The following is a 112,500-nucleotide window of genomic DNA, read 5'->3' on the forward strand; positions in this document are numbered from 1 at the left end:
ACTCTCTCTCCCTCTGTCTCTCTCTCTCTGTGTCTCTGTCTCTCTGTGTCTCTGTCTCTCTCTCCCTCTGTCTCTCAGTCTCTCTCTCTCTCTCTGTGTCTCTGTCTCTCTCTCCCTCTGTCTCTCTCTCTCTCTCTGAGCACAGCCCTTTGATCAGTGTTATTGGCTCAGTAAACACCAGGCTCTGTTCTGTCTGGTAAATCTTCAACTCTGCTCATGTCTGGGATCAGTCCACAGAACAAATGAAAAAAACACACACTGCTGACTTTTGACACACATGCTCATTCTGTGCTCTGTGTACTCTGTGGGTTGCTGTGACCCCCCCAACACACACACACACACACACACACACACACACACAAACACAAACAGACATAAAAACTGACCCGAGTCAGACATAGTTCCACTAAATTACTGTTTAAAGATGTTTGTTTAGAAGTTACAAGACTTCTGTAACGCATTATACTGAGAAGCTTCACACAAACCATTTAGACTTTTGTGTAATTCAATTAGTTTATTTGTCATATTTGCCAGCATTCATTGGCAATGACATTCTGAAGTGCCAGGCTCCTCTCAACAATGTGATATAGAAGAAGAGCAATGTGAAGAGAGCCACAAATAAACACAAAAGTAGTGCAAGGACACAGTGCAGATAAAACAAATCTAGAAATAAGGTGAAACCATATAATCTGATTCATACTTTTCCAAACTAACTTAGAGAGCCTGCGTGTTGTGTGTCCTTGTGTGAAGAAATACATCTCTCCAACCACTAACTTCCCCTTAAAGCAATATTGCAACAGGGTTTGCTTGACATTGCACCACCCACCATACATACACAACTCCCTAGAACAGGTGAAATGCAACTTCTCTGTGTTCGAAATACACTAGATTTCTTTATTTAGAAGGGACAGCGCACATTAATAAACATGAGCACCAAAGTTCAACATGTAAATGTGCCAGATGTAGCCATGCAGGCTAATGTTCACCTGTAGTCCCTGGCAGGTTGATGGCTTAAAAGAAAACATTAAAAAACTACAAAAGCACAAAAACAAAATGACACAAGCATTATTCCAGACCATAACAGGTTGGTGATGTGTGAAAAACATGAAACAAGTAGCACACAGACACAGATAAAAGTGCATGAACATATAGCACGTTAAAACACATAAGCATTTAAAGAAAGACAAAAAGCACAGACAAGGAGCATGAATGCAGACAAAACACATAAGCACAAACAAGGAGCATACAGACAAGGAGCACAAAACTCAGACACAAACACAACTAGTAAACACAAAGACAAACACACTATCCCAGATGATTATGGACGCATATTTGATTTGTCAGTAACCAGTTTTTTATAGATTTTGAGAAGGATTTGAGTGATGTAATGTTCCTTAGTTCTGTGGGTATGGTATTCCAAGTATGTGCTGCTCGATAGGAAAAGGCTGACTGCCCAAAATAACTTTTTCTGTATGGTATTTTACAATCCCCTCTTGTGGATGCTCTGGTGGAAGAGTTTATATTTTGTTTAACAAATTCCTTTAGTGGAGGGGGAGCCATACCATGAAAGATTTTATATACAAGTAGAATGTCTGCCAACTTAATCATGTTTTCCCAGTTTAACAAATCATATTTTATCAAGATTTTACAAAGGTGATATGAATCAGATGTTTTATCTAGCGTTTTCAAGGCCTGTTTAAAACGTGTTTCAACTGAGCGTAATGTGGTCCGTCCTGCCTGTGACCAGCTGGTAAGACAGTAATTAATATGTGATAAAATCATAGCATGAAGGTACAACCTTTAGGCCTCTGTAGTTAAATGATTCCTGATGTGTCCTGACTATGGACCAAGTGCACAACCATACAGTTAACCTTATACCACGTAGTTAGAGTGATTCAAATATTACGTGCCAGACAGATAGTTAACATGTTCATGTTCCTAACCTGTATAGATGAATGTGTTTTATTTAAGGCCCTGTATAATGACAACAGGTTAAGGCTTTGAGGCTTGCCTGGCTTCCACACTGCATCATATCATATTTGGATAGAAACTCACATATATAAGGAAATAGGAATTTTAATGCTTTTTACTTCTATTTTTTCGACTTCATGCAAGCTTTTCATTTGAGAGTGCTTTTGCGGAATTGTACTAATGTAGAGCACCTGCATTCTATTTGACCATTTGAATTCTTTATAGGTGTGGCCTTTATCAGTGAGCTACAACGTGTTACATCAAATATAAGATTCATTTTCTCTTTTCCCAGTGGCATCAGGGTCAGCAGTGGAGTACTGACTGTCACATTCCATTTGATAAATAGTCTTTTGTATGAGACATGTTATTTACAATACATTTGTTTTAGTGATTTACTGTCGTTCACACAGTTTCATTTTGACTTGAACTATAGGAAGATGTCTGTGTGTTTTATTTAAACTATTGTTAATCATTACACAAAAGCTAAAGTTGTCCAGTGGATCCTCACTGCAGCAGAACATTTGCTCCTTACCGCCACCTGCAGGGGATAAAGACAGCAGCAGAGAATTCATTCCATGACTTATACCCTGCGTTCAAAATAACATACTTTTTCTTATTACTCTTCTTCTTCTTCTTCTTCTTCTTAAGTTGTCCGTCGATTTCGACGGTGACGTCACATTTATGCCCTTAAGGATGAAGAATCAAAAAGTCCATGGCTCTTGGCTACTTCTGATGTGTTCGTCTGTGGCTGTGCAGTCCTATTCTCCTATTCATGATCCGCAAATTCGGTTGCATACAGCAGAATTGCCCTTGCATAGCGGGTGGTTGATGATGTAGTAGCCTACCCGCTTTGCAGCTGCTTTATTTTTTAATTGAGTTGCGTAGGTTACAGAGTGTGACAGGATACACTCCATTGATGTCGGTCAGAGGCCAATGTCTCCAGCACTAGTGGTTGGATGCCACACAACTTAAGAGAAGTTTTCAAGTGATCTTTGTATCTCTTGCGCTGACCTCCTGCTGACCTCCTGCTGTCTGGGATCTCTCCGTATAGGACCTTTCGGGGTAGCCTATCCTGAGGCATGCGGATTACATGTCCTGCCCAGCGCAGCTGTTTTTGGAAAAGCAAGACTTCCAGGGGCTCGATGTTAGCGCGTTCATAAAGTTCAGTTTTTGGGATCCTGTGCCACCACTTCAGTCCCAGTATGCGCTGAAGGCAGCCTGTATGGAACGATTCCAGTTTACTGAGATGTTTCCTATATGGAACCCACGCCTCACAGCCATACAGAAGTATAGATAAGCATATTGCTTTGTAAACAGTCATTTTGGTATTTATTGTTAGGTCCCTGTTATGAAAGACTCTGTTGTTCAGTCTTCCAAAGGAGGCAGATGCTAGGCTGATTCTTCTGTGGACTTTGTTGGTAATGTCACCAGTGTCTGTGATTATGGAGCCTAGATATGCAAGTGTGGGACGGTCTTGAGTTGTTGGTTGTTTATATGGAATGTGACGGGGTCTTGAGGAGGATCCCGCATTATTAAAACCTTAGTTTTGGATGTATTGATAATAAGACCGGCACGATTGTATGTGTTTAGGGTGTGCTGCAGGTGTTCAGATGAACAGCTGACATAGGCAGCATCATCTGCATACTGCAGATCACGGATGATTTCTTTTGTCACTTTGGTTTTTGCTTGGAGGCGTCTGAGGTTGAATAAATTACCATCGAGGCGATATTTGATGGGGATCCCGGCATCCGGCAAGAGCAAATGGGCGGAAGTCTTCATAACACCGGCTAGGAAGAGGTTAAAGAGTATAGGGGCAATAACACAGCCCTGCCTGACACCCGAACCTACTGTGAAGGGGTCAGATTTCCCACCTCCACTGATGACGCGTGCCATAGCCCCATCATGGAGGGCTGTTAAAACTGCAAGGAAGGTCGGAGGGCAGCCACATTTCTCCAGGATGCTCCAGAGAAGTGGCCTGTTGACTGTATCAAAGGCCTTTGTTAAGTCGACAAAGACCATATAAAGTGGTTTGTGGTGTTCTCAACACTTTTCTTGCAGCTGCCTTGCTACAAAGAGCACGTCAATGGTACTTCTTCTACACTACACACTAAAGTACAGAAGAGTTTTAGGGCCACAGGAGAGAAAAAAAAACAGATAAGGAAGTTTTTTTTCATTATGTCAAGAAATGTCAAGAATAAAGACGAATACTGCAAAATGCTATTGGAGTTATTTGGGCATTTACAGTATGTATTTTCAGCATACTACAATTGACTTGCATGTATTGGGACATCCTAAATCTTTTTTCTGGCATTCTTAATAGCAGGGAAGTATGGGTATTGGAACGCAGGGTTAATCTCTCTAACATTTCAATAACAGAGTGAGGCAATTGTTTTTCTAATGGTGTGTATGAGGACCTTTACAGCTTGTTGAGCTAAACGTTCCTCAGTCTGGTCTCTGTTCCCATTGGCGGTGTTTATATGACTGTGGCTCAGTTGGTAGAGCGGGTTGGCCGATGATCAAAAGGTTGGAGGTTCGATCCCCGCCCTACCACCTGTGTCATAGTTGTTGTGTCCTTGGGCAAGACACTTCACCCACCTTGCCTCGTGTGAATGTCGATAGTTAGCCTGCTATCGGTGTATGAATGTGTGTGTGAATGGTAACGTGGGAAAGGAAAACAGGTCTCCCTTGCAAAAGAGTCTTCGGACTCAATGGGATATACCTGTATAAATAAAGGTTAAAAGAAATGGAGGCTTTGTGTTTATGTGGACATTGATTCAGTCATTTCCATGTCTCTTCTATGTACTGTATGTTTGTGATGTTTTTCCAAATGTAGATTGTTTGTTGCCCTGCTGTCCTCTGACTTCAATAGGGTCACAGTTTATAACTTAAAGATGTAGTCTTGAAGCTTGGTTTCTTACTTTAAAGCAATACTTTTTTTTTTGTATTGCAAGTTTTTCAGAAATGATTGAATGATTATGCAAATGTGCCAATATCTTACTTACTATGTGTGAATCAGCATCTCTATAAAAAAACACAAAAGATGATGTTGAATATAAACATAGTAAACATCTTTATTTCACTTTTACACAGATAAGTGTCAAAGGTTTATTTCAGCACAGATTCTGGATACTGCCTTTTATCATTTTATAAATCAAAAATGACATTGCACAGTTCTTAAACATGCATTTTCGTTGGTATGTCTATAAGATTGAAATGTATCATAAACCAGACAGTGAACAACATATGAACAAATCCTTCTGTTATGGCCTTCAGAATAGTGCTGAGAAAGATTACGGAAAGTTGCGTTGATGCAAGTGCTTTAGAAGTTGAGTATTGAAAAAACTAATGTTGAGATAATGGCTGTTAAAGATGGTTGTGTAAAATGAATACACAGATGCGATCAGACAAGGTTTAGTCAAATAAACACTTAAATGAATATGTTGAATCTTTATATTTACACAAGTATGAAAGAAGACATGTAATGGAAGCATTATAGACAAAAATCTTAAAATTGACCTGTGCTTAAAAAAACAGATGTGCTTGTCTACAGTGTCTTGTTTTAAGGTGAACAGAGAGCAGCTAATATTACTTGACAAACACAGGTGAAAGTGGATAGCGTGATGATGAATGGTTCACACAGATAACCACATGTTCTTTTTACCATGGCTACTAAGTCAATATGTACATAGAATACAAATCACCCATACTGTATCTTAAATGATTGAGCAGCTCTGCCATGCAATAGTGAGGCATCTTTCCATGTTGCAATCCATTCAGCCAAACTGATCTACTATTCTGAACTGTCCAAACAGAAACGTTCCCCTAACAGTCTTGTGTTTACTAGTTGTGTTTTTGTCTGCATTTATGCCACTTGTCTACTTGTGTGCTCCTTGTCTAGTGCAATAGACCACGTGCAATAGAGCAGTGTGCAATAAACTCAGGCACTTTTTCTCGCACTTTCCTCGCACTTTAAATTGTCCGAATGTTTTTATGTCCTAGAATTACCGTGTGATGTTCTTGTTGTTTTAGCTTTGTCCAATGTGTAGGCCAAGGTTTTACTGTGTTTTTACTGTGTCATAGTGTTGTTGTCTACTGGTTAAGCAAAATGTAGCACAATGCCCAAGACAAATTTCCTTAACAGGACAATAAAGTTTACCCTGACCCTGACCTGACCCTGTCTGTGCTTTTTGTCTTTCTTTAAATGCTTATGTGTTTTAACGTGCTATATGTTCATGCACTTTTATCTGTGTCTGTACTGTATGCTACTTGTTTCATGTTTTTCACACATCACCAACCTGTTATGGTCTGGAATAATGGTTGAGTCATTTTACTTGTCTGTGCTTGTGTCATTTTGTTTTTGTGCTTTTGTAGTTTTTTAATGTTTTATTTTAAGCCATCAACCTGCCAGGGACTACAGGTGAACATTAGCCTGCATGGCTACATCTGGCACATTTACATGTTGAACTTTGGTACTCATGTTTATCAATGTGCGCTGTCCCTTCTAAATAAAAAAAAACAAAAAAAAAAACAGCCCACATAGCAAGCTGCAGAACAGGCTTAAGCCACATTTGCACCAGTGCTGGTTCTTCACATGAAGAAATGGGGCCAGAGGGGATGTGTGGTGTGCTCAGTCAACAGAGGGCGCTAGAGAGCTGCTGGACAGTGAGTGAGTGATGTGACTCAAATCACATCCTTTTTTCCTTATTCCTATACTTATGCATGCTTGTTTGCGTATACTGCGAAATACAATGGATGTCTTAAGGCAACCGGATATTTGTGGCATACTGCATTTTTACACGTATGTATTAAATCGTCCTAAATCTTTTTCTTGCATACTAAATAGCATGGAAGTATGTGTATTGGAACACAGGGTCAGTCTGGGATCGAGAGTTGAAATAAAGTAAAATTGTCTTCTTCCATATCAGTTTGTTTTTGTTTGTTTCCTATCATGAGATGCTCATTCAACATCCAACGCCTTTATGTTTCTGAAGGGTGCAGAAGAAGAATAAGTGTGTTTGTACCTGTACATATAAACAAGTTACTGAGGCCTCTATAGGAGGGGATATATCTGTCAACCCTTTTTGTTGCAAATACATCTACATGTTGTAAAGTACACTTCCTTTCATCGCTGCCATTCTCTACATACTCAATGTTCATGAGTCAGGAAGGAAACTCCAGAGCAGGAGCCTATAGTAGGCCTGAATTGTTGGCCTCCCAAGAGGCACCTTTCCCAGCTACGGTTTTCCTCTCTTTAGTGTCTCACCGTGCCCTTTGCCCTACAGACACTGCACTCAAAGTGAGCCTGCAGGGAATAATAATTGAAAATAATAATACTAATAATAATGTATTTCATTTATACAGCACCTTTCTCAAACCCAAGGATGCTTTACAGTGGGGACAAGAATGGCAGGAACAGGAGAGGTTCATGCATTTCCTGTCACAGTCCTGCAAAGATAAAAAGCATTGAGCCATGGACTTTGTTTGGAAAATACTCTGCAAGACCCCCACCCCCCTCTTTAAGTCCTCATTGACACACCACTGTGAAGTAGAAAGAGGGGGGGGACATCCCGCTCAATGATGCCCCTCAAAGTTGTTCCAGTCATTGCAAATGAGAGCATTCAGGTGTCTTTATAGTGACAAGAATTGTTGGTCTCCCTAGAGACGCCTTTTCCAGCTACGGTTTTCCTCACTATAATGTCTCACCGTGCCCTTTGCCCTACTGACACTGCACTCAAAGTGAGCCTGCAGGGAATATTAATTGAAAATAATAATACTAATAATAATAACTTAATTAATTTATATAGCGCCTTTCTCAAACCCAAGGATGCTTTACAGTGGGGATAAGAACAATCAAAGAAGACAAGATAGAACAAAAACAAAAATAAAAAAACAGTAGGCAGCAGAGTTTTGAACAAACTGGAGCCTGTCCAGGTGCTGTGCTTGGAACCCCAGACAGGACTCTGTTCCAGTAGGCCAGAGCAGGAGGGGATGAAGGCGCATGAATGAGTGCTCTATGCCAGCGGACACAGATAGTGACAGGCAGAGTCTGGAGATGTCCTTGAGGTGGAAGAAGGCCGATGTAGTGATGGATCCGATGTGTGAGTGAAGTGAGAGGGTTGAGTCAAAGGTGACGCCCAGGTTGTGAGCTTCAGAGGATGGGGAGACAGAGCAGCCATGATGCACCACCAGGAGCAGATCACCAGCCCTTCCTCTGAGCAGCTATAGTGCCTTGGGAGACACAACCACGAGTTCAGTTTGAAGGTGGTTGAGTTTCAGCAGGTAATGCCTCGTTTCCACCGAGTAGAGCGGGTGGTGTTAGATGACACCCTAATCTAGAGGGGTCCCAATGCAACAGGTCGCTTACCAGAAAACAGCAGTAGGAGCGTGTGTGTGTGTGTGTGTGTATGTATTGTGTAGTTACTGTATTACATAACAGTTCATAGGACCCTGGTCTATCTCCATTTGTCCTATGTTGCAAATGGATAACAATGATTCAGTGATGAATATAATCCTTTGGCTGCGTTACTACTACTAAGCTACCCTAGAGAGAAATATAGTTTGGTTTATTAAAGTTACTCAGAAAAAGTAGTAAGTTCTTTTGAAAAAAAAAACGATCAAATTGACAATGTACATGTGATATGAAATCATGACAAAATATAATGAGAGAAAAAAGTCACATGCCAGCAAAAAATGCCATTACGTTTATTGCATGGCAACTCAAAAGTGCCTATTTGCTCTTCACTGGTCATACATGGACCCAAAATTAAATGTGTTAATAAATAACAAATTAAAACCAAAAAACCTCAAAAACAATAATAAATTCACCACCACATAGGTGAATATAGCTGAGATCTAAACCTGTCCGTAATACAACAATCCCATCTGGACTTTTCTCAAGGGAAAAAATAGAAAAGAATGTCACATTAATTCACTGTTTGTAGTTTTGGTAGTTAACTACACAAATAAATTGTAGGAAAAAAAGAGTAATTGAACTACTGTAATCACTGTGCAAATGTAGTTGAACTGTTACTGCAAAATGGAGTTCAACAGGTTTATATAAAAATAAACATTTACATTTTTTATAATCATTTAAAAGTCATTGCTTTAGGGGGCGCCCTTAGCTCAGTTGGTAGGGCGTCCCCCCCCATGGGCCTCGGCCAGCAGCGGACCCGGATTCGATTCCAGCCCGCGGTCGTTCTCTGCATGTCACTCCCCTCTCTGCCCCATTTCAACTCTGTCTCTACACTATCAATAAAGCATAAAAATGCCAAAAAAAAAAAAAAAAAGTCATTGCTTTGATAGTAAGCATGAGCTGGGACACAAACCCTGATGCTGGGAGTTAAGAGTACATACTGTTTGTTTGCTTAGGTGTGAACAACGGCACGGCCTCCACATAACACTATGCTTTAAGAACATCATGCAGTGGAAGAATGTTTCCCTCAGCAGCATTACATCACACAAGATTCCTGTAGCCAAGGCATTTAAAGCTCCCTCAGATCTACCTGAACACACACACACACACACACACACACACACACACACACACACACACACACACACACACACACACACACACACACACACACACACACACCCATCAGGTGAATGCCATTCCATTCAGGTGATTGGATCACTGCCATGGTATCTACTCCACACACAGTGATCAATTCAAAGCTCTCCCTAATCACTCAACCATACAGTGTGTGGGAACAACTGTGTCTGCAGCACACACCCTCCCACATGCATACATCCCGGGGCTTTGTTGTCTGTGAGCCGACCAAATGGTCAGCACTCTGCAGGAGGGGTGTACTGTGGGGGAAGTTGCGTAACTCAAAGGTTAAATCCAATTTTTGTTAAGCATACAGCAAACAGCCAGCTAACAATGTTTATTTCCTACCAAACATAAACTGAAGTTTATTACCATCAGCATTAGTAAATAATATTTTTGGTTGATAAAAAAAGGGCTGTTGTAGGGGCATCTTAATCAAAATGCCTCTCCTACCAATCAAACAGACATAGCTGACTGAGGGGGTTTAACATTTGATCAATGGCAGATTTCAGATGCCTCATGACAAGCTTTGTGAGTGGACCCTTGAATCAGATCAAAACTGGCAAAGGTATGACCGGCACAGAGCTGCAGGCCTCTGTTTGTCATTAAATATGGCCGACGGTAAACCCATGGACGTCCCTTGCTTGCAGTAATGCAGTCACACACACTAAGAACATCACAAAATGTAGGAATGTTAAAGGTGCTGTAAGCGGAATGGTTCTTTTAAGGCCCGGACACACTGGCCCGATAATCGCCGTCGTAGAGTCCTGAGGGGGCGGGGACACGAATCTGTTTGGTATGTGCCGTAAAATTGGTCGTCGTAGATGTCGTCGGGCTTCTTTTGAGCTGATTGAACATGTTCAATCGGCGGCGGGCGGTCTTTCAGTTGGAGCGATTTCATTGGTGGAGGGCTAGCGAATCAGTGAAGCCCGGAAGTGAGGCGGGTAGCACAAACAGCTAACAACAGCTAGCCATTGTTTTAATGTGTTTGTTTGTTTCGTTCAGCGAGTACTCACATGCATCAACCCTTGTTGACTGCTCGACACCATGCTCGACACTCTCTGCTAAAAATGGTGCTCTTTATGGTCCATAAATATAAATACGTATTTCTATCTATGTTTATGGTCATGAGAGCTTTCCCATCATTTCCGGCTTCCGTATTTTTTCGGGCCACATTACAGATTAGCGCCGCCTGCTGTTGTGGAGACATTACGTCCCGCGCAAGCGCAGAGCGTACGGAAGGTCAGCAGTCGGCTCGGTGTGTTCTTTGCACTTTTTTGGCCGCGACGGGCTGACTGGAGCTGCCTGAATCGGCAGTCTCCATTTTCGGGTAGTCGGACCGGTGTGTCCTGGCCTTTAGCTAACTTCCTGTCAGTTACTGCAGTTAGCAGTCCCCTCGCTCGTCCCTATCACCACATTAATGCACTGCGGTCTTCAAGCAGCAAGTTATCTAGCATGATCTCAGATCCATAAGTGTGATAAAACATGATAAAAACCATCAAAACAGACATTGGGAAGGATTTTTACCTGCTCTGCCATTGTAGTCGCATACACATTCACCCATCTGTTGCTCTGGCGTGCACCGGCAGTGAGACCATGGAGTAGGCTATATACTATGAGTAAGACGCGTGTCGGCTTTTAGCGTTCTGTCTTCTGATTGGATAAAATGTTCGGGATATACAATAAGTTAATTTGCCGATTACATGCAAAGCAGCTGACTGAGAGATCGGCTTTATGAAACGCGCACATTATGTAAGTGATCACAAGTGACCGCTTACTTCACCTTTAAGAATGAACTGAATAAGTCTGATTAACCACATGTCCTTGTTTGGTGAGTTAACATGAACATTATTCAAACCTTTTGCCTTTGTTTATTAACAAAGCATTTGCAAAGCAATTTTTATTTATTCATGCCTATATAGGCTATACCAGGGGTCTCCAACAGGTCGATCGCGAGCTACCGGTAGCTCGCGGGCGGGCTTTCAGTAGCTCGCCTGATAGGTTGACCCGACCGACTTGTAAAAAAAAACAAAAAAACAAAAAACATTTTTTTTTTTTTTTTTTTTTACAAGTTAAAAATCTGATGAAGGTAAATGCACCTCTTCCCATGGTCAAAACTTGCGATTTGCGGTAAATAAATGTTCATGTGTCTCAAAGCGTTTCTGTGTGTGCTGCTCTGCGGCTCTGCATGCGGCCATGCATGACTACGGCATGCACTGTCTTTGACCTTTGCATAAATGTATTTAATCATTTTAAGGGGAAAAGACATTGTATTTATTATTTCAACTATTGAGTTATTTGTAAAACAGCCTGCTAGTGCAGCCATACAAGATTTATTTTCTGACTGTTCAATGCTGCTTTATTTTTATGTTTTAAATTGGGAAATACATGTTCCAAAACGACCAATAACCTCTGTATTTAAAAAGAAATCAAGCAAGTAGGCTAATAATAACCATTAATGAATTATAAGCTATCGCATCACAGTAGGCCTAATTGTCCACAATAATCTCACAATAGCCCCTATCTAAAAAGGAACTTTAAAAATATACAACTGTAAGGTCATTTGTCTGTTTTATTCAAATAAGCAGTTGTTTATTTCTGTAGTGCATATTGGCATCTTTGAGCAAAATACCCCCAAAATTTTCTCCTCCACACCTGGGTGGTGACCACCTTGACTAACACATTTCCTGGGGGAAACACTGTTGCGTCACAATAAGAAGTGTGTAGTATAGACATTGATGTCAATTTTCAGTGATATGTGGCCCACAAAAAGTGTAAAGTAATGTGTTGGACCTTTGATGGGAAATTATTTATGATAAGCATTGGGTATTGCAATTTCACACGTGTACAAACAGAAGCTTAATTCATTTGATGTGTGCTATGTAAATAAATATAAGCGATTTAATACAAGTAGCTCTTGGCCACTTTAATTTTTTCAAAGTAGCTCTCAGTTGAAAAAAGGTTGGAGACCCCTGGGCTATACACATTAAAAATGAAATATCACAAAATAATATAAATGCATGGCAGAATCAAGACCATATATTTTAACTCTATTGACTATATTATAGGCTACGTAAAGTAAGAAGGCCGGAAATTGGTATGCTGTGGTCGTGACGTGTTCTTATGTTGATATTTTTGGGATTTAAATTAAAAATGGTGTGCAGAGGGGAAAAGGGGAGCTACCATCTTGCCACGTTCCAGAGGAGCTGAAGGGGCGGGGCAGAAATAAGACTAGCCACACGGCTGAATAAGCTAGACGCCTCTCGAACTCTAATGGTCGGAAAATCGCCACTCCCCGCCCATTCTTCTGGGCAGCGCGTCTGTGATTGGCTTAGAGAGCTGTCAGCTTCAAGGTGGACGGGGTTTCTATGGTTCTGAGTTTTATGAGGCAGGAGTAGAAATTTTGATTCCTTTTACACAGCTCCAAGTCCAGCAAACGGTCGCTCCAGTCCATCTCCTTCTACTGTCCTACCAGAGGTCCACCAGAGATTCGCCATGGCTGCAAAGAAAAACGCCAAACTGCACGTAAAAGCCAAAGGTGCGATGCAATATTTTCTTCCTTTCTCATTGTTGAGTTGGTTGCAGTGGTGGGGGGATGAAGCGCTGCAGCCTTTAGCTTTCACTGGCAGGCCTTTCAAAGTTAATCGGTTGTGAAGCTGTTATTCAACTCAGGCCCTCAGTCTTGGCTTGCTAGCTTAGTTTAGCGTTAGAAAATGGTGTCGACGTGTTCTTCTCCTTGCTTGTCCGTTGGTTTAGCCGCTAAACTGAATTTATGGAGCATATAAACGCTTATTATTTTAGCACAACCACACTCCCATTCATGCTTGAACAGGTCAACGCGTTACGCTACTGTTGCACACGTTAGCTCTTCCCTTCAATATTAGCAAGGCTCAACAACAGCGAGTGTTTAAAACCGTATTGTTGCACTCGCACTGCCGTTCAGGTTTACACCAACTGTGTATCCAGGCTGGTTAATTATGGCGACTCCAATTCGTGGGATTAGAGTGGACACCAGCTCACACGCATTGTTAACGTGAACTTGGCCTCGTGGGGGTTTAGCCTATATCTTTTCAGAGCCCGTCATGAATGGACGTACAGCTTAGCCATGTTGGCTTATTCGTCGTTAGCTTTTTTGGTAAGAAACGTCAAATTAGCTGTATTAGCACTGTGAATGCTGTGCACCCTGGGGCCAGAGGCACCCCGCCCCCATTTAAGTCGAGTCACTCTTCCAATTGCTCACGTGTCAATATGAGAGCCCGTGGGTGGGGTTATACGTGGCTCTCGGGGGTCCCCATGAGTACCCCTCACCCCAGACGTCTTTGTATAAGCGCCATTGTAAAGAGAGGCGCGCGCCGCTCCTTCAAATACTGTGCAGCGTTACTTTAATGCTAATTAACATGGCAGGTTTCCTATCTTCGTCGTCACTCTAAACTCAATAAAGCAAAAGATTCTTATTGTAGTTTATAACTACATTCAGGTCCACTATGACACGTGGCCCTAGGTAGCCTATAGCAGCGTGTATGTGGATACAAACTGAAGGGGGCGGATTTGCTACAATCGAGTACACTGTGTCCTCCACCGACTGTTCTCGCATAGGAAACACTACACCCAAACTATAGGGCTTAACGTGGGGAAAGTATAGAACACGTGGGAATTTGAATGATAATGACGTTTTTTTTTAAATAAACTTTTAAGCTGCTTTTGTTGTTTGTAAAATGCACTGCCCCACACACCAATTGCAAGATAAATGATGGCACACATCAAAAATGTGATGCAGCTTCAAAATATGCCCAGACTTCTTATTTTTTAGCTTGTTCTACAAGTTTCATAATGTCCAACTGTTGCAGCAGTTCAAAGTGCATTGTAACGTTAGGAAAGCCCAGGGAACAAAATGTTCAGTTTTCTGATACTTTTTCCTAACCCCGCCCACAACAGCCCCTATGTATAGTATACGTAGGCCTATGTGTGTATAGTATACGTAGGCTTATGTGCTAATGTATGGTTGAACGGTAGTGCTGACGACTACAATGTGTCTGAAATATGAAGGGAGGCTAGCCTCAAAATGAACAAATTCTCCTTTCCTGCACGGGATGGGATTTATTAAATTGAAACTTGATTATTGTATGTCATTTTTTTATTGCATATTTTACTATAAAGTCCACATTTATTCAATGAATGAATGAATGACCTATGTTGTAATGATTCAGACTGTAAGCTGAAAAAAGTTACTTTAGAATGTTTTTACCCAACACTATTTACAAGGAAACATAGTAACAGTTAGTTGCTTGCTGTGTGTGTGAAAGTTGACACATAGCCAAGTGGGTCAAAAGTGTAGTGGACCATAACAATGCAATGTGTTATTCATTGAAATGCAACTATCCTGCAAACCTGTAGGTAAATACCTTAACATAGCCATAACTGGTCCATCCTTAGTCAGGAACTAGACTTGTTATTTATTTTTGGCCATTTGTTGACAAAAATCTGGTCCGAATGACCAACTACTGAACGACAAAAGCGTGTGCACTCCGTTAGTGTTTATTTGAGCTACATAGTATAATCAAACATCCCTTGTGGCTTATCAAATGTTGATTTTGGCTCTGAAAGTGCAGCCTGAAAGGAGAGTTTAAACAGTTAAACTGATATCAAGTGTTTTGCACATGCCACAAAACAGTTCAGTGTCATTCAGTCTGAAATAGCTCAATATAACTATTCAACCAATTGCCTTTTTTTTTTTTTTTTGTCATGTGTTCTTTATTTTTCTACAATATGTATCATTTAAATCCCTCAGACTACCTGCTCCTCCTCTCAGCAAAGGGCCGGGAAGTATGCAGAGCTGAAAGGGTAACGGTCTGCTCTGGTCCCCTGGAACTGATGTGTGGTGCTGTGTTGTGTCGTTTTTCATTTGCTGATGGTGTGCTCAATTAAAGCCTGTGGATGGAAATATCACCATGAAACCCTGCATGAAAGTGCAATGCAGTGTGTTTGTTACATTTGGGCTCTGTGTCATGCTGTGTACTTTTGTATCAAACCTTACAGGACGTTGCAAGTTGTCGAACAGTACCTTAAGATGTATAATTTGTGGTCGACTTAAGTAGACTATTGTTATTGCATGAATCCACCTGTTATGTGGGACTCCCCTAGAACACTTTAAATCTGTTTTTGAGGGTTAATGTAACAGTGTATTTAAGTTCTGGGTTACCCCTCCTGCCTGGTTTTGCATACTGACTAGGCCACTTACATTGTTTCTGAGGCTCATAGTGATGCTTATAATATACCTTTTCTTCTTGTTTTAAATACTTGGCACTTAAGCAGTGTGGTGCGAAATTGTAATACAGTGTATGTGATAACATTACTAGGCATTTAGATTTAATTCTCATTTTAGGCTCTCCAAGTGGCCCTGTGATATTTCTGGTCACCTTCACTTTGGTATCTCATTTAGCATCGCGGTAGAATGTTAATGGTAAGTCCATTTAGTTTCAATTTTAGCAAAATCCCAAAACACGCTCTGATCCACCCTGAGAACACTCCAATAAATAAACTGATAGTACCAATATTCCCTGCAGCCATGGCAGTTTATCAAAGTTTGTTACCAAATAACAGTTTGGAAACCTGTCCTCACTACTATTGCAAACGTGTTTGAATTGTGTGTTTTGAAAAGCTGAACCCATTGTGCTGTGTTTGAGCAGCTGTTTGCACGGAGACAATGATAACATCTATTAAGCACAACAAACGGCATTAGCTAATATACTAGTGACTTTTTCTCTGGGATTCCACCCCACAAAGCCAGCCAAGGAAAGAGTTTCCTGTCTTTTCTTTTTTTGCCTAGATCACAGCCTCCATCACTGGAATCTAGTCTCCATCACACATCCCCATGCTTTGACCAGGTCAAGGGGGCAGGTGCTGCTTTAAAAGAGTGGATGTCTGTGTTGTTTCTCACTGCCTTTTTTAATCTGCGTAGTTTGTGTCAAGAGAAACCTGTTATCTGCAACGCGCCTTTAAAGGTGGGTGTGTTGAAAGCATTTCTCCCAAATGGACAACTTATGCTGGTCCACACCTCTCTAAAGTTGCTGTCTTAGGTTAGTTAGAGGTAGCTTAAGAGGTCTGCATTAAGTGAGCAGTGGCAAAGCTAATAGAATGTGAGCAAATCGAATCATTTCACAGGTATGATAATCTGTATGTGTTTTAATACACATGCACGCAAGTCAAAAGCCAGAGGGAAGACAAGTTAGTTTTTTGAAGGCGGTGCACGGCACTCCTTACATAAGACTTTTAAGAGGAGCTGCAGACACTGAACAATGTGTACTGAGCTTCAAGAAGAGACTGAGCAGAGAGTATCCCATTTGTTTTGAGAGGAAGTGTGTGTGTGAATTAGCTGCCAGCTCGAGAATGGACTATATAGAGGCGAAAAGAGGTATGATACTGGATGGTTTTTGTTTGTGCAAAACTCATCATTTGGTGTGTGTGTGTGTGTGTGTGTGTAGTGTTGGATAGTTTGTTTCCATATAAGCCGGTGCCAGTAAATGTTTGTAGCTGTATTCTGATTAGCACAGTGAGAGTTAAGCATTATTAATGTCTGGAATTGGGTCTTCATTGAGTCAGATGGTTTGATTTGCATCCTTGAAAACGAGATAACACTTAACATTGATACGATCTAGTTTAATATGGTGTGTGTGTGTCCAGTCTGTGAGAATTTTAAATGTTTTGTGAAGAGAACAACCTGATTTTAACCCTGTTCTTACGTGCACTCCTATTGAATCAGTGTTGCTCATTGGAATATATGTGAACCTCATTTTACTACAGGCGTGTATCAGTGGTGTCTGCCAAAGGTAAACTTCCAGCATTTCCGTTGAGGTTAGTTTCATATTTACTCTGTAGCACTTTGAGATTCTAGCAATATAAAGTGCACTACAAATAAAATGTATTATTATTATATTTACGTGTCACCTAAAGATGGATTAGAAAAATGTATTTTGCCAAAATGTATTAGACCAAAGTGATTGTAGTCTTTCTGTCTAAGAATGTCTGCCATTGCCAGATACACACATTTAAAACATCCTGGGAGGGTGCTTTTATTGAATGCTCAAACCTCAAACCATCCTTCCCCCCCTTAATGTCTGCTGCTATGTCTCAATCCTTAGGAAACACTGTAAAGGGATATATCTTGATGTTCACACACTTTTTATAAACGTGTATTCACGTAACAAACTGTTGGCTATTGCTTGCAGAAAGCTTAAAGGTTTCACTATTTAAAAGCTCCCCAGACAGATGTAACTGACAGATCGTCAATCGGCAAAACCTATTGAACATGATAGCATGATCTGAAAGTAGAACCAATCACCCAACCCTATTGCATTACAGAGCGTAGCCGGTTCAAAAGTTGACCTTTAGGCATACTGCACAACATACATAAAACTAATCTTCCACATCAGGTTCAGGGAAGGGCTGGTCTTTTGGTTGGCAGTCCTGGGTAGCCTGTTATTCCCTCTCTGTGTGTCAGGGCCAGCTGGTCTAACAGCACTATAAATAGCTTTCTTTGACCTCGACAACTATATCAAGCCCAGAGAAAGGATAACTGACAGATGAGCAAGAGAAAGAAACCCAGTCAATAGAGGGGAGGGACAGCAAGAAGGCAGCTCCTCTTTCCCCTTAGCTGGGACTGCACACTGTCTTTGTAGCCAGTCAACCTCTTGTTCAGTTCGTCAGCAGTCAAGGCTGTCAGTGGGCAGGGATGGGTGATCCAGCGACCCTGGTGGAGTCCGCCACCCCTCCTGTCGCCACGGCCATCCCCACAGTGATAGCTGGGGAAATGCAAGGTGAGGAAAGCCTCGGCTCAAGGGCTAACCAACTAGAGAGTTTAGAAGGACAAAGGAGTGTGGAGGTCATTGAGTGGGCCTGCTTGGTTGTTTGCAGGGCAAATAATTGAGTAAGTAATGGAGCAAAAAGTTGACTTCTTGCAGGTGTGGGAGCAGATGTAGCCCCCTAAAGCTCCTTTTCAATTGTCCTGGGGCCATCTCGACATAGCATTTTTGTTTTAGTTTTCTGTTGTGTAAAGCTCAGTGAACGTTCGATCAGTAGTGTAGAAACACACGCTAAATTATAATTGCAATTTTGTACTGAACAGAATTTTAAATAAGTTTAATTGTGGTTTGGTAACATTTAGAGAAACCAGGTAATAATTGAAGTTGCTAAACTGCAATTGGTATCTGTTGTTCTTGTACATGACTACTGCTTCTAGCTGGTAGGAGTAGAATGTTCCAGTACATTTTTACATTAATAAAGAACAGGGTTAATGCAACATACCATACATCTCCTGCTTCAGTATTTGTGCTAACTAAGCTTGGCTCAACACTGAACAGACAGATCTCTGTAATAGAAGTGCAGAAATAAAGCCAATATTGACTCAAATGTTGACTTGTATAAGTTTATTTTGGTGGGTGGAAGAATTTTGGATTGTACAACTGAACTGGAAATGTCTGTCACTGAAACATTTCTCTGTATGGAGTGGACCAAGCTATCATTTAAATGGATATATAAATGGTAAATGCTTGTGTTCAGAGTTGACTGTGTTACTATTCCAGCAGATGGCAAAGTATATTAAAAGACACCCAATGTGAGAAATTTGATCTATGGTCTTTGATTGTGTGTTTGAGTTTGACCTAGCACCATGTAGCGGACTTAAACACCTGTTCATTCTCTGCCATTACTTTCTCCCATCATGCATTGTGGGATGTCATTGACACCCCCCAGAATAGCTTCTTGGATATGTTATTTTTCTGTTTCTATCACCTCCTCTCCTTTCCCCAGAGTCAATTCTGAGGGATTAGTGCAAATACAGACGATGACATATGAATCCAAAAAGATTTTTCCAGAGTAAAACGTAAAAATATCACATTTGATAGTACCTTAATGTTCCTGTGTTGCAATGTCTAATCAACATTCCTTACTTTAAGGGTTTGGGATGAACAGGTACTACATAGCATTGTACTCCTATGGCATTTTTTCCACTGGCCCACCTCCAAATGGGCTGACAAATCAGCGTCATTGTTCAGTGACCCCCGAACCTCTAGCCATCTGTGAATAGCCTCCACTGCTAAGTCACATGAACCACACATCCCAAATAAGCCTATTTTAATGTATAAATATTCAACGCAATACTGTCTGAATAATGCCCTGCATAACTACTACAAACACATAACGAGGGCTAAAAAAGAAAAGTCCACTAGATTAATGCTAATTTATGAATGGAAATGCCATTTCGCTCGTGGTTTTAAACTATACTTTAACAATAAACCATAGACGTATAAGGGCCCTTGTCCACAACGCTATGAATGGCAAATGAGGTCAGTGCTCTTCTACGTTATCATATCAGGGCGGCATGGCCTTAATTTATGTTTTTAGTAGGCTAACGCAGTTGAGCAACGGTAGGCTACACTGGGTGGTCAAATACATATTATAAACACAGCACCAGAGGGCGGTGCATCATCTCGAATTGCCCTTCGTAGTGAAGTGAAAATGAATGACTGGCGGCTGCCACTAACGTTCATGACGGTTTTGGGTTACAAATAGGAGGCAAATGACAAGCTTTCTTTCTGTTCTTTCACTAGTCCCAGAGTCGCACACCGAAGACGCTACCAGTGAGTGACACAAGCGCCGCGCAGCGGGGCTAGAAAGCGCTAGGTTCATGTTTCTGCTTCAAAATAAAAGTCAAAATTGACTTGACGTTTTGCCAGTTAAATTATTTTTTTGTGAAGTTACACTGTAGGAAATGTTCAGTTTGAATTAACAGTAACCTAACTGCGAGCTACATGTTCAGTTTGTGGTGTTGTTCTAATGTAAGGTCTACTAGTTTTTGCAACAGCATGTGAAAAAACTAAAATGTATGTAAGACCAAAAAGAGTGTTAATCTCGTGATTAAAAAAAAATCATCTGTCTTTTTTGAGGGTAAATCATAGTTCCATGAACTGTGGTTTAGACCCTGGTTCCAGCAGTGGAAACACATTTCCTTTTGTAGTGAAGACAAAACAGACACTGTGCTGTATATTAGTGATGAAGTTGCATTGCTTGGTTGTTGTAATTCCTAGACTTTACATACTTATTTGAATGTACAGCTTGACTTTGCCTGTTTAAAAGAAAAGCCTCATGGAAACCTGTCAAATTCACAAGTGACTGACATCCTGCATTGTCTTTGTCTTGCAGATGGTGCTAAACCCCCATCGGTAAATAAGAACGGGAAAAAGGCCGACTCTGGATCCAGCGGCAGCTTCTTCACCTGGTTCATTGTCCTGGCCCTGCTGGGAGTCTGGACATCTGTAGCTGTGGTCTACTTCGACCTGGTCGACTATCAGGGAGTCCTTGGTGAGTACACAGTGCAACACAAATGTAGATTTGGCTTAAGGAGTAGCTGAATGTTGTTCTTCTCTTTTGTAGTCTTTTCCAGCAGAATGCACCTTGCTGAAAAGGTGTGGTGGTTTTTGTCTAAACATGTTCATTTATCTTCTGTCCACAAATGTGTACACCTGCCGTCTGTTCCTGAAGTAGACTTTAACCCTGAGTAAGAACCAGTCTATCATGATGATTTACCACTGATGTCAGACCAGCTCTCATTACCAAGCTGACATTAGTCCACTTTTATTCCTCTTACTCCATTCTCTGATCAAACATCTGAACAAAATACTTAGTAAATCAGACACCAAAATCACTGTTACCTTCTGCAGTAGCACTTCACGAACAACATATAAGAACCACCAAAAAACTCACAAACATTCCTGTCATTGGTGTGTGGTTGTAGTCCACAAGTTATACTACAACCAGCCTTTAGCACTCTTATCTACTTTAATGACCGTTAGATGCATGTCTGTCACTAATCTTCACTCCTAATGATTAATTTTGAACATTTATTGTCTCTGGCAATCTATTATTAATGTATAAATAATCTGTTCTGTTTAATTTTTTAAATCTCGCTCTTGTTCCAATGTATATGTTTTGTGTTTGCATGCAGACAAGGCAAAGGGCTTACAAATTAACCTGTCTGAGGCCTTGCAAGGTAAACATATGACGGGGCATTTTTCTCTTACACCTTGTATTAACAATGATGAATGTTGTCTTTTGTTGTTGTTGTTTTTGTGATCTCAAGACACTTCCTCCGTCCTTCCATCCCCTACACACTGGTCACACAGCCCTCAGTTAAAATAAAATCTTAAAGTGTGGAATACTTTTGTACAATGACAGGCAAAGTTTTAGCAACTCACTGCTTCACAAATCAAAGTAAATGTAAAAACAAACAGTTCAATTTAATTTGTAATGTTATACTTGGTCAATGTCGTCTTAAAAGAAAAACATGTAAATAAATTGCTAGAATTTAGCACAGTCATGTTAACCATGTCAAGACGCCCCTATATAATCGTCCTTGTTCAGCTGGAGCATGTGAACAGTTCTCTGCATTGATTTTAAACAACCTCTTCACAGTTGGTTTAGATCAGTGGTTCTCAATTATAATTTTTTTGCGCCCCCCCCTAAATTTAAATACTATTGAGAACCTGCTAATATTTATTTATGTATCTGTACAAAACCACTGTATGAGTTTCTGGCACGAGCATTCTGCATACAATCACCTTATTATCAAATTAGATAACAAAAATTAGCTGTGATATCTTCTGCAGCAAAACAATTCAAAGTTCAGTTTATTAGCTCAATTTGTAACATTTAAACAAGACTGCAGTCTGTGTGAATCTCAGGACAGAGAAACGAGAGCAAATGATTCACTGAGGTTTGCGTTTCATTCAAAACATTTTTAAACTGTAAACATAGTTAAGATGTTTTTTTTATTATTATAGGCCTTCTGTGATGCGATAACCAATAATTCATTAATGTTATTATTAGTCTACTTGCTTGATTTCCTTTTAAATAGCCTACAGAGACACTTGGAGACACATGTTGACATTTATTTACTGCAAATTGCGGCCTTTCGCGCAGATATGACCATACACAAGCACACATCGCGCTTGCTAGCAAAAAAGAAGCACTTGTTTAGGTCAAAGTTGTCTGTCCAACCTCATGTTCATTTTGTACTCCTATAGTCCACTTGCTGGCAGAAACAAAAGGCAGCTGCTTTGGTACTACCACCCTCAACTTAGAGCACAAGTTGGAGCTCCTCCAAGTGTTCTCTAATGTCACTAACACACTATATTTGGCCAAATATCTCATTGTCATCTTGTTTCTTTCTTTATCAATAATAATCACCCGCCTAGTCTTACTGTTACCCAAATCCTCTCATATTCAAAGGAATTCTCCAAGCTTTTGGTGAATTATAGCTTTGGCCATCTTAGCCAGCTAAATATAGAGACTCAATAAATGTTTTATGAAGGATCATTTTGCCCTTCTAACAGTTAAACAAACTATAATAATCAGAGGCAATGAGAGTTACCAAGGGGCCAACCTCCAACAAGCTTGGTGCATTTCTTTAAGTGTCTGTCTGTCTGTGTTAAATGTTGCATGTATATGTCCAATTTTCAATGTGTCTTTATATTTCCTTTAGAGAACAAACATTAAGTCAACCTGTGTTTGCTGCTGTAGGTAAACTGGTGGCATACGATACAGATGGCGATGGTGATTTTGATGTCGAGGATGCTAAAGTTCTCCTAGGCAAGTTGATTTATCTGTAATTTACAACTAATTCTAGTGGTCACTATCAGTATCTTGCAGAAAGGAAATCAAAAGCGACTCACTCTCTCTAGTGAAATCTGAAAATCTTTAACTGATTATTGGCAAGGTCAACATGTCCCACAATGAATCAGCTCTTACTGCATCATGACACAGTTCCATTTCTGCAGGCTACTGATCATGTGTTTTGTATTAGGTTATCACATTAAATGGCATTTTGGGTTTCTTTTGCATGACTGATAATTCTTTAGCGGAATGTAACAATTTCAAACTTCAAAAAGCTGCGCACTTCAAACACTTATGGACTAAGTACCACTATAGAGATTTTCTTAACTGGTTTGTAATCTTAAACGAGCCACGTGTGTCTGAATGCCCCTGAAACTAAGTTGTAATTGGTCTAACATCCGGAAGCTTAAGAAGGTAGGTGCTCTGTAGTTGGGCTAAAATCCACCAATCAGTTCTGTGAAACAACCTGCTATTAAAGGATGGAAATAACTAGGTTTATCAGAACCAGTGGTTTGTAGCAACAACCCTCTTAAACACAACTCAATTGTTTTTTTTTATCATAGTATTTTTGTTCGGTATTCATGGCCTCAATGTTGCAGCAGTGTTATCGTTTTTTGAAAATTTCTCGTGTGTGGGTGGGTGGGTGGGTGTGGCTGGAAGCTAGAGAAGAAAATATTTCCCGTTGTGTGCAGTGCTGCATGTTGCATGGTTTTATTCAGGATAAGCTTCAGTCTTATTTATCGAACTTCCAAACATACTGAGATCTTGACATATTGGACCCTTTGCATATTGAACCCTTTGCAAATAGCTTAATTCCAACAGAAGAGTCAGGATTTTGAACTTTGCATGATAAGGTGATCTCCATAGAACTTCAAAGAACCTGAACATAAGTTTTTGTGTTTCATAATTTCTTGTGCCCAGTGGGTTTCTAGTCGATACCACCTAAACCAAGACCATCATTACAGAGACCAGCGTGTATCTCCAGTCCTCAGTCCAAGACCGAGACAAGACCAAGACTTTGAGAAGTCGAGACAAGACAGACCTTTTTAAAAAAAATGGCATGAGACCGGTCTTGGCTACAACACTAGTACCCAGTAAAATGATGACATTCTGTGCCTCTTAAATCCAATAGAATGACAAGTTTCAGGTTAATTTTTAAAATCAAATCTAGAAAAGCAGACCTTTTTGGTTTGAACCTTGGTGAGGTGTGTAACTTGTGAAAGTCACATTAAATCAATGTGTCATTCTGAATGTAAAGGAAAGAGATGTAGTAGGCATTGTTATACGAGACGCTGATATAGGCATATAATGAAACATGCAGATGTAGGCTACTGTCCTCTGTAATAGCCCAGTATGATCGTGTCGAACTCGGAGATTGCTGGCACGTTCACTTATGATCCGTCACTTTCTGACTGAAAAGCCTCATGGAACTCAGTTGTTTGCGGTGCAGGGTTTAAAATAAAAAAAAGTTTTGCGGGTGTGTACGGACGATCAGGTTAACAAACTATGGATGGGTTTTTTTTTGCTCCTTGCTATCACTTCTACTTCTATTTCACACTGAGGGAACTTTTGCAATCTGCTCCGTCACCAGAGTTCATCCTCTTTCAGACATGTTACCCTTTTTATACCATAAGCAATATATCAACCATGTCTCTGTAACCATCCCAGCTCAAAACATCTTCACCCACTCCTCAATTGAAGTTTGCACCTGGCATTGTAGTGCATGCTCCAATGCATATGCTGTACCTCTCTTACCATTCATTTAGATCCTTCTTTAGATCTCTCCCTATACTACCTTTTTTCATGATTGTATTATGTTTTTAAGCCTGTCTCTCTTTAGCTCTTTATGTGCCTTGTGAAACCACTAGAGCTCCGGAAGACATGAAGTCAGGAATCTGTATCAACACATTTTAATGGCTATTAAAAATCATACTGGGCAGTGCAAAATTATTTATCATGGACACTTTAACACCCTGCTAAAAGTTTACCTTTGACCAAAATACCTTCCACCATTCCACCCACAGTAAAAATGATGTAGGAGGACACCCCATGTTCATTGTCCATTATCCAAAGATTACTAAAGTGCTGACATTATTCATTTGAAACAAGTTGTATATTATTAAGATGGATTGGAAAGTCGACCCCTACATCTTTGCCTGCTATAAGATTGAATAGACGGAGGGAAGTAAAATATACATTTCAGTCATTCTTTAGGTTAATTGACCTCTTAATACTTTTTATTAATTGTGTCTTAAATATTGTCTTAGATTCTAAGGCTGTCTCCACATGATGAGCAGTGTAAGATGAAGTCTGATGTCTGGGCCCAGACTTGATGCAGCTTAACTCAACGTTTATAATTTCTATCAATAAGAACTATTAATATAAAGAAATTGCTCAAGGCTCAAGCTTGCACAAAGTGATTTTGTTGGTGATCATGTGTAGACAGCCAAATGCAGCTGCTTATGATGGAGCCTGAGTAAAGTAGTTCCCTCGCTGCCTAACCTACGCTTAAAACTTCTCTTACCTTCTCCTCTTGTTTCTTTCCCTCTTTCTCTTTCTTCCTCTGCTTTTGACCCTCATTCATTCTTTCATTACATATTTTTTTCTCTATTTGATTCCATCTTTATTTCTTCCAAATTCTCTCAGTTTTTTTCCACTTCCTTTCATGTTGTTCCATCTCATCACTTCCACACTTTATGCTACCAAACTACTTTCCATCCATCCATACCTCCATCCCTACCCCCTCTTGTTTGCGTAGGCCTGACCCGTGATGGCGATGGTCAGGGCGAATCCGAGGTTCTGGATTGGTTAGAAGAAGTGGAGGAGGGCGACTCTGATTGGTTAAACGGTTTCTTCACTTTCCTGTACGGTCTGATAAACCCCCTGGAGTCCTTGGAGGAGGAGGAGGAGCACAGTACCTCAGGAGGACTCACTGGGACACAGGAGGAGGAGGAAGAGGATGACGAGGATGAGGGAAGGGTCAGAAGAAGAGCCAAAGATAATGGAAATCAGGGGCAGAAGATTATCATAGTAGGCCTCCATAACCAATAGCCTTAGGCCAACTGCAGCAATCCGGTTATTCTATAATGTGGTGGTTTTGACCAAAGGGCCTCAACAGCCCAAGCTACAGTGTCTGAAAAACTCTTCAGTATTTTCTGTGCTACCTTTGGAAGGTTTTTGTAACTACCATGCCAGTAGTTTACAGCTACATGTTCTTCTCTGCCAGTCTACTTATGTGTTGTGGGCCCTACCCATCCCAGGTATTAAACACTGGAATCCCCAAATACTGTCCATTTGACGCAAGCTTCATTCTTGTATCGTTGAGATCCTTTTGAAGGAGTTTTTTATTATTATAATTTTTTTAAATAACTGTCTGAAGTTACGTGGACATGATACTCAGGAACACCTTTTTAGAAGTCATCTCAAACTTTTTTTGTAGAATTCCAAAACATGTGGCCACAGACGGCAACAGTAAATGACACGATGCCATGATGATTTGCACATGGACAGCTACTCGCTTGTCCCTTTCACTGACACTTTGTCTTTTCCTATTGCTGCATGCCATCAAAGTTGATCCTCAACATATTTGCTCTGGACTGTTAAGCTATAAGCATGAATTTGTACTTCTGGGCTTTGGTCTGGGACTTCATTTCTACCTGGTATTAACATGCAGTCTTTGTCTGGATAATATAAAACTCGTAAATGCACCCAGCATGCATTTGAAATGGGACTGCTATCAGAACATCCAGACCACATCTGGAGGTGTCTCTTAGGTGGCTCTCGTCTTGCACAAGTTAGTATTCCTATGTACCGCATTACGTCCAAATCTGGCTTACTAATTAGTAAGTTGAGATGAGATCTGATCACATTGTAAGCAGATTTTATATTAAGAGAACGTGTATACCAGATGCGAAAGCAAAGCCCTGTGATCAGATGTCAACTTCTAGTTATTGTTTCTGGATATAAATTGCATGTATATACCAGGTGGAAACTCATAAATGGTACTAATGGTTAGTAGTATTGCCTTTTCTAATTCATGTGTTGTACTGTATATTGATCCATCCTTCAGGTTCTTGTGTGTGATCTACAGAAATCGAGCTTCATATTTGTGTTGTTTGTCTTATCCTGTCCCTCTTCTCTGCAACAGCATTGGATCCCTGTATCTGTTCCAGGCTCCTAATCTTTCTTCAAACATGCTACAAATGTCTTACACCTACTGCAGTTGTCAGCCATGAAGCCTGTGATAATTTAATCCAAGGGTTACGGTTGTGACTATTTACAGGTAGACTCCAAATTGTTGTCACTCCAGTTTGCTTGTGTTGTGGGTCAAAGTTGAGAGAAGAGTTTACTGCAGTCGATAGTGCCACAGAGAAGAGGCATAATTCATCATGCTCTGTCAGCTGAAACTAACAGGAGTATTGTCATGTGAATGTGCCCAGGGTGTGTGTTCCTGTGTCAACAGGTTTGCGATGACCTGAAGGGTTCTGAATGCTTGCATGGCGCCTGATTTAGAAACAGGCTCTTCCAGCTCTGGGTGCGACTCCAGCTTTGGCTTTTTTAGTAGGCTGAATCCACATGGTGCTGTTAAAGCACAGAAATGGAACACTGAAAGATACAAGATATAATGCCCATATGGTATCGTATTTTTCTTCCGTCACTCTAGTGTGTTCAAATGAACATCGGATAAGCAGAGTGGAGTACCTAAAGAGAGGTAGAGAAGCAGACATGGAAGTACCACTTTGTGACTCGTTCAGCTAATTAGTGAGGTGTCCTCTGCTGGTAGCTGTTGTGATGGTGGAGACACAAATATGATCCATCTGCAAGCTTAAGCACTGCGGTGTCTCGACAAAGGTGATGTGTCTTTTCAGATGTGGTGGTCCTCTTCGAGAACTTATATGGAGACCTTTTTCACACCGACCACAGGTCTTTCAAAACATTGACAATTGCATTCTATTAAGGGGAGCATGTTCCAGGGTCTTGGTGTTATGCATGCTGTCTCACTGAGGTACTTTATGGAACTGAGCTTCTGCAATCACGAATCAAGTGGTGTGCTCACTCTACTGTGAAAAGGTCCGTAGTCAGATTTGGATTCTGCGCTGCTGAACTTTTCTTTCTCTAGTGGATGTGCAGCAAAGATCTTAATTGAGTTGAATAGCGACAGTGTGCTTTTGCTAGAAAAGGCCAGTTAGGTTTGCAAGTTATGTTGGATAGGAGGAATAATAAACGATTGTTTTAATCGGCTAATCACTTTAATGGTGCGACTGCGACACAGGTCTCCATGTGAAAGAGAGCAGTGTTGTAACTCTGGTTTTGTTTGTTTGCAACATCAGATGAAAAACCTGGAGTTGCAGCCAAGACAGGAGCCAATAAAGGTATCGTCAAGCAGTTGGTTGCATGAAGGTGTGCAGTGTGGCTTAGACTAATGGGTTAGGGTGAACCACTCACAACTGTTTTTTTTCATAAACAAACAACTCTCCAGTTTTATTATAAATGAGTAATTGCTCCCCTTTGAAAGGTTTAATTTGCCGTGATTTCTTTTCAAAATATTTTTCTGACCTAATTCTGTGTTTGTGCTTGAGTAAAACGTGTGTTTAACCTGAGTATGGTACATGCGTACCTTAATTTTGATGAATTTTTAAGAAACTGGTGTACATCCTGTTTGATGTTGTTTAACATCAGTTTGAACTTCATCTAACCTACCAGCATGGTCTACAAAGTGTACTCTTAAAGGACAAAGTAAGAGGACTATGGCATGAAACTGGTCCTGATGTGGATACATATGTTCCCAACAGACATGCACACCTGCCTGATGTGTGGTGATGTCCAAAAACCGAGTGAATCTGAGCATGGTTTTCATCCTTTGACTCATTTTACGAGTTGGTGAAACACCAAACAGTGTTGTTGCTCATCTATCCCAGATACCTTAACCAAGGATGTGGGCTGGAAGCTTCGGGAGGCTCTAAAGCAGCAGTTGGCCATCATCCACGAGCGAGTGGAGGCCAAGAAGCTGGCCAAGCTGGCCCTGGCTGAGGTCAGAGAGCTCCTGGCCAAAGAGGAGGAGGACAAGGGGCTGGAGCTGGGAAGGAAAGAAATAACAGCCAAGGTGAAGGAAAGGGTGGCTACCAGGCTGAAGGAGGAAGAGGAAAAGATAGAGAAAGAAGAGATGGAGAAAGCTTTGGAGAAACTAAGGAAAGAGAAAGCAAAACAACTGGATGAGAAAATGGAGGAGGAAGAGAGCAAGGAGAAGGAAGGGGAGAAGTCAACGAAGGGAGGGGAGAGAGAGGAGAAGGGGGAGGAGGAAGATAAGGGGAGAGGGAAAGAATCTGCCAAAGAAAAGAGAAGGAAAGGCAAAGCTAAGAAATGAAGTCAGAGATGAGGCTTAAAGGGATGTTAACCTAAGGCAGTGTTGGCCATTTTATCAACTACAGATGTCTACTGACAAAGTATCATAAACTGTTGGGTCAGATTAATGTTACTTATTCTACTTGTTTTACTTAAATTCCTGATTTAAATTAAAATGATGCATGTTAAAAACTTCATGTCCAGATGCTTGTGTTCAGACTGCATTCAACAGAAAAGTAGATGTTTGGCTTCTTTTGCCTAATTAAGGTAAAAAGGAGTTTGTAGATTTTTTTAAAATTTCTTTACATAGACATTTGCACAAACTCAGGTACGGCACTTTGATCTAAAGATTTCAAACCCAGACCTATGTGGTCTTTGCAGAGACGAGTAGTTACCACTGTTGCATGTTCTTCTCGGTAATAAAGTGGTGCTAAGGTCAATTTATCGCTTACTGTAAATTATTTCACTACATTAAAACAATATACATGTGCAGTTGAGTTTTTAACCCAGCACATTTAAAAAATAAAAAAATAAAGATAATGGCAAAGTATTTGAATTGGGCACACGGGGCATTAAACAGTGGTCTGCTGAATCGCTTGAAGGGGGGCTGAAAAAAGTCATTTACACTTAGCCTGGCTAGTTATCTTTGAAAAGTTTTAATGCACCCTGTGTTGTATTTACTTTTGGCCATGGGCTTGAGCTAGCTAGTTAGGTAGCCAATTATATTTTAATTCTACCTGTGGAAGGGAAGATCTCCTGGGAACAAGGGCCAAGTAGTGAAGGGACACCAGCTTAGTCGGTGTGCAGTGTTAAGGGCCCAACATACTTGCTTCGTGGTGTCCACAGACTTAGAAGTTAGCGGTACCCATATGCACAGTTGCATTCCTGCTCCAAAACAAGGCTTGCACCTGTCTGCATCGGTGCACGGTTACAAACGGTTGACGGTTAGGGACTGATGCCGATTTTTACATCACACATATGAGAACTTGCTTCCGTGGCAAGTATGAATTGGCCTTTAGTGCTGTGCTGGACATTGATGTGGATGTGAACTAACTATTCTGGAATCACTAGTATAGATGTTGTAACCAGCGTCCATTTCGTCAAGTTTTTGTTTTGGATTATCGAAAAGCTCTATGGTTTGCGAGAGGCACAACAAATGCTTCAGTGTTGATTAAGTTGGCTATACTTCAATGTGCATAACCATGTTTACATTTGACTAGATTTAAAACATAAGGGTTATGTAACCCATCAATCGTGCCATAAAATTTGAGTTTTTCAAAAATGTAGGGAGATTTGTGTTCCACTAACAAATGTTTTCTTTTGTCAATAAAGTTTCTGAATCCTTTCTAAGTGTCTTTCTTAAGATCACACTTTGAATCTCTATGACTACCATCCAATTAAAAGCTACTCTGGTGCAAAAATATCAAACTGTTTTTGGACGATGATAAAGTACTCCTTAAGCACACTACATACATTTTTTTTTAAATCATATATAAATATCTGTTGAAATGTAGCCTTGTCAGCTTAAGATGGACCACAATATGACATTGTGTTCATGGAGTCTGCAAAAGAAAACCCAGGCCTTCATAGATGGTTTGATAGGAAGTGTTGCTTCATGTGAATGAGTTCACCAATGTTCATGTTTTTTGCTTACAATGTACTGTTTAAGTTGATTCTGTGCATTACACACAAACACGGCCATGTCCAATGTCACACTGTATGCGTTTACATGTTTCCTGCCATCAACCTGTGCATCATCTCATGTAGGGCTGAAAGAGAAGGCCGTTGTCGTCACTTACGGTCGCGAAGAAGCCGCTGCCCCCGTGGAGACTCCTGAACCCACACCAGAAGGTACCAAATACAAGTTCATTTTACACACAAGTAACCGGCACACTCTCCTTCCAGTTTCAGTGGTATTCACTATTTTTCAGGAGAGCCGCACTGACAGGACAAAGTCAACAGGAGAGCCATTTTTACCGCAAAGTATCTAAAGCTATAAATCCAGTCATAAAGCCGGATATAAAAGCAACAGGCAAGATCAAGGCGCAATGTTATGATGAAATAAAAGAGTAAAAGTATGTCCCAATAGTATGCCTACTGCATCCTAGATTATTTTTATCGTCGGATGTAGCATGTAGAATCGAAAAAAGAAAGTATGTGATTCGGAACGCAGGGACAGTATTTTTTTACTGCCATGCAAGCCGCAAATAGAAGCTGCGCAATGAGAAACACTGTTGTAGATTATAGAGAAGGGGAGCACATATTTCCAGTCTCAACAGCCTGGCAGCATCAGATGGATAGCAAAGCCTCAGTCTGTGTCTGGTGTCAAAGGGCTTTGTGTACTGTTCATTAGGTTTCAGTTTCATGAGGTTGTTTAGATCTTACAGGAATAGTTGATTTTGATTGCTGCTTCACTCTCGAGTTCAAGACAAGGCGACATAAACAGTTCTATCAAAAGTGCATGCATTTTTGAAGAAATGGGCAATCGTCACTAATTGCTAGTTAGCTTATCTCAAATAATGGTAGTCAATAGGATGCATAAGCCTTTCCACACAATAGTCAGATGGTAAACTTTACAACATAACTAAATGGTCCTGTGTGCTGGTTGGGACTTGTTTATTTACCACCTGATGTTGCGCTCTAAATTTTAGAATTGAATTGAACTGGAAGGAAGCTGCGCAGTGCACATGTGCAACAATTGTGGATGTGCTCGTCAACAAAACGTGTTTTTAAAATACATGAAGAGGGGGGTGCTTGTGGTGTAGTGGTTAGAGCCTCCCGTCCTCATCGCAGCAGACCCAGTTCGAGCCTGACCCTGTCTCTCCAAATCTGTCTAATAAAGCAAAAGATGCCAAACAAATCTTTAAAATGACATGAATAAGACAACATTTTGTGCACAACACAATGTGGTAAATGAACAAGTCACGAGAAGAACACGTGACCGTTAAGAGAAGTTTTAATGTTTATCTGTTGGCAGAGGCAGGCTAACGCTACCCATTGACTACCAGTTTTTGAAATAAGTAATGAGCGGCCTTTGCCCATTTCTTCTTCACAAATGCAGGCACAGTTAAAGGAATGGTTTCTATCGCCTTGTCTTGAACCTGAGTGAGGCAACAAGCTAAAAATAAAAGATGTTGAACTATTCCTTTAGGTGACACCTTAAAGTTCCATTTATTTTGTTCACGCAAAGCACTAGGTGTAGTTTTAATTTAATTTAGGTAAAAATAGACGAGTAGTATATTCTACTCGGCTGTTGCCTACTGTAGAGCTTGCACCTCAACAGTCATCTGAACCAGTCGTTTACTCCATCATCCCAATCTCCCCAGGGCTCAATCTCCCCAGGGCTCAATCTCCCCAGGGCTCAATGTTCCCAAGGCTCAATGTTGCCAGGTTTATATTGCACCAAATAAGATGTTCCTGAAATTGGTGACTAGGTTCAGGCATCACAGCTGGGGGGTTAGGGTTAGGGTAAGGGGACAGGGAGAGGTTAGAATAGGACTGAGACAACACGCACGCACGCACGCACGCACGCACGCACGCACGCACGCACGCACGCACGCACGCACGCACGCACGCACGCACGCACGCACGCACGCACAGACATACTACCCTGTAGGGCTAGCCCGAATACCATTTTAAGGTGCCAACACACTGCACACCGCCGCGCGGCGAGTTTACATAGAAAGTCAATGTATTTCGCGCGCCGCCGCAGGAGTTGAAAATATTGAACTTTTTGCCGCCGGCCGCGCCGCGATAGCCAATCAACGTTGAGCTCCTCCCGAAGTCACTCACTTCGGGACGACGGACAGAGGAAATTAAGATGGATGAAAACATAATAGTCACAGTTTGCTCCCATAAGTTCTGTGAATAGCCTATGTGTCTGTTGCCTGCTGTGTACAGTTATCAGTTTTGCTTTATGAACCAAGTTAGCACCGGTTAGCTTGGGTAAAGCACCATCAGCACAGCAGACTGGTGCTCTCAGCACTGGTTAGCGCCAGCATATCCTTAGCGGCCGGCGGCGGCGGACACAATATGACCCAATATGATCACGTGGCGCGGAACCTGCGATTCGCGCGGCCAACTGCTGCGCCGCGGAGTGCAGTGTGTTGGCACCTTTACAGGCTTCAAATACTCGTTGGATTTTCTGAGCGAGTATTCGAATACTCGTTCTTAAAAAAAAAAAAAAAAACATTAATGATCCCAAATTACTCACTGAAATCGAGTGTGAGCCGAGACAGCAAGCCCAATGTAATTGCTAACCGACTAGTATTTTTGTTGCAGACTAGTGAGACAGCAAACGTTTAACCTACTAGTAATGTGTGTCCCTATTTAAAAAAGAGAAATTTAAACCAGAATCAAACACATGTAAGAATAAATGGAGGAGTTACATAGAATTAAAAATATTCTATTCAGTGTCATACGTTTGTCAAGGGGCCATGTAAAGTACAGATACCTCCTTAAAGGTTTAAAATATTATGTATTTGCAAGATATGTCACTGCCTATTGATTCTCATGCATAACCCAACCCCTCCTTCTCCCTAGCTATCATTGAGCCTGAGCCCGTGCTTTTTGAGGAGGTGATTGAAGCTGCTGTTGCAGAGGACTACTCGGCACCACCACCAGGTAAGCGCATTTGTATTGTATATGTGTGAAGGCCTTCATGTAACGGTGAAGGCAAAACTGGATTTCATCAATGCAGGCAGAAAGTTATTTAATGCAGAGAAATTGGATTTGTCACACTACACAACACTACTCAGTGCACTTGAAGACCCAATGTGTTGTCTAGCACTACTGCATTTTAAAGGTAATTTCAGTGACGTGGTGTTATTGTGCTGAATGAACAGTATAATTACTTTATTATATAATGTTTTGCTTTTGAAGTGCCTTGATGATATTGTAGAGCATGAACTGAAGGCTGTGTAGTTCTGACATGTCATCTTTCAAAACTAGAAGTACTCCATTGATCACCTGATGTTAAATGTGCAGTTGTGGTTAGTGGCAGTATGCAATTTAAACTCTGAAGTTGTCAGTGTTGTGGCTCTCACCAGTATAATGTGTGACCTGCCTCCTGAAGGAGAATCTTTACAACTCTGTGCTTCTCCCTCTAGAGCCTGAACCTGAGGTAGAAGCTGAGCCTGAGGTGGAACCTGAACCCGAGCCTGAACCAGAGCCTGAGGTTGTGGAGGCCGCTGAGGTTGGTACAGGCCTAGTTGATCATTAGAAACCCCTCAGTAGAACTTGATCCAACATATGGACAGCAGTTTTGAGATGCGCTTTCCTTCCTGATCTTTTTAATTAATTGGAGAGTCCGTAAGCTAATTGGTTAAAAATGTGCATTTATTCAAGTGTGAAAGTGTTGATGACATTTAGCTGATTATTCCTTTTCAGGTTATTGAAGAGGATCCAGAGGTGCTGGAGGAGGAGGAGGAGGAAGTGGTATGTAGTTTGTTATGCATTGCATCATAATTGCACACCGATGCCATATTATACTTTTATCTGCGTGTGTTATGGGATTGAGGTGTTAGGAAGGCCTCTTATCTCTTCTGCAAGATGAATTTAAAAAGATTAGCACAACTTGAGGTTTATTTATTAACTCTTCACTTTAAAAAAAATTTCACTATCAACCTACCAGGAGAAGTCCATGTTTCAGTAGAACTCAAATAATCCCCATTGATATGTCACAATAAACAGCAATTGCCTCAATTGCCTTAGGTGCTTTGATCCTGGTCAAGCATGTCTGTTGTTTTTAGTTCTTAAAGGTGTTAAGGAATAACAGTTAAAAGTAAATGAATGAAAAGATAAACGTATGTCTGTCACGAATGAAAGAAATGTGTCTTTGACATGGCAGGCTCAAATGTATCCAACTTACCTGTATCAACAGACTACTAGTGTTTCAACCAGAATGTCTGGTTGAAAGAGGATCTACTGGTTTTTGCACCTGTGATATAAGTCGGCTCTAAAGTGACTGCTTATTGCGGTTGCCAATCAGAGCACTGGCTCATTAGAGAAGGTGCCAAAACCTCAAAGGGATTTTTTCATTCAAGATGGTTACATCACAACTTCAGCTAGTGGATTTGTTAATCTATTTTTTAATTTATTTACTTCTGGAAGATAACAAGTAAACATACAATTGCAGTAAAACAAGCTCCTATGTGGGGAAATTTTTACACACTAAATGTATTTCTTGTGCAGCCCTCTATTGCACTGGTTAGTACATAATCATAATAATAATTATAATTTAGCACTAAAAGGGGCTGTTGTGTGTTTGTTTTTTTGACCGCATGAAGGCAGAAAAATAGAAAATAGGCTAAAAAATCTGATTCTGTGAAATACACGCATATCTGTTTTTAACAGCTAAGAAAAATGTGAATCTTTTTCTAACCCTTAATAATGTTCCTTGATCCAGGCTGTTCGAGTTGAGGAAGAGCCAGCAGCTGAAGAGGCCACAGAGGAGGAGGAGGAGGAGGAGGCTGAGGCCGTGGAGGAACCTGCTGCGGTGGAGGAGACTGAGGAGGTAGAGGAGGAGATCGCTCCTGTGGAAGAAGCTGTTGAGGAACCAGTTGAAGAAGAGGCTGCACCTGCAGAAGAAGCTATTGAGGAGTTGGCAGAAGAGGAGGAGGCTGCTGAAGAAGAAGCTGCTGTAGAGGAGGAGGCTGCTGTCGAGGAGGAAGCTGAAGAAGAAGCTGTGGCTGTAGAGGAAGAAGCTGCTCCAGAGGAGGCTGCTCCAGCTGAGGAAGTTGTTGAGGAGGTGGCAGAAGAAGAAGCTGTTGAGGAGGAAGAGGAAGCTGCTGCTACAGAAGAAGCTGTTGAGGAACCAGCTGAAGAGGAGGCAGCTCCAGCAGAAGACGCAGTTGAGGAGGTTGTTACGGAAGAGGAGGTAGCACCAACAGAAGAAGCTGCAGAGGAGGCTGAGGAGGAGGTAGCACCAACAGAAGAAGCTCTGGAGGAGGAGGCTGTGGCGGAGGAGGAGGTAGCACCAACAGAAGAAGCTGTGGAGGAGGAGGCGGCAGCCCTTTCAGAGGAACCTGCTGATGAGCCCGCTGAAGAGGAGGAAGCTCCAGCACAAGAAGCAGTTGAGGATGTTGCAGAAGAAGCTGTGGAGGAGGAGGCAGCCCCTTCAGATGAACCCGCTGAGGAAGAGGCAGCAGACACAGAGGAAACTCCAGAAGAAGAAGTAGAGGAGGAGCAAATAGTACCAGGTAAACACACAGTGATAAGGCATACCAGTACATTTTGGACCCAACACATTGAGCTTAAAGATTTCTTTATTTTTTCTTATTTTTTATGATTATTTACTACTACTTCAAAAAAGGGGGACCAGAGAGTGTGTGTCGTATAAAGGGACATCACACTACTGAGCCTTCCTGATTAGGTCTACTCCAAGGTTCTGGAAAGAAGGCTTCTGCCAATAGTCAAACCTTGCATTGAAGAGGAACAATGAGGATTCTGTCCTGACTGTGGACCAACAGACCACTCGCTAGGAGAGTTTGCCAGTTTTGTTTTGTGGATCTGGAAAAAGCCTGATGATCTGGTCCCCTGGGACATACTGTAAGATGTTCTGTAAGAGTATAGGGTGAGGGGGTCACCTCAGGAACATCTGTACGTCCAAAGTGAGAGTTGTATCCGGGTTCTCAGCAGTAAGTCGGACTTGTTCTTGGTTGGGGGTTAGCCTTCGTCAGGTCCATAATATCCGTGGACAGGACATCGGGGTATAGTGGTGGGAGGGGTTGCAATTCTGTGGGCTGAGGTTCTTATCGCTGCTTTTTGCAGATGATGTGCTCCTCGTATAGTTATCGGCCTGTGACCTTCAGCAGTCACTTGTTCATGTCACAGCTGAGTGTGAATAAGCTGGAATGAGGATAAGCTCCTCTAAAGCTTAGGCAGGTAGGAATGATTGAGTCCTTACCGCAATTGAGAAGTTCCAATTCCTCTGGCTCTTGATTGCAAGTGAGTAGACAATGAAGCGGGTCGGAGCAGCAGGGGCAATTTGCACTAGTTTACCACACCATTGTGTTGAAAAGAGAGATGAGCTGGAAAAGGCAAAGCTCTCGATCTACTTGGAGATAGGCTGAGATCTCAGTCATCAATGAAGAAAGAGTAGGGCCCCTTCTCCTTTTGTGTAGAAAGGAGCCAGTTGAGATGGTTCGGGCTTCTGGTAAGGATGCCCCCTTACCGGCCGATCTTCGTTCCTACTTATGGTCAAAAGGCTTGGTTGTGTCCCAAATAACTAGATCGCTGGAACAAGTGGCCCAAATGGGTTTTCCTTAGGTGCTGTGTCTACGAAAACACGAAACGGTGCTTCACTATATCATTTACATGAAAACAGCAAACGCAGGCGTGAATGTTTTTGAGATCAACTCCCAGGGAGGATTTTTTGGAAAACGCAACGGTTTTGGTTTCTTGTAAACACTGAAACCATTTTCCCTGGTAACGCTGACGTCACGGCTCCACTTCACGTATGCGTAGTCTATAACATTTGCAGTCAAAATACCCACACGCGAGTTATAAAGTTAGAGGACAACATAACATGCAAAGTGTCTCCGCGGCACCATCACTGTGATCAGCGGAGAGTGTCGTGCAGGGCTCAAATATAACACACGCCAATTTAGTCTAAGCGATTAGTAAGTTATTGAGACCACCGGCCACTTTGGCTGGGGAAAGATTTGTGCTCTGCCGGTTTTTCTAGAAAAATAAACGTGTGTAGCTTCTATATGCCAGGGACACGGCTCTCTCTACATTAAAAAAACACTATCTATAGATCAGCGTGCAGCGGTTAAGTTACTGTTCAACAAAAGGAGCATTAAGGCTACGGCTTCACAGTAAAAGCATTTCACTGGCTAAACATTAATAGCATTTCACTGGACAAACGCGAGTTGACTTTTATTTTGAAGTACGCCTAACAGGAAAGTAGCCGCTCATAAAGCCCCTTCACTATCAGCATGTCTTCTGTTTTCACGAGTTCAATGCGGTGAAATAAGAGGACAGAAAGCGTGTCTTTTACAATACTTGTAACCCCAAGCTTACACCAACCGCTTTATGAACGTTAGTGGCATTAATTTTCGGTTACATCAAATTGTACCGGAAGAGCTATCTACTAAGTGTCACCGCTGACTATTTGCTTGGCATGCCTACTACAGCGATATCGGCCCGTTTCCTCTGAAAACGTGTAAGTGTGAATATTTAAAATAAATTGCATCTGAACAGGTTTTTTTTTTTTTTTTTTTTTTTTTTTTTTTTAAACCAAAAAACGGGAAAACTGTCACGTTTTCACCGTGTAAAGGGCCCCTTAGAAACTCGGAGTAGAGCTGCTGCCCCTTTTTGAACCAGTTGAAGTTGTTGTACCTAGTGAGGCCCCCAGTAGGTGTTCCAGGCACTTCCAGTTGGGAAGAGGCCCCGGGGGAATAGTCATGACTAGGTGGGGAGAGTATATCTCCACACTGGCCTGGGATACACCTTGGGATCATGTGGCCTGGGAAAGTGAGGTTGGATCCCCTACTGGAGCAGTTTCCCCTGTGAACTGACCCCAGATAAGCAGTTGAAGATGAGGATAAGGGCTTATTTTCTTGATGCAGAGTGTTGGCTGAGAAGGTTGATGACGCATTGAAAGGGAACTGCTCCAATTTTACTCATCAATGTCTTTGGAGTACAACTGCATATTTGATCAAGCCTAAATGTCTCCAGGGATGTGACTTGAGGCAGTGTCAGTTAAGGCTGAATTCTACAAGATATACTGAAACAACTTTATTGTGGGAAGAAATACGTTCAGTTTATTAGACCCCTGTAGCCCTCTATCATCTCTGCCTGAGGCTAGCAGCTCCATGCGACAATAGCAGCTACTAGCATTACACACCTGAATCTTGACAAGGAGGAAATGCATTAGCTAAAAAAAACTCCATGGTAATGCTATACTTTTAAATCTATATTTTTGCTTTACATCCTAAATGTTACAGGAGTGCGGTGATCTTAGATATAAAGTTAGTCATGAGCAAGTAGCACGCAGATTGGACCGTTTTTTTTTTTTTTTTTTGCGCTGACTGTAGCCTTATTGTCGGAAAGATTAGTGATATCAAGCTTCTCCTCTAAATCTTTGCCAGAGAATAAATGAGTGCATTTCTCCAACTTGACATTACATTTTTTTACATTACAAGGTTCACAATAAAATAGACTTAAATGAAGATAAATAAGACATGGACTTTAATTGGATTTCATGCCATAATTGTCACAACGCCTCCCGGAATCCTCTTTTGAACTCTTTTGAGAACTTGATTGCAGAACAAGCAATGGAAATGGGTTTTCTCAAGAGGGTGGCTGGCATTTCCCTTAGAGATGGGTTGAGATCTCATCGCTGAAGGAAGAGTAGGGCCCCTTCTCCTTTGCGCAGAAAGGAGCCAGTTGAGGTGGTTCGGGCTTCTGGTAAGGATGCCCCCTGGGCTCCTCTCTAGGGAGGTGTTCTCTCCACATCAAGCAGCTTGATGTGGCTTGGAAAAGGGATGTTTGGGATCCCCTGATGGAGCAGCTTCCTCTGCGACCAGACCCTGGTTGGCTGTTGAAGATGGATGAATCCAGTATTGTTTCCTTTCAGCTCTTTTACTTTTCTTTAGTCCACTATCAAAGACTGTTGCTGTGTAAGGGAAATATTCCCTGGTGACTGTGGTACTGAGGTTCTTGAGTTTCCATTTCTACCACTAATGCAGCTGCTCACACAGTGATGACAATCATAACTGAGCACTGATAACTGCACTTTCTACTTCAGCATACTATCTGAAGTGCAGGATAGAAATGAAGTGTCACAGGAAATCTATCACCTTAACCTAGAGTCTGCTGCACTGTGAACATTGGAGCTGAATCCTAGAAGGGCTTATGGTGTGTGTTGTACCAGGGATAAGTAATGTCTTAACTGGCTCTGTTCTGTGCAGTTGTTCATGGTTTTAATTTGTCTTTGTTTTGTTCCACAGTCACAGAGACAGAAGAAGTAGCAGAGGAGGTAGAAGAGGCAGCAGAAGAAGGTGAACACACCACACACTGACATCTAAAGGGAGAGATGTGCCGGATGTTTAGTTTGGCCAACCGCTAAGAAATGCACGTCATTATGTTTAAGATCTCATCTCTTAGTCTTATATCTGCATTTGTCTCTTTGCAGCAGCAGAGTTCTTTGAGACAGAGGAACAGATTCAAGATGAGCCCACAGGTAAATACTGTCTTCACCCAGCTTTATGCTTTTTAGCCCCAAGGTTGTCCATACCAAGCCCATCCATAAATGAATGGGCCAATTAAAAGTGGATTCTGGAGAATGCTTGTTCTCATAGGGCTCAGTCTAGGCTCTGTAAAGGGCATGTTGAAGATATTCACTGATTTTAACAAAGTGATTTTGACAAGAATCACTGACTCCACCTCGTTTGGCCAATAAATAAATGTCATTTATATTTGATCATCAAAAAGTTGTCAACTTTCTGAGGATGGACTTAATGTTTCAGCTGTCTTGTTGTTACAGTGTGTCTTTTATTTGGACGTGGTCCAACTTAAAGGCTGTGTGTGTATATGTGTAAACAGTGGCTGGGCTCAGAGATAGAAGCTGTATTCTCCTGCAGACAGCTGTTCTGGCCTCATGCCATTATCTTTGTGTTAGATAATGCTGCACGTCTGTTATCTCATTTCTACTGTCAACGTGGAACTGAGAGTCCGTTGCACTTTGGCTGCGTTTACACCAGAACACATTATCTGTTCTTTTTCTTACTAGAAAGCATGAGAAAGAATTGGTCTTTTCCTGGTGTTTCCTGAGAGCAGAGTTGTGCTGCAGTAGTTTAGCAGAACCCTCTCCAGATGGAGCACAGTGTTACATACTGTACTCCTGCATATTGGCCTCAGCACACTTCTCAATAAAACAAGTGGTGACTTTAATTATTACTACTATTTAACTTAACTATTGGTTAAATGACCTTCCTACACATACTGTATAAGCTAATACAGTATGTGTAGTAAGTATGTGCTTTAGCAACAAGATCCTAAACGACATCCTGTTTGTGCTTCCCATAGAAACGTAAAGGCTGCCGGGTCATTGTCGTCGTGGTGACGGAGCAGGGACCCACTGACGTTGCACCATCTGAGCACGCTCAGAGCAACGATGCACCTCGTCATGACAACACTCTCCCCCCCCTGTGTTCACACCTTTTCCCTCTGCTATGAATGTGTGCGATGATGGATGAATGCTTTACTATTACGGTACTCTGGTTTTTAGCCTTGTTCCTCTGTTCCCCCTTTCTGTTTTTCATTTCCATTTTTCTGGTCTGGGTGGTTTAGCTGTGCGTGACTGACCTCATGGTCCTGACATGTGAAGTGTGTATCTCCCAGAGTCTTGTGTCTTCAAGAGCTGTATCATCAAACCAATCTGGAACTTTATTTTGAAGGATCTGAGTCAGTTTGGCTAGTAAATTCTCTGTTGCAAAGTCAAGGGAAGCCAGAGTTCCTGACTGAGCCATTATTTGGCACTTTGGACTCACTTTGTCTATACAGTGAGGGATTTTGCCTTTGCAGGTTCACAAACTTCAGATTCCAAACTTGGGGTGGTGCATCTGAAGAATGTCTCCAGTCAAGCTGCCATTTCCAAACACTAGCTGCTGATGAAAATCGGCTTGATGGAGGTAAAATAATAACGTTTAGATGAAGTTATACAAACTTAACTTTACTTTGTTTTCTGCCCCTCTAATAAGGTGTGCATTTAGAAAAGCATCTGGTCTGTGTTTGGTTCTGGTCAGTGTTGTAGATTCTATGCAAAGCTGTTGAGATGTCTGTCACCTTCCCCCTCCCTCACCCCACCACCAGCCAGTTTATTTACCACTCAGTATGTGTTGACTCCAGGATGAGCCATGTGCTAGCACGAGAATTCCGAAAAAGGTGTGTGTTTGCGCGTGTGTGTGTGTGTGAGTGAGAGAGTGTGTGTGTGTGTGTGCGCACTCTCTTGTGTGTTGACAAAACTCTTTTGCTAATGAATCTTTTCTGTGAGCCGTAGATATCAGGATTTAGTTTGAGACTTTTAACTTTTAACTTGTTTTCCCTCTGGTTTTTTGTCTAACTACATTTACCTATGTTTGTGTGTTTCTGTAGTTCACTAGTTCGATTTTTTTTTTTTTTTTTTTTTCATATTTTAGGATATGATTGCCATGACCATCTAACTAGAATAAGCTCTCTTGCGCTTAAACTGTGATGTGAATTAGGACACGGTGTGCGGTGCAAAGCTGTGGCACTATGCTGTTGAGATGCTTTTTGAACACATTTAAGCTTGTGTGATCCAGTGTGAAAGATGTGCTCTCTCTCTCTGGCTCACACACGCTTAAATGTCATGCTACCGTGGTTAACGAGCTGACTAACAGCAGCTCCGCCGACCAACCTCTTTGTGTTCGTCATCAGTGGTCAAACTCCACTGCCTCATTCTCTCTGCTGAAAAAATGTAAAGCTGTGTGTTGTATTCACTTACAGGTAAACCTAGTGAAACATTGCTTTAGTCAGCGCTTTTTCCTTATGACATCAGAATTAGCCTTTAATCACTGATCCATAGCAGGGCTCAAAACAAAACATTTGAAGCCAAATCTGAGCTTTTTTTTTTTTCAGTCTTATTTTGAAAGTGCTGGGCAGATGAGCATCCCTTTGTGTCCCTGTTTTACATGTGTACCCACATGGTTTTGGCACAATGGCTGCAGCATTGTGGTTCCCATGATTCTGTTGTAATACTGACATACAATATGTAGGTCTGATGTAGAATACATTTAAACACTACTAAAATACTATTTGTGGAAGAAAGACTTAGGAAAACATTCCTCTTTTTTAAAAATGTGTATTTGGTGTCACAGTCCCACTTTGTCTCCAGTCCTCACATACTGTAACTGTCTGTTTTTTTTGAAGGGATGCAACACATTCCAGTGGTGTGCCGTTTTATTTTGTAGGATGTGCCGTTTTCTTTCTGTAACACTAGCTGTTTTTTTTTCTACTTCCCAACACTTTGTAAGTCAATGTGAACTGTAAAACCTTTTTAGACATTACAATCTTTACCAAGAGAGAGATTCTAGATTTTTAAAAGGAACATTTTTAAAAAGGACTTTGGGGAAAAAAACAAACTAATTTTTCTGAAAATGCTTAAAGAGCTTTTTTCAAAGCCATACGTTGTTTGTGACAGGCAGGATTAAAGGGGCTGTGATACTTCAGGACAAATAAAAAGGAAACGGCAATAACATTCAACCGGCCGAGCAACTGCGCTCATGACTAAGGTTTGATCAGGCGTCATGTACATGCTGGAAAAAAGGTTGTAGTGACGTGGTCCGCTTTGCTTCCAGACCAAGGAGGGGGCAGTTTTTAACTTCCCATGGAACCAGTAGACTGAGCTCCACACTGTTGAAGGGAAATAAAGGTGGGTGTGTGTGTGTATGTGTGTGTGTTAGTAACTGCCCACCTCTTAGCCTCACAGTGCTGTCTGCAGAGTGGATGCTGTGCTGCAGACCATGATGATTAAATTATTGTGAAGTAATGATGGATTGTGTAAAGCAGAAGTGAAGTGTCAGTTTTCTGTAAATGATCTGTTGCTGCAATAAAAGGTTTGGGACAACACAGCCATGCTTCCAGTCGTTTTTAAATATGTGTGTTGTATGTTGTAACCATTAGCCTTTATTCCCAAGTTGTGTCTGTCTAATGAGGTCTCTTAGGGCGCACTCGCACTAGGCAAGTTTGCCTGTTCCATGCTGCAGGAAGATCCCCCCTCCCTCCCTCCCCCCTCCCCCACTGGCCCGTGGTCACACTGCTCCCAAAGGCCGCGGCCCGGGCACGACTGCTCCTTCATACATACGTCATCACCAAGCGTACTCGCTGTCAGAGTTAGTAGAACAACAATGGGGAACAGTAGTCGTGGATTGCCCCAAACACCTCCGAATTTACTGGTATTATACAATTACTGCTAAATGCATACGCAGGTGGAGCAAAATCAATCATTTCTTAACTACCAGGGTTTTGCAAAGTATATCGTGGAGAGATGGGGGAAACAATTATTGAATGTGAAAATAACTAGTCAACAGTGGCAAAACGTGTGATACTCTACTACATGTTGGTGTGAATCTAGCTGTAAGAATCTTGTATGGTTTTTCACACCCCCTAAACAGCAAACATGTTAGACCAATGAATCTTCCATCATCCTGCATAAGGGCGGATCACAGTAAGACAAGGAGACATATGCAGCAGATCCTAGGGCTGCAGATACCATTGACGTGTCACTTTATTAGGTTGATTTACCAGAAGAAATACTCTGATCATCTTAACATGCTATGTAAAACTGTGATATGACCAGAGGTGGACTTGCCATAAGGCAAATGTAGGCAATTGCATCGCGCCTCAAGCTACTAAGGGGCCCATAAAATGCCTCGTGCATATATTAACTTATGGTTAATATAGTTCCTTTTTGTTTGTTTTACTTTACACTCTGGAGGGCCCATAATGACTAAAATGGCCCCTGTGCACAAACGCAGATATGCAAACTTAAAGGGCTTGATTTTTCTCTTTCAGTCTTCATTTGTACAAAAACTTCTTTCTGAGCTTCTGAAAGCTGGCAATAATGTATCAATGAGAGCCAGTTATGGTGAAACAATAAATATCTGTTAAACATTTCAATCTAACTCATGCACGCCCAGCCTGATATTGTAACCTCAGAGATTATTAATGGGGTAGGACATATAATACAGATTTGTATAAATATGTTTCATTCCATTTATTTATTGACTATTCTGATATTTTCTTCTTTAAAAAACAATCTGTGATAATGTGACAACAGATGTATTCAAATGAAATGACATGAGGGCTAATGTCTCTTTAGTGAAACAACTACTGAATATGTGAGAAGAAGCCCAGAGCAGACAGGTGGCTGTACAGGAGTCACAATCTTTAAATCAAGGCTCAAAACCCATCTGTACACCCTGGCTTTCCCTCCCCATTAGCTATCTGACTTCTACACTACTGTATATGTTTGTGTGTGGAAGTCCGGGTTATATGTATTTTGTACTTTTATATTTATTTTTTCTATTGTTGTTATTTTACCTTCATGTTGGCCTACTGAATGCACTATGTACAGCACTTTGGTCAGTGAAAACTGTTATAAATGTGCTTTTATAAATACATTTTACTTACTTACTTACTTACTTACAATCAATCTTTACTCATCCATTGAGTGTTAGAAACTGATCATGAGATGTTCTAAGTATATAAGTAGCATGAAATGGAAATGCAAGTATCTCAATTTCAATTCAATTCAATTCAATTCAATTCAATTCAATTCAATTCAATTCAAATTCAAAGAACTTTATTCTTCCGTTAGGAACTTCATATGTGGAGGAGCATCAGGGTACAACAGTACATACAATATACAAACACACACACACACACAGCATCAGCCCGTACTCGACATATGGCAGATAAAAACAATCTTTGCTTAGCCTATAGTGAATAAATAGTACCTCCATAGAGGAGGAGTAATAAATATGTTAAAAAAGTTATAAAAAAATAGTCCAGAAAAAAATATATATATATATATATATATATATATATAAAATAGAGAGAGGAGACAGTTCAAAAAGGGTTTTAGCCATTCAAAAGTCTAATGGATACCGGGACAAAGCTTGACAGGGCTCGGTTTGTTCTTACTGTAGGGGCTCTGTATCTGCGGCCTGAGGGTAAGAGGCAATACTGGCTGTGTAGAGTGTGTGTGATATCCAAGGTGATTAGTGTTGCTTTTTGCTTAGTCCTTTTGTTGTAAATGCTGATGAGTGATTCCTGCTGTTGTCCAATTATTTTGCTGCTCAGTTTGTTGATTCTGTTGAGTGGGTTCCTATGGATGTTGGACAGTGCTCCAAACCAGGAAGTGATGTTAAAGGTGATTATGGATTCAATGAAGCATCTGTAGAATGCTGTCAGAACGGATTGATGGACCTGGAGTTTGCGGAGTTTCCGAAGGAAAAAGAGACGCTGCTGGCATTTGGAGTGGATGGTATCAGTGTTTGTTTTGAAGTTTAGTTTGTGGTCGATTATTGTCCCAAGGTACCTATATGTGTCAACCCTCTCTATCGGCTGGTTGTTGACAGTCAGAGTGGGGAAGATGGAGGGGGCCTTACGGAAGTCTATTATCAGTTCTTTTGTTTTGGTGATGTTGAGATCAAGGCAGTTCTGCCTGCACCAGTCTGAAAAAGTGGCCAGTTCAGACTGTAACTGATCAGATGAATTGGTGGAGTCCATGATGACAGTGTCGTCAGAATACTTGATGTATGTAATGTTTGGGTTTGTACTTCTGCAGTTGTTGGTGTAGAGTGTGAAGAGAACTGGTGAGATGACAGAGCCCTGTGGAGCACCTGTAGAGATCTTTCTGGATGAGCTGAGGTGGCCGTTAACTCTCACTCTCTGGTGTCTGCCTGTCAGGAATGAGAGCACCCAGAGTATGAGGTGGGGATTGACATCCATCTGGGTGAGCTGTTGTCCCATTAGATGGGCTTGCACTGTGTTAAAAGCACTTGAAAAGTCTACGAACACCAGCCGTAGAAATGACTTGGGCTTCTCAAGGTGGGTGTAAGCTCCATGTAGAAGTGTTAGTGTGGCGTCGTCTACCCCTCTGTGACGTTTGTACGCAAACTGAAGCGGGTCAGAGTAATTACTGACCTCTGCCTGTAGTTGTATGAGAATTAGCCTCTCAAAGCCTTTCATGACTAGGGATGTTAAGGCCACAGGTCGATAGTCATTGTCACAGGTGGGGTTACTCTTTTTAGGCACAGGGCAAATATATCAAAATAAGTCAAAGTATGTCCCAATAGTATGCCTACTGCATCCTAACTAGATTATTTTTATCGTCGGATGTAGTATGTAGAATAGAAAAAAGAAAGAGTATGCGATTCGGAACGCAGGGTACATCATGGTTGACTTGCTCCCTCTGCGCTCAGAGGGTCAACTGGAGTTCTCAGGGTTCTGGAACATTACATGACTATCCTTCATCATTCTGCTCATCAGACAGGCCATGGCTTCCAGCAAAAGCACTGGGTCATGTGACTTCAGCCTCCAAGTCTATTGGCTGAGACTTACCCTGAGTTCTATTAAAATGCCTTTCATTTGGGGATATAAAGCACATAGGATCTCAAAAGCCCATCTTCAGAAACCCAGGGAGCATGGCGGACTGGGGTTACCATGTTTTTTACATTATTACTGGGCTGCCAATGCTATAGTCATGGTGTATTGGCAATTTACATATGAAAAAGACCTTGGAACTGATCTGCCCCCCTGGTTGGCCTTTGAAAAAAGCCTGGCCCCAAAACTTCTCTTCCTGCCCTCCTTTTCTCTTCTCCCAGACCGCCTGCCTCCTTTAGAGGAGACCACTTTACCTTGTCCAACGGTCAGAGAATTTGGAACCAAATTAGGAAGGCCTGTGAACTATCGAGCACGACCATACATGCCCCAATCTGGCATAACCGTGCCTTCCCCCCATCGTTCACAGATTCAGCATTCAGAGATTGGAGTCTGAAGGGAATAGTAACAGTTGAGGACCTTTATATAAATGGTCACTTTGCTTCATTTGATCAGCTAGTATCAAAGTTTTCACTGTCGAAAGCTCAATTCTTCAGGTATCTACAGGTGAGGAATTATGTCAGACAGAATATGCCATCCTCTGAGTCCCTGCCCGCAGATGACTCATTGTCCAAAACTTTGCTAGGCTCACCAGAAGCTAAAAACCTGATTTCATCTTTTGTGGTAATATTTTTAGACCGGCAGGACAAATCCACTTTAGAAATAAAGCAAGCCTGGGAAAAAGACTTAATCATTGGAATTGCTGACGATGTCTGGGAGGGAGCGCTAAAAAGCATAATATCCTGCTCTACAAACTCGAAGCTTCAGTTAATTCAATTTAAGGTCACACTTAGATTGCACTATTCTAAGGTTAAACTGCATAACATTTTCCCAGATCTTTCGCCTTTATGTAACAGGTGTAAGATTACAGAGGGTACACTTGCTCACCACTTTTGGGAATGTCCAAATCTTTACAACTTTTGGTGTCTTGTTGTATTTCAATGGTATTCTAATGTTTTAAATGTGTCTTTAACTCCTGATCCGGAAACCGCCCTGTTCGGACATTCCACAGCCCTGGAAAAATTGGACCATAATGCACGCACAATCATGGTGTATGGCATGGTAATTGCTAAAAGATGCATTCTAAAGCTGTGGAAATCGGACTTGGCCCCTCAGTCCGACTCTTGGCTGAGGGAACTGGTGGGCATTTTACATGTTGAGAGGCTGAGATTTCCTCGCCGTGTGGGGCCCAGTGCTGCAGCACATGGGGGCCTGAGGTGTCTGCCCCCTTGGCGCCACCTGCAGTGGACGTGAGAGGTTTGCCCCAGTTTAATTTAATTTTTAATTTTTTTTTGTATTTCTTGTCTGTTTGTGTGAGGGAGGGGCTGGGGGTTGTGTGTGTATTGTATGTGTCTACTTATTCTGTCTTTTTGTCTGTATGGAAAAAAAACTGATAAAACCATTAAAATATAAGTTTAAAAAAAAAAATCGCCCAAATAGGATACTGATTTCGACACTAAAAATCTCGGCCGGATGTAGTAGACATCCGGGTCTTTCTAACCATCCTAAATCTGGCCACAAGAATCGGGACATCCTAAATCTTTTTTCTACCATACTAAATAGTAGAAAGTATGCCATTCACTTGAGAAGCGTTTCAACTCTGAGTCCCATGTCAAGTTCACCCAACCAAAGTGACTCAGCCCCAAAACACAGAGCAACAGCAGAGTAAAGAACACACAGCTCCCTGCTCTACACACTACACCGCCAGCACTCCCATCACTTCCATCTCTGTCTCATAACCAGGGCCGCCCATAAGGGGTAGGAAGTGGGAAAGCTTTCTAGGGCCCAGCCCTTGGGGGGCCCATGGTCTTCAGAGGCCAAGAACCTAACTAAGCCTAACATTATTTTTAACAGAAATATTCACTATAACCATTTAAAACTTGCCAATATCTACTCCTCTGCTACCCTCCGCTTTATGTCCGTCCTGTGTGCACGGCACGCTGAAAAAAAGTCGCTAACACCAATTTTAAAAAGCCTGGCTCAGAGCCATTAGCTGTTTATATTTACGATTTTGACATTTCGGGGAACGGGCTGGGCGGGGCACTGGCTCTGAGAGACAAATATTAACGTGGTTAGTATAAACATAAACAAACATTCGCAAAGTGTTCGCTAGAGATTACCTATGCCTTTTAAACATCATAACATGATGTACTCCCCCACCCTTACCCAGGGCAGGTGGACTGGGTACCACAAAACTGAGCTGAGGGGGAATGGAGGCTGGCCAGGGAACTTGTATAACTTATAATTTGACCCATTATGCCTGGTTGGCTTCCCACCTAGTTGTAGTAATGTGTTAATCACAAAATAAATATCAATTTGTTCTCCCAGGAATTGTAGAATCTTTCAGCCCAGGATCCATTTAATTTGAACTCTCAAAATATAATCCAGTCTTGAAGAGCTTTTTTTAAATTTGAGTTACAGTAAAACTATTTATTTGATGAATTCAGGTGTCTCCATATCAGATAAATGTAGTTCTTTAATAAAATTATGCATTAATTTCCTTTACTTTCCTGTATGCCATATGGTTACAAAATTTGGTTTTGATATATTGTTTTTGTTGTACAGTTTTGGCATATGGATTATTTTACCTGAGTCGTTCTGCTACTTGTGTCTGGGTGTTATTCAATGAATTGTGAAAAGTATTTGGACCCCTCAGGTAAAACAGAAAACAGGTGTACCCTTTGTTGTTATTCTTCATTCTTATAAAGTGGACAGGGTAATTATTCTGTTATTTTCCTGAGTCTACAAAGAGGTTTAAATTCGTAACTTACATTTTTGTGTTAAAGAATTTCCCTTTGGGGACAATAAGGTCCAAAGTCTTTGATCTATGTCTTCAGGTTGACGCCAGCAGCCAGGTACAATTTGAAAACATTTCCATGAGTTTCATGTCACCTACTGAACATACATAGACCAGACCCAGGTGTCACACCATAAGGATGTCTGACCAGTTCTTTACTGCACCTCAGGGGCGGCCCGCAGCATTAGGCAATATCTGTGACAGTGTCATTTGTTGTTGCCTGCTCCTGTGATAAACCTAGTGAATACTCAAGAAAACCAATGTTATTTAGTAAAAATATGTTGAATATTAAGCAATTGCGTGAGTTTTAGGGTAAAACAATAAATGTGTAAGTAAGTCAGAAATGTGCTACTATTTTTGAAAATATATACAGTATAATAATCACAAAAGAGTCCTTTTTCAGGGGCCCAGCCATTTGTGTGGGCGGGCCTGCACATAACCAACATGTTTATGTAACACATGGTGACATACAACTGGTATGATGGATTGAACGAAAAGCCGTTATGTCAGGGGAATGTGGGAGTGCACTGAAACCAACACTGGAACATATAGCTACTTTAAAAACCTAAAGATGACAAGAGTCCTCTGTCTGTCTGCCTTTTCTCCTTTTCACTGTGCTTGACTTGATGCTCTGATGCTCTGTTATTACAGGCTGTGGTGAATACTTTGTTTGCATAATAATGGGATATTTTGGCAATTAATTTTACATTGATTATTATTATTTAATTCAGTGTATTGCTACATTTGTATGTGTATGTATCAGCTGAGGCTGAGCAGATAGGACGTTCGTCCACTGGTTGCAGGAATGGTGGTTGGATCCCCCGTCTCCCCGCCACATGTCCAAGTGTCCCTGGGCAAAAGACACTGAAACCCAAGCTGCTCCAAATAGTTCACTGTGTGTGTGTGTGTGTGTGTGTGTGTGTGTGTGTGTGTGTGTGTGTGTGTGAATGAAACAAACTATGTGAAGCGCAGCACTATGGAAAAACGCACTACCATGAATATATATATATAATATATATATATATATATATATATATATATATATATATATATATATATATATATATATATAATATATATATAATATATATATATATATATATATATATATATATATATATATATATATATATATACACACACACAATGAAATAATTGGAAAGACCGGTTGTTTGTCTCAAATTAAACGAGTTCTAGTTCAATATCAAACACAGGGCAGCCTGGCCTCAAAACGTCTGTGTGGCCATTTAATAAATCAGCAAAACTCTTTATCATCTTCATCATTTTAGTCCAATATCAAAAAATAGCAATTTGGCTCAGGGGGGGCTTCCAAACCTGGACAGCAATATAACATCTGCTGTCCTCGGACTCTGGACTGGTCGGAGGGGGCCTGGGGGATTTTTCCATCAGTGTGGTGGTATCTTTAAGGTGGGGGGGGGGGGCGCTTACCACTGACACCAAAGGTCCACAATCTATAGCTGCAGGATGAATGATTAACTATTTTATCATGTCAGAAAGGACATATGATAAGATGGAATTGGTTGAAATTTGAAACCTCAATGTGATTGGCCAATAGCACACTGTGGAACATGGTCTGTACATGGGTTATAAAAGCAGGTGCTGTGTGTAGAAAGAGCTGAGCTGTTATATAAACTTAGCACAAAAAGTAAGAGTATTTTTCTTTGTTGTAACAATGCTTCTTGGCAACACGTCTTATACAGTTAAAAGCCTGTTTATTTTGCTTTTACATGGTGCCACATTCGTAAGGAAAATGGGTAACACTTTACAATAAGTTACACAAAATTATTGTAACTAATACATATTTATCCATTACCTATACCTACATATGTTTTTTTTAGTAACTACTCTATAGATTTGCATTACCTATTACATAGTTTATGCAGTGGCGAACTTAGCCATTTTGGGGCTCCAGGCGAACAGTCATTTGGGGGCCCTTGTCTAATGTACGCATAATGAGATGATACTCCATACAAACTATACAATGCGGACTGACGTTTCGCTTGGATGTTATTTAAAGTAACGTTACTTCAAGAGAGTAATTAATGCTCATGAAGAAGTTAGTGGCAATATTTCTTGCTCCACTAAACCTGATTATTAGCCAACAGTTACAAACCGTTAGTAAAGCTAACACAATGTAGCATACTCCTCCTAATAACACAAGGTTTTTCGTGTACTCTGTCGAAATAAAGGTGGTGTTTTGTCCACTTTCATTCTCAGATATTAACTGATTTAGTGCATTGATGCTATGAAACGGTGAATACATTTTAGTAACAACCACAACACTTTTTTTCAACCAAACATGTTGCTTGTATGTAATTATGCCTAGCGACCAGTGTGGTTGTGGTAATGATGATGGCCACAGGAGGGCGTCTGCACTCACGCTGAATAGGATTTAACTGATTGAGAACTATTGGACTGACTCGTGGGTGTAGTACCTGATTGTGGCCACATGAGGGCAGTACAGAGGCGTCATTACAAAGAGATTTATGTCTTATTAAGTTCCTCTCACTGAAAATAGACAATAAACAGTTCTTAAACATCCGGCAAATATACATATAATATAATTTATAAATATAATCTTTAATTTTTCCTTCACAATTGTTTCATAGAGATGAATTAAAGAGAAATTAAAAAGTTATTTTTTTATTACATTAAGTGTATTGTGTGTGTGTGTGTGTTTGCGTGCGTGAACTATTAATACTTCAAATATAGTATTTGTGATCAAATTAAAAAAAAAACATAATAATATTCTTAATTTTAGACATCTTTTGTTTTTATTATATTTTTTATTCTTATTTTTCAATGATCGTCTACAGTCAGAATATTCAAGGCATTTTGTGCACAATGTACAAATAGCAAAAATTGCAGTAAATGTACATTTACAAGCTCTCTCTCTCTCTCTCACACACACACACACACACACACAAATGCCAGTGTTAATGTTGAATTTTTGACTGTTTGAAACCTCATCAGGACAGTATTTTTCAAGTCAAATACTAGTGGGGCATTTGTGTATTTTCAGCATACTACAATTGACATGCCTCTATTATTTGTGTGTTGGTACAATAGCATTCTATACTCCCAGTTTTAACCGATACATTGTAGTCTAGTCCTTTGCTTGGTCCTGACTGGTTTTACTAGTTTAAATTACAACCAGAGGAGTGCACACTTCACATCTCTGATATTCCAGAGATTATTATGGCTATGAAAGCCGTATTTTCAGCTTCCTTCAGATACACATTCACGATTTACTTCTACAACTGTATGAACGACTTTACCAGCTGACTCCAAAAATGATCGTTAATACACGTCAGACATTCTATATTTCTTTTGTTTGACTAACTTCCTTTTTTCACCACATACTACTCACTCTCTTGCTCCATCACGCACGCACGCACGCACGCACGCACGCACGCACGCACGCACACACGCACACACACACACACACACACACACACACACACACACACACACACACACACACACACACACACACACACACACACACACACAGAGGAACCTTCCAAGTGGTGTAACAGTTTTATTCAGCAAGGCTCGGCTTATGGCAACTGCAACACGACGCAAAACAAAAGATTACAGACACACTGATGGAAGGACACACACACACACACACACACACATATGCATGTCATGTCACAGACAGGGGGATACATCAGTATTCATCCAGTCAAATATTGAATACTGTTAAACTAACACTACAGTTTAGCTTCACAGGACATGTACTTTTCTAAATGATTGTGACAACACTTTGTTAAATCATTCTCTAGCAGTGGGTTGTATTAAATCAGCCATTGCACAGACAGATGTTGCTGTTTGCCATTGACAGTGGTGAATGGCTTTGTGCAAAAGTAAAATATGAAAAGTGCTTGACTGACTAACTGTTAGACCAGCAGGATATGTTAGGACTGTTTACAGTCTGGACAAAGTGACGTTGTTCTGTTCTAAAAGCTGGCAGCTAGCAAAGAGACCACATGATGTGTTGTTGTGAGCAAGTCAGGAGAGACACACGCACACGCACACACACACACACACAGTTGTGTGATACATGCTCACCTGTTCTCTCTGTTTGACTTGAACGCTGATGTGTCATGTACATAGGCCTACCAGTTTACAGAGCCTATAGGCTGTGTATTAACACTGGATTTTTTTTTTTTTCAGCACACACAGTAGACAGGTAGCGGATTGTGAGGAGATATTCACTGATTCTGACACACGAAAGGAAAGCGCTTTAGACAAAAACAACGTGAATGCACAAAACAGTTTTTTGCTTAACACACAGGTTGAAGTACAGAAACGTTTCACTTTATCATTAAGGCTGGTGGGGAGAATGTGGAGCTATGGGAAACAGCTGGAAGACCATTCACAACATCCATGGTATGCTCTGTATATATGAAGGCAGCAGGGTGGCGGGGTTAGCACTGAAGCGCTTTACAGAACAGAGGCTCTTTAGAGGAGGGATTTAAACTCAGAGAATCTACAGAGGAAGGATACACACACACTGACCAGTTCTAGGATTTATTTTTTTCATGCCACTTTTATCTCTCTGTGCATTCGTTTGAATTGAATTGAACAATTTAAACCGTTCCAAAAAAAAAGTACATATAAGTGGGATTGGTGAGTCCTGTTCATTTGAATGGAGAGAGAACAGAAAAGAGCAAGTGTCCCATTGTACCAAGATTCTGATAGCAAATGCTTTGCCAGGCTTTTTAAGAAAAGCTCTCTCTACCTACACCAGCGCTTTGACAAGGAACGTTGTATTGACACCATTTCAGATCCAGAGTTTTCTACTAGTTTTGGATAATGGCTCCACCTGGTATGGAGTCTCGATATGAACTGATATGAGTTAACAGTTAAGATCATCAGAGGCAACTCAATTAAAAGGTGCACCATGTAACATGTGGCTGTGGCAGAGAAGTGAACATTTTTCTAAGGTGTATTCTCATAACTGAACAAACAAAAACTTTTACTCACAGGGAAAATGTGATCCCTGGAACACTGTTTGAAGTTACAAAGCTTCCTGAAAAGTTTCACTGTTGTTGTTTACAGCAGCAGGGCCCACAGTTTGCTTTACAAAGACATTCCAGTCTTACGTTTGGTTCCAGGTTCCTCAAAATGATTTGATTTATGATGATAGAATTATTCAATAATAAGAATTACATGTAGAGTACATGTGTTTTTTGTAAACTAACTGCGGGCTCTGTGAATGTAAACAAATCCCCCCTCCCCTGAAACTGCATAGTGCACCTTTAAAATATCCCCACAGTCAGACCTATACTGCAGCAATAGAACCAACTCTGATCACAGGGAAATGATGTGACAAGCCCCCCCCTGGGAGAGCTGCTAACCTACAGACTAAAGACAGAGGGAGCACTGAGGCCCAGGACACTGTGCAGAGAGGGAAGACATTCAGAGGTCATAGAGCACCTCCAGCACGGTGGACACAGACCAGGCCTGGGTCTCACAGCTGAAGGGACAGTACTGGCCGTTCTCGTTGGTCAGCTCTGGCAGACCCTTCCATGGAGACCTGAGGGAGAGGAGAGGCACACAGACAGACAGAGGGTTAGTGCAATGAAGACAGCAACAACATGGAACATTACACATCAGTTAAGCTTTGTTTTCTACTGAGCGGTACGGTTCGGTTCGGAACAGATTCATTTGAATTATACATTTTTTTTCTAAATGTAAGATTATCATTTGGCATGTTTGCTTTATTTAGACAGTTTTGGAGAGACAGAGATAAAACGGGGCAGAGAGGGGTTTCCACCCGGACTGAAACCCGGGTCTGCTGCGACAAGGACTCATGGGGGGCGCTCTAACTCTTCTTTTTTCTCTTCATCAAATGAATCAGTGGGCTACACTTCATCCCACTACTTTGATGGCATCATAGTTGCGTAGCTGCTATGATGTCATAGCTGCTATGATGTCACCAAAGTTTTTCACTAAAGTTGATTTAAACATAAAATGAAAAAACAAAAAGGAACAGGGGGAGTTATTGAAGTGGCCACTAGTAACAGTGTCATGATGGATGAAAGGTGCTGCCAGTCTGATGTGACAGTGTGTCAGTAGAGTGTTGTACCTCTCCAGGTGGGTGTTATGTCTGGACAGAACGTTCTTCACCAGGGTCACTGTCTCATTGTAGGTCTCCTCTCCTAACTTCTTGGCAAAGTAGAGTTTAGCTCGCAGGAAGTAGCCTACCGGCCACAGCCACTCCTACACATCACACACATCACACATCACACATCACACATCACACACACACACACACACACACACACACACACGAAAAAGGGGTTGTTATCAAAAATGTTCTGCAACAATATGAAAATTAGACATCACTCTTAACACCATATTCTTCACAGCTTCTCTGAAGGACTCATGAATGGCTGGGTATTGGACAGAGTTGACCTCAGGTGTCCATCACACTCAGTCAATGTTAGTTAGTGATGTGCAGTAGAGCTGTCCACTCACTGGGCCTTGGTGGTAGTTGAAGCCTTTGGACAGGTTGTAGTTGTCGTTGTCCAGAGCGTTGTCATAGACACCACAGTACACCATGTCACTAGGGGGAAGACAGGTTTCCCATGTCAGTGAGACAGTCAGCAGAAAACAAAGAGCTTATATAATGGGATCATTCTATACATACTACTGTATGTGCCGCTACAACTAAACCTCTTATAAAGCCTTTCACACATTTCCAAAGTGTTAAAGCTGTAGTGCGTAACTTTTTCATATAAATGAATGTCTGATACATTCAAGCCTATTGGCTCCACAGAACTCTCTCTGTATTTCTCAGTATGGCAGCTATACCCCCCTCCCCCTCCCCACTCCCCGAGACTGGCACAGGAGCTCAGAAAAATCCCAAGAAGAGCCCAAGAAATGTTTCAGTTGTTGATTCTACTGCTAAGAAAAAAACCTGGCCGTAGAGCAGAAGGTATTAAAAACCGAAGGCTAACCTCATGTAGCTGCGTCGACTGTGTTGTTGTTTAACTCAAGAATTCCTCATGGGGGCGACAGAAGTTACGCACTATAGCTTTAAAGGAGATAATTTCTTTGTGTGTGTTGCATGGAGACATATCTTACTCAGGGTCGAGTGTCTTCATTCCCAGTGGTCCCAGTAGCTTCTTCTCAGCCACCTCCAGAGCTCTCCAGGCTCTCTCCACTGTGAACAGCTCTGGAGCCTGACGACAGAGACAGACAGCCAGTCACAACTCAACACACATAACGCCATGTGTAACATTAGCCACGTTTCCATCTGAATTTGAAGTGAATCGTTTGAAAGGAGTTATCAGAGGACGAGATCAGTAAATCAGGTTAAATACTAGCTCTTCCCCATACACACCTCTGGATAACCCCCGCTTGACTCTAGGCTACAGCATGCGCTTTGCAACATCCATCCCTTTTAAGTTATGTGTGTTACATTTTTCGCTACGACTTAACTTACTCGAAAAAAATGTGTTTCCATCTCCCATTTTGTGAATTATCTCTTTTTTCGCACAAGTCAAAAAGCACCTCAAGCGAGCGCAAAACCTTTTATGCGAATCAGAGGATTTTTATTCAAATGTTGGCGCTTCCATCACAGTTTACTGATTCGATACTTCAAAAATTCACATAAAAGCAGGGGGATGGGGCGCTCCCGTGGCGTAATGGATAGAGCGCGTACCATATTGGCTCTGGCCTTCATTGCAGTGGTCGCCGGTTCAAATCTGACCCGTGAACCTTTACTGCAGGTCATCCCCCCTCTCTCTCTGTCTCCCCATTTCAACTCTGTACTAATAAAGCTTAAAAAAATGCCAAAAAAATAAAAAGCAGGGGGACAGAACCGCAGCTAGAGACACACAGTGACAGATCATTGAGAACCAGCGGTCTGTCTACTCACCACCACCATGGCAATGGTGAAGTTGGGTCTGAGCTGGTAGTCACACCATGCGCTGGAGGCTCCATAGCTGTCCTTATAGATGCCCTTCTTATGCACCAGCTCAGGGTGCTTCTCATTAGGGTCCCCGCTCTCCCCTGACACCCAGAACCCTGCCTCAAAGGCCTGCTGTAGCTGCTGGTTCCACTGGGAGTATGAGATCAACACTTCTTTACCTGGGGAAAAAAAGAAAAACAATGTTTATTACAGATGGCTAATGAGTAGAGGTGTGTGTGTGTGTGTATGTGTATGTGTATGTGTATGTGTATGTGTATGTGTGCGTGTGTGTGTGTGTGTGTGTGTATGTGTGTGTGTGTGTGCGCGTGTGTATGTGTTTCATACCGTCTCTGTGTACTTTAGCTCCATCATAAGGGAAGAGTCCTTTGGCATGGAGCTCCACCACCCAGCGAACAGTTGATTTACTGAGACCGACTATCTCCACTGCTGCTCCATCCCTTTGTCACACACAGAACACAATACGCTGTAAGGTTCATTACTGTTTCAATTCTTTCAGTCATTCATTCTATAACACATCAGAAAACAGTGAAAAGGCCCAACAAGATACACCAACGCTCAAAGGCTTAAGTCCAACACACAAATACAATTAAAACTGATACTGCTTTGTTTCGTGACGCCTGTTCTAACAGCTGTTACAAATGGATGTGAGGGTATTTTATTTTCAGCCATTCAACCTTTATTTATACCTCGAAATAATTGAATTTCCTTCAATTAAACAACAACTTGTTCAACTTTGGTGCCAAAGATGAACAATTAAAAGTCAGCGCACAGCTTACATCTGTTATGTTAGAAACCACACACCAAGCCAGAAATCTTGGTGTTGTCATAGACTCCGACTTGAATTTCAAGAAACACATTAAATCAATTAATAAGTCAGCATACTACCACCTTAAAAACATATCAAGAATTAAAGGACTTATGTCTCAGCAAGATTTAGAAAAACTTGTCCATGCATTTATCTTTAGTAGACTTGACTACTGTAATAGTTTCCTTGCAGGCCTTCCTAAAAAATCAATCAGACAGCTTCAGCTAATTCAGAACGCTGCTGCTCGAGTCCTCACTAGGACCAAAAAGTGGATCACCCCAGTTCTGAGGTCTTTACACTAGCTTCCTGTCACTCAAATAATTGATTTCAAAATACTGATGTTGGTTTATAAAGCACTAAATGGTTTAGGGCCAAAATACATTACTGATATGCTGATACGTTATGAACCGTCCAGAGCCCTTAGGTCGTCTAGGACAGGTCTGCTTACAGTCCCTAGAGTTAGGACTAAACGAGGAGAAGCAGCTTTTAGTTATTATGCTCCACATATCTGGAACAAACTCCCAGAGAACTTGAGGTCTGCTGCAACTCTCAGTTCTTTTAAATCGAGTCTGAAGACTTTTCTGTTTCAATTTTAACTTGAAATATTTATTTTATTTACTTCTTTTCATTCGCTTTTAAATGTTTTCTAATGTGTTTTATGTATTCTAATCTTGCCCCTGTAAAGCACTTTGAGTGGCCTTGTGTCTGAATTGTGCTATATACATAAACTTGCCTTGCCTAAATACTCGACTCTGTGTGTGTGTGTGTGTGTGTGTGTGTGTGTGTGTGTGTGTGTGTGTGTGTGTGTGTGTGTGTGTGTGCTTTCCAAATCAGATACTTTTTCTTTTCAATACACTCCATAATAAAGTACAGAAGAGTTTTAGGGCCACAGGAGAGAAAAAAAAAATCAGATAAGGAAGATTTTTCTTTTCATTATGTCGAGAAATGTCAAGAATAAAGACGAATACTCCAAAATGCAATTGGAGTTAGTGGGGCATTTATGTATTTTCAGCATACTAAAATTGACGTGTATGTATTGGGTCATCCTAAATCTTTTTCTGGCATACTAAATAGTAGGGGAAGTATGGGGATTGGAACGCAGGGATCCTGTGTCTACCTTGGAGTAGCGGGCATGCCTTTGTTCCCCGCCCGCTCGCTCTCTCCCATCTTGTCCATCCAGGTGCCACAGTTGAAGCGGTTTCCTCCGCTCACAAAGCCGGTGTGTGGGTCCACCCGGGCCAACACGTTGAACCCTGGGACAGAGAGCACAGAGCAGGGGTACTGAGGAGGAGCACAACCCCTATAAAGCTCCATGGAGAACCACAGTGTGATCCGTTAAGTGTGTAAGGTGCTGTAAAGAATGACTTGGCACTATTTTTCGAACACCGCGACACCTCAACATGCATTATCATTTACTTTACTATGAATACATTTATAGCCTCACACAGACACAGACACAGACACACACACACAGACACACACACACACACACACATTCTAACCTTCATCTTTCATGTGCATATCTATCTTGGATCCAGCGTTTCTCTCTCTGAAGGAAATCCCCTCAAGGTGGCGCTGCAGAGCCTCCTGGATCACATCGTACAGAGGCTGCTCCTACACACACACACACACACACACATTAACACAGCTGTACAGGTGAAGTTGCACATCTTTATGATGGGTGATTAAAAAGGGTGTATAGGATTTTAAAATGTTTAACATTATGGACTTGTGGTAATATCAACAAAGAGCTAAACTGTAGCATATGTGTGTTTGTGTGTGTGTGTGTGTGCGTGTGTGTGTGTCTGCGTGTGTGTACATACCACCTCTCCAGGCTTGCAGGGTTCACAGTCATCAGTGGGGTACATACGCGTGACAGGGAGGGCCAGGATTTCATGCCCCTTGGGAACGTGGGTAGCGTAGTCCTGGACAAAAGCAAAAAAAAAATCATTATCAAGTCATATTTGATCCAAAAAACAACTACTTTAAGGATGATAGAATATTGTTGCACTGTCCCTTGACATAACAAAACTAATGCAGCGTTAAGGTTTTGTGTAGAGTGTGCTCTGCCTAGGGGCGCTGCGGTGGCGTAGTGGATAGAGCGCGTACCATATCGGCTTCCTTCGTTGCAGTGGTCGCGGGTTCAAATCCGACCCGTGGACCTTTACTGCAGGTCATCCCCCCCCCCTCTCTCTCTCTCTCTCTCCATTTCAACTCTGTACTGTCTAATTAAGCTTGAAAATGCCAAATAATAATAATAAAAAAAGAGTGTGCTGTACCTGGATGCACTGCAGCCACCACCACACAGCATCACGACAGTTGAAGCGAGCACAGCGGCCCTCGCCCAGCAGGTTGGGGATCAGACCATGACGTAATGTCCCCGCAAAGGCCAGGATGATGTTACTATGGAGACCAGGGGGACAGCAGGGTTACGCAGACACTTAGGTTATAAAGTAAAAAGACTTCAGGCTTTGATAGAGACACAACAACAAACTAATGAAAGCTGAACTCAGACGCTCTCATCAGAAAACATTCGGTACACACACACACACACACACACACACACACACACACACACACACACACACACACACACACACACACACACACACACACACACACACACACACACACACACACACACACACACACACACACACACACACACACACAGATACGCACCGAGCCTCCGTGTGTCGGCCAGTGATCAGCAGCAGTCCTCTGAGGGCGATGAACGTGTCTCTGCCCCAGCAGCGGAAGATACCAGCGGAGAAGTGAGGCAGACCTAGAGGACAGCAATGTGATGACACATCAGCTACTGACTGTGTCCACCTGATGATCTACAGTGTGTCTGTGAGAAGTATTCATCTCATCTTCATCACACTGATCACAAAACATGACATGATCAAAGAATTCTTGAATAGGTCATTGAAGCTTCATTAAACAGTTCCTATGTCTTTTTTCTCTTTCAGTTTAGCTCAGTGTATAGGCTACAGATACAATTCCTCTTTACACTGAGCAGCACAGTTCTATTAGGTACGGTACGGCACGGCAGGGCAGGGCAGGGCACAGTCACCCTAGATCTGTCTTGTGTTTCCACTGCAGACAGCACCCTTACATGGTAGTGGGGTGTATTCAGGATGGCGATAGCTCTGGTCAGAGAATATACAGTCTATGGGTCAGAGCTGTTGAACGCCGCTGGTCACAGCAGCTACGTAACAAGCTTGACAGCAGCCTTCCAAAACTTTTCACAATGGAAATGCAAATAAATGCGTGCCGTACTTTACCCGTACCGAACCAAACTACTCAGTGGAAAAAGGAGGCTTAAGTGTCTGTTGCTCGGTTACCTGCAGCCAATGAGACGCAGCACTGCTCCTTCTGGCCCGTGATTGGGCTGATGCGATAGGGAACGTCCTGGATGTGTGTGGAGAGAGGAGGGAGGGCGGGCAGGCCTCCCACCCCACACATCTGCACCGAGCCCAGGGCAAGGTGAGCCACGAAGCTGGAGCCGTTCTGGATGAAACTGTAGGGGTCAGGCAGAGGGACATGAGACTGGGACTGCAACATATCAGTACTTGAAAATTCTATATAGCCTATATATATTTTTGGGGAATTGGGGTTGTACATGTACGCGATAAGTACAGATATAAATGATGACTTATAATTGGGTAACAATATAAATATGTGCAGCATGAACATTAATAGTGGACACATTTGTTACCAGATGTTAACTGATGCAAAGCGGTAGGCTTTACATGTAGTTTGAGATGTCAGCCCTGGGTTTAGACTGTCTCCTACCTGGACATGAGCTTGTAGGTGGCGTCCAGAGCTGTGGTGTAGGTGGACACCAGGATGGCGTCAAAGTAACAGGGGATGAGGTAGCGTGGGATGTGTTTCAGGTAGTGAAACATGGCTCCCAACCACTCACCCACCTGCACACACACACACACACACACACACACACACACACACACACACACACACACACACACACACACACACACAAAGGGGACAATGGATCATCTCTTGCAACTAGATTTGTTTTTCTTTTGTTCAGGTGTAGAGATTGTGTAGCCCTTTAAAGGAATAGTTCAACATTTTACATTTGTTATATTTTTGCCCCACTCTCCGGCTCAAGACAAGGCGACAGAAACCGTTCCTGTAACTGTGTGCATTTCTTATATAGAAATGCACAAAGGTGTCTCATCCAGGTTAGCTTAGCTCATCCAGGTTAGCTTAGCTCATCCAGGTTAGCTTAGCTCAAACACTGGTAGCCAAGGGGAGCAGGTCAAAAGATACACTTTACAACATCACTGCAACAACTCCTGTGTGCTTGTTGGGACTTGTTTATTTACCATGTTATGTTGCGCTCTATATTGTTACACTTTAATGAACCTGGATGAGTGACCTTTGCCCATTCCTATATAAGAAATGCACAGACAGGAACGGCTTCTGTCACCTTTATTTGAGTCAGAGGGTGAGGCAAAAAGCTATGAATGGTAAAATGTTGAACTATTCCTTTAAGGCTGTGCAGGGCCTCACCTGTGCCAGTGGTCCCTCTTTGTGTATGAGTCTGTTGGAGACAAACTCTATGAGCCAGTCCCCTTGTCTGAGGTTGTCACACAGAGGGTGGCCCAGGTCATTCTTAGGACGGATATCAGCCAACACAGACATAAGACCTGCACACACACACACACACACACACACACACACACAACAACAACAACAACCACTCCATTTACCCTCCTGCCTGTAATGTGAGAAATACCATGGTAACATCTGAGCCTGCCAAGAGGTGTGCTTATCTACAAGTAAAAGACCAACATACAGTCCCTGACTAAAGTCTTGTCACTTATCCATTTTGTAGAAACAACAGCTTATAACCTGACTTTTAATTAATCCATTGGTTTTAGAAATGGCTCATATGAAAGCTAAAACCCTCCCAAATTATGTTTAATAAACTAAAATAAATGTGTTTCACTGAAGAAATATTGATCATTTAATGAACACAGAAGGCCGAATTTTGGCAAGGAAAAAGTGTTGTCGCCTACAGAGAGTAATGTGAAAATTGAACAAATAATTTACTTCAAATACAAAAATATGTTGCATAAAATCAGTGAATTAAGTAGTGGTGCTGTGAGATCCATATTTAATATCTTGTATGACTAAAACAAAAACTCTATTTACCCTCCTGCCTGTAATGTGAGAAATACCATGGTAACATCTGAGCCTGCCAAGAGCTGTGCTTACACCGCTCCTAGTTAATGTGAGGTGAGAGAGCAGGGATGTTGGTGTCACTTGGCCTCACACCAACACATTGCAGTTGAATACTTTAATTTAGCATAACAAATTGAACTTCACTGTGAACCCTTAACCAATGAGACTGTACCCTGTGTTCCAATCCCCATACTTCCATACTATTTAGTATGCCAGAAAAAGATTTAGGATGTCCCAATACATGCACGTCAATTGTAGTATGCTGAAAATACATAAATGCCCAACTAACTCCAATACCATTTTGGAGTATTGGTCTTTATTCTTGACATAATGAAAAAAAAATCTTCCTTATTTAATTTGTTCTCTCTCCTGTGGCCCTAAAACTCTTCTGTACTTTAGTATGTAGTGTAGTAAAAAGAAAGAGTATGTGATTTGGAACGCATGGTGTGTGTCACCTTGTAGTCCAGCATATTTCAGGCTCTCCCATCCAGGGATAGTGTAGCAGCCTCCACCATCCTCCTGCTCCTCCGAGTCACAGCGGAACAGCAGGATGTTCAGGTCGGCTAGGGTCAGCTTAGACATCAGCCTGGGAGACGCACGCACACACACACGCACACGCACACGCACACACACGCACACGCACACGCACACACACACACACACACACGTAACATAGAATCATGTAGCTCACACAATATTAGCATTTTTTCTCAGATTGATATTGTCTCTCACACTTGTTCCTGCTAGCCTGCATAACTATTGCTTTATTTTGACATATGAGAAACTGTACATGGGTAAGATATATGATACCCATATTCAGAATCAAATATGGTCAAATAAGTCAAGAATGATGTTACCTTATGAGATTCTGAGACAGGCAGTGTCAGTGTGCAACTGTTTATCCATCCATAGCATATGTTCATGAGTACTCACTGGGCCAGGGGCTTCTGCAGGGCCTCTGGGGGGTTGTCCTCTGCCATGCTGCCTCTCCTGTATTTAGGGCTGAACTGAGACAGGTAATACCTCAGCACACCCACCACCTTCTGGGCCTTAGGGTCCAGACTAACCCTGTGTGTGAGCGAGAGAGAGAGAGAGGGAGAGAGAGAGAGAGAGAGAAATAGAGAGAGAGAGAAATAGAGAGATAGGAGAGTTAGTTTCTGACTCATCAGAATTTACAAACTGCTTTTTTTATACCTAATTTATTAGTTTTTTCTTCAGAAACAGTACAACAATACATATCCATACAATCACACTTTCTTTTTTAAAGCTCTGTGGGTTTTTCTTTTACTTTAAAAAAACATGTAAAATGTATGTGTGTATTATAAGTAGTGTCAATTCCAATATACACTGACCGGCCACTTTATTAGGTACAGCGGTTCATTTTCTTGTGAACACATATAACTAATCAGCCAATCACATGTCAGCAACTCGATGCATTTAGGCATGTAGACCTGGACGGGACAACTTATTGAGGTTGAAACCGAGCAACAGAATGGGGAAGAAAGGGGTTTTAAGTGACTTTGAACATGGCAATGTTGAGGGTGCCAGAAGGTCTGGTATGAGTATTTCAGAAACTGCTGATCTACTGGGATTTTCACTCTAAACCATCTCTAGGGTTTACAGAGAATGGTCCGAAAAAGAAAAAAATATCCAGTGAGCGGCATTTTTTGGACGTAAAATGCCTTGTTGAAGTCAGAGGTCAGAGGAGGATGGGCATACTGGTTCGAGATGATAGAAAGGCAACAGTAACTCAAATAACCACTCGTTACAACCAAGGTATGCAGAATACCATCTCTGAACGCAAAACACAACCAACCTTGAAGCAGATGGGCTACAGCAACAGAAGACCCCACCGGGTGCCACTCCTGTCAGCTAAAAACAGGAAACTGAGGCTACAATTCTCACAGGATCACCACTATTGGACAATAGAAGATTGAAAAATCATGCCTGGTCTGATGAGTCTCGATTTCAGTTGGGACATTCAGATGGCAGGTTCAGAATTTGGAGTAAACAACATCAAAGTATGGATCCATCCTGCCGTGCACCATCAACCATGCCATGTTCAGCGTCACCTAAACCCCCTTTCTTCCCCATTCTGATGCTCGGTTTGACTTCAGTACATTGTCTTGACCACGTCTAAATGCATAAATACATTAAATTACTGCCATGTGACTGGCTGATTAGCTTTTTGTTTGAACAGGTGTACCTGATAAAGTGGCCGGTGAGTGTATAATATATTTATAGATACACATGTACAAATAATCATAATAATACAAAATAAATAATACAAAATGTAAAGTTACATATGCGTACAAACTGCTTTCTGATAAACAATGAAAATAAGAAGAACTTAAAGGCCGGGCATTCCGTCTTCAATGAGGATGGTGACTGGTGTCAAGTTACCTGAAGGCGATGACGCTGCCCGGTGTCAGCTTCTGGAAGGTGATCTCCTGAACATACTCTGAGCGCCCTTTAGAGGTCACTCCAGCTCGCTTCACCAGCGTACTCTCCTCTAACTACAACACACAGGTCAACATTATTTTAGTCATTTCGTTAGCCTCATAGCATAATTGCCTAAATCATATTTACCCTACTCTATAACCCTTAAAATATGACTTAGGCAACAATTATGCTATTAGGCTAACCAAAAGTAGATGTAGAGTAGATGTAGAATAGAGTAGATGTAGAGTAAAAGTAGAGCAGAGTAAATATGATTTAGGCAATTATGCTATGAGGCTAACGCTGATTCATTTCCATTACACACAGGATTGCAAAGATTGTTAAACAAGGCTCCCAGCAGTGTTTACCGGGATATGCTCTTTGATCTCCACAGTGTACTCCGGCATGCCGTTGATGTATTTGTCGTCTTTCTTAAAACTCCCAGCATGCCTTTCTACTGTGCGCGCCTCCAGCACCACTTCCTCTATCTTCCCTATGGAGACACAGACAGAGGGGTGGGGACATGGTTAGTGAACACTGCTGACCCATACTTTGACAAAATATTGTAAAATAGTCAAATAACTGATTTAATGTGAGGGGAAGTACAGAGTAGTAGTCTCTCTCTCTCTCTCTCTCCCTCCACTCTCTGTCTCTCTCCTTCTCTCATGGAAAGCATATATATAATTGAGGAAATAAAGTCATAATATTACAATAATAAAGCAGTGAAACATATTACCGGTACCCTAACAAATGATGGTGAGAGCAGTCTAATAGTATCCTGGTCCTACCAGACCATCGTACTTCATTTCATGTGTACAGAAGGTCTGGAATCGCTCAATTGACAAACGTTAACTCACTTGAAGGCGGGTGTGTCTGACTGTATTCTTGTAGTTTATAACATGGCCATAATACCACAAACTATTCAGAAATAGGAGTTTCATTTCCAACATAGAGGTGATGATGAAGGCAGCCTACCGGGGATGAACATAGGAGGCACGTTGGGGTCATACTGGTGTGTCTTGGGGTTCCAGAAGGCAGTCCTGCACACTGCCACCACAGACTGGTGGGTGCTGGGACAGTGACGGGTGATGGCTACGATGTCTGAGTCCACCTGGTCTACATACACCTGGACAGGAGAAAGAGGAAGGGGAGGGTTCGACCTGGGCTCTCCAATAGGGATGCATACACAATCCCTGCGTTCCAAATCACACACTCTTTTTTCTTCAATTCTACATATACACTACATCTGACCATAAAAATAATCTCGTGCAGTAGGCATACACTTGGGACATACTTGTACTTATTTATTTCATCATAACATTGCGCCTTGATCTTGCCTCTTGCATTTAGATCCGTCTCATCCCCGTTTGTTTTCATATGGAGGCTCCGTCCATGTGACGTCACTTCCGGTGTGCACTGGATTGTGGGTCAGAATCGCCCAAATAGGATGCTGTTTTCAACACTAAAAATCTCGGCCGGATGTAGTAGACATCCGGGTATTTATAACCATACTAAATCTGGCCACAAGAATCGGGACATCCTAAATCTTGTTTCTACCGTACTAAATAGCAGTATGTGTATTGGAACGTAGTCAATGATAGGCAACCAAAATCATTCGGCCAAAAATGGCAGACGAATAAGTGAAAAGGCTTGATGAAGGGATAAATTTAGGACCAAGCATGAAGTGAGGCCTCACGCTTTATGAATGCAGCAAACATGTCTGCAGTATGTGGAAACATTTCAAAGTATCCCAGAATGATTCAGACTAGGCTGTTTTCAGACACTGTTCTGCTGGAATACACTTTTTAGACTATTTAATTTATTCAATGGCGGAAACATTTGAAAAAAATAGGGGTTTCGTTATTTTTCAGTTTGGGTTTTGGTCAAGAATTTTCATATGTGTTTCTCCCTACTGGACAAGCTGTTCCCTGATCAGTGATCTGTAGGGAAGGCAGTGCACACACACAACAACACTCAACCCTTAAACAGAGTGCAGAATGAACACAAACCTTTAACTTTTACTCATTCATACTAAAGACACACTCCCTGCATTCACATACTTTTTCGTTTTACTACACTACATACTAAAGTACAGAAGAGTTTTAGGGCCACAGACAGGAGAGAACAAAAAATCAGATAATGAATATTTTTTCATGTCATTATGTCGAGAAATGTCAAGAATAAAGACAAATACTCAAACATGCTATTGGAGTTAGTGGGGCATTTTTGTATTTTCAGCATACTACAATTGACGTGCATGTATTGGGACATCCTAAATCTTTTTCTGGCATACTAAATAGTAGGAAAGTATGGGGATTGGAACGCAGGGACTGTGTGAGCTTGGTTTGTAGTAACAGACCCACACCCAGCTGTCCTGTGGTACCTGCATGAACCCCTGAGCAGCCAGCTCCTGGTGCAGCTTGTTGAGGGCCAGCTTCCCAGCCAGGATCCCAGTCTGGAGCCCCACCTCCCCATGGGAGGAGGGGGGAGCAGAGGGGTTCCACTTGGGGTAAAAACGCTCTTCTTTTACCACAGAGATCTAGACACATGTTAAACAACACGCACAGAGAGTTGAGCAGGTGTGCTGTATGTAGACGACTGTGTGTGTGTGTGTGTGTGTGTGTGTGTGTGTGTGTGTGTGCGAATGAACGTGTGTGTGTGTGTGTGTGTGTGTGTGTGTGTGTGTGTGTGTCTCTAACCTGGTGTGGCACTAGTTCATCATATCCTCTGGTGGAGCCGGTAGCACAGCAGGCCATAGAGACCATAGCAGAGCTGGGGAGGGAGTCCAGGGCTGAACGCAGCTGTACACACACACACACACACACACACACATAGAGGCAGCAGTCACTACACCTGACATCTGAATAGTTTAACCCTTTACATTTGACATAAACCTTATTAGAAATAGGAAAGGACACAGGGCTGCTTTGCAATCATATGACTCAACTTACTGTGTTTCATGAGCTATGTGCTGTATTTGTCAATGTTTCATTTGTCGATTAGTAAACACGCCCTTCACAGGCATTGAGGATAAGCGGATAAGGAAACCGCTAACGGTAAGATTGCTAACTACTCACTCTTCATAACTTTTTCCGCATCGTTTATGAGCGTAGGAATGCTTTGGAACACACCTGTATGGGACACTCGTTGTCATGGGTCACATCCAGGAACATGGCATGGGCGATGGCGGGCTGCAGCGGGCGCAGACTGGGCTGAACAAAGGCTCCCACCGGCTCTCCTCCATAGCGGTAGACCAGCCTGCCTTCTTCATGGCTGTCCCCGGCTGACATGGCCTCTATGGAGGGGGGGGGAGGGAGGTTCATGAGACAGGGGAGGACATGGAGAGCACATAACAATATACACAATCCACTGTGATAGAGATCAAACACTCAAGCTTTACTGTAGTGCAAATTCTGGCCAACATTCAAATTCAAGACAAAGCAGCTATAGGCTGATGAACAAAACAAGTGTACCAGCAGTAAATAAAGACATGATAGTAATGAAAGGAGAAACTTGGTTTAAGTACACACTTCATGTTGAGTTCAGGTAGAACTGAAGACGATGGTGTTAACAATACGGTGTGTTGCTTTCCTTGGTATCAAATAAACCATTTATTGTGTCACTGTAAATTACTATAGTATACAGTGCTGCTTGAAAGTATGTGAACCCCTTGAGCATTTTGGAATTTTATTCAGCTTAACCCTTATTCATTCATTTTTATTAATATTACGAGATGTTTGTTTATCAATTCAACATTGTTCTTACTGGTATACTGGTAATACTGGTATTGAACTTAAGGGGTTCACATACTTTCAAGCAGAACTGAATGCTGTGGTAAGTAGTGTGTTCCCTTTGAGAAGCATACTGTCAAAAAATGCTTAGTACATACTGTCTAAATGCTTAGTACCTCGTATGAGCGATGAGATGCCTAGCTTGGTTACGAAGACATTGTCCAGCTCCTCACTGCCAGTGAAGAGTTCAGCCACCACATACAGGTTAGGACACACTCCTCTGGCCGCATCCAGCATGGCCTACAGGTCAGCCACAGCACAGACATGCAATGCATACCAGGGGCAAAACACAGTGCAAAGAGAGACAGGGTGTGGAGAGAGGGAGAGAGAGAGGAGAAGGGGGGGAGGAGGAGGTTGGGAAAGACATGAGAAAGATGGAGGGGGAGAGTTAATGTGGAGGGAAACGGGGAACACAACCAGTTGGTCAAAGTGACAACAACATGCAGTCAGAGAGAGAGAGAGAGAAAGTTCGAGAGAGAGAGAGAGAGGGAGAGAGAGATAGATAGAGAGAGAGAGAGAGAGAGAGAGGGATGGGGTGTTTGCGGAACGATGCAGTGAAAAAGAGAAGAAAAGAGACAAAAAAAGAGCACAAAGTTAGTTCCATGCATGAGAGCTGCTGATGTACCTCGTACAAGGCTGCTAATTCCCAGCCGGTTTACAAAGACATTGTCAAGGAGCTCGCTGCCTGTGAACAGTTCAGCTATCACATACAGATTGGGTCTGACCTCTCTGGCTGCATCTAACATAGCCTGGGACCAAGACAACACAACAACACAGTAGCCAATCACAAGACAGGGAGAGAAGAAAAAGGTTTACACTGATACACACACACCTACCGACATACACCCTGCGTTCCGAATCGCATACTCTTTCTTTTTTTACATACTACATCCGACGATTAAAAAGAATCTAGTTAGGATGCAGTAGGCATACTATTGGGATACTTTTACTTATTTATTTCATCATAACATTGCACCTTGATCTTGCCTCTTGCTTTTATATCCGTCGCATCCCCGTTTGTTTTCATATGGAGGCTACGGTTGATGTGACGTCACTTCAGGTTCGCACTGGATTATGGGTCAGAATCGAACAAATAGGGTGCTGTTTTCACACTAAAAATCTTGGCCGGGTGTAGTAGACATCCGGGTCTTTCTAACCATCCTAAATCTGACCACAAGAATCGGGACATACTAAATCTTTTTTCTACCATAGTAAATAGTAGGAGGGATGCGATTCGGAACGCAGGGACAGTATACACATCAACACTTGGCTTCAGTCACATGAAAAATAACTGCTATGAACTGAAATTAGATTTCCTATTAACAACTTTGTGTGTGAATTATTCTTGTAATCATCTGATCCTACAATATGCAAGTTGATATAATAACAATGGATGTAAACACTATACCAGCATTGACCTCTCTGTGTTAAAGGGATAGTTCAGTATTTTTGAAGTGGGAATTATATGGTAGTAGTTAGGCATATTTAATGTGTTATTTTATGGAGATGGGGGACAAGCAGTCATTTTAAGTAGTTTAGGGGAGGCTTCGCTGTAGCCTGCATCAGCCTTACAGAGGGGGCCAGCAGAAAAAGGGTGTTGCAAAGATAGACGACTGTCTTGTGGCAAACTAAATATGTGGACAAAATCTCAGTGTAGTGTACGATTGAAGGGATATTTACGTTTTAAGGTTTGCATTTATATATGTGGATTAAAAAAAACTTTTTTCTCCGGCCCCCTCTGCAACAGTAAAATGCTGACCCCTGCTACAGCAACATCTCCCCTTAACTCCTTAAAATGCCAGCTCTGACAGCCATCTCCATAAGGTAACATCTTAACTATATCCCATACAACCCCACTGAACTAAAATACTGAACTATCCCTTTAAGGCCTCATTTCACATTCAGTAAAGTGAGGTAAGTTTGCACCACAACGTGTTTCCTGTAGGTATGTCATCAGAATGTGGCCATAGGGAGCATCAGCTCACAGTACTTTAATATAGACAACGTGTGGCGTTATTGTGATTCTACAAACAGTTTTAATAATAATGATCTTAGGAGCTAAATCGTAACTTTTATTAAAGATTTCTAGTTTTGTTTTGTTTTCAGAACAAAGTTTGCATTACTACATTTGCTTGTGTACTTTTTTATGGGCCAAAAAGTTCCCCCTGAACTCTGCAAGCTGAGAACATTCCTTAGCAGTGGCTTGCCTTCTTTTTTTTAAATCCTTTTTCACCCCTGCTTAATGAGTATGTGCATTGCACACCAACATTGCTGAACAGTATTTGATGTGGCATGTAAATGTCCCACTCTATCAACTTACATACTGTTCCTCTGACTTTAGTTTCTCTACGTTGGTTTCTGTGGTAACCTGACAACATGAACTACTGAAGTTGCATCACAAGGAAATTATGGAATTCCTTACCAAGTTTTACCAAGCTCCAACAGAACCGATTCACTTCAAATAAGCACATAACACACATACCCCTGACTGTATGTTTTCCCCATAATATAACTCAATATCAATATCATTTAAAGCGCACACACTTTGAAGACTACTACTACTACTACTACTATGCTGAATCAGGATATGTGCTGGCTGGGATCATAATGGGAATACTAGAGAGTTTTCCTGTTGTTTCTTATCAATCAGTGAATATCTAGGTAACAATATGATAATGTAGTGATGAATGACAGTACCTCAGCAACATGTAACGGGGTAGAGTGACAGTTGTCCAGTCTGACTCCATGGAAGTATTGTGCAGTGATCTCAGTGTATTTCTTCATGTGAGCCCACAGGTAGGGGCAGTCCTCTGGCCCGTTGCCATAGCGGAGTTTAACACTGTCGCCCCAGCACACCAGCTCCCTGCGCAGGTACACGTTGGAGCCTACGGGCGGCAGACACACACACACACACACACACACACACAATGGTAAAGTCATTCATACTGTGGCGCAGCGGGTAGGGCGGTCGGCCACTGGAGTACAGGGTCGGTGGCTCGATCCCCCGCCTCACATGTCGAAGTATCCTTGGGCAAGACACTGAACCCTAAATTGCTCCCGATAGTTAGCTTGCACCCTGCCTGGTAGCTGCTGCTATCGGTGTATGAATGTGTGTGGTTGGGTGAATGTCAATTTACCATACTAGATCAACTGCTAAATCTGCACAAAATCTATCAGGACCATATATATTTTTTTGTATATCAGTGATTCTTGAGAACCGGGACAAAAGGCCGTCTTCCATATGTAACTGCTGTTATGTTTAAAACTAAAAATATTTAAAATTGTAGATGTTATTAGGGATTAAGAATAGTCTGGAGCACAATTATCCCCTTATATTTAATTTTATCATTATTATGTCAAATATATGACACTCACGACGTCCAAAACAGTGTGTCCACAGAGAGGGATTCAATCTTTCATATGCAATAAAACCTATTAAAAATGTACTTTAATGATTAAAAAGTGATTTTTTTCATCAAAAGCAACACTAAATAATCTCTCATATCAATAAAAACTGTTTTCTTTAACACATTTATGTTTTATATAGTTTCAAAGTGGTGGGACACTTTTGTCACCACCGTCAGACAATCCATTCAAATGTAATAAAATGTAATAAAATCAGCCAAAACAAGGAAGGACCTCTTGTCACATTCTACCTCTGCAGAGTACATTAGAGTCAGACAGGCTCTGATAAGTGTTGTAGTTTTAGAATATTTTACATTCTGAATCTTGAAAGTCCTGTGTCACAACCATGATATGTCAACACCGACTTACAATTTCTGAAGAAGTTATTTGAAATGTTTTGATCATTTTATTTTCCTGAAGTAGTTCATACTAGCACCTAACATCAACAGAAAAACCAAATGGCTACTAGATAAATTCCATTCGTTATGTTTAAGAAACGTTAAATATCACCGTCAGATATCATAAAAATTTATATTCATATACATTTTGAAAATATTTTTTTGTGGCCTTTATCAGTTTTGGTGAATATTTGTGATCACTATACATCTCATGGGTCTAGCATAAATTGAGGGAAAATGAATTTGGGTTTTTTGGTGTCTGACGGAGTTGACAAAATAAGGAATGGCAAGCTAAAAAGCCCATGTTAAAAAGGAGAAGCAAGGTAAAAAGCTAATTTTGATAAAAAGGACAAAAGCTGGGAGGTTGTGTCCAACCTTAGCTCAGTAGCTTAGTATATGTTGGATACATACATGTAATTTAATTTGCCTAAACATAGGGTTTGTATTTTTTCAACATTGCACCCTGTTTTGTCCCACTTCACTATCACTGATATATTAGTTATTAATTTGTTCATTTTTAGATAATTGTATCTGTTTTTTTACTATATTTAAATTATGCTGGTCCGTTTTTAAGTGTCCTAATTGGGATCAGCACTGGAGCACTTTAAATTGTTGTACTCGTGTGACTGTCCCATTTGTGTTTGTGTGTATGTGATGTCTGAAACTGTGTAACGGAAGCTCTCTTTTAAACTGCGACACCAGTTTACATACGGCTACAAATAAAGTCAACTGAACTGAACTGATAGTTTCATCAGTGCAGACAGTTCCCTATATAACCTAAAACTAGTTTGAATAGAGATTCTCAGCTCCCTGTTAAAGGCCTACTTCACCGGTTGGAATATGAAGGTGTATTGAACTCTGAGATCCTATTTAGTATAAATGTGCAAAAAAAATTGAAATCAGATCATCTTAGCCTGAGAAAAGGCAGAAAGAGCGTTTTATGGTCTCACTGTCTAACCCTACAGTTTCCTTACTGTGACATCACAGTAAGGGCTAGGATTAACAGGACAGCTGGGCCAAGGGAAGACTAAGGGAAGACTGAGGGAAGAAAAACCTCATTCATTATATTATAATAGTTATTTTATAATGATAGAACGCTGGTTCCGTATGGGTGAAGTATTCCTTTAATGGACACATCGATTCAAATGTGTAATTCATTGGATGTAACAGGATAAAGCCTGATGAAAAGAATCCCCTCTCTACCTTAGTTATAGAATGTGTGTAAGTGTGTGTTTATGTATTCTTCTGTTATCCTTACACTCTTTATATGTTTTCTACATTAAAGTGACTTTGAGTTGTTGTTGATTGTAGCGCCCCCTTTGGACCAAAGCAGTAGTGTTTTTACCACACCAGTGCCTGATGTCCTAAAGATCTTTGCTAGCACGTGTGGGCGGTGCGTGCATTTGTTTAGGAAGCGATTGAAAGAGAGACGGGAGGATGCATGGCCATGAGGTAATGTCTTTATATGTGACTATGTCAGATTAATAATGGTGATATGACCATGGTGAAGCAGAGTGAACTTTGATTTAGTAGCGTTCATAAACACAAGCTATTCCGGTCTGCCTGCCGTAAATCGTTTGGGCTGAGTTGGAGGGATTCAGACCAGAGCAAAGGCATTAATAATAACTATAGAAAAATATCACTCTTTACACTGATGGTCTCTTTCATGTGACAGGTCCTTTGTGATAATCAGAGGATAAAATGAGACTGTTTCATTAACATTTAAAAGTTACTCATAGTGGCCCTCATTTATCAAACTTGCGTGGAAACTGGTGCAGATTCTGGCGCAAATACCACCCTACGCCAGGTATCGCGTGGGATTTATCAAACAGTCGTATCTCGCCAATCTCAGCGTACGCCAGGCCATTATTGATAAATGTGGCGGCTGAAAACAATCGTATCACGCCCCTATATTTTCTCAGTTTAGAGGCCTCGCCCAGAGGTTTTACGACATGGATATGCGCATTACGGCACAGAAGAGGAACTTCTCTGAAGTAGAAATTGACAGAATAACAGCGAAAGTAGAAAAAAAAAGAGTTTCATTTCGGAGCATTACAAGCGGCATCAAAGAACGACAGAAGGCAGCAGCTAGAAAGGAAATAACTGCTGCGGTCAACAGCGTTGGTGTTGACAACAAACGATCTCCAGCTGAGGATTTTGCATTTTAGGTTTACATCAGTAGGCTACTATCGCTCAAATGCTATAAAACAGCATATACAATTATATGTCGCCATTTCTTTACATAGATGAAGAAAAAGTGGTCTGACTCAAAAATCGCCACTAAAAAAAGCGTGTTGCTGTTCTGAAATGCAACCAACTGAGGGTGCGGGCATAATATAAGTGGTAGAGGAGAAACAGACGCACCAACTGTCCGGTAACGGTCCCCATAAAAGAAATACACGTCTGCAGAGATTTGAATGATTAAAATGTATTGGCCCTTTTAGATAGCACTATTCAAAAGGGTTTTAAAAACTAAAAATAACACATTTTGCGTTTTACTGTATGACAGCCCGGCGGTCAGCTGCACAAGCCGACCCGGCAACGATCAGCTGTGAGAGCGCCCACTGTCCTGCTCCACCAGCAGATCGGAAAAACGTGCCGGTTAACGGTGGAAATAAATCGCTCGCTTAAGCGATCATTGACTCATTAAAAGAGGAACTAACATCTAAAAAGTGCGTCAAATAAATAAAATGTTAAGCTGAATGTTGTGCCGTATATTTTTTATCATAAAGAGCAGTGTAGGCCTACTACATATTTAATACTTAGGCTAACATTTTGAATGAATGCAGCCCCCGTGCCTCAGTGTCCCCCCAGCAGCTCCAGACGGAGACAACTGTCCTTACGTAGTCCCATGCAGCGCTCCTAAGTGGCCGGTGTGTGCACTATTGAATCAGTGCTCCTACTCAGTTGCACACCATAAGCTGCACATTTTTAAGTGATTAATATCTATATTTCGGTCTGAGCAAACACTGCATTTGTATTATCTTCTAATAATTGTCCAACAAAGTCATCGGCTACCCGGCACAGCCTGCACTGCGAGTCCATGCTATTTACAAACTTGCGTACACGAGCTGAGAGCTGGCGTGGGATTTGAGCGTATCCTACGCTCACGTCCATATTGATAAATGCCGAGGTTTGCGTGGAAATGTGCGTACACCCATTTTTCTGGTCTACGCAAGGTTGATAAATGAGGGCCAATGTCTTTAGGTTGAATATAGTGACCTGGCTCTGCAAAGTTGCGCAGTGGATCGTCGGCCATCACCCAGCCGTTGTGAGCCAGGAAGTGACAGGACTTGTCTGGCTGGTCCAGAAGCAGCATCTCCTGCTCCAGAGTCATGTCCTCATAGTGGTAGGTGAAATACCTGACACACACACACACACACACACACACACACACACACACACACACACACACACACACACACACACACACACACACACACACACACACACACACACACACACACACACACACACACACACACACACACACACACACACACACACACACACACACACACACACACACACACACACACACACACACACACACACACACACACACACACACACACACAGATAACAACAAAGAGATAAGACAAATTACAGGTTTCACATTAAAGTTGCACTATGTAACTTTTGGTGCATCATATAAGTGATCCTTTTCTAAGGTATATTCCCATTACTGAATAAACACAGGTAGATTGGATCCCTGGAACACTGTTTGAAGTTAGAAAGCTTCCTGAAAAGTGACTGTTTCACTGTTGTTGTTTACAGCAGCAGGGCCCACAGTTTGGTTTACAAACATATTCTAGTCTTACTTTTGGTTCCATTGGCCGAAAGAATTGTGTTGTTTTGTTGTTGATTTACCATGGTATAATTATTCAATACTAAGAATGTTCTGTTTTGAATTGTGTTTTGTAAACTGGCTGCAGGCTCTTTAAATGTAAACTAAACCCCTCCTCTGAACTGCATGGTGCACCTTTAAGACTGGAGGAGGAGAACATCCTCTTGTTATGACTGAAGTTATTCCTCAGTAAAGATCAAAACCTATTTTTCCGTCCTGCTAGTTTCTGTCTAACACAGTGAGGACATTCTCAGTAGAAATCCACATGTTCGTGAGCCTATGGGTCCAATGCACTGCCACACTACTAAGGTTTACCCCCAGCTGCCATCGTCCATAGAGAGTCAATCTGACCTAAACAGTATGTTAAAGAAGTCATTCTTCGATCTTTCAGGTACTGAATCTATCCCTTTCCCTCTGATCTCTCCTTAAACCCATGTCTTTAAATCTGTTACCTGGTAACCAGAGGGTTCTCCCTACAAACAGGACCCAGTTTGGGGCCGTGGTCTGCCAAACGCTCATACAATACGTTTCCCACAATGCAGTTGGCAGCCTGGAGGAAAGAAGAGAGGGAACATAATGAATGAGTTGTGTATTTTGGGAACATTTCACATGTCTCCAGTCCCCCACACTTTATAGTAATGCTCTGTAGAACCCACTAGGGGCCAGAGACACTAAGGGCGTGTTCACACCAGCTTTGTTTAGTGTGGTTGAAACAAACCCTGGAGCGTTTAAGCCCTGGGTGAGGTTCATTTGGGTTGGTCTGAACACAGTCTTTGGTGCGCACTAAACAACCAGACTCTGATCCACACAAAGAGGTGGTCTGGGGCCGCTTGGGAGTGAACTCTGGAGCGGATCATCTCTGGTGTGAACCCCATCCACACTCACCACAGGGAGCGTAGTATTAACACATCATGTCACCGTCTTTTGCATAATGTCTTTCATTAAATGCATGTGTTATTACATGAATGGCTCTGAGTGGTGCCAGTGATCTGAGCTGCTTGGTGTTTGAGTGTGGAGGCTTTTGTTTGGCTTTTTACAGAGTCATAAACCAAGCATCTAAAAGCAGAGAGCCCACTCAGACCTTTACATATAGAGGAGGTGCAGTCAGCAGTGAGCTCACCTGCTCATGATGCTTCTGCATGATGTGATGCTGCTCCTGGTTCAGCTCCTTCAGCTTCTGTCTCAGCCAACCACAACACTCCTCTATGTGCTGGGGGGAGGAGCTACAGAGAGAGGGACAGAGGTAACGTCAAACACAGAATACCCACACACTACATTCAGCTACATACATACATGTGTACTGTGCATACCGCACACAGAAATAACCTCTCCAGTGGCTGCCGGGTCAGCATTACTAGTGAGTGAAGGGGCCTGTGCTTGTCAACCTGTTCACACTTGTCACAGTGGGTAGCTGTGTCACAAGAATGCTGTGTTTGTGTACAGCATGTATTCCTGCTTTGCTACTTTATGATTCATGGCTTAAAATGGATCGACAAACATTGTTATATTTGAAAATCTTCTTAAATTCCTTGTTCCTCACGTTTTCAAAACTAAAAGAAGGATTGTAATGACATCAATGCGTGTGTCGTATTACGACGTGATGATGTATAGGCAAGAAGCAATGGTGCCTATAGGCCCTGATCTTTAGGAGCAGTGTGAGTGCAGGCCGGGCCAGGCCAGCGGGGATGGAGGGGGTGGGGGGGGCAATTGTGTTTAAGCATGGTGTGTATCAGCTGGGCCCAGTGTGAGTGTGCCCTAAAACAGAGAGAGAGAGAGAGAGAGAGAGAGAGAGAGAGAGAGAGAGAGAGAGAGAGCTAGACTACTAACACTGACCTGTGAGGAACAAACATCTCCAGAGCACAGTCCATGTCCACTGTGCTGCCAAAGCGACGGAAATGTGGGTCCTGGACTATAGTCAGGCCCTTCTTCCCTCCAGTCTTACTACAGTCAGGCTGGTATCCTACAAAACACACACACTTATTTATTTTATTTTACATTTATATAATAATTAGTGCTGTCAAACGATTAAAATATTTAATCGCGATTAATCGCATTAATGTCATAGTTAACTCGCGATTAATCGCGATTAATCGCATTTTTATCTATTCTAGCCTAAATGTCCCTTGATATCTTTTTGTCTCATAATTTTTTCTAATTGTAATGCTCTTATCATACACATTCTCTACACCCTTGTAATTCAGTGTATTTCTTCTAAAATATCATAATTTGCAATTCAGTGCAAATAGCCCACAATGTAGATCTCCCTCCCTCCCCCTCACCTAACAGCATACACAAACATAATTGGAACTTCTTTTTTTATTTAAAAACCAAACCATAAAACAACATAGGGTATATAAAATAAATGAGTATTTAGGCTAAATTAAACTGGTTGTTGTAGGCCTAAATGTTTTGGGAGTCTTTCATCCACGGCTTATTTCAGACTGTGTGGAGTGGACATAGTAGTTTGTGTATGTGGGGTGGTTGCTATGGCGCTGCTGCAGCCTTCAGTCGCCCTTCGTGGTCAGCCCTGCGGTCAGCTGCACAAGCCGACCCGGCAACGATCAGCTGTGAGAGCACCCACTGTCCTGCTCCACCAGCAGATCGGAAAAACGTGCCGGTTAACGGTGGAAATAAATCGCTCGCTTAAGCGATCAATGACACATTAAAAGAGGAATCTAAAAAGTGCGTAAAATAAATAAAATGTTAAGCTGAATGTTGTGCCGTGTATTTTTTATCATAAAGAGCAGTGTATGTCTACTACATATTTAATACTGTGGTTAACATTTTGAATGAATGCAGCCCCCATGCCTCAGTGTCCCCCCAGCTGCTCCAGACGGAGACAACTGCCCTTTCGCAGTCCCATGCAGCGCTCCTAAGTGGCCGGTGTGTGCACTATTGAATCAGTGCTCCTACTCAGTTGCACACCATAAGCTGCACATTTTTAAGTGATTAATATCTTTATTTCGGTCAGAGCAAACACTGCATTTGTATTATCTTCTAATAATTGTCCAACAAAGTCATCGGCTACCCGGCACAGCCTGCACTGCGAGTCCATGCTGTTTACAAACTTGCGTACACGAGCTGAGAGCTGGCGTGGGATTTGAGCGTATCCTACGCTCACATCCATATTGATAAATGCTGAGGTTTGCGTGGAAATGTGCGTACACCCACATTTCTGGTCTACGCACGGTTGATACATGAGGGCCATAGTGTCCATATTAGCAGTGCTGCATCTTTCTATCCAACGAGTACAGCCACAACATTTGTCTTAGATGTTGGAGTGCTGTGCAGAGCTTTCAACTACACACAAGATGTCTGCCCGTAAGGGGGTGTTATCCACATGTATCACTAGTCCCCATCATGTGTGTCTGGCCTCACAGATATGCTTCTATTTGAATCAATACAGGCGTTTACAGAGGAGCGTATTTGTACGACCTATACACAGCAGTTCAGTGCACCTGAATGCATCATGTGTGGACACTGAAGCTGCTCTTTCTATGTGTGTTGCAACCTGTATAGAGTTAAGAAGACTACGATGATGAAATACTTGACTGATACAAGGGCTGTAACGATATGACGATATGTTGGTGTGTGGTTACAGCCCTGACACTGATACAGTAGGGGGTACGAACCGTTTTGTAGCAGCGCTCTGAACCGCTCCACAACACTGTCCACCTGGACCTGGAAGAACTCCCACAGCTTGGCCTGAGGGAACACATCCTGCCACAGCACGGTGCGGATGGCCTGGCACACACACACACACACACACACACACGCATGCGCACACACACACACACACGCATGCGCACACACACGCATGCGCACACACACACACACACACACACACACACACACACACACACACACACACACACACACACACACACACACACACACACACACACACACACACACACACACACACAAAGTGTTCAATCCATAAGGTACAGTAAGCTTACAGTCAACTATACCAGTTTTATTGTTAGCTCAATCAATCCCTCACTGTGTCCTTGCACTACCTGTGTGTGTATTTGTGTCTCAGGTGTTGCTCTCTTCACTGTGTGTGACTCTAATATATTTTACTATATTGTATTGTTGAGAGGAGCCTGGGACTTAAGAATTCCATTGCCAATGACTGCTGCTGTAAACGATGTCATCTTAAGTTGTGTACTCAGACAAAGAACTTTCAGAGTTTTTGCTTATCAAGTCTCAAATTGCCTCCACTGAAGTAAAGCGAATCAGAGACGTACTGTACTGTATGTAGGCTTTAAATGCATTATTTCCTTATGTTATCCTATAGTTACTGTGTGTCTTATTATTTTCCATCTTTTATGTTTATTTTAATTTCTATTTTAATGCAAAAGACTCCGTGCATAGCATTTGGACTTTGAGCTGCATTTCATTGTATGAAAGGTGCTATACAAATAAAGTGTAGTATTATTATTCTATAATTATATCCCATGGGTTGTTGTGTGTGTGTGTGTGTCGGTATCTCTGTGTGTGTGTGTGTGTGTGTGTGTGTGTGTGTGTGTGTGTGTGTGTGTGTGTGTGTGCTGAGCTGTGTGGCCTCACATTGAGATGGCTCTCCTTGGTGATGTCAGCTGGCAGGCCTTTAGCCTTGTAGCGGCCCTCTGCCACCCTGGTGGTGAGGTGCCAGATGGCTCTGTCTAACACCCAGGCTGGCCTCAGGTGGGGGGACGTCACCAGGTTGTAGCCACACTCTGGATGCTCCTGGATCCACACACTGTTAGAAGCTGGAAGACGAAGAGAAAATACGCAATCAAAATCACGCACCACATAGCATTTTATTTTTATTTTTAAGTTTCATTTTAAAAACCTGTTTTCACCTAAATCCCCTTTCTTCCCCATTCTGATGCTCGGTTTAACTTCAGCATGTTGTCTTGACCACGTCTACATGCCTAACTGCATTGAGTTGCTGCCATGGGATTGGCTGGTTAGCTATTTGTTTTAACAGGCAATTGAACAGGTGTACCCGATAAAGTGTCCGGTGCATACATGTCATCCATTACTTAATTCATATTATGGTTCATAATAGGTTGTTGTTTACATTCCTGTCATTTTTTGTAGCGTGTGTAGAGATCTATAGATAGACAGTACCATCAACTATTCAGTCAGCCGTTAACCTTTAAATCAGACTCCTTTGACTGACCTTTACTGGCCTTTAATGTGACATGGAGGGAGCATTTGCTGATGAGGGTGGACTGTGACTTTTCTTTCATCTTCGCGCCTGTGTGTGTCAGTGTGTGTGCGTGTGTGTGCGTGTGTGTGTGTGTGTGTGTGTGTTCAGTTCTTTTCCATCCTATTTCCTGCTTGTGAATGTAGTGTAGCACAAACCAGTTTAGCAAAGATTTGGATAGATCACAACCCAGTGAATCAAAAATAAATCACCTAATCTGTCCTCGCTGTGTTATACATGAGTGTATTCCTAATGTCTTAACCTCATGTCATCACTGTGCGTGTGATTCTTAATGAGTGAGGTAAATCATTGAACAGTGCAGATGTTAATGCTAATAAACGTCTGTTCTCCATTATTGTGAATAGGTGGAGTCTAACTGGTGGAAAGGAATTGAATCGAATGTCATGTTGTTGTTACCCTATATTGTCCATTTTCTCACAAATGTTACTGAGCGAGAGAGAGAGAGGGCGACAGAGAGAGAGAGAGAGAGAGAGAGAGAGAGGGCGACAGAGAGAGAGAGAGAGAGACAGAGAGAGAGGGAGACAGAGAGAGAGACTGGGAGATTATATAGTCTTAGTATTTGAATCAACTTAACCACAGTCCTACGCAGAGTTGTTAGTTATATGTTGGATGGATTCTGGAACATATTTTGCCAGTGAAACCTTAATAAATGAAAGTTATGAGCAACGTCAGACACTGGCTCCACATCTCACACTTCTCTGCACACACATTGACACATCAGTGTCTTCACTTCACCCTGTTAGGAGAGGAGTGTATCTCTGACAGGTCTTATGTAACTACACAGTTCCTGGTTAAACTTATGACATAGTCCCTACACTGGAAAAAATGACAACTGTCTAAACTAGATTTAGTATTTTTGATACTAAAACTGCCTACATTTGAGCTAACTAATTATATTCTGTTGAGGTAACTTATCATTCATATGTAATGTACCTTTGGGTTTTGAGTTCTACATTCTAACAATTCCAAAAAGTAAAGTAAGTTGTGCCAACTTATTATTTTTTTGTTCAATAAGTTTCTCAGACAGGTTTGAGAAACTGAATCAACATTTTGAGTGACTTGCTTTTGTTTTGTTTGTATGACAGACAATTACAGTAGTTGGCAGAGCTGTTTTTGCTTGAAATTCTTAGTATGTAGTATGTAAAACTCAGAATGTTGAGGTTGTGTACATAATATTAAAGATACACTTTCTTATATTAATGATGAGAGATGAACAAGAGATAATGAGTTGGCTCAACCGTCTGAAGTTTCAAAATCATTGGATCTGATCTGATTGGATCTTGTCCCTTGGCCAGATAAACTCATTTCACATTGATTATATACAGTAGAATAAGGTTAGTGAACTCAATGTAAAGGGAAAGGCCTCTGGACTCCTGACCCTACATTCATGTAAACACCTGGTCAGCCCTTTAACTGTAAACAGGTCATAGTCAATGTTAACTCAAAGATATCATAGGCAGGTGTTGCAACTGCTCTTTAAAAGGTGGAGTCAGCGCTTCTGGAGACTATCCCTGCGTTCCATACTCTTTCTTTTCTCTATTCTACATACTACATCTGACCATAAAAATGATCTGGTTAGGATGCAGTATGTATGCAATTGGGACAAACATTTACTTTCATCATAACATTGCTCCTTGATCTTGCCTCTTGATTTTATATCCGTTGCATCCCTGTTTGTTTTCATATGGAGGCTCCGTCGATGTGACGTCACTTCCAGTGCGCAATGGATTGTGGGTCAGAATCGCCCAAATAGCATGCTGTTTTCAAAACTAAAAATCTCGGCCAGATGTAGTAGACATCCTAAAAAACATACTAAATCTGGCCACAAGAATTGGGACATCATACATTTTCTTCTACTATGCTAAATAGTAGATAGTAACGTTATTGGAACGCAGGGAAATCAGTGAATATCTCCAGTGATTATCACAACAAAGAGGCCCCCCCCCTTTTTTGCATTTCCTTTGTTTACATACCAGTTTACAGAGCCTAGGCTGTGTATTAACACCAGCTTTGTCTTTCAGTACACTCACAGAACAGACAGGAAGCAGATTGTGATTCACTGATTTGACTAAAAGTGAATGGCTTACCCCACATTTAAGGGAACAGATGCACTCCACACACTCAGCAGTGTGAATATAGAGAGCCACACACACACACACAGACTCACACACAGACACAGACACACACACACACACACACACACACACACACACACACACACACACACACACACACACACACACACACACACACACACACACACACACACACACACACACACACACAGACACAGACACACACACACACACCAGTCACTCACCAGTGTGATTGTACACCACATCTGTGATGCACAGCATGTTCCATTCTTTCTGGAGCTTGTCCACCAGCTTGCCCACCTCCTCCCAGCCGTAGCCCTCCCCCTCTGGGCTGAAGTCAGGGTTAAGGCTCAGCTGATCAGCCAGGGAGTAACAGGACCGCGACTCTCCCAGAGTCTGAAGGGGCGTGAGGTGGATCATGTTGTAACCTGTGAGACAAGCACACAGAAACATGGTGACTAAGCCCCATACTGGTTTTTATTTTATCAAGAAAAGTGTTATTTAGTTCCACAAATGGAGCGTTATGAGTGGGTAGGGTGGTCGACCCGCAACTGCAGGGTCGGTGGTTTGATCCCCCGTCTCCCCGCCACTTGTCCAAGTGTCCCTGGGCAAGACACTTAATCCTAAATTGCTCCTGATAGTTAGCCTGCACCCTCCACAGAGTGCTGTAGTAATGGCTCGGGTTAAAGGAGTAACCAAGCCCCATACTGTTTAACATTACTACCAATAATAACAACGGGTCCTGTCTAGCGGACTATAATACTGTTCTGTAAGCATAGACTGGCTGTCAGTGATCCATTGAGCTCCCAGGTCTAGGCGGAAGGTCACAGACATTCTCTTGGAGTCAGGGACACTGGTTTGAATAGCTACACAGATAACTCTGTCTCGTCACTGTGGCTGCCCACCAGGCTGTGGAATGGACCTCCCTAACATCACCAACAACAAGCTCAGCCAGTATGCAAAATTCACTTTTACATGTTGTCTATATTAACATGGGTCCCCAGTGTATCTAGAGACTTCCAAAGTATGATAAAACAGCCCTCTCTCTTCTCTCCCCCTCCTTATGACATTAAGTGGAGAAGCCACGCCTCTTCATTACTAACCTAACTTAGCACTACCTCCACCTATGATAAGCACACCCCCAGATACCCCTGAATCTACTCCAGAAAAATAATGGTGGCTTAAAGAGACAGGCTCTTAAACGGAGGGTTTCAGACAGAGGCTGAAGAGACCAGATTCAGCAATGGCACTGTGAGAAATATAAAGTTTTTTTGGACACTACACCATGAAAACAGTTTCTAGTGGAAACCCACATTACAATTTTGAAACTGAAAATGAACCGAATATGTGACCTTTAAAATTCGATTCAGCTGCTAATTTGTTGACATGAACTATAAAACAGTATCCCCACTGCAGGCGCCTGTCTGCAATGCATTCTCTATGGTAGGACGCCCTAGCAGCGCGCCAATTAAAAACCGTTGAGGTTTAAACGCTCCCGGCGCCTCACGCTTTTAGGAGCGCTCCGAGCGCTGTTTGTTAAAAACATTAGAATTGTTGAAGAAAAGCGCTGCTCAGCAACGTTTCTTTTTTTTAACCACCAGCGGTTGGCACAGAGCGCAGCGAGAGGAGCACAGAGAGCTCCGCCTTTAAAAAAAACCTGTCTGATGGACACAGCCCTAACTCTTTATGTACTGAGTTGATGGAGTAAATGTTAGCCTCTGCTAATAATGACATGTTAATGAGATGTCAGCGCCCACTTTCTTAGCATGGCACTGACTCATTGACACAGACCTGCCTCCTTGGCTACTCTCAGCCTGTCCGGCCAGTCGTCCAGGTGTCCCAGGCATTTGGACAGGTATGTCTGGATGGCGATGCAGTCCAGTGGGAGGACGTGGTTGTCTGCTCCCACGCGGAGGACAGGGTCCACCACGATGTAGCCACTGCCCGACCGCTCAGCCTCTCTGTGGGGAAGGGAATCACATGCACAAGGCTGAATGGAAAGACAATGGTCACAGGCAAGGTGAAGAGGTGCTTCTCATTACCAGCTCACAGGTGGATTAAAGGTGAAGTCAGCGATACTGGAGAAGGTTTTAACAGAAGTCAGTCTTTTGCTGTTGCAGTGGGGGCCAGCAGGAAAACGCCTTTTCTCCATACATATATAAATGCTGACCCTAAAAATTAATATCGGTTCAAGTGTACACTTGTTCTAGGTTTTTTCTTCAGTGCGGATTTACAGACTGATATGCTGTACTACAAGTTGGTGTAGTAATACATGTCTGGACTAAACTTCAAAAAAGTGCAGAAATGTCGGCATCAGTCCACAAAACAACAGTAAAACAATCTTTACAATTGAACCGATATTTATTTTTAAATAAGCTTTTGTATATGTGGCGAACAACAGTTTTTCTTCTGTCCCCCTCTGCAACAGTACAAGGCTGACTTCTGTTACAGCCACATCTGCCCAAACTCCTTATAGTGACTGATGGCCATCTCCATTAGGCCAGGACACACCGGCCTGATAATCGGCCATCGGACATGGTCGGAGAGTCTGGAGGGGGCGGGACACAAATCTGTTGGGTGTGTTCGGTGACGTCGGCCGTCGTAGATGTCGTTAGGCTTCTTTTCAGCCACGGCAGCGGAGCAGATATTAGTTTCACTTTTGTCAAACATGATTTAGGAAGCTATCAATAAGATCGGAGAATGTTCGGATTGTTATGTAGGCTAAACACAATCAGCACACAGCATTAGATTGTCCGTGCATAACGTTTTCACATGTTTTCAGAAATAGTCAAGGTAGTTTGGACGAGGAGCGGCCACAGGTGTGTGTGTGTGTGTGTGTCTGCAGCATGCATTCTCTCCGTTATAATAACAGCCTACATTATTAACGGCTACTTAATGTCACCCGGCGCAAGCGCAGAACGTACGGCAAGTCTGTAGTGGGCTCGGTGTGTTCTTCGCATTTTTTTGACCGCGTCGGGGAGAATGGAGCTGCCTGCACCGGCAGACTTCATTTTCTGGCGACGGTCGGAAGTCGGACCGGTGTGTCCTGGCCTTTAGGTAACACACTAACTATGCATAAGTACCTCATACAATCACACTTCAAAATACTGAACTATCCCTTTAAGACATAATAGCATACTGTCCTGGAGATGGAAGAGTTGTTTGTCTTACCCATATCCAAAGTAGTACTGATAGGATCCGGCTATCTTCAGGTCCAGAGAGCAGTACTTATCAGAGTCATCGTCCCTGCCTGTTGGGTAGTTCCAGGGCAACACACGGAACTGCTTCCTATCAAAGCACTGTCCATCCAGGGGATAGTTAGTGTGAAGCCTGACCTTCCGCCCCTGGAGGCTGGGACCCAGGCGGAACTGGAGCTCAAACCCTGAACACACACACACACACACACACACACACACACACACACACACACACACACACACACACACACACACACACACACACACACACACACAGTTGGACTTCAATCAACATATGGCACGTTTACATTTATATGGTTATGTCACTCTTTGTATCCATTGTACCTTTTGAGTAAATATATTTATTCGTGTCTTACTGGCCTTTAATGGTCTCATCTGTACTGGGACTTACACGCACGCCCACCCACCCACCCACATCCCATCTGTGCTGTAACTTTGTCACAGGACAGGACAATCTCACTTTCAACACACAACCACAGAGAGGGAGAGAGAGAGAGAGATACAGAGAAAGAGATACAGAGAAAGAGATACAGAGAAAGAGAGAGAGTGTTCTATGAAATAAACAAAAGAAATACCTCACACGCACGCACGCACGCACGCACGCACGCACGCACGCACGCACGCACACACACACACACACACACAGTCACTCAAAGGGAAATTAGCCAGAAAAGTTCTTGATCCTCTAGAGTCCTGACCATCACCAGGCTGGGTCTATATTTAGTCCTGTTTAAGAGGCGGCCAACACAATCCCTATCAGGTTCACAGGGCTGTAAATGTCAAGTGGAACCCTCCTGCTTGTTGGTGGGCTGCTCCACTCTATGAAGAGTGTGAGGGGCGCACACAGGCAAGGCAGCAGTAAGGTCAGCTAATGATCAGATGCAACATTTTGTTAGCCTCATAGCATAATTGCCTAAATCATATTTACTCTACTCTACTTTTACTCTACATCTACTCTATTCTACATCTACTCTCTACATCTACTGTACCCTACTCTATAACCCTTAAATATGACTGAGGCAATCATGCTATTAGGCTAATGAAAAGTAGATGTAGAGTAAAAGTAGAGTAGAGTAAATATGATTTAGGAAATTATGCTATGAGGCTAACGATTTGAGAGCGTACAGGCAGTGGTAAAGGAAAGAGGAAGCCTGTTTAAAGTGTGTTCTTCCTCAACCAAGGCCATTCAACTAACTCAGTAACTCTAACTCAATGACTGCCTCTGTGTGTATCTACTGTATATGCTTACTGTATACTTGAGCATTACACTGGTCGCCAGTTTAAACACACTTACATTTTTCAATCAAATATTTCCCTCAGCCAACTGTTCCAATTCTGGAGGGAACAATAAGGATGTTGGGCTTTGAATATGGGCACATTCAGAAAGGTACTGAAACATGTCCAGCTCAACAGTTTGAACCCAAATCATGAACCTGTGTTTCCCACAAGTTCTTCAAAGGCCTTTGTTCAGGCGGCCATCTTAACTATAATGCGCTGCAGGAAACACTGTCAACATACATTGATTATTAAGCGAATAGGCAAGAGCCCTCCATCGGTCAGAAACTGCAGTTATTAATATCTTTCAGTTGGCAACAAGTTATGTAACCTTAACTGATGTGCTTGTTTCTTAAAGGTGAAGTAAGGGATATATTTATGTTAATATACATGTTGAATTGCTCTATTTTTATACAGTGATCACTTATATAGTGTGCGCATTTCATAAAGCCGATCTCTTAGTCACCTGCTCTGTATGTAATCGGCAAATAAACTTTTCTGGGGTCCCACAACTGATATCCAATCAGAAGAGAGAACGCTACAAACCGGCACGCGTCTCACTGCCGGTGCACTCGCAGAGCGACAGATGGGTGAATGTGTATGCGCCTACTGGCGGAGCAGATAAAAATCCTTCCTATTGTCTGTTTTGATGGTTTTTATCATGTTTTATCGCACTTACGGACCTGAGATAATGCTAGCTAACTCGCTGCTTGAAGACCGCAGTGCATTAATGTGGTGACGTAGGGACGAGGCAGGGGACTGCTAACTGCAGTAACTGACAGGAAGTTAGCTAAAAGAACCATTTTGCTTACTGAACCTTTAAACATCCATGTCAGAAGACATATGCTGTGGTTTTGGAAAGGTGAAATTATTGGCCTGCATAAAAAAAAGAAAACTACTCAGGAGAAGATGAAACTACTAAAAATGCGTTAAAGAGGACCTATGATACTTTTTGACTTTTATGACCTATAAACGTTGTTATAATGATTTATAGTCATGTTTAACCATACTAGCGTATCAAATAATTACGTACATGCATTTCGACGTATTCCCTGCTGACCGTCTGGGGTGGCTATGCAGAGCACTAAACACTATGGCAGCCGGTCGAGCCGAACTCGTTCAAATTTCCGGATAGTTTCTGTCACGCTCGGGTTGTTTCTGTCATGTTTCCATATATGGTAATGCTGCCGCTCAGGCAAGCTCCGGCTGCATGCCCCCACCTTCCTGAAAATTTCCCGCTGCTGGAAGGAAGGTAACCAATCACAACGGAGTGGGGTTTGCAGCAGGGGGGGGAGGGGCGGAGAAGCTCAAAGCAGTGTGTAGAGAGACTGCTGTGCTCGCTAGGGTAAGAGGAAGAGTGTCCCGAAAATCTACATAGTTTTTTGTGATGTGATTCGTGTCAGGTTGCTCTATAGCAGTTTTTAATAAGAAATTAAGACCAGAAAAGTAGTATAATAGGATCTCTTTAAGAACTGTCCAACGCATTATTAAAACCTGTGTATATAGTGGTGAACCGTCATCTTTGAGGAAGAAATGTGGTTAGAAAAAAATCTTGCATGATCTTGATGGAAGATCACTTAAAATAAATAAAATTATTTGGTGGAAACAAAATTTTAAATATCGACAGTAGAACTCCCGGCTATGTTTAATAGTGAAAGTAAGAGCATTTCCACAAACACAATGCAAAGAGAACATAAGGGATATGGACTATTCAGATGTGTAGCCTTCAGACAACCACCTATCTTTATATTATCATTATACAATACTTCAATTTGCAGGGAGCATACAGATTGGACTCTGGAGCAATGGAAAAAGGTTGTGTGGTCTGATGAGACCAGATTGACCCTGTTCCAGAGTGATGGGTGCATCAGGGTAAGAAGAGAGGTGGATGAAGTGATGCTCCCATCATGCCTAGTGCCTACTGTACAAGCCTGTGTGGCAGTGTACAGTATGATCTGGGGTTGCTTCAGTTGGTCAGGTTCAGCAACCTTATGTGTCAAATAAAGCTTATGAAAATGTGTTAGGGCGAATATGTGCCGTAATCAAAGCTAAAGATGGTCCAACAAGATATTTGAGTGTGTGATTTTTTTTGGGCGGGGCAGTGTATGAGAAGTAACAGTACAGAAGCAGGGTCCTACTCTATCATACCAGACAATGCACACGCCGATATGCTTTGAGACATTGGTTACCTTGTTCAAGCCTGAACAGATTCCTCTCTAGATTCTCCTTCTCGTTAAGCATTAGGACTCTGATCTGCTTCAGGTGTTGCGGCAACATCTTAGGAAGATCTCTACGCGGTGAACTGATCCCTGGCCCCCTGGGAAAGAGGAAAGTACATGGTAAATGGACTTGACTTATAGCGCTTCTTAGCCGATTTTTTTTCATCCCCAAAGCGCTTTACAATTCGTACCACATTCACCCATTCATACACACAATCATACACCGATGGTAGAAGCTGCCATGCAAGGCGCCCTCTGAACCATCGGGAGCAATGTGGGGTTCAGTGTTTTGCCCAGGGACACTTCGACATGTGGCGGGTAGGCGGGGGATCGAACCTCCGACCCTGCACTCCAGAGGACGACCGCCCTACCCACTGCGCCACTGCCGCCCCCGAAAGTACAGGTTACTCAACAAAATGAAATGGAACCTTTATTTCAAATGACTTTTTAAAATGAATTAAATAAAACAAGATCAAAAGCCAACATAACACACACTAGAACCATTTGAAAAAGGATAGGAAGAAGCCTAGGCTTGTCAAGTCCTAGCCCCCCACCACCCCCCCCAGCCTTAAACTATTTCTCTACCACAAAACCCTTGCTATTAAACTAATGTTCAGGCTCCTATTGGGGAAGTCTCTCACTTTGCCGGGAGGAAGAATATAATTGAAAGTATGTTGGCACAGTGACAATGTGTTTGTGCAACACATTCAAACAGCCTCTATGGAACAGACCAGCTTTGTTTCTTTGCATCAGACTCTACAAGTTGCAGGAACTAGTCAGTCACTATGGTTGCGTTCCTAATCTCATACTCTTTCTTTTTTCTATTCTACATACTACATCCGACGATAAAAATAATCTAGTTAGGATGCAGTAGGCATACTATTGGGACATACTTTACTCTCTTATTTCATCATAACATTGCGCCTTGATCTTGCCTCTTGCTTTTATATCCGTCGCATCCCTGTTTGTTTTCATATGGAGACTTCGTCGATGTGACGTCACTTCACGTGCGCACTGGATTGTGGGTCAGAATTGCCCAAATAGGATGCAGTTTTCAACACTAACAATCTTGGCCGCATGAAGTAGGACATCTGGGTACTTCTAACCATCCTAAATCTGGCCACAAGAATCGGGACATCCTAAATCTTCTTTCTACATACTATATAGTAGAAAGTATGCGATTCGGAACGCAACCCAAGTTTTCTTGGTAGAATCTCAAAATGTGCTTTCAATCAGCAGGTGTCAACCCAAATCCAGAAAAACCTATTGGAGATTTTGGGGCAACAGCACTCTCTACAATCATTAATGACATTAAGGCCCCAGTGCTGGTGATGTCATGTTTGCACTGACACAGTTGGCCAAATACATTACAACTTGTTCTTTTTAGGAAATCTTCCTTACAGTTAAGCCACCATCTTTTGTAATACTTAGGTAACTGATCACTTCTGCTCTACTGTTTACAGCTGTAGGTATGCATAGAGCATATATATTTTTCATCATGTGAGTTGCACCAACAGACAACATAGCCACAATCTATATAGCAGGGCTTCGTTGACATCGTTGAATAGTGCGATGATGATATCCATTGCAATAATTTAACAAAAAATACTAAATACTTAAATATAGAGAGTTTACCCTTGTAATGTCTTTCTGCTTTGACTTGACAACATAGACCTCAGACAGGCTCAAGTCAAATCAACAGTGCTCACACAAATCATTTACAACTGGTTTATTGTCTGATCATGCTGCCTTTTCTTTACTCTATGTATATATTTGACTATCATTATATTGCTGCTCTGTACTCCATTGTATACTGCATTTTGATTCTTTTAATTATCAGTTTTGCCCCCATCAGTATTTGATCTTGTTTCTGACTTGTTTAGTTTTTTGTTGTTGTTGTTTTTAAAAAGCCTCCTGTGGACAGGAGGCTAGCATAAACTAGCATTAATGCTAATACACTGAAAACAATGCATCTGGTTCGTCCAATGATATTGTCATGTCCATATCAAATAAAAATCTACTACTACTACTACTACAGTAAGTATCCTTTATGCATATTGTTCTGCCAGGCATAACAAAGCACATCACTTTAGTCCGACCCAGTAGTTGAGTTCAGTGGACTTCATCACATTGGCATCGCTATCTGTGGTGATACACACTGGCTTTTCTTCATGTAAATCCCATCTGGCTAACACATAATCCAAGAGCTATATTTTTACATCTATGCCCTTTACCATCTCAACCACTAGCGTCTACACAATATCAACATTGGCGATAATGCTTCACTTTCGATACATTGTACAGCATTTTTAATGCATCATAAGAAAAATAACAAAGCTTGGGGTCCAAATCCTTTGTGACTGAACTTCAGATGCAGCAGCCAGCTATAGGTCAAGTTATGACAACATAACCAGAACACAAGATGCACTCAACAAAATGAGCAGCATTCGCACAAGATGAAACATGTCAACATCTAGGCCTACGTGACTAACCCTGCGTTCCAATATAGATACTTCCCTACTATTTAGTGTGCCAGAAAAAGATTTAGGATGTCCTAATACATGCATTGTAGTATGCTGAAACATTTTCAGTGAAAATACATAAATGCCCCACTAACTCCAATAGCACTATTCGTCTTTATTTTTGACATTTCTCGATATAACGAAAATAGATCTTCCTTATCTGATTTATTTTGCTGTCCTGTGGCAGTAATACTCTTCTGTACTTTAGTATGTAGTGAGGTAAAAAGAAAAAGTATATGATTTGGAACGCAGGGAATGAGTTGACTGAGACATGCAACGTGCAAGCTGTTAAGTATGTACTTTAACCGCTGCTAAATACTGAATAAGACACAGTTTCCTCAGTCAGTCAGTTGGTGATCAGTCAGCAGCCTTTGCAACCTTTTTAAAGGTAAAGGCTGGCTCATTTCACCTTCTCAAATGTACAGTTTAATGACAACAATCAAACATTAATGATCAGCAACCTGATCTAGAAACTGCATTGCAACTGATGGTCTGTTACACATCTGGCATGACAGCAGTCAGTGGTGCAATACAGTTTGTTTTATTTCGTCAAGCACTTCCTGGATGTCCCTGAAAGCACCCTGAATAGCAGCTGTTTCTATGGCCCTAGGTTTACTACAGGAAGGTTATAACTATGAGCCTACCACCTCTGGTCAGAGTGGGTTCTAGAGTTGTGGTTCTAACTGGAGCGGGTGAATGCATCCACAGTCACTGAACCCTCTGAGCATGCGCAGTGCCCGAACAGAGCAAGGTCAGGAATCCAGCCGTTAATGTCACACACACTATTTATAAAACTCTTCGCCCCAATGTTCTGCCTGCACGGTACATATCGGGTCCTAACATGTGACAGGCGCTGACACACAGACGTACAATCACATCAGGATGACAGGTACGCCACGGAGATGCAGTGAACCTGCAACGCTAACGTCCCGGACTGCGGCTGGACTCCGAATTCCACTCAAAATAGTTCTAATTCAAATGTTGCCTCGCTTAACAGCATGCTCTTGTTCCTCATATAACCTACTGGAAAGCCCCAATTACGTGAACTGGAGCTTCGCAACCATTCGGCATACGTGTCATTCACCAAAACGCAAAATGCACCGTATTTCAATAAAACAACAGCATATCAAGTGTGGTACATCTTGTGCCACAACAAGCGGCCCCCTGTCATATTCCGCTGCAGTGGGCGGTGCCTTCAAGTTGAATTACTGAAGGAAAGAACGAGTGGGTCATTCATTTCAATCTGACAATGTATGTTCCCGTATTAGTGAGATGGCATTGTAAAGCCGGGTTATCAACAAAAGTACGAAAAGCATCACGTTAATATATGAGTTAGGCTACTGTTATAACGGTAGCGGTAGTTGAACTTATGATAGCTAACGTAGGCTACGTAGTTGGTCATATCTTTCGACCTGCTAGCCATGTAGCTTGGAAAATAAACTGTTAGCTTATTGATTTGACAGTGCAGAGACGCGTATAAATGTGCACCCCCTCCCCTCACCTGTCAGTGTCTTGGTCAGTCACAGCAACAGGAGGAGGACAGTTTGGTAGAGACTGCTCTGTTGTTCCTGCATGGAGTACCACTGAACTCAGGGGGCGTGGTCCACAGAGCAATTACCGTAATAACCTGAGAAAATGGGAACCAAAACAGTTGATTCCTTTTTTTTTATTGAATGGAAAAACTTTGTTCTTGTACCTACTACCGTCTCTACCTGTTGATCATTTAGTGCCTTGCTCATGGGAACTCCAGTGGTGGTGCTCAAGTAGGCTACACTGTTTTTCCCTATAAATCACTTGCATTTGAATTCAAACCTAACCTAGAGCAGCCATACCGACATCTGTAGGCCTATATAGCCAAGAATAGGCCTATTATACAAGGCTATTTTTTTTGGTTATTATTTATCTAGTGTTTTATTTTATTTTTTTATTTAACCTTTATTTCACCAGGAAGGTCCCATTGAGTTACAGTAACTCTTCTCACAGGGAGTCCTGGCCAAGACAGGCAGCAGAAAAGAAGTTGCAGAATTTGCACAAGGCCACACACACACACAAACAAAGTACACCACAATTGACACTATAATGCTAAAATTACACTTCATAACAGGCTATATAAAAACAAGCTAATACATACAGTTAAAAAAAACAAATAAAAAATAAATAAAAGGCATCAGGTTAAAAACAGTTGCAGTGTTCTTTTAGAGCTGATTAAAACATGTTTTTAAAGGTACTGAGTGGTGGGAGTGATTCCAGCTTTAGAGTGGCTTGAAGTTCATTCCAGACCTTTGGTGCATATGATGAGAAAGCTGTTGTACCCAGTTGTGTTCTTGTTAGTGGTGGTGTGGTTAATAACATATATTCTGATGACCTTGTTTTGTAAACACTGTTATGGAAGGAAAGCAAATTTAAAATGTAAAGGGGTAGTTTACCCATTAGTGCTTTCGCAATAAAAATCAGTGCATGTAGTTTCCTTCTAAGGGAGAGGGAGGGCCATTGTACAGCCTCATACAGAATGCAGTGGTGAGTTCTAGCTGGGGCACCTGTGATGAAGCGCAGGGCTGAATGGTAAATTACATCTAGTTTGTTTAATAGCGATGAGGAAGAATGCATATAAATGAGGTCACCATAATCTAATACTGATAAGAAAGTGCTCTGCACTAACCTTTTCCTTGCTAAATGAGGAAAACACTTTTTCATGCGAAAAAAGAAACCCAATTTAGGTCTAAGTTTTTTTAAAAGGCTCACAATATGGACCCCGAGAGACAGCTGATCATCAAGCCAGATACCTAAGTATTTATAAGACGATACTCTCTCTATTATCGTACCATCCTGAGTTGTTAAAGTGATGTTTATTGGAGAGCGTGAACGGGTAAAAATCATTGACTTAGTTTTTGTAGCATTTAGTACCAACTTTAAGCTTACCAGAGATTTTTGTACTACACTAAATGCAGACTGTAAATATGTAATTGCTTCACTGACTGATGTGGCAGATGTATACATAATGGTATCATCTGCGTAAAGATGAATCTTTGTTTGCTTTAAGTCCCTACCTAAATTGTTTATATAAATGGAAAATAAAATGGGGCCCAAAACTGACCCTTGTGGGTCACCCATTTTTACTTCCAGCAAAGATGAGGTACAGTTATCCAATGCCACACACTGAGTTCTACCACTCAGGTAATTAGTGAACCAGCTTAATACAGAGGTACTAAAGCCTATACTTTGCAATCTCTGCAGGAGAAGGTGATGGTCCACAGTGTCAAATGCTTTAGAAAGGTCAATAAATAAAGCAGCACAAGACTTATTGTTATCTAAAGTATGTAAGATATCATTTGTAACTGAGGTTACAGCAGTAATTGTACTATGTCCTTGTCGAAAGCCAGACTGAGTGGGATTCAAAATGGAGTTGTCAAATAAGAAATGTTTTAGTTGCTCATTTATGAAAGACTCAAGCAGTTTGGCCAAGACAGACAGTCTGGAGATTGGGCGATAATTATCTAAAACCGAAGGGTCTCCGCTTTTTAAAAGTGGAAGGACAAATGCAGATTTCCATGACTTTGGGATAGAACCACAGTGTAGACTAAGATTGAAGATGGAGGAGATAGGGCTAGCAATCAAGTTCGCAGCAGTTTTAAGAAAATATGGCTCAATCTGGTCTGGCCCAGCAGACTTTTTACAGTCCAACCCCAACAGGGCCTTTTGTACTTCCGCGGCAGATATTGGAGTGAAGTTAAAATTATTTAGACTTTCATTAGATGAATCAATGATGGAGGTTCCACTATCCATGGGGGTGGCTGGAAGTGTTGACTGAGTATCTCTTCCTGCATTAATAAAGTACTCGTTGAAAGTATCTACCATGCTTTGTTTACCCCTAACTTCACCATGGCTTGTTGTAATGAATTCAGGGATAGCGGGAGGTGGCACATCACCTGAAGAAGATTTAATAGCTTTCCAAAATTTTTTAGGATCACTGAGGTTTTCATTTATTAAATTCAGATAATACTCACTTTTTGTAGTTTTTATTAGTCTTGTGCATTTGTTTCTTAATACCCTATAATTTAACCAACATTTGTCATTATTATTTCTTTTTGCTTTTATCCATGCTTCATTTCGTTCTCTAATTGCAGTTGCAATGCTGTCATTAAACCAGGGGTTGTCTCTGCCCCTCACTCTATATCTTATAGTAGGAGCATGTTTATCAATTATGGCTAAAAAAGTCTTCTTAAAATAATCCCATGCCGGTTCAACATCATCCATAAAACACACTAAATTTAAATCACTTTGATAGATGTCATGAAGAAATGCTTGCTCATTAAAGCGTTTGTAATTTCGTTTAAAAATAAACCGCGGCTTGGTTTTAGTCATTTTACAATAATAACTAAAGACTAAACACTATAAGTGTTTATGAGATAACAAAGCACTCATCAGGCTACTTAGACTTTTAGCCTATGGACACTTTCTGAATATCACCTGTAATCAACTTGTTATCTCAACATAAGAGCCTATAATATTAAAAGTAATAAACGGAAACCAATTTTGAAATCCCTTGATCCAGCCAAGAGAGCAGAATTTATCTTTTTAAATATAGGGGCATGGCCGCTTTCGCCTTCTGTTCCAACCCTCACATAGCATCTACTACATTGACGTACTACTTAGAATATGTTTCTGGTTAATGACGGTATGCTTGTAATGCCGAATGTTAAATAATCGGTTTAATCTTGTGTATTTACAGAAATAACAGAAGAATGGTAATAGGGTATTGCTGCCAAAATGCACATGAAGAGTCTCCAATTGTATTATTTCTGTTGCACAATTTCACGTACACAGTCACATCAGGTAGACAACCACACACACACACACACACACACACACACACACACACACACACACACACACACACACACACACACACACACACACACACACACACACACACACACACACACACACACACACACACACACACACACACACACACACACACACACACACACACACACACACACACACACATCAGGTAGACACACACGCACAGACAAGGGACTTACATAACCTGCTGGCACTGCAGTGCAGTTGTTGGGCAGACAGAGAGCAGCGCCCGCAGGCCCGTACTGGAAGAGCACCATGGCTAGACAAATAATGAAAGAATGATGTAATCCCTTGACATAGATATATAAGGCGGTAAATTAAAATGTAATCTGAAATCTCAAAAGAACTATCTCTGAACTTCTGCAATCCGATTACTGTCATTTAGATTTGTATATTAATCTGATATTACAATGTTTGAGCATCTCTACTTTTCTTTCATTTCAATGATATATTTTTATCTTGTGTCATTCGCTGTATCTTTCTACCTCATCCAAACCAAGCCAAGCTCATTCATAAAGATTACAATATATTATACTGACATTTGCAGGCACATATCTATGATCTTATATTGTCTGTATTTTTACATATGAACACAGAGAAAGCGTGATCATCAGTGTTTCCTCTCAGGTTATCATGGGAGAATAAAACTGATCAACTGATTGTTCTTTGCTATAGCCTACTTCTTCAAATATTTGCATTTTCATAAGAAATACTAGGACACATAACTGCTTAAGGATACACAATTCATTAACAAAGCATATACAGGTATTTAAAAACCTTGAATGAACTAAAATAGTGCAGTTTTAATAATAGTTCAAAAATAATTTGACTGGTGACACACACTCTTGCCTATATGAGTTTTTATTTTACTTCATGCTGTGTTATATTTACATTGAACTGTATTGCTTTGCATACTATTGTTAGTCTTGATGGAAGAATAGGTCCACGCGCATAGGGTGGCTTTTTTTTTGCAACCTGTTTTTTTCTAATCCTTGAAGTGTCTACTTTAAGATTCTGCCAGGTAACAGGCTGAAATAATGGGTATTGTGGTTTATTTTGAACAGTTTATTACACATTTACCAATTTCGAAACTTGATTAACACAGTTTTCCATATAATTCTGACTGAAGGAATTCAGTAAAATTTTTATTTTTAGGTACATTTCTACAGTTTTTCTGGACAAAAATGGCCACCGGCGGTTGTTATTTTACATGTAGCTTAGCTTCTAGACCACCTAGGATCTTGGTTCTGGTGGCTAATCCTACATTTTTAAGGATGAGGAAGACAGTGGCACTCTTTAAAGCATGCTGGAAACTACTGAAGTACATGTACATGGCATTCAGGGAACAAAATTATGTTAAAACCATCGAATATTAGTGGAATTTTACAAATTTTCTATTATCAGGCAAGGTAAGTCGCAAGCAGAAACTTTTACTCACATACAGTTTTATGTAACACCCCAAATACTTTTGCATAAACATCAATTGAAAATTAAAAATTTACCTAATCCTACTTTTACAAGAATGAGGAATGCAGAGGTTATATGGACAATATGCTAATAACTACATATGAACATCTGGCATATAAGGAATTCAATAACTATACAATAATTGACTGATTTATAATTATTTTTGAAAAAACAGCCCATGTGAGTGGCAGAGGGCACCTTTTTGCATCCACAGCAGAGGAGTTCACAACAGGCCTGTATCGATCCTGGTAGTGCGGCCCAGTGAAGTTCCCATCCACTTGTGGCCTTCTTGGACTTGCCTGATGCAGTTACCTCTGCTCTCCCATGTGACTTTAGTGAAATCTGACAAACTTTTCTGGTGGGTTCAGCCTATGGTCGAATGGTGATGCTAGAACTAGTACATTGTCCTCAAGTAGCATAGTGCATTGAGGGACCATGGCCAAACTATTCAAGGTGGTGGATCCTAATGAGCAAGAAAGATCAGAATCAATGCCTGGCATTTTTGCACGTGGAACAAACCCCTACTTGACAAACTGTGTAGACCTCTATGCCCAAGAGGCCAAGTACCAAACTCAGTGTCTTATCTATCTGTACAATAGAGTGAGATCCAAGAAAGCAAAACAATATAACAGACAATGTTAACCATGGCATTGCATTCACTGCACTTGTCTCCTATATTGAGGTGTACATGGAGAATCCCCTGTAGCACCAATGTGCAGGGTAACCAATTAGTGTTGTTGCCTCAACCAGCCCCTCACCCTCTCACGTACAACAGTTTGGTACGCCAGAGGGAGATTTCCAACAAATGTAGGCCTACCATCAGGCACAGCCAAGACCGAGAGACACCATAGTCCATATACCTGAGCATCATGATCCATACGAGGACCTGCAAACGAGCCCTTGAGGACATCCTTTTTGACCTGGTACTGTGTGCATTTCATATGTTCTGGTGCTAGACATCTCCACAGAACTTGTAAATGTGGAGCTTACCAGCAATTCAAGGTGAAGATCACTTAATTATGGTGTTTGCTGGATTTCACATTGAGATGCCAACACTAAAGGTAATTGGCGCCCCCTTTGAGGATAACGAGGGGACAGAAGCACATGTACAAGTTGGAGTTGCTACTGCTTGGACAATAGATCCCTTTCTGAAAGCCTCCAAAGTGACACGTACCTGACATGCTCATCAGGTCACAGCCAGCATCCTATATCTTCTCCTGCAGAATAACTATATTCAATGACCTGGAGGAGGGAAACAATCATACATCCCCGGAAGACAGGTGCACTGAAAGAGATGTGTCATGTCCCCAGTTTCACTTCTGGTCCATCACCCTGCCAGTAGTATTGTAGGCCTGATGGAGAGAGTTTTGGGCCTACACTAAGACGAGAAAGGAGACAGCTGGCACCATGAGCAGACCACGCATGCACTGATGCCGTTTGCACGCAATGTTAAAGCACGAACAGGTGCCATAACAGACACGGTCAAACATCCCATCTAAGATCCCATTTAAAGGAACAACCTCCTTTTCAGCCAACCTCCAGTCTGAGAGGAGTCCAGGTCCCAACTAGCCTGGGAATCCAGACCTGCCGCTGGCAAATTTAATTTGCCTCGCCTGTTGTTCTGGACACTCTCCATTGAAGCTCATTAAATATGTCAAGAAATCCTGAGCTGCCAATCAAATCATTCTTTCTGATATGGGCGGGCCAGAGCCCTACTGCTCAAAAAATAATTGTCACATCACTCCCTGCCCTCACTGACCTTCATCACTCACGGTGTCTGCAACGTGCAAACAAAATCATCTTGGACCACACACACCCCAGTCATGCACTGTTCTCTCTCCTCCCGTCCGGGAGACGTTACAGGAGCCTCGGGAGTCGCACCAGCAGGCTCAGAAACAGCTTTTTCCATAACACTATAACACTGCTCAACACCAAGCCCCAACACTAGCCTCCCCCTCCCCCCGCCCCCTTCTTTTTAACATGGACCATGGACTGTCTGACTACCTCTACCACTATGCACTTTATGTTACGGTTACGATGCTGGACCCAAGAGCAGACAGAGGCGAAGTAGGATTTAAATAAAAAGGTTTATTTAACGAGGTGGGGAGCAGGTGGTGAATGGGGAAGCCAGGGGTAGTGCAGCAGGTAGGTAGGCTGGAGGTAGTGATCCGGGTAACTGCAGGCAGAGGAAAACACAAGTAAGAAGGAATCACAAAAACTACACGAGAAACAAGAAAGAGCGAGTACTATCAACTGGAGCCAGGCGTGAATAGTTACCACTGTAGGGAATGATAACGATCTGGCGACGACAGCAGGGAAACCAGGAGTAGATGTAGGTGAGTTGATTGGTGATGAGAACCAGGTGTGGAGACAGACAGGGGGGAGTGGCAGAAGGAGGAGGAGGAGGAGGATCACGACAGTACCCCCTCCTCAATGGACGCCTCTTGGCGGCCTAGGCCAATCTGGATGGGCCCGGTCTCCTTGACCACCTGGGGAAGAGGTTCAGGCTCAGAGAGGGGAACGTGGGGCTGAGGCTCAGGGTCCGTCACTGGAAACGAGGGCTTGGAATCCCAGACAGGAAACTGGAGATGTGGCTCTTGGTCCTTGACCACCTGGGGATGAGGCTCAGGGTCAAAGAGGGGAAACTGGGAATACACAGGGGGCCCCACGGGCACAGGAGAATCGTCGGACACAGCGGGCACAGGGGAAACGTCGGACACAGCGGGCTCCATGGGCACAGGGGAATCGTCGGACACAGCGGGCTCCACGGGCACAGGGGAATCGTCGGACACAGTGGGCTCCACGGACACAGGGGAATCGTCGGACACCTGGGGATGAGGCTCTGTGCCCCAGAGGGGAATCGGAGAATATGGTTTATGCTCCAAGAGGGGATGAGGCACCGGCTTCTGGACGGGATACTGCGGATAAGGCACAGGGCGCTGGACGGGATACTGCGGATAAGGCACAGGGCGCTGGACGGGCACATGGAGATCAGGTAAAGGCTCCTGGAAGGAATACTGGGGATGAAGTACAGGGTGCTTGACAGGCACCTGGGGATGAGGCACAGGGTGCTTGAAAGGCAGCTGGGGATGAGACACAGGGTGCTTGAAAGGCACGTGGGGACGAACTGTGTGGCCATTAGAGGCCCGAGCATCAACCGTGCAGGCCAGCTTGAGGCAGGAAGGAGAGAGGATAGTGTCAGGGAGGACCGGTGTGTTCACAGCGGTGAATTGACGAGAGAGGGCGTCAGGCTTGACGTTGCGGGACCCGGGCCGGTAAATGAGGGTGAAACTGAAACGTCCAAAAAACAAGGCCCACTGGGCCTGACGGGAATTTAGGCGCTTGGCCGTCTGAATGTAAGACAAATTCTTGTGGTCGGTCCAAACCACAAACGGCTGTTCTGCCCCCACCAGCCAGTACTGCCATTCCTCCAACGCCAGTTTCACAGCCAGCAGTTCTCTGTCACCCACCTCATAGTTACGCTCAGCAGGAACCAGCCGGCGAGAGAAAAAAGCACAGGGGTGAATCTTCTCATCAGAAGCTGAGCGCTGGGACAGGACCGCCCCCACCCCAGTGTCAGATGCATCAACCTCCACGATGAACTGCCTGGAGGGGTCCGGTTGGATAAGGATGGGAGCAGACGAGAAAAGCCTTTTAAGGTCAGAGAAGGCAGCGTCCGCCTCAGGCGTCCAGGCAAATGGGAGGGCAGGAGAGGTGAGACGGGTGAGAGGGGCTGCAACCCTGCTGTAGTCACAGATGAACCTCCGGAAAAAATTGGCAAATCCCAGAAACTGCTGCAGTTTCTGGCGGGAATCAGGGATGGGCCAGTCTGTCACTGCCCTGACCTTCTCCATGTCCTCCCTCTCAGGACGGGACAAGTTAAACAGGTGACTACTGGGCAAAGGGGCGCCGGGGAGGAGATCAGTGGCACAGTCATAGGAGCGATGAGGAGGCAGGGTGAGCGCACAACACTTACTAAAGACCTCTCCCAGGTCATGATAATGTGAGGGAACCAAGGAGAGGTCGGGGGGTTCCTGTGGCAATGGAACACCTCCCTCTGCTGGAGACAGAGCAGATTGTAAGCAGGTGGAATGGCAAAAAGTGCTCCAACTCACCACCTTGCCAGAAGACCAGTCAAATTGGGGATTGTGCCGCTTGAGCCAGGGGTGACCCAGCACCAGGGGAGTGAGGGGAGACAGGATGACATGAAACTGAAGAATCTCGTGGTGATTACCAGAAACAATTAACTCAAGGGGCTTGGTACGGTGAGTAATAAGGGCCAGGTGGCGGTCATCTAAGGCGTTAACAGTTAAGGGAGAGGGTAATTGTTCCAAACTCATGCCAACCTGAGACGCGAAACCGGCGTCAATGAAGTTCTCCTCCGCTCCAGAATCCACCAGGGCTGACACAGGAAAGGGATGACCGAGGGACAGGAGAGTGGCATCCAGCAGTGAGCGAGAACAGTGAGGAACGGGGACGGAGGAGGCGTGGCACAGCAGGGCCCCGAGTCTCACGGCAGAGCCCTGTCCCTCGGGCAGTGACGGACAGGTGGAGATGAGATGCCCGGGCAGCGCACAGTACAGACACACTCCGGTCTTAATCCGATGACGCCGCTCTGCCTGGGTGAGACGTGTGATCCCCAGCTGCATGGGTTCCTCTTCAGTGACAGCATGCGACACGGGAGCAGAGAGGGCAGTTTCAGGGAAGTGTGGAGAATGGGAAGCAGCGGATGCCGGGGGCACGGAGCTGACTGTCTTCTCCCTACGCCGCTCGCGTAGGCGATTATCCAGCCGGATAGAGAGGGAAATCATTTCATCGAGAGTGTCCGCTTCCTCCCTAGTAGCCAGCTCATCCTTGATTGTCTCACTGAGACCGGAAAAAAAAAGCCCACGTAGTGACTTGTCGTTCCAGCCCGACCTGGCTGCATAGGTCCTGAACTCGACGGAGAACTCAGCTACACTGCGGGAGCCCTGACGTAATGAAATAAGCCGCTTGGCGGCGTCCCCCCCTCTACTGGGTGATCAAAAACCTTCCTCATTTCAGCTACAAAAAGGTCAAAATTGTCATTATCTGGGGAATCACTGTCCCATAATGCTGAAGCCCACGCTAGTGCATTACCCTTAAGTGACCCCATAATGTAAGCGATCTTCGCCTTTTCAGTGGGGTAGGTGAGAGGCTGCTGACTGAAAACTAGGGAACACTGGATCAAAAAAGCTCTGCACGTACCCATGTCCCCAGCGTAGCGCTCCGGCGCAGGAATGAAAGGCTCACGAGCTCGTGGCAGGTGTGACGGGAGAGTGGGAGCAGGCGGAGGTGCCGCTGGCAGTGGAGGCGCTGTGATGTGGGAGGCCAGTAAGTCCAAGTGCACATCCATCTGTGAGACTCGGGTAGCGAGATTCATAAAGGCCTCCCTAGTGTCCCGGAGGGCTTGGCTGAGCTCAGCCACCCGAGTGCCTTGGGTGGCGAGAGCGCCGCGGATGCTGTCCATGTCCGCTGGGTCCATCTTGGCCAGATCGTTCTGTTACGGTTACGATGCTGGACCCAAGAGCAGACAGAGGCGAAGTAGGATTTAAATAAAAAGGTTTATTTAACGAGGTGGGGAGCAGGTGGTGAATGGGGAAGCCAGGGGTAGTGCAGCAGGTAGGTAGACTGGAGGTAGTGATCCGGGTAACTGCAGGCAGAGGAAAACACAAGTAAGAAGGAATCACAAAAACTACACGAGAAACAAGAAAGAGCGAGTACTATCAACTGGAGCCAGGCGTGAATAGTTACCACTGTAGGGAATGATAACGATCTGGCGACGACAGCAGGGAAACCAGGAGTAGATGTAGGTGAGTTGATTGGTGATGAGAACCAGGTGTGGAGACAGACAGGGGGGAGTGGCAGAAGGAGGAGGAGGAGGAGGAACACGCACAGCAGCCAGCTGTGATCACGACACTTTACTTACACACTTCAATAATGCACTTTATATTCATACTGCATTCTATGGACCCTTCAGAACTATATGCACTTCAATATTGACTAGATATTTTTTAACTTTGTTGACCAGCTGCAATCTATGTCTTATGTACTATTATTATTATAGCGCTGCTATAACAAAAAAAAAACGTTTTATTAATTGCACTACTGGTTAGATGTAAACTGCATTTTGTTGTACTGGTTGTCTTTACTTGTGCAATGACAATAAAGTTGAATCTAATCAAATCTAATCTAATCTATGTATGGTGCTCTGGGGCGCACATAACCGGATGACGACAGTGCGCTGCTGAAGCTGTGATAGTTAACAACAGAGATGGCTGTGGATATGTTTTTTGAGTTTGAGACGGCTTTGGCCTCGACCCTTTACGATTCGGAAGACGGCTCTCAAATCTTTCATTAGCAAGTAAGAGGAAGGTTCTATTTTGCCGACCGACCACGACAAAAGTTTAATTTAACAGTTAATCTCACAGGGCTTAATAAATCACCTTGTTCATTGCACTGATTGGTTGTAGTGCTATCCAATTGCGTACAGTGGCATTTGAAATGCACGAGTAGGAGCCACACCTTGGGTTGGGAAGGTCTATAAGTGAAGGAAGTCTGGATGAGTACTATGAGCATGAAAACCAGGCTTATCCACGGATTTCTTCTCAACATATCCAACCCCACAGTACAAGTCATCATCCATGGAGGGGCTGCTCTCGTTAGCATGCTGACCTTGTGCTGCTAATAAATGTTCTGATAACGTACAGAAAGTGTTCTCACGGGGGCGCCCTTAGCTCAGTTGGTAGGGCGTCCCCCCCATGGGCCTCGGCCAGCAGCGGACCCGGGTTCGATTCCAGCCTGTGGTCGTTCTCTGCATGTCACTCCCCTCTCTGCCCCATTTCACCTCTGTCTCTACACTATCAATAAAGCATAAAAATGCCAAAAAAAAAGAAAGTGTTCTCACCATACTGCATGTCTCAGCTATAGCATGTCAGAGTGGATGATGTGTGGAATGAATATTTCCCTAAAAGTCTTAAGGCCAGAACACACAGCAAGAGAGGGGAGCACGTCTGTAAACGCGATGAGCCATCCAGTGTCATTCTTGAAAACTGGCCAAAGTGTTGCACTGAACTGTTCTCCTTCCTGGCAACTGGTGTGACAGCCCTCAACACTGAAAAACACCTTACTGCACCTAGGAGATGATGTGAAGGAAGGGTATACCAAGGTGTCAATACGTACAGTTGAGATGGCAGTGACAGCAGCCAAATCCCTCAACATGAATGAGCGGTGTGTTTCCTTTGGAGCTGGGAAAAATGTTTGATATTTAGATGAAATGGTGAGGTCACTAGGTCCAGATCCATGTGTAGCCTTACTAGTGTTCAAAGCATTTACTGGTTGTGACACCATCATCTTTTGGTGGCAGGGACTAGAAGACAAGGTGGGATACATGGAGAAGCTTTAATGACATCAAGAGACCCTTCTGTGTCTTGGCTGACTCCTAGACAACTGGATGGAGCCTCTTGAGTGTTTTTTTGTTATTGCTGTATGACTGCACTAGCAGCCAGGAATCAGGCACACAAGCAGCTCTTCACCCAGAAAGGTACAACCATTAAGGGGATGGTTGCAGCCCCTGATCTCCCATCACCAGGTGACTGGGAGTGGAAGTCTGAAGGCCACAGGTGGATGGGAACTTCACTGGGCCGCACTACCAGGATCGATACAGGCCTGTGGATGCAACTGGGGTGCAGTGGACAGCACAATGCCCTCTGCCACTGACGTGGGCTGTTATTTCAAAAAAAATTATAAATCTGTCAATTATTGTATAGTTATTGAATTCCTTATATGCCAGATATATGTTCGTATGTAGTTATTAGCATATTGTCCATAGAACCTCTGCATTCCTCATTCTTGTAAAAGTAGGATTAGGTTCCTTAAGGCTTGCTCTGACAGTGTGCCAAAGCTCATATTTGTATCATCAAAAGCACAATTCCTTCATATATTGCACCTATCTGCTGGACTATATGGCAGGCCCAAGACTCTAAATTTGAACTACATATACCTATTCCCTAGCCTGGAAATCCAGACCCTGATATCTTGAACGATAGAGGGTCTGGCCACGATCAATAGTAATTTCCAACTCAAGGGACGGCTCCTACTCGTGCATTTCAAATGCCACTGCACGCAGTTGGATAGCACTACAACCAATCAGAGCGATGCACAAGGTGACGTATTAAGCCCCGTTCGTTTAGCGAACAGCTGTTAAACTGTTAAATTAAACGTTTGCCATGGTCGGTCGGCAAAACAGAACATTCCACTTACTTGCTAATGAAAGATTTGAGTGCCGTCTTCCAAATCGTAAAGGGTCGAGGCCAAAGCAGTCTCAAACTCACACAACATATCCGCAGCCATCTTTGATGTTTACTATCACAGCTTCGACGTCGCATGCACGTCACTGTCGTCATCCGGTTACGTCCGCCCCAGAGCACCATAAAAAGGGCTCCATATTAGATAGAACCAATTGAAACGTGAGTCTGGATTTCTGGACTTTCAGAAAAAGCTTCAATGGAGTGTCCAGACCAACAGGTTCAGCAAATTTAATTTGCCAGCGCCAAGTGGCAGGTCTGGGAATGCCAGGCTACCTATTGCCTGTAGGGAGTAGGAATATGTAGCTCTTATCAAAATTCTAGGTAAGTTAGTTAGTTAAATAGTTAGGCACTGCTAAACAGTTACATTTTTACTACATTTATTAGTTTATTTAATAAAAAAAATAAAATATAAATGTAATACATTTTTTTTTGCTGTTTTTTCGCTGTTTTTGTCCAGAAAAACTGTGAAAATGTACTCGGATGTTAAAAATAACAATTTTACTAAATTCCTTGAGTCAGAATTATATGGAAAAATGTGTTAATTTGCCTCTGAATGTTTTTTTCTTCAAACTTTATGCTTTCTTTTATTTTGCTGTTTTCATTTTCGAAATTGGTAAATGTGTAATAAACTGTTCAAAATAAACCACAATACCCATTATTTCAGCCTGTTACCTGGCAGAATCTTAAAATATACACTTCAAGGATTAGAAAAAAGCCACCCTATGCGCGTGGACCTATTCTTCCATCTAGACTATATAGGAATGACGTTTTGATATTGTCTGACCACTCCATATGCTGTTTACTTAACAAACACATTACAAAATATGAAAAAAATTTTTTTACTACTTTTTAAACAAATAGAAAAAAAAGGGAAAAGAAAAGAGAGAGAAAAAAGAAAGAGAAAAATACATAAAAACACAAACAAGAAATCAAATAAAAAGTCAGCACTGCTTCATGCATTCTACTTCATGTACAGTATTATTATTTATTATGAATGATGTGTGTATGTATAAAGCCAGGTGAAAACAACCGGCCCTGGAGTGACAGGTCAGGTTCCAATAGTCCATCCATCTGGTTGTAAAACTGCAGCAATACTACCTCCTGTTACACTTTGAAACACACACACATACACGCACACACACACACACACACACACACACACACACACACACACACACACACACACACACACACACACACACACCCACAGACACACCCACACACACACACAGACACACAGACACACCCACACACACACACACACACACACACACACACACACACGGCACCTGAACAGTATAAAATGAGCTTGCAGTCACACATATAGATATAGCCACACTTGGACGTTATTGGGCGCAGTTGGCGGCAGTCTTTCCTTGTAGTGCAGTGCAGAGTGGTGAGTACAACAACCTTCTCACCTTGGCACATTGGGTTGACAGTTTTCGCTTTCCTATTGAAGTGGACAATGTATTCATGTGTTCATTGTTATGAAAGCCGTCCTTAGCAAAGTCCAGTGTCTTATCAAAGGCTGTCATTAGACATACATTATAACACTGAACATGAGTGATGTTCTGTTGGTGATGGAGGAGGTCAGGAGGTTCTTCTTGAAAATCATAATAAATAACATCCTAGAGCTCCATTCATATCCTCAAAATATATGAATATGTTTGTTTCTGTAACAATATAACCAACACATACGTCACAGTGTGCACCTCTTGATTGATTGGTGAAATGCATGTATGCGTGTTTCAATTTAATTAGCAATGTCGCTGAATTGTGGAATTAAATAATAACAAAAAACATTGTTCATAAATTGATTGTTTGCTTGGTAAAACTGTTCATGCTTCAAAGCAAAATAGGCAGATTCTCAATTGTAGAAGTTTGAACCATGACATTGTTGACATATTTGCATTTAAAAATGACCAAATAGTCCCTAGAAAATGCATTTTCATCAATTAATGTTTCATCTGTGTTTCTAAAGAAGAACTTCTTAGAATACATACTGTTGGGTATTTAATTAATATTTCATAAACTCTTCATGTTTGTTCTTGTGCAACAATCTTAATTGGTAAAGAAACTAGTGAGTTAAGTTTTCAGATACATGTAGTGGAGTGAAAAGTTGAATATCTCCCACAGAATTGTAGAAGAGTAGTATGAAGTAGAATGAAAAGAAATACTCAAGTAAAGTACAAGAGCCTCAAACTTGGAATTAAAGGTGGGTTAGGGTTAGGGTTAGTGATACTGCAGAACTCTTGTTGACAAAATTCCTATTTGTCAAAATCAGGTTATATCTTCTCATGACCCTGTCCATACTGTGTATGCGCTGAAAGAAATCCCAGTGTTAATACACAGCCTAGACTCTGTAAACAGGCATGTTGCTATAGCTTTGACGGGTCCCTTTTTTAACATATCCTTTTTCGAGTAGAAACACTCAATTGGTTTTCAGCGCACACATAGTACGGACAGGTAGCGGATCGTGAGAAGACTTTCACTGATTTTTACAAAAAGCGATTTTGACAACAATTGATCTCCAGTATCACTGACTGTACCTTTAAGTACAGTACTTTGAGTAAATGTACTTAGTTACATCACACCTCTGTAGAGTACACCTTGAGCAAGAGGCAGAGGCTGATGAAGCGTCTATACTCAACTAAGTTAGAAAGTGCAGTGTGGATACAGTCTGTCCATACACTTGTTCTTAAAGGAGAAATAAGTGGTATTACATAGGTACATTAATCACTCTATATTCATACAGCAATCACTTAAACAGTATGCACAGTTCATAACACAGGTCTCCCAGTCATTCAGCGTTACAGTAATTGCCAGATAAAATGTTGAGTATCCCGCTCATTTTATCCAATCAGGAGACAGAGCGCTATAAAGAGGCGGGTCTCTGTGTCAATGACTCGCTGCTTTCCATCGCGGCACTGTCTGATGAAGACGGCTGTGTGTTTATTTGGTGGTG

The 112,500-nt window shown here is 42.2% G+C and overlaps 2 protein-coding genes across 8 annotated transcripts; one reads left to right on the forward strand and one right to left on the reverse strand.

Moving 5' to 3' along the window:
* Positions 1-12,931: 12,931 nt before the first annotated feature.
* asph (aspartate beta-hydroxylase) lies at positions 12,932-44,124 on the forward strand. 6 transcript variants are annotated; one of them, XM_080034539.1, is made up of 12 exons: positions 12,932-13,058; positions 20,717-20,875; positions 21,519-21,563; positions 23,093-23,161; positions 31,295-31,378; positions 34,070-34,150; positions 34,636-34,721; positions 34,916-34,963; positions 35,934-36,726; positions 40,483-40,533; positions 40,668-40,715; positions 41,561-44,124. In XM_080034539.1, exons 1-12 carry the CDS (start codon positions 13,016-13,018, stop codon positions 41,566-41,568), a joined length of 1,515 nt encoding a protein of 504 aa, XP_079890665.1. In that variant the 5' UTR covers positions 12,932-13,015; the 3' UTR covers positions 41,569-44,124. The 6 variants fall into 6 exon arrangements, with proteins under 6 accessions (XP_079890665.1, XP_079890667.1, XP_079890666.1 ...); XM_080034541.1 differs by having other exon boundaries at positions 40,671-40,715; XM_080034540.1 differs by having other exon boundaries at positions 34,916-34,960.
* A 10,873-nt stretch (positions 44,125-54,997) lies between these two features.
* agla (amylo-alpha-1, 6-glucosidase, 4-alpha-glucanotransferase a) lies at positions 54,998-96,467 on the reverse strand. Of its 2 annotated transcripts, none has more exons than XM_080034587.1 (35): positions 96,377-96,467; positions 92,324-92,451; positions 88,813-89,023; positions 87,433-87,602; positions 85,866-86,069; positions 82,900-83,081; positions 81,960-82,071; positions 80,161-80,287; positions 79,448-79,550; positions 78,780-78,877; positions 77,703-77,842; positions 73,375-73,562; positions 70,794-70,917; positions 70,018-70,181; positions 69,586-69,687; positions 69,270-69,425; positions 67,862-68,012; positions 67,255-67,379; positions 66,851-66,963; positions 65,381-65,515; positions 64,903-65,033; positions 63,773-63,909; positions 63,029-63,162; positions 62,578-62,753; positions 61,913-62,015; positions 61,510-61,633; positions 61,054-61,155; positions 60,733-60,844; positions 60,348-60,483; positions 58,750-58,862; positions 58,372-58,583; positions 57,576-57,673; positions 56,967-57,054; positions 56,575-56,708; positions 54,998-56,022 (listed from the first exon to the last, which is right to left on the reverse strand). In XM_080034587.1, the coding sequence occupies exons 2-35, from the start codon at positions 92,409-92,411 to the stop codon at positions 55,905-55,907; spliced, it is 4,611 nt and encodes a 1,536-aa protein (XP_079890713.1). In that variant the 5' UTR covers positions 92,412-92,451; positions 96,377-96,467; the 3' UTR covers positions 54,998-55,904. The 2 variants fall into 2 exon arrangements, with proteins under 2 accessions (XP_079890713.1, XP_079890714.1); XM_080034588.1 differs by lacking the exon at positions 70,794-70,917 and adding an exon at positions 71,303-71,426.
* Positions 96,468-112,500: the final 16,033 nt, after the last annotated feature.

This window comes from Ammodytes marinus, assembly GCF_949987685.1.
Source record: "Ammodytes marinus genome assembly, chromosome: 9".
Lineage (NCBI taxonomy): Eukaryota > Metazoa > Chordata > Actinopteri > Uranoscopiformes > Ammodytidae > Ammodytes > Ammodytes marinus.

What these genes read in the sequence shown, in the direction of transcription:
- asph (XM_080034539.1), top strand. Translation starts at nt 13,016, where the DNA reads ATGGCTGCAAAGAAAAACGCCAAACTGCACGTAAAAGCCAAAG. An exon ending in CGACTATCAGGGAGTCCTTG is followed by an intron (nt 20,876 to 21,518) that starts GTGAGTACACAG and finishes GTTTGCATGCAG; the next exon opens with ACAAGGCAAAGGGCTTACAA. An exon ending in AGGAGGAGGAGGAGGAAGTG is followed by an intron (nt 34,964 to 35,933) that starts GTATGTAGTTTG and finishes TCCTTGATCCAG; the next exon opens with GCTGTTCGAGTTGAGGAAGA.
- agla (XM_080034587.1), bottom strand. Translation starts at nt 92,411, where the DNA reads ATGTTGCCGCAACACCTGAAGCAGATCAGAGTCCTAATGCTTAACGAG. An exon ending in GAGAACCCTCTGGTTACCAG is followed by an intron (nt 77,843 to 78,779) that starts GTAACAGATTTA and finishes TGTGTGTGTCAG; the next exon opens with GTATTTCACCTACCACTATG. An exon ending in TATGCACATGAAAGATGAAG is followed by an intron (nt 60,484 to 60,732) that starts GTTAGAATGTGT and finishes TCTCTGTCCCAG; the next exon opens with GGTTCAACGTGTTGGCCCGG.